General features: G+C 50.8%; 5 protein-coding genes and 1 pseudogene across 6 annotated transcripts; 2 read left to right on the forward strand and 4 right to left on the reverse strand.

Moving 5' to 3' along the window:
* Nucleotides 1-14,761: 14,761 nt before the first annotated feature.
* On the reverse strand, nucleotides 14,762-105,020 carry LOC309891548 (scavenger receptor cysteine-rich type 1 protein M130-like; the record flags this gene model as incomplete). Its single annotated transcript, XM_082785908.1, has 9 exons — nucleotides 14,762-14,922; nucleotides 15,047-15,361; nucleotides 15,442-15,768; nucleotides 15,877-16,187; nucleotides 93,845-94,163; nucleotides 94,244-94,570; nucleotides 94,679-94,993; nucleotides 95,395-95,532; nucleotides 104,915-105,020. Coding segments are annotated over 9 exons (2,319 nt in total), but the record flags the coding sequence as incomplete, so codon positions are not given.
* LOC309891627 (olfactory receptor 14C36-like) lies at nucleotides 59,488-60,450 on the reverse strand (the record flags this gene model as incomplete). Its single annotated transcript, XM_082785973.1, has 1 exon — nucleotides 59,488-60,450. The coding sequence occupies one exon, from the start codon at nucleotides 60,448-60,450 to the stop codon at nucleotides 59,488-59,490; it is 963 nt and encodes a 320-aa protein (XP_082642099.1).
* On the forward strand, nucleotides 67,299-68,258 carry LOC309891534 (olfactory receptor 14C36-like; annotated as a pseudogene). Its single transcript has one exon. The product of its transcript is annotated as an olfactory receptor 14C36-like (transcript).
* LOC309891535 (olfactory receptor 14A16-like) lies at nucleotides 72,231-73,190 on the reverse strand (the record flags this gene model as incomplete). Its single annotated transcript, XM_082785895.1, has 1 exon — nucleotides 72,231-73,190. The coding sequence occupies one exon, from the start codon at nucleotides 73,188-73,190 to the stop codon at nucleotides 72,231-72,233; it is 960 nt and encodes a 319-aa protein (XP_082642021.1).
* Nucleotides 79,773-80,711, forward strand: LOC309891536 (olfactory receptor 14J1-like; the record flags this gene model as incomplete). Its single annotated transcript, XM_082785896.1, has 1 exon — nucleotides 79,773-80,711. One exon carries the CDS (start codon nucleotides 79,773-79,775, stop codon nucleotides 80,709-80,711), a length of 939 nt encoding a protein of 312 aa, XP_082642022.1.
* Nucleotides 105,021-106,364: 1,344 nt separating the features above from the next.
* Nucleotides 106,365-112,220, reverse strand: LOC309891549 (olfactory receptor 14C36-like; the record flags this gene model as incomplete). The annotated part of the gene is made up of 2 exons (XM_082785909.1): nucleotides 106,365-107,045; nucleotides 111,927-112,220. 2 exons carry the CDS (start codon nucleotides 112,218-112,220, stop codon nucleotides 106,365-106,367), a joined length of 975 nt encoding a protein of 324 aa, XP_082642035.1.
* Nucleotides 112,221-142,998: the final 30,778 nt, after the last annotated feature.

Genomic DNA, 142,998 nt, shown 5'->3' on the forward strand with positions numbered 1-142,998 from the left:
CGGCAGTAGCCAGATTGAGCTCCAGATGAGCTTTGGCCTTTCTAATTTTGTTCCTGCACATCCTCATAAGATCCTTATAGTCCTCCTGAGTGGCCTGCCCTCTTTTCCAAAGGTCATAAACCCTCTTTTGCTTCCTAAGCTCTAGCCACAACTCTCTGTTCAGCTCTCTGTTCTTCCATACTGGCTGGATTTTGGGCACGTGGGGATGGACAGTCTGCTCCTGAGCCTTGAAGATTTCCTTCTTGAAGAGTGTCCAGCCTTTCTGGACTCGTCTGCCCTTCAGACCTGCCACACAAGGGACTATGCCAACCAGTGTCCTGACCAGCTCAAAGTCTGCTTGTAGAATGCCTCATCTGTCTCCTCATCCTGATTTGGTGGTCAATAAGATATCCCCACCACGATGCCTGCCTCGTTGGCCTTCCCTCTGTCCCTGACCCATAGGGACTCAACAATATCATTCCGAGATTGAAGTTCTGCAACATCAAAACACTCCCTAATATAGAGAGCCACACCACCACCCCTTCTGTTCTGTCTGTCTTTTCTGAAGAGCCCATAACCATTCATTTAGAGACAGATGAGGAGTTCTACAGGCAGCTGACAGAAGTTGCAAAATCTTCAGCGCTTGTACTCGTGGGGGACTTCAACTTCCCTGACATATCCTGGAAGCACAACACAGCCCTGAGAAAGCAGTCTAGGAGGTTTCTGGAGAGCATGGAAGATAGTTTCCTGACGCAGCTGGTTAGTGAACCTACCAGGGGTGGTGCCCCGCTAGACCTTCTCTTCACAAACAGAGAAGGACTGGTGGAGGATGTGATCGTCGGGAGCTGTCTTGGGCAGAGTGACCACGAAATGGTGGAGTTCACTATTCTTGGTGAGGCCAGGAAGGGGACCAGTAAAACTGCTGTATTGGACTTTCCAAGGGCTGACTTTGAGCTGCTCAGGACACTAGTTGGTGGAGTCCCTTGGGAGGCGGTTCTGAAGGGCAGAGGGGTCCAGGAAGGCTGGGCGCTCTTCAAGAGGGAAATCTTAATGGCGCAGGAACGGTCTGTCCCCACGTGCCCAAAGACGAGCTGGTGGGGAAGAAGACCAGCCTGGCTCAACAGAGAATTGTGGCTTGAGTTTAGGAGAAAAAAGAGGGTTTATAATCTTTGGAAAAGTGGGCAGGCCACTAGGGAGGACTATAAGGATGTAGCGAGGCTGTGCAGGGACAAAATTAGGAAAGCCAAAGCTCATCTGGAGCTCAATCTGGCTACTGCCGTTAAAGATAACAAAAAATGTTTTTATAAATACATCAACACAAAAAGGAGGACTAAGGAGAATCTCCATCCTTTACTGGATGTGGGGGGAAACTTAGTGACAAGAGATGAGGAAAAGGCTGAGGTGCTTAATGCCTTCTTTGCCTCAGTCTTTAGCGGCAAGACCAGTTGTTCTACAGGTACCCATCCCCCTGATCTGGTGTAAGGGGATGGGGAGCAGGATGTGGCCCTCACTATCCACGAAGAACTGTTTGGTGACCTGCTACGGCACTTAGATGTGCACAAGTCAATGGGGCCGGAAGGGATCCTCCCAATTGTACTGAGTGAACTGGCAGAGGAGCTGGCCAAGCCCCTATCCATCATTTATCAGCAATCTTGGCTACCAGAAGGGCCGGAGGGCAGACCCGGGAAACTACAGGCCTGTCAGTGTGACCTCAGTGCCAGGGAAGCTCATGGAGCAGATTCTCTTGAGAGTCATCACGCAGCACTTGCAGGGCAAGCAGGCGATCAGGCCCAGTCAGCATGGGTTTATGAAAGGCAGATCCTGCTTGACGAACCTGATCTCCTTCTATGACAAAGTGACGCGCTGGGTGGACGAGGGAAAGGCTGTGGATGTGGTCTACCTTGACTTCAGCAAGGCTTTTGACACCGTCTCCCACAGCATTCTCCTCAAGAAACTGGCTGCTCTTGGCTTGGACTGGCACACGCTTCGTTGGGTTAGAAACTGGATGGATAGCCGGGCCCAAAGAGTCGTGGTAAATGAAGTCAAGTCCAGTTGGAGGCCGGTCACTAGTGGCGTCCCCCAGGGCTCGGTGCTGGGGCCGGTCCTCTTATATGTTCATCGATGATCTGGACGAGGGCATTGAGTGCACTTTGAGTAAGTTTGCAGATTACACCAAGCTATGCGCATGTGTCGATCTGCTTGAGGGTAGGAAGGCTCTGCAGGAGGATCTGGATAGGCTGCACCGATGGGCTGTGGTCAACTGCATGAAGTTCAACAAGGCCAAGTGCCGGGTCCTGCACCTGGGATGCAATAACCCCAAGCAGAGCTACAGGCTGGGAGATAAGTGGTTGGAGAGCTGCCAGGCAGAGAAGGACCTGGGAGTGATGGTGGATAGTCGGCTGAATATGAGCCAGCAGTGTGCTCAGGTGGCCAAAAAGCCCAACAGCATCCTGGCTTACATAAGAAGCAGTGTGGCCAGCAGGTCTAGGGAAGTGATTGTCCCCCTGTACTCGGCTCTGGTGAGGCCGCACCTCGAGAACTGTGTTCAGTTTTGGGCCCCTCGCTGCAAGAAGGACATCGAGGTGCTTGAGCGGGTCCAGAGAAAGGCGACGAAGCTGGTGAGGGGCCTGGAGAACAAGTCCTATGAGGAGCGGCTGAGGGAGCTGGGCTTGTTCAGCCTGGAGAAGAGGAGGCTCAGGGGTGACCTTATTGCTCTCTACAGATACCTTAAAGGAGGCTGTAGCGAGGTGGGGGTTGGTCTGTTCTCCCACGTGCCTGGTGACAGGATGAGGGGGAATGGGCTAAAGTTGCGCCAGGGGAGTTTTAGGTTAGATGTTAGGAAGAACTTCTTTACTGAAAGGGTTGTTAGACACTGGAACAGGCTGCCCAGGGAAGTGGTGGAGTCACCATCCCTGGAAGTCTTTAAAAGACGTTTAGATGTCGAGCTTAGGAATATGGTTTAGTGGGGACTGTTAGCGTTAGGTCAGAGGTTGGACTCGATGATCTTGAGGTCTCTTCCAACCTAGAAATTCTGTGATTCTGTGATTCTGTGATCATTTATCATTGAATTAAAATCATATGGAATAATACTAATCTTAATACCTATAATTTCTTATCAATCAGTATAAAATACTTAATTTACAGTCATGCTTTTGTGAGGATAAACCAATGAGGTAAGCCTGACTGGAGACATACAAGATGAGGAGCTTGCTTTGCTGTTTGGAAAATTGCTGCATGTTTCCCTGTTGACTGTCTTAAAATAAGGAGAAACCCTTCTGTGTGCAGACAGGTTTCTAAGGAAAGCAGGTGGGAGCTTGTGCAAAGGGGCTGTAACATCCAGCTGCAGACTTCAGTGCAGAAGTGTGGAGTAAAAAAAAGTGATGCAAGCACCAGGTGGCCAATGAGAGAAATGTCAGGGTTGGGGTGGTGAGGAGCAAGGTTGTCCATGCACTGTCAGACCTCAAGACTCTGCTTTTCCTCTGTATGGATGTCTCCACAGGAGAAGTCCAGGATTAAGATCAATTGAAGAAAGATGCTCAAAACTGAAATGCAACAAAATTCACCCTTTAAAATGATAAAGGATTTGTATTAAGTGCTTTTTGAAATCTTCCTCCTTAACTATACCATGAAAGCTCTCCAATTAGCTGTTCAAGTCTTGAGGATATGAGTAACACTATGGAAGACATATGGTTCCTTAGGTGTTTCTGCCTTTTAATGAGTTCCATGGTGGATTTTGGTGCTCAGTCTGTGAACATCAGGTACTGAGAGGAGAATGATGCAACTACTTGAGAACATAAAGTCAGAAGGAAAAGTTGAAGTGACTTGGAGTATTAATGGGCCCCTCTGAGGGCTGTTACCAAGAGATTCTCCTCAGGGACTTGTTAGGGCAGATAACTGGGGGCCATGATTACAGATAGGCAAAGCACTGTGCTGAGAAAAGTCTGGGTTTGTTGTGCTGAAGTAAAAGGGCCAGGTCCTGACTCCAGCTACTGGGTGGGGAGATCCTGCACCCCCACGACTTGCTCAGGGCTCTTTCTGGGGGTTTGTGGGATGTGGTGGGCAGTGTGATGCCATGAGAAGAGCAATGGTATGACACCTCCCTGCCTCTGCACAGGGTCTTAAGAAAGCAATGAGCCCCTTGCAATGACTGTATCTCATCTCCTCAGAAGCTCTATCCAAGGGGACAAAAATGTCAGGGCTGCTGTGGCCTTCTCTTCTTGCCAGTGCCCAACTCTTTGTCCTCTCCAGACTTCCCTGTGCTGCCCCACACTTTGCCCTATTTCCCTGAAGGCTGCAGACACCCATCTCTGTTCTTCACCTTGCTCTCATTCTGGCATTTCCATGGTTTCACCAATGTCTCATCAACCCTCACCAGCTGTTCCTTCAAACACAAAGCCACAGGCTGATCAAAGACACCCTTTGGGTGACCTCTAGCACCACAGCATAACCCTTTAAGGGACATTTCTTCCTCTTCATGGCCAGTGCCAACCTTCCAAGGTGCACTTTCTGGCAGGTTTTTCTCTCCTGCTCTTTCCTACTACCAAAGAAAGCTCCATCAGGGTGGAAACCACTCCTGAAGTAGGCATCGCAACCTGTCATCCTTCTTGCAGTCTGTCAACTAACCAGACAGCAGTCACCTCACCAGCATCTTCCAAGCCATGGTCCGGCTGCTGACCTTACAGACTTTTTTGCAGACACACCCAAGCCTTGTGCCTGCTGCAGTCCAGTCATGGACTCAAACAGAAGGGACAGGACAACCCACATTCAGGCCTTCTTTAGTCTGGGTCCTCCTGGGTATGTGGGCAGAGGGGATCCCACAGTCAGCATGCCAAACAGGTGCCTTCTGCTGGTCTACCAGGACCACTGGCAGTTATCAGCTGAAAAGTAAAGATCCCAGGTATAAGTGTGACCTGTCAGCTACTTCAGACAGAAGTGACCTCACAGTCCCTTTCTGTGACACGTTCCTGCTGCTGCCCTATCAACTGCAGAGACAGAAGTGACCTCACAGTCCCTTTCACAGGCCAGTTCCTCCTGCTATTTTGGGAGATCCTGAGGTAGAGCTGAGCTCATCAGAGCATTCCCACCCATCTCCTCCTTGTGGCCTACAAGCTGATCAAATCCATGGCCCTTCACATTCATCTTTGAATGCCATGTGACTGCACAGCAATCTCATGGTTCCTGACCTGCCCCAAGAGAACAAGAACCTATGTTAAGGGTTAGGAAAAGGGTTAAGGGTGAGCAGGTTAATGCACAGGAAGACAGGCTTTGGATGATAGTTGTTCATGTATGGCATTAGAGACTATGGCGAACCTTTCTGGGTGAGAGATTAAGCAGATGTTTAGTGGGACGGTTTGGTGTTCTGCTTGTGGTGTCAGGTCTGTGGTTAGGGTATGGGCAAGTTGTTTGGTTGAGGGTTTTGTTTAGGTCTGCAAGAAGACTAGGGATAAATAGAGCATTTTAGTGGTATTGTTACGGGCAGGGATGAGGGTGAGCAAGAGAGGAAAGGTAATGGAAAGGGGTTATGGACTAATTTTGGCTTCAGGGGATATTGTGGTCAAAAATTAGAGCGGTGGATTCCTGTCAGGGTGTGCAGTGGCATTTAGATTTAGGTATTAATGTAAGAGGTTAAAATAGGGTAAGGGCCTCACATGGCTGCTTCAAGTCAGCTTTATGGTGGGATCAACATTACCTGAATATTCTTACCTATTCAAAATAGCTAGCTTCTGCTGTCCAAGCTCCTCTTTTCTCCCCCAAATCTTACATCTCTCCTGGCCAGGCTCCTCCTGCCTTCGTCGTAAAGAAGTGTTTACCAAAATCCAACCTAAACCTCCTCTGGAACAAGTTTAGCCTATTCCCCCTTGTCCTATAAAAGGGCACGTGGGAGAATAGACTACTGCCCACCTCTCTACTGGAGGATGAGGGTTGGGATCCCTCAGGTGGATCCCATCCAGCCCTACTGACTTGTGTACATCTAAGTGCTGTAGCAGGTGTCCAACCATGTCCTCATGGAATATGAGGGCCACATTCTGCTCCCCATCCCTTCCACCAATCAGGGGGATGGGTACCCAGAGAACAACTGGTCTTGCCGCTAAAGACTGAGGCAAAGATGGTATTAAGCACCTCAGCCTTTTCTTCATCTCTTGTCACTAAGTTTCCTCCTGTATCCAGTAAAGGATGAAGATTCTCTTTAGTCCTCCTTTTTGTGTTTCTGTATGTATAAAAACATTTTGTTATCTTTAACAGCAGTAGCGAGAGTGAGCGCCAGATGAGCTTTGGCCTTTCTAATTTTGTCCCTGCACAGCCTCATGACATCCTTATAGTCTTCCTGAGTGGCCTACCCTCTTTTCCAAAGGTCCTAAACCCTCTTTTTCTTCCTAAGCTCTAGCCACAACTCTCTGTTCAGCCAGGCCAGTCTTCTGCCATGCTGGCTCATCTTTGGGCACGTGGGGATGGAAAGTCTGCTCCTGAGCCTTGAAGATTTCCTTCTTGAAGAGTGCTCAACCTTTCTGGACCTCTCTGCCTTTCAGAACTGCCTCCCAAGGCACTCTGCCAACCAGTGTCCTGAACAGCTCAAAGTCTGCTTGTAGAATGCCTCATCTGTCTCCTCATCCTGGTTTGGCGGTCAATAAGATATCCCCACCAGGATGCCTGCCTCGTTGGCCTTCCCGCTGACCCTAACCTATAGGTACCCAACAATATCATTCCCAGATTGAAGTTCTGCAACATCAAAACACTCCCTAATATAGAGAGCCACACCACCACCCCTTCTGTCCTGTCTGTCTCTTCTGAAGAGCCCATAACCAGTCATTGCAGCACTCCGGTCATGGGAGTGGTCCCACCACGTTCCAGTGATGGCAACCAGGTCACAGCATGCCTTTTATTTCTTTTATTTCTTTTATTTCTTTTTTATTTTATTTATTTATTTATTTATTATTATATTTTTATTTTATTTATTCATTGCTATTGAGCAATGGCTACATTTCTGTTATATTGTACATGCAATAATAAAATCTCTGTTTATGGCCCAGAAGAATTAGGCACTTCAAATATCACTCAGATGTCACTGTGCCATCTCCAATATCACCTGGTGTCTGCCTCTGAACAGCTCCCTCTTGGTCTCTTTCTCCATTCAAAGTGCTGAGAGCTGAGACAAGCAGCTTACATGCTGCCTGTACCCACCAGAACCAAGGCAAGAGGAATCCCAACTCCAGTGGGATTCTGTGAAGCACGGGGAGGCAGCTAAGCCCCCTTCTAGCCTCTGAACTGCAAACAAAATATGAGATGCCTGGTTTGACTCAGCTGAAACTACGGGACAATAATGGACAGCAGAAATCGTGTGTACATGGCTGCAGCTGCCTGGGGCAGTGGCTTTCTCTATGCTGTGTTGCACACTGCCAATAGCTTTTCCTTCCCCCTCTGCCAAGGCAATGCCTTGGATCACTTCTTCTGTGAAATTCCCCAGATCCTCAAGCTCTCCTGCTCAAATGCCTACCTCAGAGAAGTTGGGCTTATTGTGCCTAGTGTGTGTTGAGCCTTTGGGTGTTTTGTTTTCCTTGTGCTTTCTTACGTGCAGATCTTCAGGGCCATGCTGAGGATCCCCTCACAGCAGAGATGAAACAGAGCCTTTTCCACATGCCTCCCTCACCTGGCTGTTGCCTCCCTGTTTCTCAGCACTGCCTTTTTTGCCTACCTGAAACCCCCCTCTATGTCCTCCTCCTCCCTGAATGTTTTGCTGGCAGTTCTGTACTCGGTGGTGCCTCCAGCAGTGAACCCCCTCATGTACAGTATGAGGAATCAGGAGCTCAAGGATGTAGTATGGAAAGTGATGACTGGATGTTTTTCAGAAGGAATGAATTGCATATGGTCTTAATGTTAACTGTATACAGACCCAGAAATCTTTTTATTTTTTTTTTCTATTTTTTTCTTTTTTACTTTGCTTTACTCCTCATAGTGTTTCCCACAAAGAAATACCATTGTTCATACCTTCCTACACTGTATGTACCTGTCTCACATGACTCCAAGTCTTTGTATAAATTGTGGGTCAGGCTTTCTTTGTATTTCAATAAAAGAAAGGACCATGCATTGACTTACTTGCCTGATACCCTTCCTTGTAGACCTGTGGTGGAGCTTCAGGGACACATGGCAGAGGTGGAGGGGAGAAGGGTCCTGCCACAGCAGCACTGCCAGGCTGCACCTGTGATTGTTCCCTGTTCTTGGACAGCACCCACAGAGACAGTGAATTCACCTGCCTCTGTACACAGTAGGTGAGAGGGATAATGGCAGGCATCTTTCTGGAGGAAAGCGGGAGCTGTCAGGAGAGCCCAAGCGCTCGGCAGGGACAGTGTGTGCCAGGGAGTCAGTAGCACATGGAGCCCATAGAGCATAGGCACGTCCCAGGTGGAGCCACCCTGAGGTGCTAAATCTGGGTGGGAGCAGGAAAAGCAGAGCTCTGCAACTCCAGGGAACACAGCAGGCATAGGGAAAGCTCTCTGTTGAATTGGTGTGGTGGGTTTACGTGGCAAGGTTTTGGTAGCAGGGAGCCATAGGGGTGGTTTCTGTGAGAAAGATCTAGAAGCTGCCCCATGTTTGGGAAGGGCCCCATTGTTTTCCAGATCCGAGCCAATAAGCGATGTTGTTTTGCGCCTCTGTGAGAGCATATTTAAGACAGGGAAAAAACGCTGCGCCACACAGCAGCTGGGAGAGTCAAAGGAGTGAGAGAACAGCCTTGCACCAAGGTCAGTGTAGAAGGAGGGGGAGAGGTGCTCCAGGCGCCGGAGCAGAAGTCCCCTGCGGCCTGTGGTGAGGACCATGGTGAAGCAGGATGTCCCCCTGCAGCCCATGGAGTACCACGGTGGAGCAGGGTTCCACGCTGCAGCCCGTGGAAGAGACCACGGTGGAGCAGGTGGCCCTGCACCGACGGAGGCTGCCGCCTGTGGAAGACCCCTGCCGGAGCAGATTCCGGGCCGGACCTGTAGCCCGTGGAGAGGAGCCCACGCAGGAGCAGGTGACCTGGCAGGAGCTGCTGCCCGTAGGGGAGCCAGGTTGGAGCAGTTTTCTCCTGAGGGATGGACCCCGTGGTACGGACCCATATCTGGAGCAGTTCTGAAAGAGCTGCTGCCTGTGGGAAGCCCACGCCGGATCAGTTCATCAAGGACTGCATCCCGTGGGTGGGACCCCACAGCACAGGGGACGAGAGTGACCGAGAAGGAGCGGCAGAGAAGAAGTACTGTAGACTGACCATAACCCCCATTCCCCGTTCCCCTGCGCCGCTCGGGGGGAGGAGGTGGAAGAGGGTGGATGGGGGGGGAAGGTGCTTTTGTTTTTTTCCTTTGTTTTCTCACTTCTCTCGCTTGTTAGTTGTAGGCAATAAATCTTACTATCTCCTTATGCCGAGTCTGTTTTGCCCGTTACAATAATTATTGCGTGATTTTCTCGTCCGTATCTCAATCCTTGAGCCCTTTTCACATATTTTCTCCCCATTCCTCTTTGAGGAGGGGGAGTGAGAGAGCGGCTGTGGTGGAGCTCGGCCGCCCACTCGAGCGGAACCACGACAATTGGTTGTTATACCTCTGGTGAAATTTCATGGACTGAATACAGTGAATCACCCCAGAACATATCCTGACATTGGAAGTGAGTTGGACTCGATGATCCTTGTGGGTCCCTTCCAGCTCGGGCTATTCCATGAGTCTCTGACTCTGAAGAAGGCCGGCTATCTGTGCCAGCTATCCATGGCCAAGGAACCACTTGTGTGGGAGGCAGTCAGTGGCAGTGCCCCCCACCAGCTGGCTCTGCCTTCCCAGCCTGACCAGCACGGCCCTGCAGAGTGCCCCCACGGCTCCACACACCACAGCCCCCTTGCTCTGCAGAGCAGCACCACCAGCTGGGGGGCTGTGGGCAGCACGGGCAGAGGCTGCAGGAATGGCTGCTCAGGCCATCGTCTGCAAACTTACTGAGGGTACACTCAATCCCCTCATCTAGGTCATTAATAAAGGTATTAAACAAGATAGGCCCCAGTACCAACCCCTGGGCGATGCCACTTGTAAAGGGACACCAACTGGACTTAACTCCATTAACCACAACCCGCTGGGCATGGCCCTCCAGCCAGTTCTTCACCCAGAGAAGACTATACACAGCCATGAGAGATGACCCAAAGGGATTAAATAGATGCTCCAGTAGGTGTTCCAGCCCACCATCCCACTACCAAAAGCACCTCCCAGCCTGCAGCAGAGGAGCCTGCTGGGGAAGACCTGGAGGGCTGTGGGGACCCACCAGCAGGAGCTGGTGCCAAGTCCTGCCCAAGGGTCCAAGACATCTCCCCGTTCACCTCTTTTACCTGATCTTTCCCTGCCTGTGGGTGCTGGGAAGACATCCTTGGGCTTCATGGGGGCCCAAGGCAGCAGAAGGTGGGCACTGCAAGGGAGTGTCTCATGGGGCTTCCCAGAGATCCACTTTGCATGGAAACTGCCTGTGGCTGGCAGGACAGAAATGTCTCTGTCAGTAGGAATAGTGTCCAGGGACCAGGGGCTCTGTCAGCCTCAAAGCCAGACCCCGGTCCTGCTGGCTCTAAGATGTGTCCCTTCCCAGCCTTTGAGCTCCTCTCCACTCCATCATCCTCAGGGAGATGTCCAGAAACATGGTCAGGGAAGACTGGATCTGGGGCAAAGCCCCCAGAGGGTTTTAATATGAACAAATACCAACACACAGCATAAAAACAGGGGAATACCAAGAAGGCAAATACCCATGTGCATCTGCTGACTGCTGGAAAAGGGAGACCAGACAATTCCCTGGCACTCACGGCTCTCCCAGTGGCACTGAGCTCTCCTCCCTCCCGGCTGCACCCAGCTGCTCAGCAGGGCTGGGCTCTGCTGGCCTGGGGCTCTGGAACTCTTGTGCACGGGGCTCTGGTGTCACATCCTGGGTGTCCTCATGGGGACATGCCAGAGACACCTCTTCAACATCGTCATAGCCCGTGGTCCCCAGGAAAGGTGATGAGGTGTCTCCCTCAGCTCCAGGGACCCCAGCACTTCTCCGGGAGCGCAGGCTTCCCCCTGTAAGCATCAAGGCAGGCTGCTGTGGTTGGGCCTGTGGGGTGCCCTTCGGGGCTGTTTATCACCTTCCTCGTCCTCACCAGCCTGAGACATTCAGCCCATTCTCCCAGACCCCACAAAATCTCCCAGGACAGGTTCTCCATGGATGGTCAGGCTTTCAATATGGCATGGATTCTCCTAGGCCTGGGGTTGGCACCTAGGAAGTGGCAGTGCTGCATTGCCCTCTCACCTGTGACTGCATCCCTGCGGCCATCTCCTTCCTCTGGTGTCCTGGGCACTTCCCAGTCCCCCTGCCCAGGGACAGGATCCTCCCCAGGGTCAGAAACCTCCCCAGCATCATCATAGCCATCTGCTGGGTAACCTCCAGGCAGGACAGGGACATCTGAAAGGAGAGGGAAGGTGGTGGCAATGAGAAGAGATGTCCTGCAGAGCAGAGGATGGGAGGGTGTGTGGGGACACAGGGCTGACATGCTGCTGGTGTCAGGGTCACAGCAGAGCCTTCATGCTTCCAGCTCTGATGATAAGACTCGGTGGCACTGCTGCCCGTCTGGTCTGTCTTCAGAGAGGAGACATGGAGCCCTTCCTACCCCCCACTCCTCTTATCCCTGGGTGTGGCCCCAGACCATCCTCCTCCTCATGTGCCTGGGGTAGGGCTGCATCTGGGTCAGGGACCCCTCTGAAAAGGAGGCTGCAGAGAGCTGCAGTGGGTGCTGTGGGATGAGCCCTGCTGCCCTGACTGGTGGTCAGCACTGCTGGGGATGGGCACCCACAGAGCTGGGGGTGCATGGGGAGGAGACCAGTTCCTTGGAAAGAGACAATTCTCAGAGGGACTCCAACAGCTGCCCTGGGAAAGCCCTTCACTTAGTCCTTGGTTCAGGGCCAGGCAGAGAGGAGCTATCCCCTCTGGGATGGGCAGAGCCGGTGTGGAGGAAGCTCCTCTTTGGGGCTCAGCACCTGGATGCTCTCCCAAAATCCCCACAGCCCAGCGATTTTGGGGACCATGGGCAGGAGCTGCAGGACACAGCCCTGGTCTGGGGCAGGGAGAAAGGGCCCCGCAGATGTGCCTCCACAGGGACCTGCACCCACCTGAGAGACTGAACCTCGGCTGCTTCTCCCACGCCAGGCTGTAAGCGATCTCCTCATACACGGCCTCAGGGAAGGGCTCCCCAGCTCTCCCAGAGCCTGGGGACAGAGGCAGGGCTGATCTGGGGATGGGCAGAGAGGACCCCACTGGGCTCCCTCACCCGATTCCCTAGGCCAGCACAGGGCTGTCCCCACAGCACAGCCCCGCTGTGTTGTGTTGGCACTGCAGCCACATCCCCAGGGAGGGCAGCATCCCAAATGGAGATGGTCTGGGACAGAGTCAGCCTCGCACCATCCCTTTGGAGACAGCCCTTGAGCCCCTTTGGTCCCCAGGTCATATCCCAGTGCAGACCCTGCACCAATTTCCCCATTTCTCCTCCCCATGGAGCTGCTCCATCTCTGCCCCACACAGCAATAGCACAGCCCGTGCCCTGTTGGGAGGTGGCTGACACCACAGTGATGGACCCCGCTGCCCCATGCTCCTCCTGCTGGTGTGGACCACATCACTGCCAGCAGTGCATCCTCCCCGTCTCACCCAGCCCAGCTCTCACATTTCTCTTCTCACCCCAGAACGGATGCCTCAGGCTCGGGGCTCTCTCCACCCCTTGATGTTGGTGCCCCATGGTCTGTCAGTCAGTGGGGCAGCACATGGGGCAGGAGGCAGCACACGGCTCTGTTTCTGTGCCCCAGAACACCAACACCCCCAGCACGCCCAGCCCTGCCAGGAGGCATCTCCCCCCCAGGACCACTGGGGAAGGACCCACCTCTGCGCCGAGCCCTGGCGCTTCGCACCTGCCCAGCCAGGAGGGCCAGGAGCAGGCAGAGGAGGGCCCCCAGGATGATGCAGATGACCACAGGCACCGAGATTCTATCGCTGCTGGTGGTTGGACGGCCCCGTGGGGGATCTGCATGGGCAGAAACATGGCAGGGGCAGCATCAGACAAGGGAGAGGCTGGGGGCAGGACATGCCACTCCTGACCACACAAGGCAGCAGGGGTTGGGGGGGCGGATAGGGCTGGGTGATGGGGCAGCTCCCACCCTGCTGGGTCCATCACAGACTTCTCCCAGCTGCTTCGGCTTTCTGGGAGTCTCACAGCCCAGCAAGGAGCCCCTTCCCCTGGCTGTGGGTCACAGCGTGGACATGGACAGCCCCAGCCCTGGGGAAGGACAGCTTACCTGCTTGCAAGGGGGGTGTTGCTGTCCTGGGTGCAGCTGCAGGGGAGCAGAGGAGCTGGGCTGAGAGGCTGGGGCTGTGGCACCAGGCAGCCTCCCTGGCAAATGACCCCAGCATGTGCCACCTGAATTGTCCCTCCTTTGGGGCTGGGCAGGGTGGCAAGGACAGGGCCCAGCACCACTGCTCTGGGCTGCTCACAGGACAGTGCAGGCAGCCCAGGGGATGTGCTGGCACATCCAGCCCCACAGAGGCTGCTCCCCACCCAACACCAGCCCCCCACTCTGCAGGAACCTCCTTGACTGTGAAAACTCTGGGGCTGTGCAAGTATCCAGCAGGGCAGACACCCAAGCCAGCTCCTTGCCAAGCCCCCAGCCATGTCTCCCAGCCCCACTGCTCACCTGAGCAATGCACAGCCGCATCTGCCTTATGCTGGCAGGCACCGCTGTTCCCTGGCTGGGCCCAGCAGTCCTGCAGAGACAGCTCCGTCCCCCTGCACTCCATCAGCCACATGGGGCCCGTCCCCTCTCCAGCAACAGCCTGGCCCAGGGCATAGACCGCAGGGCCACAGCCCAGCTGCCTGCACGCCACCTCGGCATCCCGCATGTCCCAGGCATTGTCACACAGCGTCCCCCAGGTGCCGCGGTGCCAGATCTCCACTCTGCCCGAGCAGCCGTCCTTGCCTCCCACGGTACGGATCTTCTCCCTGTCTGGGGAGGCAGCGATGTCCCATGGCACCAGGACAACTGGCGGAGCCCTGCCAGGTAAGGGGGGCACGTGCAGGGGCAGCTCCCTACCTGTGCAGCTGGTGGAGTTGGGGCATGCAGCTACCTGTGGCCTTTCTGTCCATGTCCCAAAGGAAAGAGAAGTTGGGCTGAAAAGGGCTGCTCTGGGGGTCATGCAGAAGAGAGCAGAGCTGACCTCTGCTCACACGTCCCCATGCTGCCTGGGTCAGGGCAGCAGCAGAACCCTGTTCACTCAGGGGACACACACGGCACTGCAGGGGGGAACCAAGTGCTCGGCCCCACAGGGTCCCTGGTTCACAGAGCAGCAGGAGGCTGTCCCAGGAGGGGGGACTCCTGAAAGCCCTGCATGGTCTCCTCTCAGACCTTGCCTGCAGTTGCCTCTGCATCCCCCAGGGAGCTGCTGGCAGCCCGGCTGTTTGCTGCTGGTGGACATGGGTGGCTCTGAGAGCTGAAGTCACCTTTGTGCCACCAGCAGCAACAGGGTCTAAAGCAGGAAGTCAAAGCCTCTCTGGGTTCCTTCTCTGCATTTCACCATGCCCAGTGGGCAACAGGACCTGGTGCCTTGATGGCTCAGATTTACCTTTGCAGGTGATGTTGGCCTCTTCTCGGCGGTCAGTACACGACTGTGGATGCCAAGAAGCAGAGGGACACTGCCAGAAGGAGCTGTTTCTCTTCCCACACTCCACGCGATCCAGCCACGCGGTGCCAGACATCTTGGCAGAGTTTAAGATTATTTCCCGGTCCCCTTCATTCCCGCAGCCCAGCTCCTTGCACACCAGTGACACCGTCTCGGTGGTCATGGAGTTGGAGCAAACGCTGCCCCACGTCCCGTTGTAGAAAACCTGCAGGCGCCCAGAGCAGCCGTCACTGTTCTCCAGCCTCAGGGCCATGAACTCTGGAAGGAGGAGAGGCCCCAGGGACATCCTTGGATGTCAGCCACTGATGGCCTTGGCCCTACCTGGTTCTGCCCTCACCCAGCCTAACTGGCCCCAGCTCAAAGCCCCACTCCCAGCACAGACCTGAACAGATGACTCCCGCGTCCTCCTTGTGCCTGCAGTCGTGCTGCCCCCAGGCCTTGGCAGGGCAGTCCCAGAGAGCAGCTTCGGCCCCGGAGCAGTTGACGCCATCCAGCCAGATCTGCCCAGAGCCCTCCCCAAACCGAGCAGAGCCGGCTGCCTCCAGGGCCCCTCCGCAGCCCAGCTGGCGGCAAACGACGGCGGCGTCGGCCAGGTCCCAGGCGTCGTCGCAGACGGTGCCCCAGCGCCCCTGGTAGTAGATCTCCACTCTCCCGGCACAGCGCCCGGCCCCGTCCGCCAGCCGGACCCGCCGGCTCCCTGCAGCAGGGAGAACCCCGGCCGTCAGGGACTGGCTGCCCTCCCAGCCCCACACCTGGGGGACGTGCAGCACCACTCACCCCGGCACACGACCCCCACGTCCTCCATGATTCCTGTTGCAGGGTGGCTCTGAGGCAGGGAGGTGTTGCAGAGGCTCAGGTTAGCCTCGTGCCCTGCACACCGCACCCCATGCAGCCCCACAGGTCCTGGTCCTCGCTCGGCCCTCACGGGGGTGTAGGCTGCCTCTGCCTCTCCGCACTGCAGCTGCCGGCACACCACGCTGGCCTCCTGCATGTCCCACTGCTCATCCAGGACTCTGCCCCACGTCCCGTGCTGGAAGACCTCCACGCGCCCGTCGCACCGGCTCTCTCCACCCACCAACCGTACAGACATGTTGCGAGCCGGGCCTGATGAGAGCAGAAATTCAGCCTGGTGCTGCAATGGGGTGCAAAACTTTGTGTGGCCGTGTCACACACCAGGGGCAAATGGACTTTGCAGCACTGCCCAGCACTCACCTGAGCAAATGACAGCAGCAGCGTTCTCCTGGGAGCACGGCGAGGCCCCCAGGGCAGTCACCGGGCACTGCCCCACGTGGGCTTCAGTACCGTCACAGTGGAACGAGTCTCTCCAGATGGGGCCGGTTCCTCTCCCAAAATGCCCTCCTCCAGGAATGGACTCAGCAAAGCCACAGCCGAGGTGCCGACAGAGAACGTGGGCGTCCGAGAGGTCCCAGCGGGAGGCACAGAGGGTGCCCCATGTCCCCAGCACGTCGACCTCCACCCTGCCCTCACACGCTGTGCTGCCGTTCACCAGCCTGAACCCTGTGTACACAAGGACAAAGGAGGGTGAGAGGCCACATTTGTGCTCTTGTTCCCACAGGAGCTGCAGGAGAGGCCAAAGGGACAGCGTGCCTGTCTCCTGCAGCACTCTAATTTTAGGGCCGCAGACCACCACCTCACCCCACCTGTCCCCCACCCAGCACAACCCAGTGCCTACCCTGCTCTCCTTCCCCCACCACAGCCCCCGTGGGCACCATCATACCCCAAGTCCTTACGTGTGCAGGTGACATGAGTGCCATTGCTGTGGGTGCAGGGCTGGTCCCTGGTGGCCGCCGTGGGGCAGAAGGAGAGGACGGATTCATTCCCCACACACTGCAGCTCTCTGTCCCAGACAGGACCGGCCCCTTCTCCCAGCTGAGCTGCCCCATGGACAGACAGGGCTGTGCCACACTGCAGCTCCCTGCACACCACCTCGGCAGCTTTGGCACCAAAGTGGGAGTGACAGACAGCTTTCCACTGGTCCCTGTCGTAGACCTCCACACTTCCTGAGCAGGGGCTGTCCCCTCCAACCAGCCGGACAAATCCTGGAGCAACCAAGGAGACCTGTGAGTTCCCAGAGCCCTCTGGCACTTCCATACCCACTTCCCACCTCATCCCTAAAGTGGTCACATGCAGAGCCCCACGGCCAGCCCAGCAGCTCTCAATGGGTGCTGATGCCACAAAGAGGTCAGGGCCCCCCTGCTGCTCCTCAGAAACCAGCCCAGCACCCATGTCCTCTTTTGCAAGCCCCCAGCTGCAGGCACCGCACAGACAAACTGCTGCTGCCCGGAGTCCCTGGGCTGCCTGGCCCCCGACCCACCACTGCAGCACCCGCAGCACGTGGGCCCGGGGAAACAGGCCCAGGAACTCGGGGCTACTTCAGCCTTCTCTGCCCCACAAGGCTCAAGCCAGTTAGAAGAAATCTTTGGTCTGCCAAAAAGCTCCCTTGTTCCCAGGGAATGGTGGGGCTTTTGGGGAGCTCCTGTTAGATGGGGCACTTCAGGGGATCCTCCGCAAAGGGGGGTCCTCTGGCAGGGACAGTGTGGTGCTGGGCATGCACGTCCCCAGTCACCTACCATGCATGGGTGAGGAAAGCAGGCGGAGAGCAGCCCTGGGTTGACACAAGCTCCTGGTGTGAGGGCAGGCAGAGAGGAGAGCCAGGAGGTGCTGGCACAGCCCCTGGGGCACAGGGCACGCAGGAGAGGCTGAGCAGTGGGTCAGCACTGCCTGGAGGGGCTGTGTCTCTGGGGGCTGGCTCTCATGGGGTGACCCCAGGACAGGAACAAAGTGTCACTTGCCACCCTGCTTGTCTGCCCAAGCCCAGTGCTCCTGCCCTCTGAGCAGCCTCTCTGCTTTGGCCAACGCTCTCTTGGCTGCTGGGGGTACAACCCCAAAAGTCCTGGGCCATTGCACGCCCTTCCCTGAGGCTGCTGGTGGCTGGGGGAGCTGCTCTAGATTCCCCTGGCATAGGGACCAGCCTGCCAGACAGGGCCTGGGTGAATGGAGGAGAAAGGTGGGAACCAGGCAGCACAGTGGGGAAGGGTGGGGGCTTTCCTCTCCCAGCCCCAGGCACCTCCTCAGGGTTGGCTGCTCCAGCTTCAGGGCCAGGCTCAGTGTGCTCCCACTGGGCTTTCCCCAGGGACAAGGGACACCAGCAGTGACAGACCCAGCTCAGAGTGCAACTTGACACACAGAGCCATGTTCTGATGTCCACTTGCTGCTTCCTGAGTTCACAGCCAGGTCCCTTAGACACTTAGACACTTCATCCCAGAGGTAGGGAAGAAGTTCAGTCCTTACCTGAGCATGTCACTCCAGCATCCCAGCTGTGAATGCAGTTTGTTGGACCCCATCCTGCGTGTGTGCAGTCAGACAGGGCAGACTCCATGCCATTACATTCAACATTAGCCATCCAAATGCGCCCAGATCCTGGCCCAAAGTGTGCATCCTCAAAAGCTTCGAGAGCAACCCCACAGCCCAGCTGCCTACAAACCACTGCAGCATCGGGCATGTCCCAGGAGAAATCACACACGGTCCCCCACTGATCCTGGTGTTTCACCTCCACTCTGCCAGCACAGCGACTGCCGCCATCCGCCAGCCTCACCTCTGCAGCCCCTTCAAACACCAACACAGGAAGGGTCAGGAGAGTTTTGAGCCCCACATTACAGGTCTGTGAGGACCCCCTCCCCAGGCAGACTCCCAGTTCCCAGGGTGGGATCCCTGTCCCCATAGGCTATCTCAGGGGCAGTGGGGGGTTCCTCCTCTCCCCATGGGCTATGCTGGGATGGGGATACCCAGCTCTAGCCCTCTTGGGCCATTTGCTGCCCCACAGCCCTCACCACCTCCTCCCACCCAAGTGGCCCGCTGTCCTGCCCATGCCCACCCACACACAACCCCCAGCCCTGCACAGGGTTCCCACTCCTCCCCATCCCAGTTTCCCCCAAACAGACCCATGCCCCTTGAGCAGCTTCCATTACCCATTGTCTGCCACAGGCACCTCCCAAACCCACCGTCAAACTCAGGACCTCCTGTGTCCCTACAGAGCACAGAGTTGATCACAAGGATACCAACAGTCCACATCTCTTCCCCGTCCCTGCTGTCAGACTGGCCCCTGTGCTTGACCAGGACCCCCAAGAAGAGCACCTCTTGGTGCAGATGCCCCAGTCCCCTTCCGTTAATGGGACAAAACCTGCCCTCCTGGAGTCAGTGTTTCCCCAGATCCCAGGGGCAGGGAACAGCACACAACCCCCCTGGGGCATCCCAGACATTGGCTGTGCCCTGGAGATCACTGAGGGCCACCCTCATTGTCTGGGACTCCTCCAGATCCAGAGGCACAGTGCTGGGGAACAAGGGGTCCCAGAAAGGTATCCAAGGTCAAGGTGTCTAGAAATGAAGTCAAGCTTGGGCTGCCAAAAACATGGGAGATATGAAAATGGATTACCCCTCCCACCCAGACAGGCACAGATTAAAGAACAGAGCTGAGAGACTGAGAACCTTCTGCCTCTCATATCACTGGTGCCTGAAAACAACCCCACTCCCAGAGAGATCCCAATGACCCCTCTGCTGCCCATTGTCCCAATGCTGTGGAACAGAGAAGCTGGCACTTACCTCTGCAAGGCTGCACACAGAGGAACAGCCACAGCACCCAAGGGGGCAGGAGTCCCTCTGTCCCCATCCTGAGGCTCCTGTCCTGACAGGACAGCCCTGCTGCTGGAGTTCCTGGGGACCCACGAGGCAATGGAGATGATGGGAGGGCAATATATCTGTGCAGATGCTGTCCCAGCTGCAGGAGGAGCCAATCGAAGCAGCAGGCACCTTTTTAGACGTTATCGGCACTTATCTCCACTCCGACGCAGCCCAGCTCTCCAATGAACTTCTCCAGCGCTCTTCATGACCATATATGAGGGACGGCTGCGCTGCGGCTCTCACGTCACTGCGGTGGGAGATCATCGTGGGGTAAAGCTGGGTGTGGGGGCAGATGGCTCTGACACCCCTTGCAGCCTGCTGTGGGAGCACGGAGCATCTCCTAAGCTGTAGCATCCAAGAGCCCAAGGTGCGATTGTCCGGCCATCCTTGCGCCATTGAATCCTCAGGTCTGTGCCTGCAGCGGGGCTGTGTCAGGCTGAGAAGGGACCAGCCCCTGCCCCTGATACAGCCCCTGCTGTGCTGGCAGCAGCAGCTGGGAAAGGCCCTTGGGCAGGGCCAGAGCCCCATTATGGGGGTGCTGCCTGCCCCGTCCCTCCCCAGGGAGCCTCCTGTGGGGTCCCGGCAGCAGCCAGAGCTGGTCCAGGGCCTGCCCTGGCAGCAGAGCTGCAGCCCAGAGCCTCAGGCGTCTCCCTGGCTCTCAGCGTGTCACCCAGGGGCCGTTATTCCCCGCGGCGGGTCGGGAGCTGGAGCCTGCCTGCCACTGCAGGTGCACAAACCGCAGCCCACGTGACATGGCGCCCGGGCAGGAAGACGGTGGTTTCCTCCTGGCCCCGTGCCCAGGCATGGCCCTGCGGTGCCTCCCAGCCTCCGCACAGCTCTAAGCCTGGCAGAGTCCAAGAAGTGTTGGACAATGCTCTCAGAAGTATAGTTTATTATATATATATATAAATATAAATACACACATATATATATACATTTTATATTTTTAATAGAACACACATTTTTATGAATATATACAATATATATATATTACTTATACATTATTATATTTTTATATATTTTATTAGATTAAATATTATTCTTATATATTTTATGTATTATTATATAGTTCATATTATATAATATATAATTACCGATATTATATTATAGATTATATTATATTTTTATTTGATAAATATTTTATTACATAAAGTATTCCAGTATATTATACTGTATTATGTTATATTATACAGTATAATATATTATATTAATTATATTATATATTTTATATTATTTTATTTTATTTTTCATTACATTAATTTTACATGTATTATACATACGTAAAAGGTTTATTTTTTATAAATATATACATTATATATTTTACTATTTTTAAAATGTATTTACAATTTGTATAGTTTTTTAGATACATATATAATTTATTTTATTGTCTGGTGGCTGGAGTTTGACTCACTGATCCTTGATTTTTCCAACTCGGGCTATTTCATGATTCTGCCCAACTCAGCTCCAGGTGATGCCATAGCATCTTCACCTGCCATGGGCCTGCTCCTGGCCTGTAGTCAGGCAGCAATGACCTCACAAACACCTACACAAGTTCTTGGCCTGTTTCAGCCCTGCCAGTTCCTCAGGCACCAGTGACCTCACAGCTACCTGTACAATCCGTGGACCTTGCCCTGACCTATCAGCTAATTGATCACCAGTGACCTCCCCACAGACCCACAAAAGCCATGTGCTTATTCCTGGCCTCCTGGCTTCTCAGGCACCAGGGTCCTCCCAGCATCTAGCACAGGCCGTGTTTGCTCTCAGCCAGTTAGTTACACAGGCACCACTGGCATCCAAGTGACATCCACAGGCCAGGGGTCTGCTCTTGGCCTGTAAGCTGATCCCAAAACAGAGACCTCATAAGAACCTGCACAATCCATGGCCATTCTGGTATGAGTGACCTGATAATCAGACACACAGCTGAGGCCTGCTCCTGGCCTATCAACTCCTCAGCTGACCATGACCTCATAGGCACACGTTGCCTAATGTAAGGTGTCACTGCCTGCAGCAGGGGGTGTGGACTACATGGTCACTAGGGTTCTTACAACCCAAACCATTCTATGATTCTGTGATTCTCTGATATCCGTGCAGCTGATTCATACTCGCCATGGAAGTAGTCAGGCTCCAGTGACCTCCCAAGAACTTATCTGGCCATGCACCTGCTCCTGCCCTGTTGGCTACTCAGCCAAGAGTGGCATCAAAAGTCCATTCCCCAGGCATGGGTCTCCTTCCTGCCTGTCATCTTCTCAGGCTCCGGTGACCTCACAAGCTCTTACGAGAGCTGTGGGCCTGCTGCTGGTCTGTCAGCTCCACAGGCACCACTGACCTGAGCACCACATAGACACCTGTTTGGTTTCTGTTCCCAGTGAAGTAGTGTGATGCACCAGTAGACAGGTGCCTGGGGTTTCTGTTGGATTTCAGGAGAAATCAAGCATGGGGTGCCATATCTGACATGACATCATAAGCTCCCAAAGACCCACACGAGCCATGTGCTTAATCCTGGCCCGCAAGCTTCTCAGGCACAAGGGTCCTCACAGTATCTAGCACAGGCCATCCTTGCTCTCGGCCTGTCAGCACCATTGCAATCACAGAACATTCACCTGCCATGGGCCTGCTCATGGCCTATCAGATCTTCAGCTGACAGTGACCTCGTAAGCACATATGAGCTATTGGAACATGTCCTTGCCTATGATGGGGTTGTGTGTGGGGCTGTGGTGGAACTACATGATCGTTAAGGTCCCTTCCAACACAAAACATTCTATAATTCTGTGCCATGTACAAAGAGAACAGCCACTTCCCTGGTCCTGGCCACCCTGGTTCTGATGCAGGCCAGGATGCCATTGGCCTTCCTGGCCACATAGTTACACCACTGGCTCACATTCAGCTGGCTGTAAACCAGCACTCCCAGGTGCTTTTCTGCTGGACAGCTTTCCAGTCGTTCTTCCCCAACCCTATGCTGCTGCTTGGGGTTGTTATGACTCAAGGGCAGGACCCAACACTAACCATTGTTGAATGTCATGTGATTGGACTCAGTCCATCAATCTAGCCTTTCCAGATCCCTCTGCAAAGCTTTCCTATTCTCCAGAAGATCAACTGTCCCAGCTAACTTGTTATCATCTGCAAATGTACTGAGGGTACACTTGTTCTTCTCATTCAGATCATCCATCAAAATAGTAAACAAACTGGATCCAGTACAGAGGCCTGGGGAATGCCACTGATACTATCCACCAACTGGATTGATCTCTCTTCACGCAGACTCTGTGAGCATGGCCTTGAGACAGTTCTTCAAGCAGCAAACTGTACACTTGTCCAAGCCATGAGAGGCCAGGTGGGTTGTCATTCTGCAGGATTGCTGCTGCTGAGTCCACACTGCGAAGATGTAGCTCCTTCTGTTATGTTTTGTTTGTTTGTTTGTTTGTTTGTTTTGTTTTGTTTTCTAATGCCCTGTGCTCAGTCCTTTCAAACCAACTAAGCATGAATCTGGGGCTTGTGATGAGCTGGTACTCATCTCGTGTTCCATATACTTGCTAGCATGTGTCATTGTTCTTGAGTTTGCACAACAGTGGCATTCTTGCACTCCCTTTTATCTCTGTGTGCTTGAGTCTTCAGCACCAATGGTAGTTCAGGAAGACTGGGAGAAGTGGCTGCAGGGAAATCATGAGGTTGGATCTGTCATGGTGGGACCTAGGTCAGCATTCAGAGGGCAGTGATTCAAGCTGTGACACAGCCAGGAGTTCCACACTTTGAGGGAATCCCAAAGGTAGCTCCTTCCTGAAAGGCTATGCCATCCTGAATCCTGTTCTTGCAAGTGCAGCATCTGTCAGAGTTGACATAAGTTCGTCTTCAGAAGAAAGGCCCCATCCCCAGAGGCTGCCTAGAGCTCTCCACAGTTCTGATGTAGAGTCTTCTCCCGAGGGGCCTCTCCAAGGGCTGCAGCTTCTTCAGGCCACATCCACCTGCTCCAACACGGGGTCTTCCATCAGCTGCAGCTTGGAGATCTGCTCCAACATGGTACACTACAGGGGAACTTCTTCTCTAGCACCTGGAGCACCACCTCACCCTCTTTCTTTACTGACCTTGGTGTCTGCGGGGTTGTTTCTCTCACATTTTCTCACTCTTCTCTCCCAGCTATTCCTTCATGTCATTTTTTCCCCTTCCTTGAAAATGCTCTCACAGAAGTGCAACCAGCATCACTCATGGCTGAGCATTGGCCAGCAGCATGTCTATATTGGAGCCAGCTGGAACTGGCACTTCCCTAACAAGGGGCAACTTATGGACGCCTTACAGAGACCACCCTTGCAGCCCCCCCACTACAAAACCCTTTCCATGTAAGCCCAGTACAACTTCCAACCTGCAAAGTAAAAACAGAGCCCAGACAAGCACCAGCAGACCCATGAGCTGGCAATGGCAAGGCACTGCTGCTGCTTTGGGGCTGCTAGCAGATGAAAACCCTGGCAGAACTGCTCAGAGATTTTTTATTTTTTATTATTATTTTTTTTGTCTCTGTCTTCCATGGATGAGATAAAACAAGGAGGATGTTGGCAGGGGATGAGCTATTCCACACTTGTGCTTAGGTGGGAGGTTAGAAACCAGCCCAGGTGTTTGCACCAAACCAAACACACACATATACATCCCAGAGCAACAGGGACCACACTATCATGGCGCAGCTCTGCACACCCATGCATTTCCCTACAGGACACACTGGGTGACACACACACTGGTGATTCCAGGACCAAGGGGACTCCTCACAGATATTCCAGCTTGGCTCAGGGCATGTGCTTACCCTACTCTGAGCTGGAAAGCTCCCCAAAGTGTTCAGTGCAGTATTTCCAGCCTGTGGAATTCAAGTAATAGTCATACAAGCTTTGAGAATGTGTCCCGACACACACCTGTACAGTCATGGGCTTCCTGCTGCCTCCTGAGAGCCTGAGGCACAGCTGACCTCATCAGAGCATCCCCACCCATCTCCTCCTTGAGTACTGTGACCTGACCACATCCATGTCACCTCACCTGCCTCCTCCAAGACTAAGCGATTGCTGTAGGATCTCTCAAGCCCTGCCCAGCCTCATGAGGTCAAACAGCTTCAGTTAAGTGTCTAGACTACAGGAATGCAGGATCTGGGGATTAGGTGTTCAGGTTAGGCTTTAGGGATTAGATCTTGCCTTCCAGGGTTAGTGTTTGGGCAGAATATTAGAGGGAGGCCTCTGTTTTCTGCTTTGGGTTCTAGTCTGTGTCTAGTTGTCCTGGTTTCAGTTAGAACAGAGTTAATTTTCTTCCTAGTAACTGGTAGAATGCTATGTTTTGGCTTAGGATGAGAAGAGTGCTGATAACACCTCGATGTTTTAATTGCTGCAGAGCAGTGCTTATACTAAGCCAAGGACACCTCAGCTTCTTACTCACTCCTGCCAATGAGCAGGCTGGGGGTGCAGTAAGAGCTGGGAGGGGACAGACCCAGGACAGGTGACCCAAACTAGCCAAAGGGGTATTCCATACCATCTGACATCATGATAAATAATATATAGGGGTGGCTAGCCGGGGGAGGGGCGCCAGACTGCTCGGGGTTAGGCTGGGCATCGGTCAGCAGGTGATGAGCAATTGCATTGTGCATCACTTGTTTGTACACATTATTAGTAGTAGTACTATTATCATAATTGTATTATTATTATTATTATTATTATTATTATTATTATTTTCTTGTCTTATTAAACTGTCTTTATCTCAACTCACGGGCTTCACTTTCCATTTCTCTCCCCCGTCCCAGAGAGGGAGGGGGGAGGGTGAGCGAACGGCTGCGTGGTGTTTAGCTGCTGACAGGGTTAAACCACAACACTAGTGTAGAGACTATGTTATCTGTTGGGATTTTCATCAGAGCTCTGTTGAGGAAGTTAAGGCTGGAATGTTAAGGCTGGAATTCAATGATAGGGTCAAAAGGCTGAGGAATAGGGTGAGAATTGAGCTGAGTGTATGGTAAGGCCTTATGGATTTAGGATTTGCTAACCCATGACAGGTGAGGTTTGGGGTTAGGACTAAGAGTAGTGGATTCCTTATAGAGAGAGGGATAACATTTAGATGTAGGGGTAGGGCTTACGGTTACTGCTTAGAAATATTGCCAGGGCTTGACATGGATGTTTTCCTAGTAAGTGTTGCAGCAGCACAGCCTTGCCTGAACCCCTCTCACCTCTTCCAAATCTTTCCTTTCTGTTAGCCTAGTCCCTCTTATCTCCCCCAGATTTCCTACCTTTATTCACCCAGCTTTCCCTTGGCCTCCCCAAATGTGTCACCCTGTCGGGGGCAGCTTTCTGAAGGCCTTTATGACCTCAAAGGCTCTGCCTCCCTGCTGTTGGCCAGACAGGGGATGGGACAGAAGTGACCTCACAGCCAGCATCCACAGGGTCACAAGGAGCTGTTGTGCTCAGGAGGCCTCTTTCCAGCCCACCCAGGAGCACCAGGTGCATGCCCTTCACAGTCCCTCGGGTACTCTGCCTGCCAACCAGCTCATGCTTCAGAAGGTCTTCTACATGTCCAGGCTCACATTTCCTCATGCAGTCTTTAGCAACTCCATTGCATCCTAAAGGAAATGCGTGGAAAAGTGATTCAAGAACTGAATATATACTTTAGGAAAACATATATTTTAGGCAAACTCTGCAGAGAAAGAGCTGGTGTGACAGTTAACGATGACTAGGATTGCTTTATTCAGATGGTATTCTAGGGGACCGTACCGCCAATGGGAAGTGAACTTTAGACTCTCTCTGTCCCACTGGAATTTATGGCACCCTTAGGGAACAGCTTATGGCACTTGGTCTCATTCAGGTTCATCTCACCACACCCACACCAGATGCAGTCTCATATGGACAAGGGAAACATGGACTCCTGATGTAGTCATTTAGTGTCCATATCCAAAGGAAGAAACCATCTGTGTGAGCTGGGGCGAGAGCCCAGTGCTGGGAATGGTGGTTGCAAGGGGCTGCTCTTGGACCATTGGCCTAAGGCAGCATCTGCCAGGGTGTCCAGAGAACAAGGTCCAAGAACAGCCCTTGCTCTGCTGGTCCTCCCTGACTCTCCCAGGAAGACAGCCTTTCATGCTGTGGATACAGGCCGGTGAAGTCAAAATCTCATGGGTGCTGGGCACAAACAGGCAGGAATGGAATCATCTCTCCCTGCCTAAAATATGGTCCTGGGACTCCTATCTTATCTGCCTGAGTCCACAGAGAAACAAGCAAAGCCAGGAGCCTCTTTCAAGTCTATTCCTTTGAAATATCCATGAGAGCATCTTTGGCAGAGAAGCTGAGCTTTCAGGCACTGCCCTGAGCAGATCCCCTTTTATACTGGAGATGCTGGTACAGAGCCAGCTGTGTTAGAGAAGTGCCCCTGGCCTGTCCCTGCCTGTGGATACAGGACTGCCCCACAGCAGCACAGTGAGCAAGCGACAAGAGCAATCAGTCCTCGCAGCAACACAAGAGCTCCGTAGGAGAGTGTGGGAGGTGAAATGGAGAGCTGATTTGGACAGACCAAGCCTTGGGGCTCCCTGGCATTGCTGCTGTGACAGGACTCTTTTCCCCTCAACCTCTGCACACAGCCAAGTGTCAGCACCTTTCTCTGAGGAAGCATCTCAGGCAAGCAAGTCACTGCAGGAACCATCTTTTTATTTAAATACATGTTCAATATTTAATTGCCCATTAAATACACCTCTTTTATACCAAGTCTCAGAGTCACGTGAGACATTACATAGTGAATTGGATGGGGAAGAAAAAGGATTTTTTTTTTTAATTTTTTAAAATATATCACTACATAAGTAAATCAAAAAGAAAAAGAAAGAAAATAAAAGAAAAAACACATAAGATATGTCCTGGCCTTCAATGAGTTACATTATAAGTGATATGCAATGGACATGCAGTTATTTGCTTCTCAGAAACCTCCAGTCACCACTTTCCACACTGCATCCTTAAGCTCCTGCTTCCTCATGCTGTAGATGAGGGGGTTCACTGCTGGAGGCACCACCGAATAAAGGAATGCCAACAAAAGGTTGAGGGAGGAGGAGAACATGGAGGGGGGCTTCAGGTAGGTAAATGTGCCACTGCTGATGAACAGTGAGACCATGGCCAGGTGAGGGAGTGTACTGGGTCTGGCTGGAATGTTAACTTTCCCGGCAGCAGCCCATACAGTGCCGTACTCTGTACTTGTAGCTGGAACAGCAGTGTTATCACACCAGTGTTGTGTCTACTGCTGAGCAGCAGTGGCACAGCATTGGGCCTTTCTCTAACCCTCCTAGGGGGTGGGCAAAAAGTGAGAAGAGAAACATCACTATGGCAGCTGACCTAAACCAATCAAAGGGATATTCCATACCATGTGGTGTCGCACTCAGCAATAAAAGGTGGAAACAAGAAGAAGAGGGGAGGGGTGGGCTCTCGTTGGGAAAACGTTGGTCCTCCTCTTGAACACCGGCTGCGTGCGTTGAGGCCTTGCTTCAAGGACGTGGTCAACCATCGCTTATTTGTGGGAAGTAGAGAGTAATTTCTTTCCTCTGCACTTCCATATAGCCTTCATTTATTTTGTTTGTTTGTTTTCCTCCCTTCTTTTTATTTTTCCTTTTCCCCTCCCTTTTCCCCTTTCCCCTTTTATTTCCCCTTAGTTAAATTGTTTAGTTCATGGTAGTCTTTATTTAATTATTATAATTATTTCCCTTTAATTAAATTATCCTTATCTCAACCCGTGAGTTGTTCTTTGCTTTACTTCTCCCCCTCCTCATCTAAAGGAGGGGGAGTGAGAGAGCGGTTGTGGGGTTTAGCTGCCCAGCACGGTAAAACCACCACAGGGAAGCATGTGGAAAAGGCTTTCTGCCGTCCTTGATGGGAGGGGATCTTCAGCACAGCCCTGAATACCTGCTCATAGGACACCACAAGGAAAACAAAACACCCAGATAATAAACAGACACTAACCACAATAAGTCCAACTTCTCTGAGGTAGGCATCTGAGCAGGAGAGCTTGAGGATCTGGGGTATTTCACAGATAAGTCCCTGGGCCTCCAGGGGAATCAACTTTGAAACAGACTGAAGTAATCACTGATGTTCCCTCCCACTACTTCAGAAGGAAATTTTTCCAGCACTGTTATTCCTCATACAGAAAAACTATGAGGTCCAAGAATCACTTTTCCATGTCCTGGTTTTAGGCAGAACACCCAGGCAAGGACAGGGAGGGACCTGCCTTCCCCCTGCTGAGAGAAGTGTTTCAGCTGAATAAAACAAGGCATCTACTTCTTTATTTGCTGTCCAGAGGCTACAAGGGGGCTCAGCTTCCTCTCCCGTGCCTCAAACAACCCACACGAGTTGGGATTCCTCTTGACCTGGTTCAGGTGGGCACAAACCAGGCAGCTGCATGTCAGCTACCTGTCTCAGCTCCCAGCATATTGAATAGCAACAGAGAGCAGAAGGGAGCTGTTCAGATGCAGACACCAGGTGACATTGGAGGTGCCAGGGTGACATTTGAGTGAAGTGCCAAATTCCTCTGGGCCATAAGCAGAGATTTTATTGATGCATGTCCATTATAATATAGCTCTAGCCATTGTTCAATAGCAAAGAAATGAAAGGCAAGCTATGACTTGGTTGCCATCACTGAAAGGTGGTTGGACCACTCCCATGACTAGAGTACTGCAATGTCTGGCTATAAGCTCTTCAGAAGGGACAGGCAGCACAGAAGGAGTGGTGGCATGGCTCTATATATTAGAAAGTGTTTTAATGTTGTGAAACTCAAGGCTGAGAATGATAATGTTGAGTCCCTGTGGGTTAGAGTCAGCGGGAAGGCCAACAAGGCAGGCATCCTGGTGGGGATATTTTATAGACTGTCAAACCATGATGAGGTGATGGATAAGGAATTCTACAGGCAGCTGGCAAAAGTTGCAAAATCATTAGCGCTTGTTCTCATGGGGAACTTCAACTTCCCAGACATATCCTGGAAATGCAATATAGCCCAGAGAAAGCAGTCTAGGAGATTTCTGGAGAGTGTGGAAGATAGCTTCCTGACGCAGTTGGTTAGAGAGCCTACCTGGGGAGGTGCCCTGTTAGACCTTCTCTTCACAAACAGAGAAGGACTGGTGGGAGATGTGGTAGCTGAGAGCTGTCTTGGGCATAGTGACCAAGAAACATTACAGTTCTCTGTTCTTGGTGAAGTCAGGAGAGGGATCAGTAAAACCACAGTCTTGGACTTCCGGAGGGCAGACCTTGAGCTCTTCAGGACACTGGTTGGCAGAGTCCCTTGGGAGACAGTTCTGAAGGGCAAAGGAGTCCAGGAAAGCTTGGCAGTCTTGAAGAAGGAAATCTTAAAGGCTCAGGAGCAGTCTGTTCCCACATGCCCAAAGATGAGCCAGCGTGGAAGAAGACTGGCTTGGCTGAACAGAGAGTTGAGGCTTGAGCTTAGGAAGAAAAAGAGGGTTTAGGACATTTGAAAAGAGGGCAGGCCTCTCAGGAGGGCTATCAGGATGTCATGAGGCTGCGCAGGGACAAAATTAGAAAGGCCAAAGCTCATCTGGAGCTCACTCTGGCTACTGCTGTTAAAGATAACAGAAAATGCTTTTATAAATACAGAAACACAAAAAGGAGGACTAAGGAGAATCTCCATCCTTTACCGGATGTGGGAGGAAACTTAGTGACAAGAGATGAGGAAAAGACTGATGTACTTAATGCTTTCTTTGCCTGAGACTTTAGCAGCAAGACCGGTTGTTCTCTAGATACCCAGTACCCGGAGCTGGTGGAAGGAGATGGGGAGCAGAATGGGGCAATCATAATCCATGTGGAAATGGTTGGTGACCTGCTACAGCACTTGGATGTACACGGCGCACGCAGTCGCAGAATACACCAGGATGTGCTGCATAATCCTGAAATCACCAAGATATAAAAAGGGACCGTGGGGGGGGGTGAGGTGCGCGCCGTTGGTGGAGCCGAGACTCCCCGGCCACCCAGCGCTGTTTTGCTTGCTGTTGCTTACTCAATAAATTCCTTTCTATTATTAATGTGATGCTCTCTGAAAATTAATTAAGGGGGCAACTTATAACAAATTTGGTGCCGTGACTCGGATGAAGGCAATCTGATTGAAAGACCTTCGGAGGGGGCGCCCCGCTGATTTCAGCGGCCTTCGCTAGGATTACTTTCATTCAAATCCTTCACCGACGAACCCTAAATTCAGCAGCAAGCAAATAAAGCCGGCAACCCCTAGTAATCTTTGTGCATGAAGACCGAACGAAGACTCAGGAGTGAGTAAGTATAGGCCGGTGATCCGTTTGCTTGGGGTTGGGTATCCTGGAGCGTGTCGTTGTGAGACGTCCAATTGCAGACGAAGCGAGTGCAGACCCCTCGGTAGTGCGGTTTCCACATCCCGCGAGGGACTGGGCCACGAAAAGGGGGAAGCGATTTGTGTGTGTGTGAAGGCGCTCCAGAAGATGGGACAGAAGAAGAGTAAGCCTTCTGGTCCCATGGGCGGGGTAACGTCTGATGTTAGGTTACCCCGGGATTAATGATTAAAAATTGGGAAGATTCCCCTTTTAGGCGGGGAAGGAATAATGTAAAAATGATACATTATTGTGTTTAAGTTTGGGGTGGTAAACAGATTTGAGAAGACCACCTTTACTGGCCCGTATTTGGGTCCTTTGAAGATTGGGTTTGCCAGGCCCTAAATATTTATGTAAACTCAAAGGAACTTTTTAGTTTGGAAGAAAGTGAATATGCACATTTGTGGATCAGCTCGGAAACTCAAGCCAATTTATATCCTCTAAAAGAAAAAGGAGGGGATGGGAGGCACAAGATAAACCAAGAATTAGAGATCCCAGCCCCACTGCCTCCCTATATTCCACCACCCCCACATGCAGCCCCTCCGACTCCCGGGCTTCTTTATCTGCAACCCCAGGGAGATGCCAATAACAACTCTGATTCTAGCACTCAGGGACCAGTGACTAGGAATATGTAGCCGTCCCCATTAACTCCGGGGACGTCCGAGATTTTAAGAAAAGGACAGGAGGAGGGTAAGCAAGATTTAACGGCAACTGGCATAATGTTTCCAGCTGCTGAGGAATAATTCTAACTGGAATAATAACTGTACATTGTATATTGTATATATAAAAGCCCGGGCATTTTTGGTAAAGTGTTCTTTTATACATATGTTAATATGTTAATATAAGAACTGCCATTGAGGTGTATGTCTAAGGGAACAAAATTTACCCAGGCATATTATCGGCTCATCAGGTTTAAATGTCCCCAGTGTAATTGTCTACAGGCAGTTAATTTACAGTGGTCTGATTTTACTTGTGTATCTGTATATTGTGGATTTTGGAGGGATTGGGATTGACTAGTAAAGAGCTTCTAGGAAAACGGTGGAATATTAACCACTGTAGATTACAATAGGAAAAGTTCAAAGCAAAGAAATCCCGAGGAAAAGCCTCCTAGGATGTATACTAACACATTGGAGGGATATAGTGGGCTGAGAGGGTACAGAGAGTAAAAGAGCCCTTATCAAATATTGTAATCAGTGGTGGCCACTTTATAAACTAGAGGATGGAGCGGAGTGGCCCCTAAATGGAACTACTAATTATAACACCATATTACAGTCAATGTTGTTTTTGTGAAAAGAAGGAAAATGGGATGAAATGTTGTATATTGATGTTGTTTCAGCATCTTGGAGGGAAAAGGTATGGAATTAAGTTGGCCCCTGACTGAGCCTTTGATGTCGGCATTAGAAAAGTAAAGGCTAGAGAAAGATAAAGGAAGTGTTAAAAGGTTTGTTGAAAGTGTTAAAGGTATTCGAAGTTGAATGAGCAGGGAAAGGTGATGTAGGCATTATCTAAGTAACAGTCTAGAAGTTTTGGTATATTTGCATATTTGCTGTGGTGTTTGTTCAGTTTCCCAAGCATCAGGGAGGGGGGGAACAGCCTGCTCCACCAGGGGCCTCTCCAATGGCCTCAGGGGGGCTTCGGCTCCAGCGCCTGGAGCGCCTCCTCCCCCTCCTTCTGCACTGACTTTGGTGTCTGCGAGGGGGTTTCTCGCTCTCCCAGCCGCTGTTGAGCAGCAGGTTTTTGTTTGTTTCTTTGTTTGTTTGTTTTTGTGGATGTGCTCTCACAGAGGCACGGACTGTGTTGCTATGGCTTGGCTCTGGGCAGCAGTGGGCCCCTTTAGGGCCAGATGAAATTGTCCCTTATCTACCATGGGGAGGTTTCTGTTTTTGTTTTGTTTTGTTTTGTTTTTTTCACGGGGGCTGCCACTGCAGTTTCGCACCCCCACACCCCTCACACCCCCCGAACCTTGCCATCAAACCCAATATACTGGGGCAGCTAAGTCATTACTGACTTGTAAAGTATCAGGGATTAAATTAACCAATGAAACCCTAAATGTGATGGGGGTAGAAGGGAGTGGGATAATAGTGCCACTTTTGGGGGATACCAAGCTGAGACTAGGGGATAAAATGATCACGGGGCAATTATTGTATGTATCCAAGGCGGAGACTAACTTGTTGGGGAGGGATTTGATGATTAAATTGGGCATTCAACTAGTAAATTGTTAGACTGGAATAACAGTGTTATTAATGGAGTGCTCTCTGGCCCTGAGAGAAAAACGTACATGTATATTCACCTCTGACTGGAAAGACCTGAAGTGAAATGGGGGTGGAAGCAACAATATAGGTGGACAATTTTACCTCAGGGGTTTACAGGGCCACCTATCTATTTGGGTAAATTCTAAAAAAGATTTTGGGGCAATTACAACCTCCCAAGGAGGTATTAATGTTACAGATATGTGGATCATTTTAAGGAAAATCGATACTCCCTGATGGGAGAGAAATGCTGAATAAAGTGATAATGAGGCAAATATTAACTGTTTTACATCAGAAGAATCATTGGGAGGTGCAAGCAATGTGTGATGTTGTTCTAAGAAAGCATATCTGTGTAGGAATATATACTTTAGGGAAGCACACATGCAGAGGATGTACTACTATATGTCAAAGGGTAAATAAAAAGGTCTTCTGTAACCTATCTAGAGGGGTCGGGAGTCAGGGCTTTGACCTTTCCAAAGTATACAGGTAGATTTTACTGAGTTACTTGTTTGTCCTAATTGACCACGTGACTGAATGGGTGTAAAGCTTTACTGCAAGGATTAAAGCAGGCCTTAGAGATTGAGTGGGATTTTCACAGCCCTTGGCACCCCTCCTCTTCTGGAAAGGTAGAGCGAATGAATGGTGAAATTAAGAAACAACTAACAAAACTTGTGCTGGAAACTAAGGCTTCTTGGGTAAAATGCTTACCTCTTGCACTGTTAAACATATGGACGCAGCCCAGAACTGATATAGGAATTTCTCCTTTTGAAATGCTATATAGTATGCCCTATGACTTGGAATTGCCACTTGATCACCCTCAATTCTAATTAAGACTTGGAAAGAGACTTCTTTAACACCACGATGGGGAAGGCCCCTATGTTGTTTTGCTTACCACAGAAAAGGCTATTCGAACTGCGGAGAAAGGATGGACACATGCCAGCCGTGTGAAAGGACCAGTCCGGGAAGGTAAATGGGAGGCAGCTCCAGGCCCTGACGACTTGAAGCTGACCCTAAGACGGACTCGATAAGTATTGTATATTATCTGTGTATCGTGGGAAGGGGAGGAGGCCCTGTTTCGAAGGCTCCCTAGTAGGTTCCCCTGAAGAACACTGCTGCTGCCAAGAAGAACCAATAACTTGTAGTTCGCTGCAACCGAACTGACAAGCGAGGCAGAGAAGTGAAAACGGTGGGGGACGGAGGGGCCGACAATTTAGATGGGCTCCGACCACCTCCTACGATACATGGGAGTCAGTATCATCGTTTTGGTCAGCTATGGGTCTGCGCATCCCCACCAGCCTTTTAAATGGAGCTTAATCAGATGGGAGGATCAATTCATCATCCAGCAAACAACGACAGCGGGTGCTCCCAGTTTCCGCATCACATTATGTGACCTGGCGTCAGTGCAGCCATGCTTTAACCGATCAGGATTTTATTTCTGCCCAAGTTCTAACCCGGGAAAGGGGTACTGTAATTACCCGAACGCGTATTATTGTGCATACTGGGGGTGTGAAACCATTGCTACAGACTGGACACTCGGGTCTGGGTAAATTTTTACAAGTGGGATATGGGCTGCAAGGTTGTAACTGACAAGCAGATCCCCGTTACAGGTGGCAAGGGCATGGTATAGGGTATACAGGAACCTTATACGGAAATAAAGAAATTTGCAAGGTTCTATATATAAATATAACAAACTTGGACGATACTAGCTGGGTACTAGGAAAATTGTCAGATTTTACGAACACGGAACAGATAGGGGAGGACTCATACTAATAAAAAGAAGGATGCTGATAGGCTCAGGCAGTAGGACCAAATGAGGTATTGTCAGAAAATGTCCAGGGAATCCAGCCTGTGGAAAATACTACAGTGCCAACCCTCGGCAGCCCTACAATCTCAGGTAAAGCCGAGAATGATAACATAGCTGAGAATAACATATGGGGGGGTCATGAATGCCAGCTACCAATTATTAAACAAAACAAGCCCAAATGTAACAAAACACTGTTGATTATGCTTTAGTATAAGGCCTTCATATTATGATGCTATCAGGGATCCTGGGGATCCCACCCGCACAAACAAGAACAGCCCTCTACATTGCAGTTGGGGAAAAGACATAAGGGTAACACTAACACAAGTCACTGGAGGTGGTAGGTGTGTGGGCACGGTTCCTAGTGGGAAGTGTCACCTATGTACTACCATGTAGAATGGAAAACAATCAACTGAGTGGCTAATCCCAGCCAACAACACTAGGTGGGTTTGTTCGTCAGTGGGTGTAACTCCTTGTCTATCACTAAAACTCTTTAATGAGTCTCATGATTTTTGTATACAGGTGATAATTATACCAAGGATTCTATACCACCCTGAGGATTGTATGTATACCCAGCACACAGTGGCAAGTTATCATCTGGAAAGACGGGAACCATTCACGGCTCTAACTTTGGCCACCCTAATAATCCTGGGAGGAGCTGGAGCGGGGACCAGGGTAGCCTCATTGGTTAAACAAAATCAAGAATTTACTTCCTTACGCATTGCTGTGGACGAGGACCTGACACAAATTGAACAATCCATCTCGGCCCTGGAAAATCTATCAGGTCACTTTCAGAGGTAGTGTTACAAAATCGTAGGGGATTAGTTTTGGTATTTTTTTTACAACAGGATGGGCTGTTTGCAGCTCTGAAAGAGGAATGCTGTGTATGCTGATCACACTGGAGTGGTAAGAGATACAATGGCAAGACCCAGGGAAGGGTTGGAAAAAAGGAAACGGGAGAATGAAGCCCGACAGAGCTGGTACGAATCCTGGTTTAATTATTCACCTTGGCTTACTACTTTATTATCAACAATAGCAGGACCTTTGTTGTTATTAATAATAGCACTAACTTTTGGACCATGTATTTTTAATAAATTGATTGCGATTGTAAAGGGATGTTTAGAAGCGGCACATCTAATGCTCATATGTGCCAAATACGAGCCAATAAGTACCAATGAAGGAATCAAGGAAACATTATTTCTTAGTAGCCAGGCATTGCAGAGCTTCAATGAACAAAATGAGTAACTAAAAGAAAAAGGAGGAATTGTAATACACAATAAATGTTTGTTCATTGTCTTTTGTATTATAAAACAAGGAGTTCCGTTTGAGGAGCAGGAGTTGCAAAAGCTCCCTGCTGAAGTAAGATGTATAATACTTGGCTAGACACTATGAAAATTCTTTTGCTTAATGTAACAAAAAAGAGAACCCCCTCCCCTTCTCTCCTTCTGCATCTCAGTTGCCTCTTTTGTTCAAAGACACTGCTGCAAAGTTCATGTAACCATCTCCTGATAAGTTGCTAAACTAGTGTATCAACATCCTGCATTCCTGTCTCACGCTGGGCCAACATGACCAAATAAAAAAAAAATAAGCTGAACCACAACGCCGAGGAAGACTACGGCCTTCATCTTCACGACCACCAGAGGGACAGAGACGACCCCCTAGCAACAGTGCGCGCAGTTGCAGAACATACCAGGATGTGCTGCGTAATCCCAGAATTACCAAGCTATAAAAAGGGACCCTGGCACGGGTGAGGTGCGCGCCGTTGGTGGAACCGAGACTCCCCGGCCGCCCAGCGCTGTTTTGCTTGCTGTTGCTTACTCAATAAATTCCTTTCTATTATTAATACAATGCTCTCTGACAATTAATTAAGGGGGCAACTTATAACAGCTCTAAGGATTGAAGCCTATTTTTAACATTTTATATGTTGATTGGCATTCACAGAGCAGTGTTCAATGGTAGGCCTCACAGCTGGTTTCCTCTGGATTTCCGATAATCCAACAAATTTCTCCTTCTGTTGATAGTAGTCTCACCCTAGTATACAACAGTCTTGTAGTAGCAAGTCCTGGTCCCTGCCAAATAATTATCAGTACAGGAAAGATCTGAGAAACGTTCTAAATGGATACTGTCAGTAGATGTTTGCAATGATTTTAAAAAATCTGAACAGATTTGATTCAGACGTCCTTCATCTGTAAAAACATTTCCTGATATGCTTTCTCATCCTCTCCTGAAAGTCTGTGGCAAGGTCCAAGGACTAACTTTTTCCATATCTCATTCTTCAGTTTACTTCCAATAGTCCCTGTTGTGTCAGCCAAAATCCTAGTGTCATTTATTTCTGTTTATTCACTATTCTTCCTGTACGCAAATTACTCCCTCCCTCATTACTTTTGTTTTACCTCACCCATCCACAAACTTTATCCCTTGGTAATTTTATCTCCCAGTTGATAGCTTGATTTAACCAAGTCTCTGTCATTCCAATGTAATCATAATTTTCCCTCAACACATGTTTCTAATACAGCAATCTTGTTATATACATGTATGTTTCTAGCATTTGTAAAACACATTCATCCTGTTCTTTGTCCTTTTTGGTCACTTTTTTTTTTTGAATGTGTAGAAAGAAAGGGTTTCCACATTGACTTAATTTACAAATTCAGTGCCCCTTTCTCTAAGCGTTAAAGTCCTTATCTTTTTTTTTTATGTGAACTCTGGCTTCTGAGCAATAAAAGAAAATTAAGACTCTTTAAATTACTTTTCTCATCTCAGTCTGAAAGTGTTTCTGCAAAGTCAATCTCTTTTGATTTTGAAGGGTTGTTAAGCCTTCTCTTTAGGTAAGAGACCTCAAACTTCTCTCCACAGAGGATTTTGAACCAGTATACCAGTAGTTAGCCTATAAGATCAATCCTTTGCCTCCTTTATTCAGATTGCCCTTTGAAAGTTACTTAAATGGTAGACCCACGTGATTAGTAATTTCTTTGTCAAGCAGTCACTCATGCTGTCAGTCCTCTCTGGGTGCCAATACCTTCAGTGTGCACTAAAATTCCTGGAAGCTTTCTGACACCCTTTCAGTATTTTGAACTTTTGTCTGGTTGAGAATTGGAATATTGATTTAGTTGTCTAGGTTGCTTATACCACGTGTCGTCGTTCCCCACCTTTTATTTTCTTCATTGTTCTCCTTTTCTGACAGAGATAGGGTGATACAGAAGAGTTTGGATGCTTATTAATCAAAAATAAATCGAATTTTGGAAATGGAAAACAATCACTTAACTATCTGTAAATGGCAGAGAGCTGCTCTCTAGCTATCTTGCAGCTGCCCTTGGAAAGTAGAAATCTGGGCTGAGAGGGCTGAAATAATTACACCCTGTTCTGTTTTGAACCAGTCTAATCTTCACTCCAGCTGCTTCTTCCTAAATACAGGGCAGCACCTTAACTATCCAAATGGCTGATTAAATGATAGATTTACCACTTTTCCTAATCTGTGAAAAGCACAGTTCAAAACTATGTGTTTCTTAGTTGAATAAAGCCTGAAGAAAAAGTGATTCTTCTGTAACTCAGATTTATAGCTTCACTCTTCCTTTCCTCCTTTCTCACTTTCACCATGTCCTATTGTCAGCTGTTCCTCTCCAGTTGCCTTATTTTACAGCTATTGCTTCCCACTGCTTTTGATATATTTACCTATAACCCACGTCTACATCTGCACACCGACCTTCTCTTGTCTAGCTAACCGGAGACATATTTCACTGCAGTTCTGTGAGCTGCATGAGCTATTATGATTCTGCCCACTGATGAAGATTGACCTGCTGTAGAGGGAATGAAAACCTGGGACGTCTTTTCATTCTTCCTGTCAGTAAAACACCTGCTTCTAAGCCTTCCATTAAGAGAAATAATAATAATAATAAAAATCCACCATATTATATTACAGTAAAACTACACAGTGCAGGGAGATTGATTTAGGCAATATGTGTTTATCCAGGTTGGAATATACTTCGAAGTCTGAGGGTGAGGGCCTCATACTTCAAAGATCTCTGAGGATTTATGGAAAAGTCTGAGAGTGCCGTGGGAACCCATCAGCGTGGACACAGATCTTGGAATCTAGATGTTCGTGTTTGACACATGACTGAACACATGAACCATAAATAACACTGATCCCTGTTTGTAGGAGATGAGCCTTTGATGAGTGGAAGTGGTTCTATTTTGCTGTATCATGGGATAGCGAGCATGGGAAGCAGTGCATCACTAGTTAGTTCAGAAGTGACTGATAGATAGGGTGGACCTTGCTAGCTCTTGCGTAATCTGTTTGCTACTTGGAGAACTCCTTTCTTTCTGCAGTGAGATATATCTTGCTCAGAACTAAATGGAATCTAATTATTTGTGGGCTGAAATAAGAACAAATGGAGATATAGAAAGAACTATGTCTAGGTCAGCAGAGCAATGAAGAAAAAGTCCAAGAGAGGAAAAAGTGTATGACAGCATAAGAGAGGAAAAAGGTAATTCAGAATGCAAGTGAATGCATGTAGGAGAAGAAACTAAACAAAATTAAACAACAAGGTTTTAGAAATAGATTAAGAATACAGACGTAAAAGATAAGTAATAGAGAGTGAAAACATGATTACACCAAGAAAACTGTGTTTAAAAACATGCATTTACCTAACTTAGTACTTGCAAAATACCATGGCATCAGTGCCAAAGATTACTTGACTACTGTTAGCTTGTGCAGCACTAAAAGCAGAATCATGTCAATTGCTTATTTGCAGGATTTTTCCTATTTCTAAGAGTTGATATGGAAATGATCCAGTACGTATCAGTACAATTTCTGAACACTTGAAAAGAGATACTGTGGCTTACCCTTCAGAAAAGAATCTCGAGAGCCGAGTACAGGGGGACAATCACTTCCCTAGCCCTGCTGGCCACACTGCTTCTTATACCAGCCAGGATGCTGTTGGCCTTCTTGGCCAGCTGAGCACACTGCTGGCTCATATTCAGCCGACCATCCTCCAATACTTCGAGGTCTTTTTCCACCTGGCAGCTTTCCAACCACTCATCTCCCAGCCTGTAGCTCTGCTTGGGGTTGTTGTGCCCCAGGTGCAGGACCCGGCACTTGGCCTTGTTGAACTTCATGCAGTTGGCCTCAGCCCATTGGTGCAGCCTATCCAGATCCTCCTGCAGAGCCTTCCTACCCTCGAGCAGATCGACACACACCCCTAACCTGGTGTCATCTGCAAACTTACTGAGGGTGCACTCGATCCCCTCATTCAGATCATCGATAAAGATATTAAAGAGGACTGGCCCTAATCCTGAGCCCTGGGGGACTCCACTAGTGACCGGCCTCCAACTGGCTTTAACTCCAGTTAAGTGTAACTGGATTACAACAGCAGGCATGTTTCTAGCCACACATGCCTTTTTCCAGAGAGAAAGCTGAAGAACGTGGCAACCCACAGGCTGCTGCACCCTGAGGGGCAAGGGCAGAGCAAAGCCCAGGCTGGCACAACACAAAGCGTTGGGGACGGCCATGGCTGCGGAATGCTGGCCCCAAGGGCGGTTGGGCGGTTGGGCAGGCCTGTACCGGCTGCCCGTGCTGACGGGGAGGCTGCTCGGCTGCCTGCTCCTCCCGCTCAAGTGTCCACTCCAGACACAACCTCAACCAGAGGGAGTCAGCTTCTTTTTCCTCTCTATCTGCAAGCAGGATGGTGACACGATCGGGTCAGGATGGGAGTGACCACTGCATGAGGATGAGGGGACAGGGACGGCCTCGGTGAGTCACTGGAGACCCTCGGGCACAGATGTAGGGGATGCCCATGGTTACAGGGGGATGCTGCTCCATTTGGTGCTTTTCCTCTTTCAGCCAGAAACGGCACAGTCCTGGCCTGTCTGGCCTCGAGCACTCAGCTGGTGGAAGAGCTGCCAATGCTCTCCAGGACAGGTAAGATCTCCCCAACCCACACCCACCAAGTTCTAACAGCAAGAAGGATGGTGACATGATCGGGGTAGGATGGGAGTGACCACTGGATCAGGATGACGGAGCAATGACAGCCTCGGTGAGTCGTGGTAGAGCCTCGGGCAGACAGGCAGTGGCTGCCCATGGTCATGGAGGGATGCTGCTCCTCTTTTTCCTTCTCTTATTAAAGCCAGACACACACAGAATTGACTCCAGACCACAGCACACTCCTGGCCACTCTCCCCTTGAGAAGTCAGCTGGAAGGAAGAACTTGCCATGCTCTTCTGGAGAGGTAAGATCACCCCAAACCACACTCACCAAGGTCCACAGCAAACAGGAAGGTGATTCAATTGGTCCAGGACGGCAGTGAGCACTCCAACTGGATGAAGGGAGGTGGTCAGACTTGGTAAGATGCTGGAGAACCTCGGGCACAGAGGCAGGGTCATGCTGTGGTCACACGGGGGTGCTGCTCCGTTTGTTCTTTCTGATATTAAAGGCAGACACACACAGCGATGGGACAAGAGCACGGTACAGTCCTGGCCTCTCTCCCCTTGAGAAGTCATCTGGAAGGAACTTCCAGCGCTCTCCAGGACAGGTAAGATCGCCCCAACCTACGCCCAGCAGGCTGTAAGAGCAAGGAGGACGGTGACATGATCGGGCCAGGAGGGCAATGACCGCTGCATGGGGATAACGGGACATGGACAGCCTCGGTGAGTAACTGGAGACCCTCAGGCACAGAGGCAGCGGCTGCCCGTGTTGACAGAGGGATGCTGCTCTGTTTGGTGCTTCTTCTCTTTCAGCCAAAATCCAACAGCGATTGGACCAGACCACGGCACAATCCTGGCTGCTCTCCCATTGAGCAGTCAGCTGGAATAAGAGCTGCCAACGCTCTCCAGGACAGGTAAAATTGCCCCAACCCACACCCGCTGGGTTCTATTAGCAAGCAGGACGGTGACACGATCAGGCTAGGATGGGAGTGACCGCTCCATCAGAACAACGAGACACAAACGGCCTTGGTGACTCGCTGGAGACCCTCGGGCAGAGAGGCAGGGGCTGCCTGTTCTCACAGAGGGATGCTGCTCCATTTGGTGCTTCTCCTTTTGCAGCCAGACACACACAGCGATGGGACCAAACCACAGCACACTCCTGGCCACTCTCCCCATGAGAACTCAGCAGGAAGGAAGAGCTGCCAACACTCTACCTGACAGGTAAGATCACCCGAAGCTACAACCCCGATGGTCCACAGCAAGCAGGAAGCTGGCAGAATGGGGGCAGGACGGCAGTGAATGGTGCATCAGGAAGACGGGACACAGACAGCCCCGGTGAGTCACTGGAGACCATTGGGCATAGAGGCAGGGTCAGCCCCTGGTCACACAGGGATGCTGCTCCGTTTGTTCTTTCTCTTATTAAAACCAGACACACACAGCCATGGGAAGCAGACGATGGCACAATCGTGGCGACTCTCCTTTTGAGAAGAAATCTGGAAGGAACTTCCAGCGCTCTCCAGTAAGAGTAAGATCTCCCCAACCCACATCCACCACTGTTCACAGAAAGCAGGAATATCACACCATCAGGCTAGGAGGGCAGTGACCGCTCCATGGAAACGATGGAACACGGAAAGCCTCGGTGAGTCGCTAGAGACCCTTGGGCACAGAGGCAGGGGATGCTCGTGTTCAGGGAGGGATGCTGCTCTGTCTCGTGGTGCTTGTCTTTTAGCCAGTAATGTACAGTAATGGAACCAGAGAATCGCACAATATTGGCTCTCGCCTTGAGAAATCAGCTGGAAGGAAGAGCTGCCAACACTCCAGGACACGTAGGATCGCCGAACCCACACCCACCAGGCTCTAACTGCAATCAGGACGGTGACATGTTCGGGGTAGAACAGGAGTGACTGCTGGATCAGGATGACGGAACACGGACAGCCTCAGTGAGTCGTGGTAGACTCGGGCAGAGAGGCAGGGGCTGCCTGTGATCACATGGGGGTGCTCCTCCATTTGTTTTGTCTTTTATTAAAGTCAGACACATACAGCGATGGGACGAGACCACAGCACAATCCTGGCCTCTCTCCCCTTGAGAAGTCAGCTGGAAGGAACCTCCAGCACTCTCCAGGACAGGTAAGACCTCATTAACTTACGCCCAGCAGGCTGTAAAAGCAAGCAGTATGGTGACACGCTCAGGCCAGGAGGGCAGTGACCGCTCCATGAGGACAAAGGGACGCGGAAAGCCTTGGTGAGTCACTAGATACTCTTGAGCAGAGACGCAGGGGCTGCCCATGGTTGCAGGGGGTTGCTGTTCCGTGTGGTGCTTTCCCACTTTCAGCTAGAAACGGCACAATCCTGGCGTCTCTGTCCTTGACCACTCATCTAGGAGGAAGAGCTGCCAACGCTCCCTAGGACAGGTAGATCACCCCAACCCACATCCACCAGCCTCTAACATCAAGCATGAAGGTTACACGCTCAGGCCAGGAGGGCAGTGACTGCTCCATCAGGACGATGGGACAGGGACGGCCTCGGTGAGTCGCTGGAGACCCTTGGGCACAGAGGCAGGGGCTGCCTGTGTTCACAGAGGGATGTGTGATTGTAGCAGACCACGGTACAACCTTGACCGCTCTCCCCTTGAGAAGTCATCTTTGAGGAAGAGCTGCCAATGCTCTCTAGGACAGGTGAGATTTCCCCAACCCACACCCACCAGGTTCTATCAGCAAGGAGGACGGTGTCATTATAGGGGTAGGATGGGAGTGGCCGCTGTTTGAGGACGACGGGATAATGACAGCCTCGGTGAGTCGCTGGAGACCCTTGGGCAGTGAAGTATGGGCAGCCTGTGGTCTTAGGGGGATGCTTCTCCGTTTGTTGGTTCTTCTTTTTCAGCCAGAATCACACAGCGATTGGACCAGACCATGTCAAAATCCTGGCCGCTCTCCCCTTGAGAAGTCTGCTTGAATAAGTGCTGCCAATGCACTCCAGGACAGGTAAGATTGCCCAAATCCACACCCACCACTGTCCACAGTAAGCAGGACGGTGACATGATCAGGCTAGGACGGGAGTGAGCGCTCCATCAAGATGATGGGACACGGACAGCCTCGGTGAGTCGCTAGATACTCTCGAGCAGAGAGGCAGGGGCTTCTCGTGGTCACAGGGAGGTGCTGCTCCGTTTGGTGCTTCTCCTTTTGCAGCCAGATTCACACAGCGATGGGACCAAACCACGGCACAATCCTGGCCTCTCTCCCCTTTAGAAGTCAACTGGGAGGAAGAGCTGCCAATGCTCTCCAGGACAGGTAAGATTGCCCCAAACCACACCCACCAGGTTCTAACAGCAAGGAGGACGGTGACATGATCGGGGTGGGACGGGAGTGGTCGCTGCATCAGGATGACAGAACAATGACAGCCTTGGTGAGTTGCTGGAGACACTCGGGCACAGAGGCAGGGGCTGCCCGTTCTCACAGAGGGATGCTGCTCTGTTTGGTGCTTCTTCTCTTTCAGCCAAAATCACACGAATTGTGGACCAGAACACGACACAATCCTGGCTGCTCTCCCGTTGAGCAGTCAGCTGGAATAAGAGCTGCCAATGCTCTCCAGGGCAGGCAAGATTGTCCCAGGCCACACACACCAGGTTCTATTAGCAAGCAGGACGGTGACATGATCGTGGTAGGACGGGAGTGACCACTGGATCAGGATGATGGAGCAATGACAGTCTCAGTGAGTCACGATAGAGCCTCGGGCAGAGAGGCAGGGACTGCCATGGTCGTAGGGGGTTGCTGTTCTGTTTGGTGCTTTCCCACTTTCAGCCAGAAACAGCACAATCCTGGCCTCTCTGCCCTCGAGCACTCAGCTGGAAGGAAGAGCTGCCAATGCTCTCCAGGACAGGTAAGATCGCCCCAGCCCACACCCACCAGCCACTAACAGCAAGCAGGATGGTGACATGTTCAGGCCAGGAGGGCAGTGACCGCTCCATGAGGATGATGGAACAGTGAGTCGCTAGAGACCGTCGGGCACAGAAGTAGGGGCTGCCCGTGTTCACAGAGGGATGCTGCTCTGTCTTGTGGTGCTTCTCTTTCAGCCAGAAATGCACAGCATGGAACCAGACAACGGTATAATCCTGGCCACTCTCCCCTTGAGAAGTCAGCTGTAAGGAAGAGCTCCTAATGCTCTCCAGCACAGGTAAGATCTCCCCAGCCCACACCCGCCAGGCTCTAACTGCAAGCAGGACGGTGACATGATCGGGTCAGGACAGGAGTGACCACTGCATGAGGATGAGGGGACAGGGACGGCCTCGGTGAGTCGCTGGAGACCCTCAGGAACAGAGGCAAGTGCTGCCCATGGTTACTGGGGGATGCTGCTCCATTTGGTGCTTTTCCTCTTTCAGACAGAAACATACCTAGTGATGAGACCGGACCATGGCACACTGCTGACATCTCTCGCTTTGAGATCTCAGCAAGAAAAGATGCCAACGCTCTCCAGGACAGATAAGACAGCCCCAAGCCATTCCCCGCCACGGTGTCACCACGCTAAGTGGGAATACGGCACATTTAAGCTACAAGGAACATCTCCTGGACATCAGGAAGATGCGAGATGGACAGCCTTGGTGTGAGGCTGGGAAAGCCTCGTGCAAGGAGGAAGGAATGGCTTCCAGTGCTGAGAGGGGGTGGCTGCTCGGTTTGTCGCCTCCTCTATTAGAGCTGGAGACACTGACAGTGCTGGAATGAAGCCATGGCACACTCCTGGACTCTCTCGCATTGAGAAGTCAGCTGGAAAAGGTGTCCACAATCTCCAGTACAGGGAATTTCACCCCAACCCACACCCCAGCATGGTCTCATAGCAAACAGGACAGTGACACACTTGGGCCAGGACGGGAGTGACCGCTCCATCAGGATGATGGGAGACGGATTGACGTGGTGAGACGCTCGGGTCCGTTGGGCACAGAGGCAGGGTCAGCCCCTGGTCACACAGGGATGCTGCTCCATTTGTTCTTTCTCTTATTAAAGCCAGACACACACAGTGATGGGAAGCAGACGATGGCACAATCGTGGCAACTCTCCCTTTGAGAAGACATCTGGAAGGAACATCCAGCACTCTCCAGGACAGGTAAGATCACCCTAACCCACACCCACCACCCATAACAGTAAGCAGGAAGGTGACATGCTCGAGCCAGGAGTGCAGTGACCGCTCCATGAGGACGATGGGACAGGGACAGCTTTGGTGAGTCGCTAGAGACCCTAGGGCACAGAGGAAGGGGCTGCCCTGTTCACAGAGGGATGTTGCTCTATTTGGTGCTTCTTCTTTTTCAGCCAGAATCACATGGCGATTGGACCAGACCATGTCAAAATCCTGGCCGCTCTCCCCTTCAGAAGACAGCTGTAAGGAAGATCTGCCAATGCTCTCCGGGACAGGTAAGATTGCCCCAACCCATACCCAGCAGGTTCTATTTGCAAGCAGGACGGTGACACGATCTGGTTAGGACAGGAGTGACCACTCCATCAGGTTGACGGAACACCGACAGCCTCCGTGAGTCGCTGGAGACCCTCGGGCACAGAGACAGGGGCTTCCCAAGCTTAGAGAGGGATGCTCCTGTGTTTGGGGCTTCTTCTCTTTCAGCCAGAATCACACAGCGATGGCACAAAAACACAGCACACTCCTGGCCACTCTCCCCGTGAGAAAGCAGCTGGAATAAGAGCTGCCAACACTCTCTAGGTCAGGTAAGATCTCCCCAACCTACGCCCAGCATGCTGTAACAGCAAGCAGGATGATGACACGCTTGGGCCAGGATGGCAGTGACCTCTCCATGAGGACAACAGGACACAGACAGTCTCGGTGAGTCGCTAGATACTCTTGAGCAGAGAGGCAGGGGCTGCCCATGGTCACAGGGAGGTGTTGCTTTGTTTTGTGCTTCTTCTCTTTCAACCAGACACACACAGCAATGAGACCAGACCAAGGCACACTCCTGGCCTCTCTCCCCTTGAGAAGTTAGCTGGAAGGAACTTCCAGCACTCTCCAGGACAGGTAAGACCTCATCAACCTATGCCCAGAAGCGTTTAAATGAAAGCAGTATGGTGACACGCTCAGGCAAGGAGTGCAGTGACCGCTCCATGAGGACAAAGGGACACGGACAGCCTTGGTGAGTCGCTAGATACTCTTGAGCAGAGACGCAGGGACTGCCATGGTTGCAGGGGGTTGTTGTTCTGTTTGGTGCTTTCCCACTTTCAGCTAGAAACAGCACAGTCCAGAAACAGACACACACAGCCACAAGACCAGACCACAGCAAACTCCTAGCCTCTCTGGCCTCGACTGCTCAGCTGGAAGGAATATCTGCCAACGCTCTACAGGACAGGTAAGATTTCCCAAACGCACACCCACCAGGCTGTAACAGGAAGGAGGATGGTGACAGGATCGGGCCAGGAGGGCAGTGACGGCTCCATGAGGACGATGGGACAGGGACAGCCTCGGTGAGTCGCTGGAGACCCTCGGGCACAGAGGCAGGGGATACTCGTGTTCAGAGAGGGATGCTGCTCTGTCTCGTGGTGCTTCTAATTTAGCCAGAAATGCACAGCGATGGAACCAGACCACGGCACAATCCTGGCCTCTCTCCCATTGAGAAGTCAGGTGGAAGGAAGTTCCAGTGCTCTCGAGGACAGGTAAGATTGCCCCAACCCACACCCACCAGGTTCTAACAGCAAGAAGGATGGTGACATGATTGGGGTAGGACGGGAGTGGTCGCTGCATCAGGATGACAGAACAATGACAGCCTTGGTGAGTCACTGGAGACCCTCGGGCACAGATGTAGGGGCAGCCTGTGCTCTCAGGGGGATGCTGCTCCATTTGGTGCTTCTCTTTTGCAGCCAGATTCACACAGCCATTGACACCAAACCACAGCACAATCCAGACCACTCTCCCCTTGAGAAATCAGCTGGAATGAGCTGCCAATGCTCTCCAGGACAGGTAAGATTGCCCCAACCCACACCCACCAGGTTCTAACAGCAAGAAGGATGGTGACATGATCGGGGTAGGATGGGAGTGACCACTGGATCAGGATGACGGAGCAATGACAGCCTCGGTGAGTCGTGGTAGAGCCTCGGGCAGACAGGCAGTGGCTGCCCATGGTCATGGAGGGATGCTGCTCCTCTTTTTCCTTCTCTTATTAAAGCCAGACACACACAGAATTGACTCCAGACCACAGCACACTCCTGGCCACTCTCCCCTTGAGAAGTCAGCTGGAAGGAAGAACTTGCCATGCTCTTCTGGAGAGGTAAGATCACCCCAAACCACACTCACCAAGGTCCACAGCAAACAGGAAGGTGATTCGATTGGTCCAGGACGGCAGTGAGCACTCCAACAGGATGATGGCAGGAATCAGACTTGGCGAGATGCTCGAGAACCTCGGGCACAGAGGCAGGGTCATGCTGTGGTCACACGGGGGTGCTGCTCCGTTTGTTCTTTCTGATATTAAAGGCAGACACATACAGCGATGGGACAAGAGCACAGCACAGTCCTGGCCTCTCTCCCCTTGAGAAGTCATCTGGAAGGAACTTCCAGCGCTCTCCAGGACAGGTAAGATCGCCCCAACCTACGCCCAGCAGGCTGTAAGAGCAAGGAGGACGGTGACATGATTGGGCCAGGAGGGCAATGACCGCTGCAACAGGATGATGGGACACGGACAGCCTCGGTGAGTAACTGGAGACCCTTAGGCACAGAATCAGGGGCTGCCCGTGTTGCAAGAGGGATGCTGCTCCGTTTGGTGCTTCTTCTCTTTCTCGCAGAATCACATGGTGATTGGACCAGACCACGGCAGAATCCTGGCTGCTCTTCCCTTGAGAATTCAGCTGGAATAAGAGCTGCCAATGCTCTATAGGACAGGTAAGATTGCCACAACCCATACCCACCACTGTCCACAGTAAGCAGGAAGGTGACACGATCAGGCTAGGATGGGAGTGACCGCTCCATGAGGATGACGGGACACGGACAGCCTTGGTGAGTCGCTGGATACACTTGAGCAGAGAGGAAGAGGGTTTGTTCATTGTCATTTGTATTATAAAAACAAGGATTTCTCTTTGAGGAGCGGGAGTTGCGAAAGCTCCCTGCTGAAGTAAGGAGCTGTGTAATGCTTGGCTAGACACTATGAAAATTCTTTTGCTTAATGTAACAAAAAAGAGAACCCCCTCCCCTTCTCTCTTTCTGCATCTCAGTTGCCTCTTTTGTTCAAAGACACTGCTGCAAAGCTCATGTAACCACCTCCTGATAAGTTGTTAAACTAGTGTATCAACATCCTGCCTTCCTGTCTCATGCTGGGCCAACATGACCAAATTAAAAAAAAAAAGAAGTTGAACCACAACGCCGAGGAAGACTACTGCCTTCATCTTCACGATCACCAGAGGGACAGTGACAACCCCCTAGCAACAGTGCACGCAGTTGCAGAACATACCAGGATGCGCTGCGAAATCCTGGAATTACCAAGATATAAAAAGGGAGCCTGGCGGGGGTGAGGTGTGCGCCGTTGGCGGAGCAGAGACTCCCTGGCCGCCCAGCGCTGTTTTGCTTTCTGCTTGCTTACTCAATAAATTCCTTTCCATGATTAATACAATGCTCTCTGACAATTAATTAAGGGGGCAACTTATAACATTGGTGAAGAAGAATGCAGCCTAATGTCCATCCATTTCCTGAGCCATGGCTGGCCCCAGCGCAGGGGCTGCTGAGGAAGCCCAGAGTTGCATTTGTCCCAGCAGCTGTGGTGCCAGCAAATAATACCTGGCCTTTTACTGGCCTGGGAGTGTCCCAAAGGTGCTGGGACTGATGGCAAATGTCATCCTGCAGGGGAATCTGGAGCTGCCCTGTGCCTGGGCCAGGCCTCTTCTGCTGGCCCGGGGACTGGGGTTGGCCCTGCGGGACACAGGCACCCTGTGCTGGGGATCTCCCAGACAAGAGACCAGGACTCCTACAGCTTCACGGACCTCCATTTCCCAAGCCCCAGCCCTGGGGTTGCTGGGGAGGCCCAGAGGCACCTTTGTCCCAGCAGCTGTGGTGCCTTGCGAGAGGCTGCAGCTGTGGTGGCCATGCCCAGAGCCCTGCAGCAGCCTGCAGTGGGCACTGCCCTGGGGCCAGCCCAGCCTGGGCTGTTGGGCTGGGCTGGACTGGGCTGGACTGGGCTGATCTGGGCTGGGGAGAGGGCATCGAAGTGGGTAGAGGTGGGCAGGGGCTGGACTGGACTGGGAACTGCCCAGTACAGGGCAACAACAGCGTCAGGGAGCGGTGGCAGCATTTAGGGGAGGGCTCCCAGCAGGGCTTGGTGCTGCAGAGCCAGGGCTGCACAAAGGGAGGCCAGAGCTGCAGGGGCAGGGGAGAGGAGGCCGCTCTGGGCCCTTGCTGGCCTGGGCAGAGCAGGGAGAGGGCACATGGCATTCACCCCCTCACCGCAGCCTGTCAGGACCTGCAGGACAGCCATGGAGTATCCAGGGTCAGGCTCTGCTCTGTGGCCACAAGCCCGGCGTGCCTCCTGCCATGCTCCATGCGGTGGCTGCAGCAGAGGGTACCCCAGCCAGCCCTTTCATGGGATACTGTCAATCACATCACCCCAGCCCTCTCAAGCGCCCTCCTTGCTGTTCTCTGATGCACACCAGGACCTCCCAGTGCAGGCCGGCCAGCACATCTGCTGAGGACCAGTGCGGCTGCTGCAGGGACAGGGAACTCAGCATGGCCCCTGCAGCCCCCTGCCCTGGGCCTGCCTCTCCCCTTGGCCTCGGGCCCGGCCTTGTCTCTGCTGGCAGGAGCGCTCCGGGCATGTGCTCCCTGGCCTCCCCCCTCCTCTAGACAGCTCTTGCCCACTCAGGCTGCACCACCCCTTGGGCTGCTTCTCCTGGCCTCCCCCACTCCACTGCCTTGACTCCTTGTCTCTGCTGGGTCCCCTCTTTGTCACCCAAATGTGTCCCTTGGCTGTCAGCTCCCTCTGCCTTGACCCACAGGATAGTAAAGATGGGGTGGGACATATTACCATAGTGTGAGGAAGTATTTTTGTAATCTGCATTGGTGATGGCACAAAAAGACACTTCCTTCACCAGTGATCTACATCCTTCTTCAGGTAAATTTTCAGGATCTCTGTTCATCACAGGAGAGGAAATACTGATGGTCACCTGTACTTGCATTGTCATCTCTTTGTCCATCATGGTGTACTCCCTCATCTTCCAGGCACTTCCACACATCTTGAAGAAACAATCCCCGTTGAATGTCCCCTTTCCAGCTGCCTGTTTGGACCGATGCATTTCCCATGGTTCTCCTCATTTGCCCTCCCCTTACTCTTTGATCATTCAGACTTCCCTCACTGACCCAGTTTCTGCTTTGAGCTTCATTGAGTTCAAGCTTGCCCATCGATTAGCAGTCTGCCTAATTGTTTCTGTAGCAAGCTCCTCATCATTTATCATTGAATTAAAATCATATGGAATAATAGTAATCTTAATACCTATACATTCCTATTAATCAGTATAAAACACTTAATTTACAGTCATCCTTTTGTGAGGATAAACCAGTAAGGTAAACCTGACTGGAGACATACAAGATGAGGAGCTTGCTTTGCTGTTTAGAAAATTGCTGCATGTTTTCTTGTTGTTTGTTTTAAAATAAGGAAAAACCCTTCTGTGCCTGTGTGCAGCCAGGTCTCTAAGGAAAGCAGGTGGGAGCTGGTGCAAAGGGGTTCTAACAACCAGCTGCAGACTTCAGTGCAGAAGTGTGGAGTAAGGAAAAGTGATTCAAGCACCTGGTGGCCAGTGAGAGAAGTGTCAGGGTTGGGGTGGTGAGGAGCAAGGTTGTCCATGCACTGTCAGACCTCAAGAGTCTGATTTTCCTCCCTATGGATGTCTCCATTGGAGAAGCCCTGGATTAATATCAATTGAAGAAAGATGCTCAAAACTGAAATGCAACAAAATTCATCCTTTAAAATGAGAAAAGATTTGTATTAGGTGCTTTTTAAATTTTCCTCCTTAACTACACCATGAAAGCTCTCCAATTAGCTGTTCAAGTCTAGAGGATATGAATAACATTATGGAATTCTTTAGTTGTTTAGGTTCTTTAGTTGTTTCTGCATTGTAATGAGTTCCATGGTGGATTTTGGTGCTGTCTGTGAACAGGAGGTAATGACAGGAGAATGATGGAATTGCTTGAGCAAGTAACGTCAGAAGGAAAAATTGAAGTGACTTGGAGTATTAATGGGCCCCACTGAGGGCCGCTACCAAGAGGTTCTCCTCAGGGACTTGTTAGGGCAGATAATTGGAGGCCATGATTACAGATAGGCAAAGAACTGTGCTGAGAAAGATCTGGGTTTGTTGTGCTGAAGTAAAAGGTCCAGGTCCTGACTCCAGCCACTAGAAGGGAATGTCCTGCACTCCCGTGTCTGGCTCTGGGCTCTTGCTTGGGGTCTGTGGGATATGGTGGGCAGTGTGATGCCACAAGAAGAACAGTGGTATGACACCTCCCTGCCTCTGCACAGGGTCTCAAGAAAGCAATGAGCCCCCTTGCAATGACTGCATCTCATCTCCTCATAAGCTGTATCAAAGGGGACAAAAATGTCAGGGCTGCTGGGGCCTTCCCTTCTTGCCAGCACCCACCTCTTTATCCTCTCCAGACTTTCCTATGCTGCCCCACACTTTGTCCTATTTCCTGGAAGGCTGCAGACACCCATCTCTGTTCTTCACCTTGCTCTCATGCTGGCATTTCCGTGGTTTCACCGATGTCTTGTGAACCCTCACCAGCTGTTCCTTCAAACACAAAGCCATGATCTGATCAAAGACACTCTTTGGGTGACCTCTAGCACCACAGCACAACTCTTTGAGGGACATTTATTCTTCTTCATGGCCAATGCCAACCTTCCAAGGTGCATTTTCTGGCAGGTTTTTCTCTACTGCTGTTTTCTACTACCAAAGAAAGTTCCACCTGGGTGGAAACCTGTCCTAGAGTAGGCTTCCCAACCCATTGGCCTTTTTGCGGCCTGTCAGCCAACCAGATAGACGTCACCTCACCAGCATCTTCCAAACCACGGTCCTGCTACTAGCCTTGTAGCTTCTTCTGTAGACAAACCCAAGCCTTGTGCCTGCTACTGTCCAGTCATGGACTTAAACAGAATAGACAGGACAACCCATATCTGGGCCTTCTTTCTGTCTGGGTCATCCTGGGTATGGAGGCAGAGGGGATTCCACAGTCAGCATGCCAAACAGGTGCCTTCTGCTGGCCTACCAGGACCACTGGCAGATGTCAGCTGAGAAGTACAGATCCCAGGTAGAAGTGTGACCTGTCATCTACTTCATAGAATCATAGAATCATAGAATATCCTGAGTTGGAAGGGACCCTTAAGGATCATCAAGTCCAACTCTTGACACCGCACAGGTCTACCCAAAAGTTTAGACCATGTGACTAAGTGCACAGTCCAATCTCTTCTTAAATTCAGACAGGCTCGGTGCAGTGACCACTTCCCTGGGGAGCCTGTTCCAGAGTGCAACCACCCTCTCTGTGAAGAACCCCCTCCTGACGTCCAGCCTAAATTTCCCCTGCCTCAGCTTAACCCCGTTCCCGCGGGTCCTGTCACTAGTGTTAATGGAGAAAAGGTCTCCTGCCTCTCGACAACCCCTTACGAGGAAGTGTTAGACTGTGATGAGGTCTCCCCTCAGCCTCCTCTTCTCCAGGCTGAACAGGCCCAGTGACCTCAGCCGTTCCTCGTACGTCTTCCCCTCCAGGCCTTTCACCATCTTCGTAGCCCTCCTCTGGACACTCTCCAACAGTTTCATGTCCTTTTTATACTGTGGTGCCCAGAACTGCACACAGTACTCGAGGTGAGGCCGCACCAGCGCAGAGTAGAGCGGGACAATCACCTCCCTTGACCTACTAGCGATGCCGTGCTTGATGCACCCCAGGACACGGTTGGCCCTCCTGGCTGCCAGGGCACACTGCTGGCTCATATTCAACTTGCTGTCTACCATGACTCCCAGATCCCTCTCTTCTAGGCTGCTCTCCAGCGTCTCATCGCCCAGTCTGTACATGCAGCCAGGGTTTCCCCGTCCCAGGTGCAGGACCCGGCACTTGCTCTTATTGAACTTCATGCGGTTGGTGATCGCCCAGCTCTCCAACCTGTCCAGATCCCTCTGCAAGGCCTTTCCACCCTCATTCGAGTCCACAACTCCTCCAAGTTTGGTGTCATCAGCAAACTTGCTCAAAATACCTTCTATTCCTACATCCAGATCGTTTATAAAAATATTGAAAAGTACCGGCCCTAAAATGGAGCCTTGAGGGACCCCACTGGTGACCGCCCGTCAGACAATTTCAGACAGAAGTGACCTCACAGTCCCTTTCTGTGACACGTTGCTGCTGCTGCCCTATCAACTGCAGAGACAGAAGTGACCTCACGGTCCCTTTCACAGGCCAATTCCTCCTGCAGTTTTGGGAGAGCCTGAGGTAGAGCTGAGCTCATCAGAGCATTCCCACACATCTTCTCCTTGTGGCCTACAAGCTGATCAAATCCATGGCCCCTCACATTCATTCTGAATGCCATGTGACTGCACAGCAATCTCATGGTTCCTGCCCTGCCACAAGGGAACGAGAACCTAAACTTAAGGGTTAGGAAAAGGGTTAAAGGTGAGCAGGTTAATGCACAGGAAGACAGGCTTTGGAAGTTAGTTGTTCATGAATGGCATTAGGGACTGTGGTAAACCTTTCTGGGTGAGAGATCAAGCAGATGTTTAGTGGGAGGGTTTGGTGTTCTGCTTGTGGTGTCAGGTCTGTGGTTAGGGTATGGGCAAGCTGTTTGTTTGAGGGTTTTGTTTAGGTCTACAAGAATACCAGGGTTAAATAGAGCATTTTAATGCTATTGTTAAGTGCAGGGATTAGGGTGAGCAAGAGAGGAAAGGTAATGGAAAGGGGTTATGGACTAATTTTGGCTAATTTTGGAAAAATTAGAGCAGTGGATTCCTGTAAGGGTGTAGAGTGGCACTGAGATTTGGATATTAATATAACAGATTAAAAAAGGGTAATGGTCTCACATGACTGCTTTAAGTCAGCTTTATGGTGGGATCAACATTACCTGAATATTCTTACTTCTCCAAAATCGTTACCTTCTGTTATCCAAGCTCCTCTTTCTTCCCCCAAATCTCACATCTCTCCTGGCCAGGTTCCCCCTGCCTTCCCCATATCAGTCATCTTCTTAGGGGCAGCTTTCTGATGGCTTTCATGAACTCAGAGTATCTGTCTCACCTCTGTTGGCCACTCTGTTCCCGAGAAAGAAGCAGCTCCTAAGGCAGCATGGAGAAGGACACAAAGGCTGTCGGAGCACCCCGTGCAATGTGCCCTGCAGCTCTGCAACACCACAAAAGTGCACTTCATGCCTACATGTTTTGGTTCCAGAATGGTTCCTATGGACCCAGGATAACTTTTTCCCTTCACTCATGAAGGCTTTGTGATCCCCCAGACATCTCAGAGGCAGTGGCCTCCTCTGTGTCAAAAACTGAAAGCAGCCCTGAAGGATGAATTAGGCAAAAGCTGAAACCTCTGACACGACAACACCTCTTCAAGACCTCTTCCTCTATGAGGCCTATCAGGTACTTAGGAAGAGAGGATCTCACAGACTATTTGTAAAGCAGGTGCATCTGCTGGCCTATCATGGAGACCAGCAGATGTGAGCACAGATCCCAGCCAGGAGTCAAGGGATGACCTGTCAGCTGCTTCAGAAAGAAGTCAACTCTGAGGCTGTTTAACAGCCATTCACTGCCTACTGAACTTAGAGCTTCTGAGGTACCACTGCCCTCGTAATGCCACATGTACAAAACAGCCTGTTCTTGGACAAGAATCTGCCCAAGCTGAAGTGAGCTGGTTGTGATCCTTCAAGCCCATGGCATTGCTGCTGGACTCCCAGCCTCTCTGACGCACAGGATCCAGTTCCATGCCACTCCTGTGTGGTGCTAGGGCAGGAGGGAGCTTGCAGGCAATGTTCCAGCCCCCTGTCTGTTGGTGCTCTCTCAGCTCCTTGTGCAGAGTGAAGATCACGTTATTATTCAGAAGCCATGTGCCTGAAGCTGGCCTAGAAGACACTCAGGGGAAGTGCCCTCCCAGCCCCAGCCCCAGCTCCAGCCACAGCTGGGGGTGCTGCTCTGCAGAGCAAGGGGCCTGTAGTGCCCAGAGTATGGGGGCATTATGCAAGGTCATGCTGGGCAGTCTGGGAGGCAGACCCAGCTCAGGGGGTCACTGCCATTGCCCCAGGGCTGCAACAAATCACTTGCCAGTCTCCTTCGGTGGGGCTGCTGTGTGCCTGGGGGCTGCAGAGCTCTCCTCTGCCTGCTCACACCAGATTGAGCACTTGAGCCCTAGTCAGTCCGCCTTAGACAGGCTCACGCTCTGCGGTTGTCTCCCAGGCTCATATTGTCCGTGCAGATCACCTGGGCTCTCCTGGAAGCTCCTGGCTCCCCCCAGGAAAAAAAAAATAAAATAAAAAAATAATAATAATAAAAAAAAAGGGAAAAAAAAAAACTCATGTACCATCAGCACCATCATGTTCCGTGGAGCCTGAGTGTCTAGGAAATAGAAATATTCATCAGGTGCATGGCCACTAGCAACTAACAGGGAACTGCCTGTCCCTGCCTGCAGTCCCAGCACAGCCCCACAGCAGCACTAGCACCAAGCTCCAGGAGCAGCCGGGCCTGACCCCACCAGCAGGGCTCAGCAGGAGAGGGCAGCAGTGGCAAGAGAGCAGCTCTGCATGCACCAACCACTTGTGTTCCCTGGCTGTGCTGCTGGGACGGGGCTCTTTTCCTCAGCACCCCTGCACACAGGCACTGCCCCTGCAGATCCAGAACAGGTCTCAGAGGAAGGATGTCAAAGAAGGCAGTGCAAGCTCCTTTCTTTTGTTTATATTCACAGAGAGCCTGGCTCGTTGTATGCAGGGTTTTTGAACTATGCTCAACAAGTAGATAATGAAATGGAAATGGGATGAATAATACAATTTTAATGTGCAAAATTAGCTGAATTAAAAATAAACATACACACACACACAGAGAATACTGACCATTCCTGTAATAACTGACATTATCACAGAACCATAGAATCACAGAATCATCATCAACACATGCACCTAATTTGTTGTCATCTGCAAACTTACTGAGGGTGCACTCGATTCCCTCATTCAGAGCTTTGATAAAGATATTAAAGAGAATTGACCCTAATACTGAGCCCTGGGGGATGGCACTAGTGACCAGTCTCCAACTAGATTTAACTCCATTCATCACAAGTCTTTGGGCCTGGCTACCCAGCCAGTTTTAACCTAATGAAGAGTACACCAGTCCAAGCCATAAGCAGCAAGTTTCTTGAGGAGAATTCTGCAGGAAACAGTGTGGAAAGCCTTACTGAAGTCAAGGTAGACCACATCCACAGCCTTTCCCTCATCCACTAGGCACGTCGCATTGTCATAGAAAGTGATCTTTCTATTAGTGACCAAAGAACCTTGTCGTTCTCAAACCTTTAACTAAGTCACTGTTTCTATTGTCGCAGATTCTGTTGGAACTATTCTGTTACATTGGTTGATGATTACATGTTGATTCAATGCACTTACAAACCTTACCATCTAACTTTGCTATTTACCCTCAAAGTATAAAATAAATCATAAATGTCTGCTGCATTCAAGTTGTGTAAAGTCTGATTTGTGACACCCCCCCAGGAGCTTGAGAAAGCCCCTCGGGCACATGCCTGGAGTGCTCCTTCTGCAAGCAGCACTCCATCCCCTGGGAGTTTGCCCGAGCAGAGAATTTCACCTAAAGACTTGCTTTCAGGAGACTTTGCAGTCCTCTCCTGCTCTGCACATCCCTTTCCAACAGGTTAGCAGCTGGTCCCAAGACAGTAGGAAACAGCCCTTCCTGTCTTGGTCATTTGCAAAGCCAGCTTCCCCAGCAATGGAAATTTAGCAAGTCTGTTGACAACACCGAGCTGTGTGGTGCCGTTGACACGCTGGAGGGAAGGGATGCCATCCAGGGGGAACTTAACAGGCTTGAGAGGTGGGCCTGTGCAAATGTCATGAAGTTCATCAAGGCCAAGTGCAAAGTCCTGCTCCTGGCTCAGGGCAATCCCAAATATCAGTACTGAGTGGACAATGAGCAGATTGAGAGCAGCCCTGCAGAGAAGGATTTGAGAGTACTGGTGAATGAGAAGCTTGACATGAGCCATCAGTGTGCACTTACAGCCCAGAAAGCCAACCAAATCCTGGGACGCATCAAAAACAATGTGACCAGCAGGCTGAGGCTCTACTCTGCTCTCAAGAGACCACACCTGGAGTACTGCATCCAGCTCTGTGGCTCAAGCACAACAGATGTGTTAGACTTAGGACAGGACTTCTGGTATGAGCCCAGAGAAAGGCCCCAGAAATGATCAGAGGGCTGGAACACCTCTGCCATGAAGACAAGCTTAGAGGGTCATTCTGGAATGAATTTCAATGTTTCTGAAAACTTTTCTGTAGTTTTCTTGCACCCATTTTACTCCAGGTTCCCACGGAGCAGAGATTCATTTTGGAAATTACCCCACTCACCAGGTAACCTTGAGGACCATAGATTACAAACACCAGCTTCAAAGGCCTCAAAACATAGGATTTTCATGCACTCTAACTGCGCTGTCCTGCGCCTACTGCCCTGAATCAGAACGGACCTCTGGAGTAGTCCACTACCATCATCTTCTCTAAGCACTGATAGTTTTACAGGCAGATGATATTAGTCAGTGCTTTCTGCAGCTGGGTTTTGAAAATTTCTGGGCCCATGACCCAGTGTTGATCCACTGTCTTGGTGTCTGTTCCCCCAGTATAGACACTGATGCCAGAAGGAGGATGGAGCTGGTCAAATTTCAAAGATCAGCTCCCCTTGGACAGTGGGGAATGGCGGTCCATGTGCTCCCCACATGTGATCCCCAAGCTTTGGTACTGATTTGCAAAGCAAATGGTCTGTGTTCTGTGGGATAAATCTGCATGGCCGTGCTAGTCAGAGTGGGAAGCAGACTCAGCCAGGTCCGGATCACTGGGCTGGACCAGACAGAGGTACTTCATGAAGGGGAAAATGATTAACTCCCTAGCTCCCCTTCCCTCTGCCTCGCAAGTGCCCACTCTCTTCTCTCAGACTGCAGAGTCACAGGTTCCCTGTGAATACGTGGCTTTAGTTCTTTCCCTGTGACTGAGCCCATAGTGGGAGATCTCTCACTTTCTGAAGGGCTGCAGTCACTGCCCACACCAGGCTTCGCTGTCCCTGGAGGTACCCTGGGCTCTGCAGGCAGCTCCAGATTCCCCTCCTGACATCATCATCTACATGTGGGAACAGCCCTGGCTACATAATACAGTGACCATTCGCTGCCTCTGCTGTGAGCAGACGCCCGTGGGTGAGTGTTAAATCTAGCCCTTGGTGTCTGACAGGTCACAATGCAACAATGAGCCATTCCCTCCATAACCAAAGCAGGAACAGACTCTTGTAGGGAACAATTCTTTGGGCCTTTTCTTAGCACTGATTTGGGAAGGAAAGGCCATCATTCAGGCATGGCATTGGGGTAATTCCGTTTTATTACAGAGATGTCATGAGAGAGTCTTCACTGACTCAGTGTTAGACACACATTTATACAGCCTCCATATTGGACAAAACAGGTTCATTCATTCCTATTCATTGGAGGGTGGGGAATCCAAACTCTTCTGTAGGAATGCAAGAAAAACAAGCACACAAAATGACCAAAAAATAAATTAATTAATTTTAATTTTATTTTTAATTTTAATATTAATATTAATTTCAACTTTAATTTTAATTTTGACAATTTGAACAACCAAGACACGAGCCGGGAAGGAAATGTACTGGGGTTTGTTATTGGTACTGGAGACTGAAGGGATTTTTGTGAGTACTGAAAAACATCCCCCAAATCAGTTTCCTAACTGCAAACTTCAGCTCCTGGTTCCTCATGCTGTAGATGAGAGGGTTAACTGCTGGAGGCACCACCGAGTACAGAACTGCCAGCAAAAGATTCAGGGAGGAGGAGGACATGGAGGGGGGCTTCAGGTAGGCAAATGTGACAGTACTAAGAAACAAGGAGACCACGGCCAGGTGAGGGAAGCATGTGGAAAAGGCTTTGTGCCGGCCCTGCTCTGAGGGGATCCTCAGCACAACCCTGAAGATCTGCACATAGGACAGCACAAGGAAAACAAAACACCCAGATGCTACAGCAACACTAAACATAAGAAGCCCAACTTCTCTGAGGTAGGCATCTGAGCAGTAGAGCTTGAGGATCTGGGGAACTTCACAGAAGAACTGGTCCAAGACATTGCCTTGGCAGAGGGGAAGGGAAAAGGTATTGGCAGTGTGCAGCACAGCATAGAGAAAAGTACTGCCATAGGCAGCTGCTGCCATGTTGACACAAGCTCTGCTGTCCATTATTGTCCCATAGTGCAGGGGTTTGCAGATGGCAATGTAGCGGTCATAGGCCATGATGATGAGAAGAGAAAACTCTGCTGCAACAAAGACAACGAAAAAGAAGACCTGGGCAGCACAACCTGCATAGGAAATGACCCTGGTGTCCCAGAGGGAATTGGCCATGGATTTGGGGACAGTGGTGGAGATGGAGCCCATGTCAATAAGGGCCAGGTTGAGGAGGAAGAAGTACATGGGGGTGTGGAGGCGGTGGTCGCAGGCTATGGCAGTGAGGATGAGGCCGTTGCCCAGGAGGGCAGCCAGGTAGATGCCCAGGAAGAGCCCAAAGTGCAGGAGCTGCAGCTCGTGTGTGTCTGCAAATGGCAGGAGGAGGAACTCAGTGGGGAAGCTCCTGTTGGACATTTGCTGCCTCAGGGAATGGTTGGCTGTCCATGGAGGAAAAGAAGATGTGTTACATAGACTTCTCTGATCAAGAAGTAAACCGTATTTCATAGAAAACATCCACACCAAGACTGCATCCTCACTCCATCTTCTGAAGAAGACTTTCTCCTGCCCAGAGCTCTGTGTTTCTCTGCCACAGAGTGCTTCAGGGAAAAGGAGATACTCTGTAGGCTCAGCAGGAGTCCGTACTGCCTTACAGTATATGGTAAAGAGCACCAGGGACAGATCTCAGGCATCCAGTGGCCAGAGGCATCTTCCTATTTCAAGTGCTGAGAAGGACATCCAACAATCCTACAAGAAACAACGAAGGTTGTGCTGGTGCTGTCTGTAGGCTAAAGGGTGCGGAGTGAAGTTGTGAGGTTCCTCAAAGACCTACACATCTCTTTCAGTGTAATGCTCTGTGAGTTTCAGACCTTTCTGCAATCCTGACAACACCATTATCATACCCCTGACTGCCCTCCAAAACATGAATTTGAAAGCAGAGATCTCAAAGAGTGCCTTCCCTTCAGGTACTACAGGTGTTCCCTTTCAAGAATCTCCCCTGAAGATGCATTGGGGGTGCTTTGGAGCACTAAGCAGCCTGCCCGAGGCAGCAGCCCCCTGCCAGCAACAGGACCCTGCCCGGCCCTGCCTGGCTGGGGGAGCTCCTTCCACTGACAATTTCTCCCCGCAGTGCCCTGGGCAACTCCCCAGGCAGGCTGAGTGCTGAGCCTGGCAGGCAGCAGAGGCCCTGCCCTGGCACACAGCCCCTGGGCCAAAGCAGGGACCCTGCTCTGCACCACAGCCCTGGACACCCCTGACTGCACAGCCCGCAGCCAGCCCCTCTAGAAGGAGCTGTCACGTCCTGTCCCTCTGACAGCTTTGGTAGGTAATCCCTGCTCTGGAACTTGTCATTCTCCTCTTATTCAAAAAAACTCTGAGAGTTCTTCTGAAAGCTCCCATAGGCTGTGGGATTTGCCAGCAAATCTGCAGATGGCACCAGGAACAACAGCTGTGCTGCCCTGCAGCCAGAGACTTACCCTGTTCAGTGCTCTGAAGATTTCTCCTGCAGTGAGCTCTCAGCGTCCCCCCTCCACACTGCCTTTAACATCTCCCTCCCTTCTCTCAGCTGCCCTTGTCCCTTGTCCCCTGCAGGCAGTGCCCCCAGCTCTGCTGCGCTGTGCAGAGGAGCTGCTCCTGGGTAGAGCTGTCTCTCTGCAGTGCTGCCCGCTTGCCAGGAGCTCCCCTTGGGTCCCGGAGCCCGGCCCAGCTCAGTAGCACAGGGAGCTCTTGACAAGTCCCTGGGCCTCCAGGGGAATTGACTCTGATAAAGTGTCTCACCTCAGCTTTCCTGTAGCCCCCCTGTAGCTACTGGAAGGTTGCTGTAAGGTATCCCCAGCGCCTTCCCTTTTCCAGACTGATTACAAATAAATAAATAAATAAATAAATAAATAAATTCTCCCAGACTCTCTCTTCATAGCAGACATGCCTCAGTCCTCTAACCATTTTTGTGGCCCTCCTGTAAATGTGCTCAACTATGTCCATATGCCTATTGTGCACAATCACCTCCTTCATCCTGCTGGCAGTACTGTTGGTGCTGCCACTGCCATTAGATGTTGGGGGCAAGAGGTGGTGGGGAACTGTGTGGCACAGTGCTCTGAAGACAGGGATGGAGAAATGAATGCACAGATAGTTGCAGGCTGTGACTGCTCTTGTGGCACCAGGAAGGGAGGGTGGGAGCTGACTGGGGTTTGTCAAGGCCAACATTGTGGAAAAGTCAAGACCAAGAGAGAAGTGAAGATCCCCTCTCACACCTCAAGAAAGCTGGACGCAGTGTGACTGTTCCTAAACCCTCTCAAATCTGGTTTCCCTCTGCATTAAAACACCTCTGCCCTGGGAAACCCCTGTGCAACAGCTGTCTACAAGAGTGTTTGGTTTGTTTTAATCTTTTCTTTAACATAGAACAAAATCTTGGAAGACAGAATAGGCTACAAAAGACTTTGTTTGGAAGACAAAGTTGAAGCTGAGCTGAGACATAAATAAAAAACACGCATTTATTGTACTATTTAGACAACACTAAAACTAGTTTTTTGTTTGTTTGTTTGTTTGTTTGTTTTCCTCACTGCTCTAGCTTGTTAGTAATAGGCAATAAATTTTTTTGATCTTCATATACTGAGTCTGTCATAATGATGATTTTTGAGCAATCTCCTTCTTCTTATCTTAACCCTTGAGCTAAATTCATTGTATTTTCTTCCCCTTCCACTTTGAGGACTGGGGACCAAAGAGCCATTGTGGTGGACCTCAGATGTCCAGTTGGGTAAAACTGCCACATGTATTTATTCATTAATTTTCTTTCCCACTTCCTTTCTTACTACATTTTCCTTATCCCAACTCACAGGTCCTTGCGTATATATATATATATGCATATATACATATATTTATATTTACAGTTGTCTCCCCTGTCCCACAGGAGGTGAGGAGGTAAATGAACAGCTGTGTGGTGCTTGTCTGCCTGCAAGGTGTAGCCACACCACAGGGAAGCCTGAGAAGCAGAAAACCCCTAGACTAAATGTAAGAACCACTTAGCAATAACAAAAATGTTGGTGTGTTATCACTATTATTTCCATCAGAAATGCAAAACAGAGCATCATGGGAACCTCTGTGAAGTAAATTAACTCTATCACAGCCAAAACACACACACACCAACAACCAAAAACAAAGGTAGGCATAATTCAATATGAAAGACATGACATTCCTCTGCAGAACATGACGGTAATTCTGTCTCCACTGATGTCCACTTCAAAGTGGAAAGCTTTCAACCTATGGAAATTATATTTGTTTATCTTTCTCATTCCAAAGCAGATCCCAAGACCCCCAAAATACACCCTGATACCAGAAGGGATGATCATCATCTTTTCTAACATGAAACAACTTTCATTCACTTGCCCAGACTTCCCTTTCTTGTCAAAGGAGAGAAATCAGATGTCTCAACTCAGATGCCTTGGACTAACCTGCTTCTGCACCACCTTCAACTTTCAGAAAGGTTCCTGTAGGTGCAAGGTCACATTCCCCAGCCCCATTGGAGGGCTTCAGCTACCCCAAGAGGGCAGAGTCTCTCTCTGAATAAAGTATGGCAAATGTATGCCAAAAAGTTGGCTGTTCAGTAACAGCACATCTGGGAAGCTGTGGCCCTCTCTGTTTAGATAACTGAATCAACCCCTGCATGATGTCAGGCAAAAGTTGAACTATATGGAATAATATGGAATAAGAAAGGACATTGTTGTGATTGGTGTGTAAGAAGTCTTCATCTTCACAATTTTGAAGATTGTCTACAAAACCATTCTCATGACTTCTTTCATAGACTGTGGAGAAGTAGTAGCAAATGATGATACTTTCCCTTTATGCAAATATAAATTTACCCTGACATTTTGAAAAATGCATTTCCTCCCAACACTTTGAATGGAGAAACTGTTCCAATGACATGTTTGTATTGGCATATTTCACATCTACATTCCATATCTAAATGGGTCTGGGAGCAATAAAGTCTTGAGAGGTTGGATGGATCCTACCTTTCCTTCTTTGCTTTTAAGCAATGGCTACAGCTGCTAGCAGTTTCCTCCTATCATCCCTGTTTATGACACTGACAAATTTTGTGGGGTATCCAATAGCATAACACCATAGCTTTTCAAAAAACAGACCCCAGATCATACACAGAGGCCTGGTGCTTCTCAAAGTGGATCACTGCTTGTGCCACCACATCTGTGAGCTGCAACTGCCTCGGGCAGAAAGCGTCCTCTGCAGAGGGAGATTATCACTTCCGCTGCTCATACAGCCCAGAATATCATTGGACTGCTTTGAAGGTGGCTTCTGTTTTGTCCAATGTAAACTAAAGCCCACCTGGGAGGTTTCTGCAGAGTTACTATCCATCTGTAATATTTTTAGCCGTGATCTGAGTGCAGGAATGAAATGCATCCTCAGCAAGTTTTCAGATGAACTGAAGTGAGACATGCTACTGACTTCCTGGAGGGATGAGAAGCCTTGAAGAGAGGTCTAGATAGATTGGAGCATTAGGTGATCAGAAATGACGTGAATCACAGAATGGTTTAGGTTGGAAGGGACCCCTAAAGATAATCCAGTCCAATCCCTCTGCCTAGCAGGATCACCGAGACAATGCCAGGTGCTGCACTTGGGATAAACTAATGCTGGACACAGGTCCAGCACAGACTGGGAGACAAGTGGCTAGAGAGAAGTTCAGCAGAAAGGGCTCTGTGGGTGCTGCTTGACAGCAGGCTCAACATCAGCCACCAGGGTGCCCTGGCAGCCAAGAAGGCAAACTGCATTTTAGGATGCATTAAGACCAGAATTCCCACATGGTGAAAATAGGTGAGTCTTCTGCTATATTGAGCATTGGTGCAGCCTCCCCTTGAATCATGCATACAGTTCTGGGCTCCACAATAGAAGAAAGATGTGGAGTTGAAAGCATCCAGAGGAGGACAGCAAAGGTGGGCTGGAAGGCATGTCCTGTGAGGAGAGCCTGAGGACACTTGGGTTGTCTAGTCTGGAGAAAAGAAGGCTGAAGGGTGACCTCATTGCTCCTGACAACTTCCAGAGAAGCAGAAGTGGAGAGGGAGGTGACGATCTTTTTTCTCCCTGGTAACTGACAGGATGTGTGGGAATGGCACATAGGGGATGGTCAGACTGAACATTGGGAAAGATTTCGGTACTGTGAGGGTGGTCAACTATTGGAGGAGGCTTCCCAGCGACATGGTTGATGCCCCAGGCCTGTCAGCGTTCAACAGGCAGTTGGACATTGCCCTCATACATAGTCTCTAACTTTCGGTTAGCCCTCAGGGGGTCTGGCAGCTGAACTGGATGACTTTTGAAGGTCCCTTCCAACTGAACTATTCTGTTTCATCTGATTGAATTTGTTGCTATCCATTTGGATTCTATTATATAAAGCTCTACTGTCCCTAACCTGTGTCATGGTACGGCAGTTGTCCACTTCAGAGGCACAACTTGGGATCTGTCCTTGCTGAATATCAGGGAGTTTCAATTGGTCTCTCCTGCCTAAAAGTGGAAGAGGACAAGGCAATTCTTTGATGAATCTTCTCCCAGTAGGAGAAATGACACTGCTGTGTCATTCCACATGGGGAATGTCTCTCCCCAGCTGAGAGAGGGAACATCAGGGATTGCTTCAGCTTGATTCAAAATCATTTCCCCGGAGTTCCCTCGTGTCAAGAGCTCCCTGTGCTGCTGAGCTGGGCTGGGCTCCTGAGCCCAAGGGGAGCTGCTGGCAAGCACGCAGCACTGCAGAGAAACAGCTCTGCCCAGGAGCAGCTCCTCTAAACAGCACAGCAGGGCTGGGGGCACTGCCTGCAGGGGACAAGGGTGGCTGAGAGAAGGGAGGGAGATGTTAAAGGCAGTGTGAAGGGGGGATACTGAGAGCTCCCAAAGGGAGAAATCTTCACAGCTCTAACATGGAGCTCTAACATGGTAAGTGTCTGTGAGAGAGCAGGCAGATGCAGAATCCTAGAGGGTTCTTCTATAGCTGCCACTTCCCATGGCTGATAGGACATGTCACAGGGGCTGTGCTGGCTTCTCTACTGTGGAGGACAGGGATGTTCCCTGGATCAATGATTACCTACATAAGCTGTGGGTGGAAGAGGTCCCCCCAGCAGGGCAGGAAAGAGTCCTGCTGGTGGGAGTCTGCTTCCTGGGTGTCCTGGTTTCAATTAAGATAGAGTTAATTTTCCTCCTAGTAGCTGGTAGGGTGTTATGTTTTGGCTTAGGATGAGAAGAGTGCTGATACCATGCTAATGTTTTAATTGTTGCAGAGCAGTGCTTACACTAAGCCAAGGACTTTTCATCTTCTCACTCTGTCCTGCCAGCGGGCCGGCTGGGCATGCATCAGGAGCTGGGAGGGGACAGACCCAGGACAGCTGATCCAAACTAGTCAAAGGGGTATTTCATCCCATCTGACATCATGCTGAACAATATATAGGGGTGGCTAGCAGGGGTGGGAAGGCTGGCTGCTCGGGGACAGGCTGAGCATCGGTCAACGGGTGGTGAGCAATTGCATTGTGCATCACTTGTTTCATACACATTATTATTCGCACTATTATTGTTATTATTATTAATTATTTTCCGTCTTAATAAACTGTTTTTATCTCAGCTCACAGGCTTCATTTTCCTGTTTCTCTCCCCCATCCCAGAGTGGGAGGGGGGAGGATGAGAGAACAGTGGTGTTTAGCTGCCACCTGGGTTAAAGCATAACACTGGAGCCGGCTGCTCACAGCTCAACAGAACCCCCAGGACATCTCTGGGGTAGGTTATTGATAGGGAAGACCAAGGCAGGGAATACCTGAGGGGAAGGCACTCTCAGAACTCTGCTTTCACTTTCCTGCCATGAGGGACAATTATGGAGATTATAAGGGACTTACCAGGTTTATAGAAGGGACTGAAGATCCTAGAACATTACAGTGAAATAGATTTGTATGTCTGTGAAGAACCTCCTAATTTACCCTAACACCTGTACAGATTGCACAGGCTACGTCAGCAAAATGGGCACCTGAAATCCATTTCTGGTGCCCTTTACGAGACACTATGAAGCAGTACTGACTGCTCCTAAGTCCACCAAGGATTTGCCTGGTCCCTATTGTACTCTTCGACAGCAAAACCCAGAGTTCCAGGAAGGACCACATCCTCCTCACAAGGAAGTGACACTGTGTCTTCCTGAGGAGCTTTCTTTGAAATATAACTTACGCTCAGAGAAGTCTAACTTGTCTCTCTCTTTTCTTCCATGGACAGCCAACCATTCCCTGAGGCAGCAAATGTCCAACAGGAGCTTCCCCACTGAGTTCCTCCTCCTGCCATTCGCAGACACACGCGAGCTGCAGCTCCTGCACTTTGGGCTCTTCCTGGGCATCTACCTGGCTGCCCTCCTGGGCAACGGCCTCATCCTCACAGCCATAGCCTGCGACCACCGCCTCCACACCCCCATGTACTTCTTCCTCCTCAACCTCGCCCTCCTCGACCTGGGCACTATTACCACCACTGTCCCCAAATCCATGGCCAATTCCCTCTGGGACACCAGGACCATTTCCTATGCAGGTTGTGCTACCCAGCTCTTTAAGTTTGTCGCATTTATCACAGCAGAGTTTTATCTTCTCACCATCATGGCCTATGACCGCTACATAGCCATCTGTAAACCTCTGCACTATGGGACAATAATGGACAGCAGAACTTGTGTCAACATGGCACCAGCTACCTGGGGCAGCACTTTTCTCTACGCTGTGCTGCACACTGCCAATACCTTTTCCCTACCCGATTGCAAAGGCAATGCCCTAGACTAGTTCTTCTGTGAAATTCCCCAGATCCTCAAGCTCTTCTGCTCTGATGCCTACCTCAGAGAAGCTGCGTTCATTATCTTTTGCTTTTGTTCAGGTGTTGCGTGTTTTGTTTTCCTTGTGCTGTCCTATGTGCAGATCTTCAGGGCTGTGCTGAGGATGCCCTCAGAGCAGGGCTGGCACAAAGCCTTTTCCACGTGCCTCCCTCACCTCGCCGTGGTCTCCCTGCTCATCAGCAATATCATGTTTGCCTATTTGAAGCCCCTCTCCATCTCTTCCTCCTCCCTGAATCTTTTGCTTGTGGTTTTGTACTCAGTGTTGCCTCCAGCAGTTAACCCTCTCATCTACAGCATGAGGAACAAGGAGCTCAAGGATGCTGTTAGGAAACTGATTTGGGGGATGTTTTTCAATACTCAGAAAGTTTCTTTCCCTCTCCATAAATGAAAATTGTGTATCCCATTCTTTGGCTTCTTGCATCTTTGGCTTCTTGCATTTCCGCATAAGTGTTGGGATTCCTCCCACTGCAATTAATGAGTGAAACTGCACTGTTTTATATGGATGCTTTATACATATTCATATAACAGTAAGTCAGTGAAGACTCTCTGTCCTGGTTTCAGTTAGAACAGAATTTTTTTCCTAGTAGCTGGCTGAATGCTGTGTTTTGGCTTGGGATGAGAAGAGTGCTGAGAACACCCCGATGTTTTAATTGTTGCAGAGCAGTGCTTATACCAAGCCAAGGACACCTCAGCCTTTTGCTCTGTCCTGCCAACAGGCAGGCTGGGGGTGCAGTAAGAGCTGGGAGGGGACAGACCCAGGACAGGTGACCCAAACTAGCCAAAGGGGTATTCCATACCATCTGACGTCATGCCAAACAATATATAGGGGTGGCTAGCTGGGGGAGGGGGCCGGACTGCTCGGGGTTAGGCTGGGCATCGGTCAGCGGGTGGTGAGCAATTGCATTTTGCATCACTTGTTTGTACATATTATTGGTAGTAGTACTATTATCACCATTGTATTATTATTATTATTATTGTTGTTGTTGTTGTTGTTGTTGTTGTTGTTGTTATTTTCCTGTCTTATTAAACTGTCTTTATCTCAACTTACGGGCTTCACTTTCCATTTCTCTCCCCCGTCCCAGAGAGGGAGGGGGAGGGTGAGCAAACGGCTGTGTGGTGTTTAGCTGCCGGTCAGGTTAAACCACGACACTCTCTCATAGCACCTTTGTAATAAACAAGATAATCATGGGATATCACAGCACTGGGGTATGATTCTTTGTTGTTTTTGGTGAACTCCACCACAACCTCTCTCTCACTCACCCTTCTCAGAAGGGGAGGGGAAGAAGAAAGTATGCTGGGAAAAAGAAAAGTAAAAAGAAAAAAGAAAAAAAAAAAGAGGGGAGGGGAGGGGAGGGGAGGGGAAGAAAGGAAAGGAAAGGAAAGGGAAGGGAAGGGAAGGGAAGGGAAGGGAAGGGAAGGGAAGGGAAGGGAAGGGAAGGGAAGGGAAGGGAAGGGAAGGGAAGGGAAGGGAAGGGAAGGGAAGGGAAGGGAAGGGAAGGGAAGGGAAGGGAAGGGAAGGGAAGGGAAGGGAAGGGAAGGGAAGGGAAGGGAAGGGAAGGGAAGGGAAGGGAAGGGAAGGGAAGGGAAGGGAAGGGAAGGGAAGGGAAGGGAAACTTGGAGAAGTTGTGGAGTCAGCTGAGGGTGGAAAGTCCTTGCAGAGAGATCTAGACAGATTGGAGAGCTGGGCAATCACCAACCGCATGAAGTGTAACAAGAGCAAGTACCAGGTCCTGCACCTGGGATGGGGCAACCCTGGCTCTACATATAGACTGGGGGACGAGAAGCTGGAGAGCAGCCCCACAGAGGGATATGGGGGTTGTGGTTGATAGCAAGCTGAATATGAGCCAGCAGTGTGCCCTGGCAGCCAGAAGGGCCAACCGTATCTGGTGGTGAATCAAGCATGACATTGCTAGTCAGTCGAGGGACTAGATTGTTCTGCTCTACTCTGTGCTAGTCTGGCCTCACCTCGAGTACTGTGTGCAGTTCTGGGAACCACAGTAAAAAAAGGATGTAAAACTATTGGAGAGTGTCCGGAGGAGGGCAATGAAGATGGTGAAGGTCCTAGAGGGGAAGACATATGAGGAGCGGCTGAGGTCATTTGGCCAGTTCAGCCTGGAGAAGAGGAGGCTGAGGGGGCACCTCATCACAGTCAACAACTTCCTCACAAGGGGGAGTGGAGGGGCAGGTGCTGACCTATTCTCCTTAATCACCAGTGATAGGACCCACAGGAATGGTGTTAAGCTGAGGCAGGGGAGGTTTAAGCTAGACATCAGGAAGAGGTTCTTTACTGAGAGGTGGTTGCACACTGGAACAGGCTCCCCAGGGAAGTAGTCACTGCACCAAGCCTGTCTGAATTTAAGAAGAGATTGTACTGTGCACTTAGTCACATGGTCTAAACTTTTGGGTTGACCTGTGTTGTGCCAGGAGTTGGACTCAATGATCCTTATGGATCCCTTCCAACTCGAGATATTATATGATTCTCTGATTCTGCGATCCCTCTTTGCGAGACTGCTCTTCAGCCTCTCATCCCGTACGTAGTCTGTATGCATAGCCAGGGTTGCCCCATCCCAGGTGCAGGACTCAGCACTTGCTCTTGTTAAACTTCAGGAGATGTTTACAATACTAATGCAGGAGAGATGGGATCACTTTTCTTAAGAGCTCTGAAAGTTATAAACAGGTCTTAATTGTGTGAACTGTCTCTCTTTCCCTTCAGTTTTCCATCTTAATTTGAGGTTTTGACCACCTCATTGAATATCTCAACCTTTTGGAAGAGCTTTGATGCTTGAAGACAAGGTGTCTTTATAGTTTTTAATTCCCTTCTATCTTTTTCATAACTATGTTCTCAGGGCTCCTATCTGTTTCTCAGCGCCATGGGTTTGACCTGTACAGCAGGACAGTTGGCATTAGTAACCAGGAAGAAGTGATTTGAGGATCAGGTGTTCAGGTTAGGGTTTAGGGATTAGATCTGGCCTCCAGGGTTAGGGATTGAGCAAGGTCTTAGAGGGACGCTTTCGTGTTCTGCTTTGAGCTGACAAATTATGGTCAGGGATTAAGGACTAGGGATTAACAAAAGGAATAGGTTAAGACTAATAGTAACAGGTAATGTGTCTGGGGTTTGACTTCCAGGTAGTAGAGGAGGCTGGGGATTAGAGCAGTGGGTTCCTTTCTGGGTGAGAGGGGCCATTTAGGATAGCACCAGGATCTAAGGTTCCTGGTTAGAAATATTACCAGTGGTCTAACATGAATGTTTTCCCAGTGAGTGTTGCAGCAGCAGCAGCCTTACCTGAACCTCTCTCACCTCTTCTGAACCTTTCCTTTCTGTTATCAAGACCCTCTTCTCTCCCCCAAATCTCCCACCTTTATTCTCCCAACCTTCCCCTGGCCTCCCCAAATGTGTCACCCTGTTGGGGGCAGCTTTCTGATGGCCTTTATGACCTCAGAGGCTCTGCCTCCCTGCTGTTGGCCAGCGAGGGGCTGGGACACAAGTGACCTCACAGCCAGCATCCACAGGGCTACAAGGAGCTGTTGTGCTCAGGAGGCCTCTTCCCAGCCCACCCAGGAGCACTGGGTGCAGGTGATGCCCTGCACGATCCCTCAGGTTCTCTGCCTGTCAACCAGTTCCTGCTTCAGAAGGCCTCCCAGACATCTAGACTCACATTGTTCCTGACAATTCTTCAGAAACCTCAGGGCATCCTGAAGGGAATGTCCACCTCTATGTGGACAAGTGAATCAAGACCTGAATGTATATTTTAGGAAAATGTTGAGAAAACTGAAGAGAAGATTGGTATAGTTTGTGTGATAGTCCTGACATCTCTCCTTCCTTTATTCAGGTGTTTTCCCATAGTTTATAGCACATGCTCTCTCAGGATCATTTACCACAGCAATACTATGGGGAATCTCATATGGACAAGAGAATCACAGCCTTCTGATGTCATCCTTTGGTGTCCATTCCTGAAGAAACAAACCACCTGTGTGATCGGGGGTGAGATTCCAGTGCTGGGAATGGTCATTGCAAGGGGTGGCTCTTGGGGGGGGCTCAAGGGGACGAATACCCTGGGAAAGCATCTGACTGGGTGTCCAGACACGAAGGACACAGACCAGCCCCTTCTGTGCTGGTCGTCCCATTCTCTCCCAGGAGGCCAGCCCAGCCCAGACTCAATCCAGTCTACGAAATTTCACTGGTTGAATAACTAATAATCTTGATGACGCCCTTCCCATTGCCTCGTGTTGCAGAGCTCTGCATTGTCTGTGGAACACAATCATATTTCGTTCTGGATTACTTTATCATCAGTAAAGCAATGTAAAAAGAAAAGGAAAATGAACAAAACAAAAATATATTGGTCTGTAGTAAGTTGCATTATCAGTGATATGCAGAAAACAGACATTTTACTGCTTCTGAAAAACACCCAGAAATAACTTTCCACACTGCATCCTTGAGCTCTTGGTTCCTCATGCTGTAGATGAGGGGGTTCACTGCTGGAGGCACCACTGAGTACAGAACTGCCAACAAAAGATTCAGGAATGAGGAGGACATGGAGGGGGGCTTCAGGTAGGAAAACATGCCAGTGCTCATGTACAGGAAGACCATGACCAGGTGAGGGAGGCATGTGGAAAAGGCTTTGTGCCTGCCCTGCTGCGAGGGGATCCTCAGCACTGACCTGAAGATCTGCACATAGGACAGCACAAGGAAAACAAAACACCCTAAAAGTGAACACGCAGTAACGACAATAAGTCCAGTTTCCTGGAGGTAGGCATCTGAGCAGGAGAGTTTGAGGATCTGAGGAACTTCACAGAAAAACTGGTCCAGGGCATTGCCTTGGCAGAGGGGAAGGGAAAAGGTATTGGCTGTGTGCAGCACAGCATTGACAAAACCACTGCCCCAGGCAGCTGCTGCCATGCTGACACAAGTTCTGCTGTCCATTATTGTCCCATAGTGCAGGGGTTTGCAGATGGCAATGTAGCGGTCATAAGCCATGATTGTGAGAAGATAGAACTCTGCTGGAACAAATGCAACAAACATAAAGACCTGTGCAGCACATCCCAGTAAGGAGATGGTATTGGTGTCCCAGAGGGAGTTGGCCATGGATTTGGGGACAGTAATGGAGATGGATCCCATGTCAATGAGGGCAAGGTTGAGGAGGAAGAAGTACATGGGGGTGTGGAGGCGGTGGTTGCAGGCTACGGCTGTGAGGATGAGGCCGTTGCCCAGGAGGGCAGCCAGGTAGATGCCCAGGAAGAGCCCAAAGTGCAGGAGCTGCAGCTCGCGTGTGTCTGCAAATGGCAGGAGGAGGAACTCAGTGGGGAAGCTGCTGTTGGACATTTGTTGCATCTGGGCATGGTTGCCTGCCCATGGAGGAATAGACAGTGACAAGTTAGAGAGAGTTTTCTGAGCAAAACCTAATCCGTATTTCACAGAACCCTCCTCACCAAAACTGCATCCTCAACATATCTTCATCTGAAGAAGATTTGCTTCTGTCTTGAGCCCTAGGTTTCTCTGACTAAGGGTGCCACAGAGACCATGCAGATCCTCTGTAGACTCAGCAGGAGTCAGTAGTGCCATACAGTACATGGTAAAGAGTACCAGGGATGGATCTCAGGTGTCCACTACCCAGAGGCATCTCCCTATTTACAGGTGCTGAGAAGGACATCCAACAATGCCACAAGAAACAATGAAGGTTGTGTTGGTGCTGTCTGTAGGCTAAAGAGTGTGGAGTGAAATTGTGAGGTTCCTCAAAGACCTAGAGGTTCCTTTCATTGTAATGCTCTATGAGTTTCAGTCCTTTCTACAAACCTGACAACACCATTATCATCCCGACTTCCCTCCAAATGCAGGAAGAGTAAAGCAGAGACGTCAGATAGTGCCTTTCCTTCAGGTACAGGAGGTGTTGTTCTTCCCTTTCAAGAATCTCCCCTGAAGATGTCCTGTGGGTGCTGTGGATCTCTGAGCAGCCTGCTCCAGACAGCAGCCTCTGGGCACCAGCAGGACCCTGACCTGTTCTGCCCTGCCTTGGGGGTTCCTTCCACCCACAGCTTCTCCCTGCAGCGCCCTGGGCAGTTCCCCGGGCAGGCTGAGTGCTGAGGCTGGCAGGTGGCAGAGACCATGATCCGGCACACAGTCCCTGGGGCACAGCAGGGACCCTGCTCTGCACCACAGCCCTGGGTACCCCTGCCTGTACCCTGCCTGCACAGCCTGCAGCCAGCCCTGTGAGAAGGAACCCTCATGCCCTGTCCCTCTGACAGTTTAGGGACGTAATCCCTGCTCTGAAAGTTTTCACTCCCCTCTTATACAAAGAAACTCTGAGAGTCCTCATGAAAGATCCCATAGCCTGTGGGATTTGCCAGCAAATCTGCAGATGGCACCAGGAACAACAGCTGCATTGCCCTGTAGCCAGAGACTTACCCTGTTCAGGGCTGTGAAGATTTCTCTCACAGTCAGCTCTCAGCATCCCCCCTCCACACTGCCTTTAACATCTCCCTCACTTCTCTCAGGAGCCCTTGTCCCCTGCAGGCAGTGCCCCCAGCCCTGCTGCTGTGCTGTGCAGAGGAGCTGCTCCTGGGCAGAGCTGTCTCTCTGCAGTGCTGACTGCTTGACGGGAGATCCCCTTGGGTCCATGAGCCCAGCCCAGCTCATCAGCACAGGGAGCTCTTGACAAGTCCCTGGGCCCCCAGGGGAATCAACTTTGAAACACACTGAAGTAAACATTTATGTTGCTTCCCTCCAGTGGAGAGGGAGCACTGTCCTTCTTCATTTCAGAAGAGGTATGATGTCCAAGAATCACTTTTTCCATATCCTGGTTTTAGGCAGAACACCCAGGCAAGGACAGGGAGTTATCTGTCTTCCCCCTGTTGAGGAAAGGGTTTCAGCTGAGTCAAACCAAGTGACTCATACCTTGTTTGCAGTTCAGAGGCGAGAAGGGGGCTTAGCTGACTCTCCCATGCCTTACAGAAGGCCACAGGAGTTGGGATTCCTCTTGCCTAGGTTCAGGTGGGCACAAACCAGGCAGCTCTATGTAAGCTGCTTGTCTCAGCTCCCAGCATATTGAATGGAGACAGCGGCCAGGAGGGAGCTGTTCAGATGCAGACACCGGGTGACATTGGAGGTGCCAGGGTGACTTTTGAGTGATGTTTCAAGTGCCAAATTCCTCCAGGCCATAAACAAAGATTTTATTGATGCATGTCCAACATAATATAGCTCTAGCCATTGCTCAACAGCAAAGAAATAAAAGGCAAGCTATGACTTGGCTGCCATCACTGAAAGGTGCTGGGACCACTCCCATGACTAGTGTGCTGCAATGACTGGCTTCAGGCTCGTCAGAAGGGACAGGCAACACAGAATGAGTTGTGGCATGGCTCTCTGTATTAGAGAGGGTTTTGGTGTTGTAGAACTCAAGACTAAGAATGGTAACGTTGAGCCCCAGTGGGATAGGGTCAGTGGGAAGGCCATCCTGCTGGGGGTCTCTTATAGATCGCCAAACCAGGATGAGGAGATGGATGAGGCATTCTAAAAACAGCTGGCAAAAGTTGCACAATCACCAGCACTTGTTCTTGTGGGGGACTTCAACTTCACAGACATATCCTGGAAATACAATACAAAATACAAATACAAATACAAATACAAATACAAATACAAATACAAATACAAATACAAATACAAATAATACAAATACAAATACAAATACAAATACAAATACAAATACAAATACAAATACAAAAAGAGTAAGCAGTCTAGGAGGTTCCTGGAGAGCATGGAAGATAGCTTCCTGACTCATCTGGTTAGTGAGCCTACCAGGGGAGGTGCCCTGCTAGACCTTCTGTTCACAAACAAGAGAAGGACTGGTGGGAGATGTGTGGTCAGGAGCTGTCTTGGGCAGGGTGACCATGAAATGGTAGAGTTCTCTATTCTTGGCAAAGTTAGAAGGGTGATCAGTAAAACTGTTTTCTTGGACTTCCGGAGGGCAGACCTTGAGCTCTTCAGGACACTGGTTGGCAGAGTCTGTTGGGAGGCTGTTCTGAAGGGCAGAGGAGTACAGGAAGACTGGGCACTCTTCAAGAAGGAAACCTTAATGGCTCAGGAGCAGTCCGTCAGCACATGCCCAAAGAGAAGCCAGTGTGGAAGAAGACTGGCTTGGCTGAACAGAGAGTTGTGGCTAGAGCTCAGGGAGAAAAAGAGGGTTTATGACATTTGGAAAAGAGGACAGGCCACTCAGGAGGAGGCTCAGTATTAGGGCCAGTTCTCTTTAATATCTTTACCAATGCAGTCTGTATCAGTCCATGGCAAATGGCAGGACTGTGTTTCCACCCGTGGGGCAGTTGATTCCAGGTGTATTGGACACCCCTGAAGTGAAAGCGAACTGCGGCCTTCACAGTGCTCTCAAAGGGATGGGTAAGAATGCATTAGTGATATCCGTTGTGGCATACTACAAGGGAAAGGAGATATGTTCTCTTTACGATGTAGGACCTCTTGGAAAAGTTTCTCCCTTGCCTTCCCTTGGAGTTGGTGAGCCTCTTGAGAAAGTTTCTCCACAGACAAGACAGAAGCCCATAGAAAAGAAGAGAGACTTTCTTCATACTGCTGGAGTTGACTAGCCAATTCATCCACCATAGGTTTCACCAGACTTTCAGCATTGTTTCTCTTGTTTAGAGGAGCAACTGATACTGGCATAGGCTGGTTCTCTGGCCCAGACATGGGGCCATCACATTGGTTGGATTAGCTGCAGGGCCTGTCACAGATGGAGTGTCACAGGAGCCGGAGTGGCTGCAGGGCTTGTTACAGGGTTGGAGATGCTGATGGGCCTGTCACAAGAGTTGTTGTGGCTACAGGGCCTGTTGCAGGTGTTGTAGTGCCTACAGAACCCATCGCAGGAGTTGCTGTGGCTGAAGTGCCTTTCAAAGGAGTTGTAGTGGCTGCTGGGACTGTCACAGTAGTTGGAGTGGCTACAGGACCTTTGGCATGTGTTGGAGTGGTTGCAGGGCATAACACAGGGGTTGAAGTGGCATTAATTGAGGCTCAGTAAGCAGAGGTTAACTCCCAGCATGTTGGTTTGTGTCTCTTTGGAATGGCGGTGGTGATCACACTACTTTTTCAAGGGTTTCTCTAGATTTTTTGGATTCTGCACTTGTTCAGGGCTGAATTTCCAAAGCATTGGAGGTGTTCACTGCTATAGGTACCTGCCCATATCCTCCCTCAATCCCTGCCACTCCTAACTGTCCTGCCTCTGGACAGATCTCTGGATGGCATTCTTAAATAATTGTCTGACATTAAACAAAAGCTGAAACACATTAACGAAACATAACAAGAGGAACATGCTGGTTTGACCGTCCCAAGGAAACTCAAAGCTTTGCAGAGCTATTGGGAGTATCCTGGAAGAGAAGGGGGAGATGAAGGAGAAAGGGAGAGTTAACAAGTGGGGAAAAGCGTCCCCCTCTTGTCCTCTCCATGTCCCTGTCTACCAGTTCTGGGGGCTGAGTATCAGAAGAACAACTGGTGCTGCTGCTAAAGACTGAGGGAAAGAAAGCATTAAATAGCTCAGCCTTTACCTCATCTCTTGTCACTATGTTTACCCCACCTACAAAAAGGATGAAGATTTTCCTTAATCCTCCTTTAAAGTATTTCTATAAACAGTTTTGATTGTCTTTGACAGTAATAGATGGATTGAGCTCCAGCTGGGCTTTGACACTTCTAATTTTTGTCCCTGCACTGTATCATAACATTTAGAACACACCTCTGGACAAAATGACAACACACATGACAAGGAAGCACAGGAAAGGTGGAACCTGGCAGCCTGCAATCCCTTACCCTTCTGAGACTGTTGCAATTCCATTCAGCTGGTTACTCCTGTATTATCCAAACTTGCCTGCAACTCCTGATGCTGATCTCTTGTCAGAGATAGCACAATCACAGGAAGGTTGAACCGTCTGCCTGCAGACATTAACAGCTGACAGAATGGAGCGTCAGTGTGGGAGAGCCGTGAGAAACTGCATGAATATGCCTACAGAAATCTCTTGACATTTACAAGAAGAGTCTAGTCCTGCACCAGAGGAAGAGGAGCCCCACACATCAGGGCAGCCTGGGACCCTGCTGAGTGAGCAGTGCCCAGGAGGAAGAGGAGGGCCTGGGCACCACCATGGATGCCATACGAGCAGTGGTGCCTGCTCACCATGAACCAGGCCAGATTCCTACAGAGCTGCTTTACAAGGAGCACGGCCACCAAGAAAATCTCAATTACTAGACTCATCTCAGATCCGGTGAGACACCGCATGGAAGAGAGTCTACAGCCAGCAGGGAAAGAGGTGCAGGTGTGAGAGTCCCAAGGACTGCATGGGGTGGAGAGGAACAAGGGCTGTATCAAGGCTGAAAGTCCAAAGACGACCAAGTTCTTTGTGTCTATGCCTATGGCTGTTGTCAGTGTCACTGAAGCCTATGGGGAGACAGCTTATCGCTAAAGTGCCAGGGCCTCATTGCCTCCTCATACCCAGCCATGAACCAGGCAGAGGTCGTACCACTGTCCTGCACTTGGCAATGCACATCCCCATCTCCTGCTGTCCTGGGAAGAGCCCTGAGCAATGTCTTAAGGGAAAGGATCTCCCTTCTCAGAGGCCAGGGGTCAAGGCTCAGCTTTTGTGCAGGGTGAAACGTATCCATTTTTTTTCCAAAGATCACTGTCATTTTCACATTGCCTTTGTCTCCTTGGCCTCACCGCCTCCAAAGTTTGGCTCTAACGAGCTCCAAGGGAGGCTATGTCAATCCTGGCCCTCAGGGGGAAACTCCAGAAAACTTGCATCTGACTTGGAGTTCTTAAGAGAGTTCTTCACTTTCCACTCAGTGCCTGAGATTCATGGGCTCATCACCAAAGCCACCAGAGGGGTGATTCCAATGCCTTGGTCTGGGCCTGTGCTGCTGAGCTGGGCCAGGCTCCTGGGACAGAGAGAGCTCCCGGCAAGAGGGCCCTGGTGCAGAGAGACAGCTTTGCCCAGGAGCAACTTTTCTGCACAGTATAGCAGGGCTGGGGGCTCTCACCACAGATGGCATGGGGAGAGGACAAAAGGAGAGAGGGGCTGAAGGCAGTTGGGAGTGGGAGAATGCTGAGAGCTGACTGCAGGAGAAATCTCCACAAGGTAAGTCTCTGGCTGCAGGGCCATACAGCTGCAGTTTCTGGAAGGGTCTCCTCCTGGGTTTTGTTTCTGGGAGGGCAGTGGGCAATGCAGTAGGCTTTGAGAGTCCTGCTGGGTTGTACTGCGAGGGGAGGAAGTCTGGCAGAAGCCCCTCGGAGTGCCCTAAGCCAGGTGCCCCCAGTCAGCCTAGAACACCCTGCCCTGGCTGGCCATGCAGAGCTCAGATGAGGAGAAGCCCCCAGGCTCCTTCTAGCTGAGAGCTTCTCCTGGAGACAAGGTGAGGATTTGGTCCAGCTGCACTCGAACTGGGGCTTCTCTGCTCTAAGCTGTCTCCAGTTTCTTCTCAGGAAAACACCCGAGTGGGATTGTGTTCCAGCTTACAGAGGGGTAATACAGGGCAGCTGAGAGCAGGACTGGTTGGCAGGTCTGCTCTGCTCAGTCTTCACCAAGGCACAGTCCTGTTGCCTCCTGGAACCCACAGGGTTTCACTAGGAGTGTACATGAACTGTCAGGCCATTCAGCCATCTCATACATCTCCTAAGCATTATAAGGGCAACACAAACCAATAAAATATCTGCAGCTCTGCTCATCATTCAGATGAGGTGTTTGCAACAGCACTGCAAAGCTCATGTCTTATTTGTGGACTGAACATGAGTTTCCCTTACTCTCCTCTTTCATTTCCAGTTTTTCTTATTTAATTCTGCTTTCTCTCTCTCTCTTTTTTTTTTTTTTAATCTTTTTTTTTTTTTTTTCCTTCTCTTCAACAGACAACTGGGTCCAATGTCAGCAAATGCCCAACATCACCTCTCTGAGCGAGTTCCTCCTGCTGGCATTTGCAGATACACGCGAGCTGCAGCTCCTGCACTTCGGGCTCTTCCTGGGCATCTACCTGGCTGCCCTCCTGGGCAACGGCCTCATCCTCACCGCTGTAGCCTGCGACCACCACCTCCACACCCCCATGTACTTCTTCCTCCTCAACCTCGCCCTCCTTGACCTGAGCTGCATCTCCACCACTCTGCCCAAAGCCATGGCCAGTTCTCTCTGGGACACCAGGGTCATTTCCTATCAAGGATGTGCTGCACAGGTCTTGTTTTTTCCTTTCTTTCTCACAGCAGAGTATTCCATGCTTACCGTCATGGCCTATGACCGCTACATTGCCATCTGCAAGCCCCTGCACTACGGGAGCCTGCTGGGCAGCAGAGCTTGTGCCCAGATGGCAGCAGCTTCCTGGGGCAGTGGCTTTCTCAATGCTGTCCTGCACACGGCCAATACCTTTTCCCTGCCCCTCTGCCAAGGCAATGCTGTGGACCAGTTCTTCTGTGAAGTCCCCCAGATCCTCAAGCTCTCCTGCTCAGATGCCTACCTCAGAGAAGTTGGGGCACTTGCGTTTAGTTTTTCTTTAGCATTTGGGTGTTTTGTTTTCCTTGTGCTGTCCTATGTGCAGATCTTCAGGGCTGTGCTTAGGATGCCCTCTGAGCAAGGCCGACACAAAGCCTTTTCCATGTGCCTCCCTCACCTAGCCGTGGTCTCCCTCTTTGTCAGTACGGCCTTTTTTGCCTACCTGAAGCCACCCTCCATCTCTTCCCCATCCCTGGACCTCGTAGTGTCACTTCTGTACTCGGTGGTTCCTCCAGCAGTGAACCCCCTCATCTACAGCATGAGGAACCAGGAGCTCAAAGATGCAGTGAGAAAACTGTTTCTATGTGTGCTTCTCAAGCATAAGTACTGATACCATAATTGTGATTCATAACATAACGTTTTTCTCATTAGCAACATTACCATAATATAACCATTAATAATAACCCTGTCAACACGTTTGAGAAACTGAGGTGCCAATTTTCATATTATTTTGTGCATTATTATTTTCATAAATTTTGATATTGTTTGAAATGGTCTTATTATTTATATGTATACTTCCTCTTAATTAATTTGACTAAATCTTCTAATTTACCTATAAAATTAGGCTTCCAGTGTACATAAAGACAATAAAGAATCCATCAGAAATTCATTGATCTCATCTGCCGTCTCTTGCCATCAGCTCTGGAGCTGGTGGAGTAGCCCCAGCACACAGGAGGGGCTCAGGGCCAAGAGCCCAGCTGCCACATGGAGGAGCAGCCCCGGTGGCCCTCAGGCCTGCCCCTCACTGCCCACTGGGCTCTGCCTCCCTGCTGCATTCAGGTCAGGGCTGCTGCTTCCCTGGAACCATGGCCATGGCCAGCAGCAGGATGTGGCCTTTTCACTGCTGCTCTCTTTTGGCTTCCACATTGTTCCTCTGTGCTCTTGCATTTCTCTTAGCCCTCAGATCTCATGCACCTTGGTGACAGTCCTGTTGTCTCTGCAGTGGCATCCCTGTGGCTGCAGGCAGCAGCAGGCAATGTGCAGCCACAGCTGGCCTCCCTGCTAGCACCACAGTAACAAAAGGGCTTAGGGCAAACCCAGAAGCCTGGACACCTCTTGCAAAGCTGCTGGAAGACATACAGCCAGGGAGTTACTCCCTGCTTCCCTGTTTTCTGGGATTTTTCCCAGAATGAAGGACACAGGCTGAAAGTCCCAGCATGGTCTGTGAGGAACCAAGGGCTGGACCAAGATCCCCCTTTGTGGTGGCACATGCCCAAGCAGACAGCAACTGGTCTTGGAATCATCTACATTGGAATGTGTCCCTGCAGTGGGGCAGATAGCCAATGCCTTCCTGGAGAGGAATCTGGAGCTGCCAGATGGAAGGGGAACCCGGGGAAAATGTACTTATTGGATAGTGATTAGAACCTCATAAAAGGAGTGACCAGGAAGTGTCTGGGAAAGGAAAAGGAAAATGTGAGGTGTCCAGGGGCTAAGGAAGACTCTGCAATTCCTGCTAAGGTGGTGAAGAGCCAGCAGGTGAAGGCCCATAAGAGTAATTGAGGACACCCTCCTTGAAGACTCATGGGCCAGGTCTGGTACAGCACTCCCCTGCCCTTTGTGCCCTTAGAGACACCCCATGGCCCTATCAAGCATGGCCCTATAGTTCTGAGCCATCAGGGCAGGTGGAAAGGGGCTGAGCAGCAGAGATCCCCATGGAGTTGGGGCTGATGACCACCTGGAGCAGAATGGGTGCGACAGAGTCCTCTGGAAGACCCTGGGCACCACAGCCCCCTGGATCTGCAGTGCAGAATAGCCAGCTCAGGACGCTCCATTTCCTGAGCCATGGCTGGTCCCAGCCCGGGGGCTGCTGGGGAGGCCCAGAGCCACCTTTGTCCCAGCAGCTGTGGTGCCTTGCAAAGGGCTGGGGCTGTGGTGGCCATGCCCAGAGCCCTACAGCAGCCTGTGGTGGGAACTGCCCTGGGGCTAGCCCAGACTGGGCTGTTGGGCTGGGCTGCTGGGGTGGGCTGGGAAGAGTGCAGGGAGGTGGGGGGAGGTGGGTAGGGGCTGGGCTGGGCTGGACAGTGCCTGGCAGAGGGCAACAGCAGCATCAGGGAGTGGTGGGAGCATGTAGGGGAGGGCTCCCAGCAGGGCTTGGTGCTGCAGAGCCACAGATGCGCGAAGGGAGCCCAGAGGTGCAGGGGAGAAGAGGCCACTCTGGGCCTTTGCTGGCCTGGGCAGAGCAGGAAGGGGGCCCAGGGCATTCATCCCCTCACCATGGCCTGCCAGAACCTGCAAGGTGGTCATGGAGCGTCCAGGGCCAGGCTCTGCACTGTGGCAGTGAGCCCTGCCTGTCCTCCTCCTGACACACTCCGTGCGGTGGCTGTAGCAGAGGAGACCCCTAGCCAGTCCCTGCATGAGCCTCTGCCCCCCACTTTGCCCTAGCCCTCTCCAGCAGCACCTTCCTTGCTGCTCTCTGATGCACACCAGGACCTCCCAGTGCATGCCGGCCAGCACATCTGCTGAGGGCCAGTGCAGCTGCTGCAGGGGCAGGGAGCTCAGCATGGCACATGCAGCCACCTGGGCCTGGGCCTGCCTCTCCCCTTGGCCTCGGCCCCGGCCTTGTCTCTGCTGGCAGAAGCTCTCTTGGCATGCACTTCCTGGCCTCCCCTCACAAGCGCACAGCTGCTGCCCACTCAGGCTGCTAGCACAAACATGTCCTCACAAGCAGCACCACGCCTTGGGCTGCTTCTCCTGGCCTCCCCCACCCCACTGCCTTTACTCCTTGTCTCTGCTGGGCCCCCTCATTGACACCCAAATGTGTCCCTTGGTTGTTGGCTCCATCTGTCCTGCCCCACAGGATGGTATATATGGGGTGGGACATGTTACTGTTATATGTGGAAGTGTTTTTGTAATCCTAATTCGTGATGGCACAAAACCACAGTTCTTTCACCAGTGATCTACATCCTTCTTCAGGTAAATTTTCAGGATCTATATTCATCACAGGAGAAGAAATACTGATGGTCATGAGCACTTGCATTTCATTGCTTTCTGCATCATGGTGTACTCCCTCATCTTTCAGGCACTTCCACCCCTCTTGAACAAACAATCCCTGTTGAATGTCCCCTTTCCAGCTGCCTGTCTGGACCTATGCACTTCCCATGGTTCTCCTGCTTCTTCCTCTCCTTACTCTTTGATCATTCAGACTTCTCTCACTGACCCAGTTGCTGCTTTGAGCTTCATTGAGTTCAAGCTTGCCCATCGATTAGCAGTCTGCCTAATTGTTTCTGTAGCAAGCTCCTCATCATTTATCATTGAATTAAAATCATATGGAATAATAGTAATCTTAATACCTATAATTTCTTATCAATCAATATAAAATACTTAATCTACAGTCATCCTTTTGTGAGGATAAGCCAGTGAGGTAAACCTGACTGGAGACATACAAGATGAGGAGCTTGCTTTGCTGTTTGGAAAATTGCTGCATGTTTTCTTGTTGTTTGTTTTAATATAAGGAAAAACCCTTCTGTGCCTGTGTGCAGCCAGGTCTCTGAAGAAAGCAGGTGGGAGCTGATGCAAAGGGGCTGTAACATCCAGCTGCAGACTTCAGTGCAGAAGTCTTGTGTAAGGGAAAGTGATGCAAGCGCCAGGTGGCCAATGAGAAAAATGTCAGGGTTGGGGTGGTGAGAAGCAAGGTTGTCCGTACATTGTCAGACCTCAAAAGGCTGCTTTCCCTCCCTATGGATGCCTCCATAGGTTAAGCGCTGGATTAATATCAATTGAAGAAAGATGCTCAAAACTGAAATGCAACAAAAAACATCCTTTAAAATGAGAAAAGATTTGTATTAGGTGCTTTTTGAAATATTCCTCCTTAACTACACCATGAAAGCTCTCTAATTAGTTCTCCAAGTCTTGAAGACTTGAATAAAACTATGGAAGACATATGGTTCCTTAGTTGTTTCTGCATTTTAATGAGTTCCATGGTGGATTTTGGTGCTCAGTCCGTGAATGTCAGATACTGAGAGGAGAATGATGCAATTGCTTGAGCAAGTAAAGTCAGAAGGAAAAGTTGAAGTGACTTGGAGTATTAATGGGCCCCACTGAGGGCCGTTACCAGGAGATTCTCCTCAGGGACTTGTTAGGGCAGATAATTGGAGGCCATGATTACAGATAGGCAAAGCACTGTGCTGAGAAAAGTCTGGGTTTGTTGTGCTGCAGTAAAAGGGCCAGGTCCTGACTCCAGCCATTGGAAGGGAATGTCCTGCTCCCATGTCTGGCTCTGGGCTCTTGTTTGGGGTCTGTGGGATATGGTGGGCAGTGTGATGCCTCAAGAAGAACAATGGTATGACACCTCCCTGCCTCTGCACAGGGTCTCAAGAAAGCAATAAGCCCCCTTGCAATGACTGTATCTCATCTCCTCAGAAGCTCTATCCAAGGGGACAAAAATGTCAGGGCTGCTGGGGCCTTCTCTTCTTGCCAGCACCCATCTCCTTGTCACCTCCAGACTTCCCTGTGCTGCCCCACACTTTGTCCTATTTCCCTGAAGGCTGCAGACCCATCTCTGTTCACCACCTTGCTCTCATCCTGGCATTTCTCTGGTTTCACCAATGTCTGGTCAACCCTCACCAGCTGTTCCTTCAAACACAGAGCCATGGGCTGATCAAAGATACTCTTTGGGTGACCTCTAGCACCACAGCACAACTCTTTGAGGGACATTTCTTCCTCTTCATGGCCAGTGCTAACCTTCCAAGGTGCATTTTCTGGCAGGTTTTTCTCTCCTGCTCTTTCCTACTACCAAAGAAAGCTCCATCAGGGTGGAAACCACTCCTAAAGTAGGCATCCCAACCCATTGGCCTTCTTGTGGCCAGTCAACTAACCAGACAGCAGTAACCTCACCAGCATCTTCTAAGCCATGGTCCAGCTGCTGACCTTACAGCTTTTTCTGTAGACACACTCAAGCCTTGTGCCTGCTGCTGTCCAGTCATGGACTCAAGTAGAAGGGACAGGACAACCCACATGCGGGTCTTCTTTCTGTCTGGATCCTTCTGGGTATGTGGGCAGATGGGATCCCACAGTCAGCATGCCAAACAGGTGCCTTCTGCTGGCCTTCCAGGACCACTGGCAGATGTCAGCTGAAAAGTACAGATCCCAGGTAGAAGTGTGACCTGTCAGCTGCTTCAGACAGAAGTGACCTCACAGTCCCCTTCCGTGACATGTTCCTGCTGCTGCCCTATCAACTGCAGAGACAGAAGTGACCTCACAGTCACTTCCACAGTCACATTCCTCCAGCTGGACTCCTACAAAGACATCCCTTTATTTGTTCATCCCTTAATCCTTACTCAAAGGCTCTCTACTTTGCCATCACCAACTTGAAGTTCAACACAGTGCTAGTGTGGAACATGTTTTGTGTTAAGGGAAGGAATCAGGGTGAGCAAGAGAGGAAAGGTAATGGAAAGGGGTTATGGACTAATTTTGGCTTCAAGGGATATTGTGGTCAAAATTAGAGCAGTGGATTCCTGTCAGTGTGTAGAGTGGCATTTAGATTTAGTTATTAATGTAACAGGTTAAAAAAGGGTAAGGGCCTCACATGACTGCTTTAAGTCAGCTTTATGGTGGGATCAACATTACCTGAATATTCTTACCTCTCCAAAATCGTTACCTTCTGCTATCCAAGCTCTTCTTTCCTTTCCCAAATCTCACATCTCTCCTGGCCAGGCTCCTCCTGCCTTCCCCATATCAGTCATCTTCTTAGTGGCAGCTTTCTGATGGCTTTCATGAACTCGAGAGTATCTGTCTCACCTCTGTTGGCTACTCTGTTCCTGAGAAAGAAGCAGCTCCTAAGGCAGCATGGAGAAGGACACAAAGGCTGTCAGAGCACCCTGTTCAATGTGCCCAGCAGCTCTGCAACACCACAAAAGTGTGCTTCCTGCCTACATGTTTTGGTTCCAGAATGGTTCCTATGGACCCAGGGTAACTTTTTCCCTGCCCTCATGAAGGCTTTGTGTTCCCCCAGACATCTTGGAGGCAGTGGCCCCCTCTGTGTCAAAAACTGAAAGCAGTCCTGAAGGATGAATGAGTCAAAAGCCAAAACCTCTGACATGACAACACCTCTTCAAGACCTCTTCCTCTATGGGGCCTATCAGGTACTTAGGAAGAAAGGATCTCACAGACTATTTGTAAAGCAGGTGCATCAGCTGGCCTATCATGGAGACCAGCAGATGTCAGCCTAAAGGCACAGATCCCAGCCAGAAGTCAAGGGATGACCTGTCAGCTGCTTCAGAAAGAAGTCAACTCTGAGGCTGTTTAACAGCCATTTGCTTCCTACTGGACACTGTGAACTTACTGAAATTTCTGAGGTACCACTGCCCTCGTAATACCATACTTATAAAACACTCCCTTCTTGGGACAGAATCTGCCCAGGTAGAAGTGAGCTGGTTGTGATCCTTCCAGCCCATGGCACTGCTGCTGGACTCCCAGCCTCTCTGACGCACAGCAGCTAGTTCCACCAGATCATCCCCCTTCCACCAGATCAGGGGGATGAGTACCCAGAGAACAACTGGTCTTGCTGGTAAAGTCTCAGGCAAAGAAGGCATTAAGCACCTCAGTCTTTTCCTCATCTCTTGTCACTAAGTTTCCCCCCACATCCAGTAAAGCATGGAGATTCTCCTTAGTCCTCTTTTTTCTGTTTATGTATTTATAAAAACATTTTCTGTTATCTTTAACAGCAGTAGCCAGAGTGAGCTCCAGATGAGCTTTGGCCTTTCTCATTTTGTTTCTGCACATCCTCTTAAGATCCTTATAGTCCTCCTGAGTGGCCTGCCCTCTTTTCCAAAGGTCATAAATCCTCTTCTTTTTCCTAAGCTCTAGCCACAACTCTCTGTTCAGCTCTCTGTTCTTCCATACTGGCTGGACTTTGGGCATGTGGGGATGGACAGTCTGCTCCTGAGCCTTTAAGATTTCCTTCTTGAAGAGAGTCCAGCCTTTCTGGACTTGTCTGCCCTTCAGAACTGCCTCCCAAGGCACTCTTCCAACCAGTGTCCTGAATAGCTCGAAGTCTGCTTGTAGAATGCCTCATCTGTCTCCTCATCCTGGTTTGGCGGTCAATAAGATATCCCCACCAGGATGCCTGCCTTGTTGGCTTTCCCTCTGACCCTAACCCATAGCGACTCAACAATATCATTCCGAGATTGAAGTTCTGCAACATCAAAACACTCCCTAATATAGAGAGCCACACCACCACCCCTTCTGTCCTGTCTGTCTCTTCTGAAGAGCCCATAACCATTCATTGCAGCACTCCAGTCATAGGATTGGTCCCACCATGTTCCAGTGATGGCAACCAGGTCACAGCATGCCTTTTAATTCTTTTATTTCTTTTATTTCTTTGCTATTGAGCAATGGCTACAGTTATATTATATTGTACCTGCAATAATAAAATCTCTGTTTATGGCCCAGATGAATTAAGCACTTCAGATGTCACTCAGATGTCCCTCTACCATCTCCAATATCACCTGGTGTCTGCCTCTGAACAGCTCCCTCTTGGTCTCTTTCTCTATTCAAAGTGCTGGGAGCTGAGACAAGCAGCTTACATGCTGCCTGGTTTGTGCCCACCTGAACCAATGCAAGAGGAATCCCAACTCCTGTGGGATTCTGTGAGGCATGGGACAGGCAGCTAAGCCCCTTTCTAGCCTCTGAACTGCAAACAAAGTATGAGATGCCTGGTTTGACTCAGCTGAAACCCTTCCCTAAGCAGGGGGAGGGAGATCCTTGGGTGGGTCTTCTGCCCAAAACCAGGACATGGAAAAGTGATCCAATTGGCTTCAGTTATCTGAGAGAAGAGGCCGAACCCCTCCTCATCACAGCCTCACTTCAGGAAGTTGTAGATTGCAATGAGGTGTCCCCTGAGCCTCCACTTCTGCAGACTAAACGACCCCAGCTCCCTCAGCTTCTCCTCATAGGACTTATGCTCCAGACCCCTCACCAGTTTTGTTGACCTGCTCTGGACACACTACAGCACATCGATGTTTTTTAGTAGTGAGGGGCCCAAAACTGAACACTACTCCAGGTGTGGCTTCACCAGAGCTGAGTACAGGGGGATGATCACCTTGCTGCTCCCGCTGGCTACACTATTTCTAACACAGGCCAGGATACCATTGGCCTTCTTTCCACCTGGGCACTCTGCCGGCTCATGTTCAGCTAAACATCGATCATCACTCCCATGTCCCTTTCCTCTTCACAGTCTTCTAGCCACTCTGTCCCAAGCCTATAGCATTTCATGGGGTTGTTGTGGCCAAAGTGCAGGATCCGGTGCTTAGCCTTGTTAAACCCCATCCCATGAGCCTCAGCCCAGCCTATCCCAATTCCTCTGAAGGACCACCTTACCCTCAGGCAGATCGACACTACCTCCCAACTTGGTGTTGTCTGCAAACTTACTGAGGGTACATTCAATCCCCTCATCTAGGTCATCAGTAAAGGTATTATACAAGCTAGGCTCCAGTACCAACCACTGGGGGATGCCACTTGTAACAGAATGCCAGCTGGACTGAACTCCATTAACCACAACCCGCTGGGTTAACTCCAGCCAGTTCTTCACCCAGAGAAGACTATACACAGCCAGGACAGCTGACCCAAAGGGATTAAATAGATGCTCCAATAGGTGTTCCAGCCCACCATGCCACTACCAAAAGCACCTCCCAGCCTGCAGCAGAGGAGCCTGCTGGGGAAGACCTGGAAGGCTGTGGGGACCCAAGTCTTGTGGTGCCAAGTCCTGCCCAAGGGTCCAAGACATCTCCCTGTTCAGCTCTTTCAAATGATCTTTCCCTGCCTGTGTGTGCTGGGCAGGCTTTCTTGGCCTCCATGGGGGCCCAAGGCAGCAGAAGGTGGGCACTGCCAGTGAGTGTCTCATGGGGCTTCACAGAGGTCTACTTTGTCTGGAAACTGCCTGTGGCTGGCAGGACGGAAATGTCTGTCAGTAGGAATAGTGTCCAGGGACGAGGGGCTCTGTCAGCCCCAAAGCCAGACCCCGACCCTGCTGGCTCTAAGATGTGCTCCTTCCTAGCCGCTGCGTCTTTAAACTCCTCTCCACTCCATCAGCCTCAGGGAGATGCCCAGAAACATGGTCAGGGAAGACTGGATCTGGGGCAAAGCCCCCAGAGGGTTTTAATATGAACAAATACCAACACACAGCATAAAAACAGGGAAATACCAAGAGGGGAAATACCCATGTGCGTCTGCTGACTGCTGGAAAAGGGACACCATTCCCTGATGCTCACGGCTCTCCCAGTGGCACTGCGCTCTCCTCCCTCCCGGCTGCACCCAGCTGCTCAGCAGGGCTGGGCTCTGCTGGCCTGGGGCTCTGGAACTCTTGTGCACGCGGCTGTGGTGTCACATCCTGCGTGTCCTTGTGGGGACACGCCAGAGACACCTCTTCAACATCGTCATAGCCCGTGGTCCCCAGGAAAGGTGACGAGGTGTGTCCCTCAGCTCCAGGGACCCCAGCACTTCTCCGGGAGCGCAGGCTTCCCCCTGTAAGCATCAAGGCAGGCTGTTGTGGTGGGGCCTGTGGGGTGTCCCTCGGGGCTGTTTATCACCTTCCTCGTCCTCACCAGCCTGAGACATTTGGCCCATTCTCCCAGCCCCCACAAAATATCCCAGGACAGGTTCTCCATGTGGAGAAGGTCAGGCTTTCAATATGCCATGGATTCTCCTAGGCCTGGGGTTGGCACCTAGGAAGTGGCAGTGCTGCATTGCCCTCTCACCTGTGACTGCATCCCTGCGCCCATCTCCTTCCTCTGGTGTCCTGGGCGCTTCCCAGTCCCCCTGCCCAGGGACAGGATCCTCCCCAGGGTCAGAAACCTCCCCAGCATCATCATAGCCATCTGCTGGGGAACCTCCAGGCAGGACAGGGACATCTGAAAGGAGAGGGAAGGTGGTGGCAATGAGAAGAGATGTCCTGCAGAGCAGAGGATGGGAGGGTGTGTGGGGACACAGGGCTGACATGCTGCTGGTGTCAGGGTCACAGCAGAGCCTTCATGCTTCCAGCTCTGATGATAACACTAGGTGGCACTGCTGTCTGTCTGCAGAGAGGAGACATGGAGCCCTTCCTCCCCCCCCACTCTTATCCCTGGGTGTGGCCCCAGACCATCCTCATCCTCCTGTGACCGGGGTAGGGCTGCATCTGGGTCAGGGACCCCTCTGAAAAGGAGGCTGCAGAGAGCTGCAGTGGGTGCTGTGGGATGAGCCCTGCTGCCCTGACTGGTGGTCAGCACTGCTGGGGATGGGCACCCACAGAGCTGGGGGTGCATGGGGAGGAGACCAGTTCCTTGGAAAGAGACAATTCTCAGAGGAACTCCAACAGCTGCCCTGGGAAAGCCCTTCACTTAGTCCTTGATTCAGGGACAAGCAAAGAGGGGCTGTCCCCTCTGGGATGGGCAGAGCTGGTGGGGAAGAAGCTCCTTTTTGGGGCTCAGCACCTGGATGCTCTCCCAAAATCCCCACAGCCCAGCGATTTTGGGGACCCTGGGCAGGAGCTGCAGGACACAGCCCTGGTCTGGGGCAGGGAGAAAGGGCCCCGCAGATGTGCCTCCACAGGGACCTGCACCCACCTGAGAGACTGAACCTCGGCTGCTTCTCCCACGCCAGGCTGTAAGCAATCTCCTCGTACACGGCCTCAGGGAAGGGCTCCCCAGCTCTCCCAGAGCCTGGGGACAGAGGCAGGGCTGATCTGGGCATGGGCAGAGAGGACCCCACTGGGCTCCCTCACCCCATTCCCTAGGCCAGCACAGGGCTGTCCCCACAGCACAGCCCCGCTGTGTTGTGTTGGCACTGCAGCCACATCCCCAGGGAGGGCAGCATCCCAAATGGAGATGGTCTGGGACAGAGTCAGCCTCGCACCATCCCTTTGGAGACAGCCCTTGAGCCCCTTTGGTCCCCAGGTCATATCCCAGTGCAGACCCTGCACCAATTTCCCCATTTCTCCTCCCCATGGAGCTGCTCCATCTCTGCCCCACACAGCAATAGCACAGCCCGTGTCCTGTTGGGAGGTGGCTGACACCACGGTGATGGACTCCACTGCCCCATGCTCCTCCTGCCAGTGCTGCCCAGAGCACTGCCAGCAGTGCATCCTCCCCTTCTCACCCAGCCCAGCTCTCACATTTCTCTTCTCACCCCAGAACTGATGCCTCAGGCTCTGGACTCTCTCCACCCCTTGATGTTGGTGCCCCATGGTCTGTCAGTCAGTGGGGCAGCACATGGGGCAGGAGGCAGCACACGGCTCTGTTTCTGTGCCCCAGAACACCAACACCCCCAGCACCCCCAGCCCTGCCAGGAGGCATCTACCCCAGGACCACTGGGGAAGGACCCACCTCTGCGCCGAGCCCTGGCGCTTCGCACCTGCCCAGCCAGGAGGGCCAGGAGCAGGCAGAGGAGGGCCCCCAGGATGATGCAGATGACAACAGGCACCGAGAGTGTCTCGCTGATGGTGGTCGGACGACCCCGTGGGGGATCTGCATGAACAGGAACATGGCAGGGGCAGCATCAGACAAGGGAGAGGCTGGGGGCAGGACATGCCACTCCTGACCACACAAGGCAGCAGGGGTTGGGGGGGCGGATAGGGCTGGGTGATGGGGCAGCTCCCACCCTGCTGGGTCCATCACAGACTTCTCCCAGCTGCTTCGGCTTTCTGGGAGTCTCACAGCCCAGCAAGGAGCCCCTTCCCCTGGCTGTGGGTCACAGCGTGGACATGGACAGCCCCAGCCCTGGGGAAGGACAGCTTACCTGCTTGCAAGGGGGGTGTTGCTGTCCTGGGTGCAGCTGCAGGGGAGCAGAGGAGCTGGGCTGAGAGGCTGGGGCTGTGGCACCAGGCAGCCTCCCTGGCAAATGACCCCAAAATTTGCCACCTGAATTGTCCCTCCATTGAGACTGGGCAGGGTAGCAGGGACAAGGCCCAGCACCACTGCTCTGGGCTGCTCACAGGACAGTGCAGGCAGCCCAGGGGATGTGCTGGCACATCCAGCCCCACAGAGGCTGCTCCCCACCCAACACCAGCCCCCCACCCTGCAGGAACACCCTTGCTCAGGCCAGCAGCGGGGCCATGCCAGGATCCAGAAGAGCAGATGCCCAAGCCAGCTCCTTGCCAAGCCCCCAGCCATGTCTCCCAGCCCCACTGCTCACCTGAGCAATGCACAGCCGCATCTGCCTTATGCCGGCAGGCACTGCTGTTCCCTGGCTGGGCCCAGCAGTCCTGCAGAGACAGCTCCGTCCCCCTGCACTCCATCAGCCACATGGGGCCCGTCCCCTCTCCAGCAGCAGCCTGGCCCAGGGCATAGACCGCGGGGCCACAGCCCAGCTGCCTGCACGCCACCTCGGCATCCCGCATGTCCCAGGCATTGTCACACAGCGTCCCCCAGGTGCCGCGGTGCCAGATCTCCACTCTGCCCGAGCAGCCGTCCTTGCCTCCCACAGCACGGATTTTCTCCCTGTCTGGGGAGGCAGCGATGTCCCATGGCACCAGGACAACTGGGGGAGCCCTGCCAGGTAAGGGGGCACGTGCAGGGGCAGCTCCCTACCTGTGCAGCTGGTGGAGTTGGGGCATGCAGCCACCTGCGGCCTTTCTGTCCATGTCCCAAAGGAAAGAGAAGTTGGGCTGAAAAGGGCTGCTCTGGGGGTCATGCAGAAGAGAGCAGAGCTGACCTCTGCTCACACGTCCCCATGCTGCCTGGGTCAGGGCAGCAGCAGAACCCTGTTCACTCAGGGGACACACACGGCACTGCAGGGGGGACCCAAGTGCTCGGCCCCACAGGGTCCCTGGTTCACAGAGCAGCAGGAGGCTGTCCCAGGAGGGGGGACTCCTGAAAGCCCTGCATGGTCTCCTCTCAGACCTTGCCTGCAGTTGCCTCTGCATCCCCCAGGGAGCTGCTGGCAGCCCGGCTGTTTGCTGCTGGTGGACATGGGTGGCTCTGAGAGCTGAAGTCACCTTTGTGCCACCAGCAGCAACAGGGTCTAAAGCAGGAAGTCAAAGCCTCTCTGGGTTCCTTCTCTGCATTTCACCATGCCCAGTGGGCAACAGGACCTGGTGCCTTGATGGCTCAGATTTACCTTTGCAGGTGATGTTGGCCTCTTCTCGGCGGTCAGTACACGACTGTGGATGCCAAGAAGCAGAGGGACACTGCCAGAAGGAGCTGTTGCTCTTCCCACACTCCACGCGATCCAGCCACGCGGTGCCAGACAGCTCAGCATAGCTATAATCTGTTTCCAGTTCCCCTTCATTCCCACAGCCCAGCTCCTTGCACACCAGTGACACCGTCTCGGTGGTCATGGAGTTGGAGCAAACGCTGCCCCACGTCCCATTGTAGAAAACCTGCAGGCGCCCAGAGCAGCCGTCGCTGTTCTCCAGCCTCAGGGCCATGAACTCTGGAAGGAGGAGAGGCCCCAGGGACATCCTTGGATGTCAGCCACTGATGGCCTTGGCCCTACCTGGTTCTGCCCTCACCCAGCCTAACTGGCCCCAGCTCAAAGCCCCACTCCCAGCACAGACCTGAACAGATGACTCCCGCGTCCTCCTTGTGCCTGCAGTCGTGCTGCCCCCAGGCCTCGGCAGGGCAGTCCCAGAGAGCAGCTTCGGCCCCGGAGCAGTTGACGCCATCCAGCCAGATCTGCCCGGAGCCCTCCCCAAACCGAGCAGAGCCGGCTGCCTCCAGGGCCCCTCCGCAGCCCAGCTGGCGGCAAACGACGGCGGCGTCGGCCAGGTCCCAGGCGTCGTCGCAGACGGTGCCCCAGCGCCCCTGGTAGTAGATCTCCACTCTCCCGGCACAGCGCCCGGCCCCGTCCACCAGCCGCACCCGCTGGCTCCCTGCAGCAGGGAGAACCCCGGCCGTCAGGGACTGGCTGCCCTCCCAGCCCCACACCTGGGGGACGTGCAGCACCACTCACCCCGGCACACGACCCCCACGTCCTCCATGATTCCTGTTGCAGGGTGGCTCTGAGGCAGGGAGGTGTTGCAGAGGCTCAGGTTAGCCTCGTGCCCTGCACACCGCACCCCATGCAGCCCCACAGGTCCTGGTCCTCGCTCGGCCCTCACGGGGGTGTAGGCTGCCTCTGCCTCTCTGCACTGCAGCTGCCGGCACACCACGCTGGCCTCCTGCATGTCCCACTGCTCATCCAGGACTCTGCCCCACGTCCCGTGCTGGAAGACCTCCACGCGCCCGTCGCACCGACTTCTTCCGCCCACCAACCGTACAGACATGTGGCGAGCTGGGCCTGGTGAGAGGAGAAATTCAGCCTGGTGCTGCCATAGGGTCCAAAGCTGTGGGTGGCTAAGTCACACACCAGGGGCAAATGGACTTTGCAGCACTGCCCAGCACTCACCTGAGCAAATGATAGCAGCAGCGTTCTCCTGGGAGCACGGCGAGGCCCCCAGGGCAGTCACCAGGCACTGCCCCAGGTGGGCTTCAGTCCCGTCACAGTGGAACGAGTCTCTCCACACGGGGCCAGTTCCTCTCCCAAAATGCCCTCCTCCAGGAATGGACTCAGCAAAGCCACAGCCGAGGTGCCGACAGAGAACGTGGGCGTCCGAGAGGTCCAAGCAGGAGGCACAGAGGGTCCCCCACGTCCCCAGCACCTCCACCTCCACCCTGCCCTCACACGCTGTGCTGCCGTTCACCAGCCTGAACCCTGTGTACTCTGGGGACAAAGGAGGGTGAGAGAGGCCACATTTGTGCTCTTGCTCCCACAGGAGCTGCAGGAGAGGCCAAAGGGACAGCGTGCTTTTCTCCTCCTGCAGCACTCTCATTTTAGGGCTGCAGACCACCACCTCACCCCACCTGTCCCCCACCCAGCACAGCCCAGTGCCCACCCTGCTCTCCTTCCCCCACCACAGCCCCAGTGGCCATCATCCCACCGCAAGTCCTTATGTGTGCAAGTGACATGAGTGCCATTGCTGTGGGTACAGGCCTTGTCCTTGGGGGCCCCCCAGGGGCAGTAAAGGATGGTGGATTCATTCCCCACACATTGCAGCTCTCTGTCCCAGACAGGACCGGCCCCTTCTCCCAGCTGAGCTGCCCCATGGACAGACAGGGCTGTGCCACACTGCAGCTCCCTGCACACCACCTCGGCAGCTTTGGCACCAAAGTGGGAGTGACAGACAGCTTTCCACTGGTCCCTGTCGTAGACCTCCACACTTCCAGAGCAGGGGCTGTTTCCTCCGACCAGCCGCACAAATCCTGGAGCAACCAAGGAGACCTGTGAGTTCCCAGAGCCCTCTGGCACTTCCGTGCCCACCTCCCACCTCATCCCTGAGGTGGCCGCATGCAGAGCCCCACGGCCAGCCCAGCAGCTCTTTGTGGGTGCTGACGGCACAAAGAGTTCAGTGCCCCCCTGCTGATCCTCAGAAACCTGCCCAGACTCATGGGCTGCCCTCTCTCCCAGCCCCAACGACAGGCACTGCTCAGAAAAACTGCTGTTGCTTGGAGTCCCTGGGCTGCCTGGTCCCAGACCCATCAATGAAGCACCTATAGCTCGTGGGCCCAGGGAAATGGGTCCAGGCACTGGGTGCTGCTGCAGCTGGCTCTGCCCTGCTGGGCTCAGGCCACGCTGAGGAACCCCTTGGAGCTGCCAGAAAGCCCCCTGTTCCCAGGGGCTGCTGGGGCTCTTGGGGTGCTGTTGTTACATGGGGCACATCTGGGGAGCAGATAAAGGGGGGTCCTCAGGTAGGGACAAAGTGTGGTGCTGGGCATGTACGACCCCAGCCACCACCACCCATGGAGCAAAAGAGCAGGCAGAGAGCAGCCCTGGGCTGACATGAGCTCCCAGTATGAGGGCAGGCACCGAGGAGAGCCAGGAGGTGCTGGCACAGCCCCTGCAGCACAGGGCAGGTAGGAGAGGCTGGGCAGCAGGTCAGCATGGCCTGGAGGGGCCATGTCCCTGGGGGCTGGCTCTCATGGGGTGACCCCAGGACAGGAACAAGGTGCTGCTTGCCACCCTGCTCCTCTGCCCAAGCCCAGTGCTCCTGCCCTCTGAGCAGCCCCTCTGCTTTGGCCGAGGTTCTCTTGTCTGCTGGGGGTACAACCCAAAAGTCCTGGGCCATTGCACGCCCTTCCCTGAGGCTGCTGGTGGCTGGGGGAGCTGCTCTAGATTCCCCTGGCATAGGGACCAGCCTGCCAGACAGGGCCTGGGTGAATGGAGGAGAAAAATGGGAACCAGGCAGCACAATGTGTAAGGGTGAGGGGTTTCCTCTCCCAGCTCCGGGCACCTCCCCAGGCTTGGCTGCTCCAGCTTCAAGTCCAGGTTGGGTGTGCTCCCACTGGGCTTTCCCCAGGGACAAGGGACACCAGGAGTGACAGACCCAGCTCAGAGTGCAACTTGACACACAGAGCCATGTTCTGGTGTCCACTTGTTGCTTCCTGAGCTCACAGCCAGGTCCCTTAGAAGCGTCCTCATCCCAGAGGTAGGGAAGAAGTTCAGTCCTTACCTGAGCATGTCACTCCAGCATCCTCCGTGTTATCGCAGTTTGTTTGACCCCATCCGTTGTGTGTGCAGTCAGACAGGGCAGACTCAGTGCCACGACATTCAACGTCATCCATCCAAATGGAACCAGATCCTTTCCCAAAGTGTGCTAATTGAAGAGCTTCAAGAGGAACCCCACAGCCCAGCTGCCTACAAACCACTGCAGCATCGAAGATGTCCCAGGAGTCATCACACACGGTCCCCCACTGGCCATGATGTTTCACCTCCACTCTCCCAGCACAGTGCCTGTCACCATCCGCCAGCCTCACCTCTGCAGCCCCTTCAAACACCAACATGAGAAGGGTGAGGAGAGCTTCGAGCCGCACAACTTCAGTTTGTAACTGCCCCCTGCCCAGGCAGAGTCACCATCCCCAGGGTGGGAGCCCTGTCCCTACAGGCTATCCCATGTGGTGTTGGGGATCCCTCCTCTCTTTAGGGGCAGAGCTGGGCTGATAGTGCAGAGCTCTATTCCTTTTGTGAGATTCACTGCCCCACAGTCCTCAGCACCTCCTCCAATCCCAGTGGCTCCCTACCCCTGCTCCTGCCCATGCCCACCCACACACCACCCCCAGTCCTGCACAGGGCTCCCACTCCTTCCCAGCTCAGCACCCTCTGAAAGGCTACATGGCCATATACCCATACTTCTATCTGTCCATCAGCTGCCCCAGGAACTTCCAAAACACACCAAAACCTCTGGGGCTTCCTCTCTGTTCAGGGGGGACCGAGTCAAACACAAGGTTCCTCCCCAGCCTGCATTCCTCCTCATCCCTGCTTTCAGCCCATCCTCTGAACTTGGCCAGGGCACCAGTAGGACACCTCTCTGTCACCTCTGGATGCACACGCCCCAGTCTGCTTCTCTCTATGGGGTACAACCTGTGCTCTTGGGGTCAGGGTGTCCTCAGATCCCAGGGGCAGGGAGTGGCACACAACCCCGCTGGGGCACCCCAGACAATAGATGTGCCCTGGAGATCACTAAGGGCCACTGCCACCACCTGGGCCCCCTCCAGCTCCAGAGCTAAAGTCCTGGGGAACAAGGGGTCTCAAAAGGGTACCTTAAGGACAAGGAGTCTGGCAATGCAGACAGGCATGGGCAGCCATAATCATGGGAGCTGTGCAAATGGTTTACCCTCTCCTACCCAGAGAGGAATAGATTAAAGCACAGGGCTGAGAGACAGAGAACCTTCTGCCTCTCATTTCAGTGGTGCCTGAAAACAACCCCACTCCCAGAGGGATCCCAATGAACCCACTGCTGCCTGTTGGCCACAAGTTGTTGAAAAAAGCAGCTGGCACTTACCTCTGCAAGGCTGCACCCAGAGGAACAGCCACAGCACCCAAGGGGACAGGAGTCTCTCTGTCCCCATCCTGAGGCTCCTGTCCTGACAGCACAGTCCTCCTGCTGGAGTTTCTGAGGACCCACAGTGAAACGGCGATGATGGGAGGGCAATATATCTGTGCAGATGCTGTCCCAGCTGCAGGAGGAGCCAATCAAAGCAGTAAGCACCTTTTTAGAAGTTATCGGCACTTATCTCCCCTCCGACGCAGCCCAGCTCTCCAATGAACTTCTCCAGCGCTCTTCATGACCATATATGAGGGACGGCTCCGCTGCGGGTCTCACGTCACTGCGGTGGGAGATCATCGTGGGGTAGGGCTGGGTGTGGGGGCAGCTGGCTCTGACACCCCTTGCCGCCTGCTGTGGGAGCACGGAGCATCTCCTAAGCTGTAGCATCCAAGAGCCCAAGGTGTGATTGTCCGTCCGTCTCTGCGCCATGGGATCCACGGGGCTGGTCCTGCAGCGGGGCTGTGTCAGGCTGTGAAGGGACCAGCCCCTGCCCCTGCTACAGCCCCCTCTGTGCTGGCAGCAGCAGCTGGGAAAGGCCCTTGGGCAGGGCCAGAGCCCCATTATGGGGGTGCTGCCTGTCCCGTCCCTCCCCAGGGAGCCTCCTGTGGGGTCCCGGCAGCAGCCAGAGCTGGTCCAGGGCCTGCCCTGGCAGCAGAGCTGCAGCCCAGAGCCTCAGGCGTCTCCCTGGCTCTCAGCGTGTCACCCAGGGGCCGTTATTCCCCGCGGCGGGTCGGGAGCTGGAGCCTGCCTGCCACTGCAGGTGCACAAACCGCAGCCCACGTGACATGGCGCCCGGGCAGGAAGACGGTGGTTTCCTCCTGGCCCCGTGCCCAGGCATGGCCCTGCGGTGCCTCCCAGCTTCCTCACAGCTCCAAGCCTGGCAGAGTCCAAGAAGTGTTGGGACAATACTCTCAGACATACAGTTTTATATATATGTATAAATAATTTTAAATAAATAAATATATATTATAAATACATATAAAAATATATATTTCATTTATATATTATATTGTATCATATCATATTAAATCATATCATATTGAATTATAATACATTATATTTATTGTTATGTTGTGCTATGTTATTATATATTATATATTTTATGATATATGATATATATTTATTACATATTATACATTATACATTATACTACATATTGTATATTATATTATATTATATTATATTATATTATATTATATTATATTATATTATATATATTTTATATTACATATTTTTATTTTTATTTTTATTTTATTTAAATAATATATGTTATATTGCATTAAATATTATGAGTTTTTATACTTACACATATAATGTTTAACGTATGTATATTTATAAATATATACATTCATTATATATTAATATTTTTGATATAAATATTTTATATTTTTTTAGATACATATAATTTATTTTTATTCTGAAGCCTGAATTTGGACTCACTGATCTTCAATTATTTCCAGAGCAGGATATTTCAAAATTCGATTCAACCCAGCTCCAGGTCATGCCATAGCATCTTCACCTGCCATGGGCCTGTTCCTGGCCTGTATTCAGACAGCAATGACCTCACAAACACCTACACAAATTCTTGGTCTGCCAGCTCCTCAGGCACCTGTGGCCTCACAGGTACAATGCATGGGCCTTGCCCTGACCTATCAGCTACTTGATCACCAATGACCTCCCCACAGACCCACACAAGCCATGTGCTTATTCCTGGCCTACTGGCTTCTCAAGCACCAGGGTCCTCCCAGCATCTAGCACAGGCCATGTTTGCTCTTGGCCTGTCAGCTACTCAGGCACCACTGGCATCGCAGGAACATTCAACTTGCCATGGGCCTGCTCGTGGCCTATCAGATCTTCAGCTGACAGTGACCTCATAAGCACAGATGATCTATTGGAAGATGTCAGAGTCCCTGCACATGACAGGGGGTGGGTGCTCATGCTCAGCTGGCTGTTGACCAACATCCCCAGGTGCTTTTCTTCTGGACAGCTTTCCAGCCACTCTTCCCCAAGCCTGTGCTACTGCATGGGGTTGTTATGACCCAAGTGCAGAAGCATTGTAGAATGTCATGTGATTGGACTCAGTCCATCAATCTAGCCTTTCCAGATGCCTCTGAAAAGCTTTCCTTCCTCACGAAGATCAACTGTCCCAACTAACTTGTTATCATCTGCAAATGTACTGAGGGTGTACTTGATCCTCTCAGTCAGATCATCCATCAAAATAGTAAACAAAGCTGGACCCAGTACAGAGGCCTGGGGAATGCCACCCACGACCATCCACCAACTGGACTGATCTCTCTTCACTCAGATTCTTTGAGCATGGCCATCCAGACAGTTCTTCAGCCAGCAAACTGTACACCTGTCCAAGCCATGAGCAGACGGATGGGTTGTCATTCTGCAGGGCTGCTGCTACTGAGTCCACACTGAGAAGATGTAGCTCCTTCTATTAGGCTTTTTGTGATGCCCTGTGCTCAGTCCTTTCAAACCAACTAAGCATGAATTCGGTGCTTGTGATGAGCTGGTTCTCAGCTCATGTTCCAGTTACTTGCTAGCATGTATCATTGTTGTTGAGTTTGTACAGCACCGGCATTCTTGCATTCCCTTTTGTCTCTGTTTGCTTGAGTCTGCATTGTCAATGGTAATTCAGGAATACTGGAGGGGTGGCTGCGGGGAAGCATGAGGTTGCATCTGTCACGGTGGGACCTCAGTCAGCATTCACAGTGCAGTGACTCAAGCTGTGACACAGACAGGAATTCTATCCTTTGAGGGAATCCCAAAGGTAATTCCTTCTTGAAGGGTGATGCCATCCTGAGTCGTGTCCTTGCCTGTGCAGCATCTGTCAAATGGCTGATATAAGTTTCTCCTCAGAAGAAAGTCCCTAACGTGAGGGGCTGTCTAGAGCTGGGCTCCTCTCCACAGTTCTGACACAGAGTCTTCTCTTGCAGGGGCTCTCCAAGGGCCACAGCCTCCTTCAGGCCACATCTACCTGCTCCCACATGGGGTCCTCCATCAGCTGCAGTGTGGAGATCTGCTCCAACATGGTGCACCACAGGGGAACATCTTCTCCAGCACCTGGAGCACCACCTCACCCTCTTTCTTCGCTGACCTTGGTGTCTGCAGGGTTGTTTTCTCTCACAGTTTCTCCATCTTCTCTCCCAGCTATTCCCTCATGTCATTTTCAACCCCTTTCTTTAAAAAGCTCTCACAGATGTACAAACAGCATTACTCATTGGCTGAGTTTGGCCAGCAGCATGTCCCTTTTGGAGCCAGCTGGAAGTGGCTCTTCTCTAAGAAGGGGCAGCTTCTGGACTCTCCTCACAGACACCAGCCCTGCAGCTGCCCCCTGCTACAAAACCCTTTCCATGTAAGTCCAATACAACCTCCCACCCACAAAGTAAAATCAGAGCCCAGACAAGCAGCAACAGACCCATGAGCTGGCAATGGCAAGGCACATAAAGGCCTTCTAGCAGAGACAAACCCTGGGAGAACTGCTCTGAGTTTTTTTGGCTCTGCCCTCCATGGATGAGATAAAACAAGGAGGGTTTGGGCAGGGGTTGAGCTATTCCTCACTTGTGCTTAGGTGGGAGGTTAGAAACCAGCCCAGGTGTTTGTACCAAACCCAAACACACCCATACACATCCCAGAGCAACAGGGACTGCACTACCACAGGCCACCTCTGCACACCTGTGCATTTCCCTACAGGACACATTGGGTGACACACACCTTGGACATTCCAGGACCAAGGGGCCTCTGCAGAGATACTGTAGCTTGGTTCAGGGCATGCACTAACTCTGCTGTGGTATGGAAAGCTCCCCAAAGTGCTCAGTGCAGTATTTCCAGCCTGTAGAATTCAAGTAATAGTCAAACAAGCTTTGAGAATGTGCTCTGACACCCACCTATAATTTTCCTGTATGATAGAGTTCATTCAACTCTTTTGTGTGTTTGGTGCAGTATTCATAGCAATAACTGCTGGTGGTAAAATATAGTAGGTGAAGATCAAGTAACATGTGTGCATTGTAACATTATAGATTCCAGAATTTTGATATATGACTCAAATAAATACAATAAACACAATATTTATTTAATATAATGCACCTGAATGCTATTTCCATTAATGAATGATAATGTGCTATAGAGCTTTCTAATAGTCTAAAATAAAAACATTATTCAAGACACATAGGCTGAAGCATTCTGGAAGTCCTTAGACACAGTGGAGTACCATTTGTCAATAAATAAGTCTTTTCATAAACATCAACAACAGGATTTCAAAAGAAGTGGGTATTGATCACTGAAAAATGGGACAGATACAAAATCCGAATCAACTTTTAAGCACATAATCAAATCTTGCTAATGCTAGCAGGGCAACGTAACTCACCCAGGTAAATATTCAGGCAACTATAAAAATAAAAACAGAGAAGGCAGGAAGAAAGACGTAGAGAAGTCATAAAGATTGCACAAGATTCCATGGCATTAAAAACATTTTTTTTTCCGTATTTTTAATTTCTATATTAATATTTACCATGAGAAAAAAAAATAAATGTTTGAGTCATATGACCCAAACAGTTCATTCCAGAAATATCTTCAGCAACTGTGATTTGATCAAATTTGAACTAACTAATGGAAGTGTTGAAAGCCCCATCCTTAACACTAGATAAACTTGCTGATGAATTCCAAGTGCTCGATCCAAACACTAATTTTGTTGGAGAACAGTTCCAACCTTAGAACCGGTTTTCTACCTCCATTCTTGTAAAAAGATGCATTGAAACTTTCCAAACACTTCAGCTATAGGTATATATAGGTATACCAACCTAGTATGTTTCAGCCTAAATTATTGATATTTTAAGATACTAAAACAAGGTTCTTATGGTATGGTGATAACCATATATGTAATTGTGACCATATGTGTCTATTCTACTGGGAGAAATAAACTGTAAAAGTTTACCGCTATCTTTGCCACAGCTGTAATAATAAATGGTAGAAATCATCACCTAAGCATCACAAAGTTCTCTTGATAAAGTGCTCTTGCCATACCGATAGAATTTGCTGCCCATGTTTAAAATGAACATATTATGAAATGGTTCCAATTAGATCAAGTAGTTTCATGTCTTTTTTAGGCACCGCTTACAGCAAATACTGTCATTTCTTATGATAAAGCTGCCAGTGCTGCTTAACAAGCTCATTTTTAACCAAATCCAAAGATGTTATTTAAGTTTTATTTTATCCCCAGTCAAGTAGAACATTCTCCAGCCCTGACTCTCAAGGTAGCTTTCAATTTGCATATTTGCCTCAGGGCTTGAAGTGCAATTTAGCCAGAGGCAAAGAGCTGGCACAAGGCTATGTAACACATAAGGCCTATGTTGAATTAAAAAACTGTGATAGCCTCCTCCAGTTTTAGTTCATAGAAGTAATTCCACCTTTATCAAGGACGTGCCACCTGCATAGCCATGGGCCTCCTTCTGCCTCCTGAGACCCAGAGAGACAGCTGACCTCAGCAGAACATCCTCACCCATCTCCTCTTTAAGTCCTGTGACCTGACCACATCCATGTCACCTCACCTGCATCCTCCAAGACCAAGTGATTACTGCAGGACCTTTCATGCCCTGCTCAGCTTCATGAGGCCAAACTGCTTCAGTTAGGTGACTAGACCACAGGAATGCAGAATTTGGGGATTAGGTGTTCAGGTTATGTTGAGGGATTTTTGAAACAGCAAGAATCCCATGGCTTGCTGTAGCTGAGCAAACCAAGCTACCAGGGCAACTATGAGAAGTTCCCATGACAGTATTCCCACATCGCCCAATTGAGGAATTCAGGAAAATATTGTTACCAGTAGCTGGCCTCAAGGACAAGGTCTACGTGACTGTTAATCACAAGGGGGTTGTTTTCTTGCAGGTGAGGTTGTTTTCTTGTAGTGTTTGTCTGAGTGCTTTTGACCAATAATCTTGTGTGAAACACTGTCCGCCCCTGTTAAGTTCACTATACAAGTTAGGCTATTCGGGCAATAAAACGGGGCATGATCTGACTCTACTGGTGTCTGTCGTGCTTTTGGCCGTGCTTCCTGCAACAAGGTTAGGGTTTAGGGATTAGATTTTGCCTTCCAGAGTTAGTGGTTGGGCAGAGTATTAGAGGGAGGCCTGTGTTTACTGCGTTGGCTTCTAGTCTGTGTCTAGTGTGGAGACGATGTTATCTGTTGAGATTTTCTTCAGGGCTCTGTTGAGGAATCATGTTAAGGCTGGAATTCAATGATAGGAATGAAAGGCTGAGGAATAGGGTGAGAATTGAGCTAAGAGTGTACGGTAAGGCCTTATGGATTTGGGACTTGGCTAACCCACGCCAAGTGAGATTTGGGGTTAGGGTTAAGAGTAGTGGATTCCTTGCAGAAAGAGGGATAGCATTTAGATGTAGGGGTAAGGCTTACAGTTACTGCTTCAAAATATTGCCAGGGCTTGACATGGATGTTTTCCTAGTAAGTGTTGCAGCAGCACAGCCTTGCCTGAACCCCTCTCACCTCTTCCAGATCTTTCCTTTCTGTTAGCCTACTCCCTCTTCTCTCCCCCAAATCTCCCACCTTTATTCACCCAGATTTCCCCTGGCCTCCCCAAAGGAGTCACCCTGTTGGGGGCAGCTTCCTGAAAGCCTTTGTGACCTCAGAGGCTCTGCCTCCCTGCTGTTGTCCAGACAGGGGCTGGGACAGAAGTGACCTCACAGCCAGCATCCACAAGGGTCACAAGGAGGTGTTGTGCTCAGGAAGCCTCTTTCTAGCCCACCCAGGAGCACCAGGTGCATGCCGTTCACAGTCCCTCGGGTACTCTGCCTGCCAACCAGCTCATGCTTCAGAAGGTCTTCTACATGTCCAGACTCATGTTTCCTCATGCAGCCTTTAGCAACTCCATTGCATCCTAAAGGAAATGCCCACCATGTGTGGAAAAGTGATTCAAGAACTTTATATATACTTTGGGAAAACATATATTTTAGACAAATTCTGCAGAGAAGGAGTTGACATGACAGTTATGATGACTAGGATTGCTTTATTCAGATGGTATTCTAGGGGACTGTACCTCCAATGGGAAGTGAACTTCAGACTCTCTCTGTCCCACTGGAATTCATGGCTGGCTCCCTTAGGGAACAGCTTATGGCACTTGGGCTCATTCAGGTTCACCTCACCACACCCACACCGGATGCAGTCTCATATGGACAAGGAAAACATGGACTCCTGATGTAGTCATTTAGTGTCCATATCCAAAGGAAGAAACCATCTGTGTGAGCTGGGGCGAGAGCCCAGTGCTGGGAACGGTGGTTGCAAGGGGCTGCTCTTGGACCATTGGCCTGAGGCAGCATCTGCCAGGGTGTCCAGAGAACAAGGTCCAAGAACAGCCCCTGCTCTGCTGGTCCTCCCTGACTCTCCCAGGAAGACAGCCTTTCATGCTGTGGATACAGGCCGGTGAAGTCAAAATCTCATGGGTGCTGGGCACCAACAGGCAGGAATGGAATCATCCCTCCCTGCCTAAAATATGATCCTGGGACTCCTATCTTATCTGCCTGAGCCCACAGAGAAACAAGCAAAGCCAGGAGCCTCTTTCAAGTCCATTCCTTTGAAATATCCATGAGAGCATCTTTGGGAGAAGAGCTGGGCTTTCAGGCACTGCCCTGAGCAGATCCCCTTTTATACTGGAGATGCTGGTATGGAACCAGCTGTGTTAGAGAAGTGCCTCTGGCCTCTCCCTGCCTGTAGACACAGGACTCCCCGCAGCAGCACGATGAGCAAGTAACAAGTGCAATCAGTCCTTGCAGCAACACAAGAGCTCCATAGGAGAGTGTGGGAGGTGAAATGGAGAGCTGATTTGGACAGACCAAGCCCTGGGGCTCCCTGGCGTTGATGCTGTGCCAGGATTCTTTTCCCCTCAACCTCTGCACACAGCCAAGTGCCACCACCTTTCTCTGAGGAAGCATCTCAGGCAAGACAAGTCACTGCAGGAACCATCTTTTTATTTAAATACACATTCAATATTTAATGGTCCATTAAATACACCTCTTTTATACCAAGTCTCAGAGTCACATGAGACATTCAGTAGCGAACTGGAAGAGGAAATAAAAGGATTTTTTATTTTTTAAAATATATCACCACATAAGTAAAGAAAAGAGAAAAAAGAAAAAAAAGACAAAAAGAAAAAAAAAGAAAAAAAAAAAAAAAGAAAACAACAAGATCTTTCTTGGCCGTTAATGAGTATCATTAAGAGTGATATGAAATGGACATGCAGTTATTTGCTTCTCAGAAACTCCAGTCATCACTTTGCACACTGCATCCTTCAGCTCCTGGTTCCTCATGCTGTAGATGAGGGGGTTCACTGCTGGAGGCACCACCGAGTACAGTACTGCCAGCAAAAGGTTGAGGGAGGAGGAGGACATGGAGGGGGGCTTCAGGTAAGCAAATGTGGCAGTGCTTACGAACAGTGAGACCACAGCCAGGTGAGGGAGGCATGTGGAAAAGGCTTTGTGCCGGCCCTGCTGTGAGGGGATCCTCAGCACGACCCTGAAGATCTGCACATAGGTCAGCACAAGGAAAACAAAACAACCAAATAATAAACAGGCACTAAACACAAGAAGCCCAACTTCTCTGAGGTAGGCATCTGAGCAGGAGAGCTTGAGGATCTGGGGAATTTCACAGAAGAACTGGTCCAGGGCATTGCCTTGGCAGAGGGGAAGGGAAAAGGTATTGGCAGTGTGCAGCACAGCATAGACAAAAGTACTGCCCCAGGCAGCTGCTGCCATGTTGACACAAGTCCTGCTGGTCATTATTGTCCCGTAGTGCAGGGGTTTGCAGATGGCAATGTAGCGATCATAAGCCATGATGATGAGAAGAGAAAACTCTGCTGTGACAAAGACAGCAAAGAAAAAGACCTGTGCAGCACAACCTGCATAGGAAATGTACCTGATGTCCCACAGGGAATTGGCCATGGCTTTGGGAACAGTGGTGGAGATGGAGCCCAGGTCGATGAGGGTGAGGTTGAGGAGGAAGAAGTACATGGGGGTGTGGAGGCGGTGGTTGCAGGCTACGGCTGTGAGGATGAGGCCGTTGCCCAGGAGGGCAGCCAGGTAGATGCCCAGGAAGAGCCCGAAGTGCAGGAGCTGCAGCTCGGGGGTGTCTGCGAATGGCAGGAGGAGAAACTCAGTGGGGAAGCTGCTGTTGGACATTTGCTGCCTCTGGGTATGGATGCCTTTCCCTGGAGGAAAAATAGTCAAATTAGTGAGACTTGTCTGAGTAAAACTGCTACTGTGTTTCAGAGATTCCTCCTCATCAAGATACACTGTGTCTTCCTTATGAGCTCTGTTTTATTCTCTCTGAGGTGCCTCAATGTCCAGGAAGATCCTCTGAGGGCTTAGCAGAAGTCAGTACTGCCCTACAATATCCGGTGAAGGGCGCTGGGGATGAATCTATGGTGCCCAATAGCCAGAGGCACCTCTATTTTCACGTTCCAAGCAGGACATCCAGCAATCCCATGAGGAACACTAAAGGTGGTGCTGGTGTTCTCTGTAAGGAGAGGGGTGTGAAAAGAAATTCTGAGGCTCTTCATCAACCTACAGTTCTCTTTCAGTGTCATGCTCTGAAAGCCTCAGTGAAGGACACAGCCTGACAACTCCATTATCATGCCCCATGACTCTCCTTCAGGGCAGGTAAAAGAAATGAGAAACACGAGAGATTTCCTTCCCTTCCGTTAGTGCATGTGCTGGTCTTTCCTTTTGTTCTCACCTAAGGTTGCCCCTGGGGTGCTGTGGATCTGTGAGCAGTCTGAACAAGGCAGCAGCCTCTGGACACCAGCAGGACCCTGCCCTGCTCCTACCAGCCACAGCTTCAGCCCACAGCTCCCTGGGCAGCTCCTCTGCAGGCTGAGTGCTGAGCCTGGCAGGCAGCAGAGGCCCTGCCCCAGCACACTCCCCTGGGGCACAGCATGGACCCTGCTCGGCACCACAGCCCTGGGCACCCTGCCTGCAACCTGGCTTCACAGCCTGCCACCAGCCCTGTGAGAAGGAAACCTCATGTCCTGTCCCTCTGACAGCTTAGGCAGGAAATCATTGATCCAGGAAACAGCCCCATCCTCTGCACTGGAGAAGCCAGTATATAAACCAGGAAACCTATATTACTGTAGTTTAGAGCCACACATCCCTGAGGACTACCAGCCATGGAACTGACAACTGTAGAAGAGACCCCTAGGATACTTGCATCTGCCTTGCCCTGCAGACAGAGACTTACCCTGTTCAGGGCTGTGAAGATTTCTCCTGCACTGAGCTCTCAGCATCCCGCCTCCACACTGCCTTTAACATCTCCTTCCCTTCTCTCAGCTGCCCTTGTCCCCTGCAGGCAGTGCCCCCAGCCCTACTGCGCTGTGCAGAGGAGCTGCTCCTGGGCAGAGCTGTCTCCCTGCAGTGCTGCCTGCTTGCCAGGAGCTGCCCTTGGACCCAGGAGCCCAGCCCAGCTCAGCTGCAGAGCTCCATCCCAAGGCCTCACTGTCCCTGCCCTCTCTTGTGTCCCTTGAGATGTCTGTCACTGGGCCTTCAGGGAACCAACTTTGAAACAGGCTGACGCAATCCCCTATGATCCCTCCGTCAGACGAGGAGTGACACTTACTTTCAGCAGTGTCATTTCTCCTATCAGGAGGAGTTGCATCAAAGAATCACCTTGTCCTCTTCTACTTTTAGGCAGAACACCCAGACTGTGACTGGCAGGAATCCCATTTTCCCAAGCTGAGGCAAGAGATCACAAGGACTCAGTTGAGACATCTCATCCTGAGTTTGTTGTCTTAAGGCTCAACTGGGGCCCAGAACTTTCAATACAAAAAGTTGGGATTTCTCTTAACATCTTCTCAAGTACAGCACTTCTGAGGTGCCAGACGTTGTATAAGATAGATTCCATGAGAACTTCAGAGACTGGAAATGTAAGTATTAGCATTTTGTCAGGGTATGCCTCCTAAAAATATTGCCTTCCTTTTTGCCTTTTCCCTAACATGGGATCTTTAGCTAAAAAAATATATAAAACTCCCCTAGAACATCTCTCTCTCATCCCCCTCTAAGGGACATCCCCTCTCTGACTTCTCTTCTCCAAGCTAAACAAGCCCCGCTCTCTCAGCCTATCCTCGTATCAGAGATACTGCAGTCTCCTCATCGTCTTTGTAGCCCTCCTCTGGACTCTCTTCAGTAGTTCCATGTCCCTGTACTGGGACAGTTCCATGTTCCATGTACTGGGAGGCCCAGAACTGGACACAATGCTCCAGTTGAGGCCTCACCAGGGCTGAGTAGAGGGGGAGGATCACCTCTCTTGACCTGCTGGCAACACTCTTTGAAATGCACCCCAGGATACCGTTGGCCTTCTTGGCCAAGGGAACATTGCTGGTGCAAGGGAACATTGCTGACTCATGGCTAACATGCTGTCTACCAGGACTGCCTTGTCCTCTGCAGAGCTGCTTTATAACAGGTCACCGCCCAACCTCTACTGGTGCATGGGGTTATTCCTCCTAGGAGAGTTTCTGGCACTTGTGTTCACTCAGGTTCATCTCACTGCACCAATACTATGGGCTGTCTCATATGGACAAGGCAAACGTGGATTCCTGATGTAGTCATTTGGTGTCCTTCCATGTCCTTCCAAACCATCTGTGTGAGCTGGGTCAAGAGCCCAGTGCTGGGAATGGTCTTTGTGAGGGGCTGCTCTGGGACCATTGCCCTGGGGCAGCATCTGCCAGGGTGTCCAGAGAACAAGGGCCCAGCCCAGCCCCTGCTCTGCTGCTCCTCCTTGTCTTTGCCAGGAGACCAGCACAGCCCAGACCCTCCCCAGCTCTACACACCTCCCTGTCCTCTCCCCAGCCAAGCCCAGCAGAGCAGCCCAGGCTGGAATGGCCCCAAAGCAGCAAGTGGAAAAGTGGAGGGCAGTGGCACTGTCCCTGCTGCTGACATCTGCAAATTACCTCACCTCCTCGCCTTCCCCTTGTAGAAGAGACACACAAAGCTCATTGAGTCCCACTCATTTCCAATGGCAGAGACATTTTGGGGTGATTCATTCAATCTAGTCTTTGAAATTTCACCAGAGGTTTAACAACTAATTCAGCAGACTGCTTTCTCTATGCTTGCTGTGTTCCCTGCAGTTGCAGAGCTCTCCTTTGCCTGTTCCAGCCCAGGTTTAGCATCTTACCTCTGGGTGGCTCCACCTTGGACATGCTCATGCTCTGTGGGCTCCATGCCCTGTTGACTCCCTGGCACACACTGTTCCTGCCAATCCCATGGGCTCTCCTGGTGACTTCCACTTCCCTCCAGAAAGACACCTGCCCACCTTCACACCTATTGCATGCTGTGGATACAGGCAAGTGAAGTCACCATCTCTATGGGTGCCAGACACCAGCAGGCAATTCCAAAATCAGCCCTTCCTGCCTAAAAGCTGATCCTTGGTGATCAGCTGATCTCGTCGCCCTGAGCCCACAGAGAAACAACTAAAGCAAGGAGCCTCCTTTGAGTCGGTTCCTTTGCAATATCCATGAGATGAGATGTGGGAGAAGAGCTGAGCCTTCAGGCACTGCCCTCAGTGCCAGATCCCCTTTTATGCTGGAGGTGCTGGTACGGAGCCAGCTGTGTTAGAGACCCTGGCCTGCGGACAAAAGACTTCCCCACAGTTGCTCAGTGAGCAAGCAACAAGAGCAATCAGAACTCACAGCAACAGAAGGGCTCTGAAGGAGAGTGTGAGAGGTGAAAGAGAGCAGCTCAGGACAAACCAAGCCCTCAGGCTCCCTGGTAATGCTGCTGTGCCAGGACTCTTCTCTCCTCCACCTCTGCACACAGCCAAGTGCCCCTGCAGTTCCATCGCATGTGTCTGAGGAAGGATCTCAGGCAAGAAAGTCACTGCAGAGTCCTTTCTTTTATTTAAATATACAGAGAGCCTGGCTCATTGTTTCCACCAAGTCTTGGAGTCACCCAAGGCAGGTAGATACTGAAATGACAGGGAGGAAAAATGTTATGTCTTTGTGCCTTTGTAGACACAATCATAATCAAGGTAAAAAACAACAACAACAACAACAAACAGCAAAGCACACATAGAGAAAACAAATATTTGGGAATATACTGAGTTACATTAAGAGTGATATGCAGAAGAAAACAGGCCATTTATTGCTTCTGAAAAACTCCAGACATCACTTTCCACACTGCATCCTTCAGCTCCTGGTTCCTCATGCTGTAGATGAGGGGGTTCACTGCTGGAGGCACCACCGAGTACAGAACTGCCAGCAAAAGATTTAGGGATGAGGAGGACATAGAGGGAGGTTTCAGGTAGGCAAATGTGCCACTGCTGATGAACAGGGAGACTACGGCCAGGTGAGGTAGGCATGTGGAAAAGGCTTTGTGCTGTCCTTGATGGGTGGGGATCCTCAGCACGACCCTGAAGATCTGCACATAGGACAGCACAAGGAAAACAAAACACCCAGATGCTAAAACAGCACTAACCACAATAAGCCCAAATTCTCTGAGGTAGGCATCTGAGCAGGAAAGCCTGAGGATCTGGGGTATTTCACAGAAGAACTGGTCCAGGGCATTGCCTTGGCAGAGGGGGAAGGAAAAGGTATTGGCAGTGTGCAGCACAGCATAGACAAAAGTAATGCCCCAGGCAGCTGCTGCAATGTTGGCACAAGTTCTGCTGGCCATTACTGTCCCGTAGTGCAGAGGTTTGCAGATGGCGATGTAGCGATCATAGGCCATGATGGTGAGAAGATAAAACTCTGCTGAAAGAAAAAAGAAAAAAAAAAAAACCTGAGCAGCACAACCTGTGTAGGAAATGGCTGTGGTATCCCAGAGGGAGTTGGCCATGGCTTTGGGAACAGTGGTGGTAATAGTGCCCAGGTCGATGAGGGCGAGGTTGAGGAGGAAGAAGTACATGGGGGTGTGGAGGCGGTGGTTGCAGGCTACGGCTGTGAGGATGAGGCCGTTGCCCAGGAGGGCAGCCAGGTAGATGCCCAGGAAGAGCCCAAAGTGCAGGAGCTGCAGCTCACGCGTGTCTGCAAATGCCAAGAGGAGGAACTCAGTGGGGAAGCTGCTGTTGGACATTTCCTGCCTCAGAGCATGGATGGCTGTCAATGGTGGAAAAGACACAGAACAAGTTAGAGAAATTTCTCTGTGCAATACCTATAGCTATAGATTATGTTTCATCAAAAGCTCCTCAGCAAGACAGACTACTACTTCCCTTTGAGGAAGATGTTCTCTTGCCTCTAGCACTCAGTTTTATTTCCTAAGGGTGTAGAGACCGCATCCAGAGATGCCCTGGGGGTGCTGTAGAGCTGAGAGCTGCCTACCCCAGGAAGCAGCCTCTGGGCAACAGCAGGACCCTGCCTTGCCCTGCCAGGGGAGGGGGTGCTCCTTCCACCCACAGCTTCTCCCTGCAGTGCCCTGGGCAGCTCCCCAGGCAGGCTGAGTGCTGAGCCTGGCAGGCAGCAGAGGCCCTGCCCCGACACACAGCCCCTGGGACACAGCAGGGACCCTGCTCTGCACCACAGCCCTGGACACCCCTGACTGCACCCGGGCTGCAGCCAGCCCTGTGAGAAAGAAACATCATGTCCTGTCCTTCAGTAATTTATGGCAGATAATCACTGTTCTGGAGCTTGTTGTTCTCCTCTTATCCAAACACTGAGAGTCCTCCTGAAAGCTCCCATAGGTTGAGGGATTTGCCAGCAAATCTGCAGATGGCACCAGGAACAAAAGCTGTGCTGCCCTGCAGCCACAGACTTACCCTGTTCAGGGCTGTGAAGATTTCTCCCGCACTGAGCTCTCAGCATCCCGCCTCCACACTGCCTTTAACATCTCCCTCCCTTCTCTCAGCTGCCCTTGTCCCCTGCAGGCAGTGCCCCCAGCCCTGCTGCGCTGTGCAGAGGAGCTGCTCCTGGGCAGAGCTGTCTCTCTGCAGTGCTGCCTGCTTGCCAGGAGCTGCCCTTGGGCCCAGGAGCCCGGCCCAGCTCAGCAGCACAGGGAGCTCTTGACAAGTCCCTGGGCCTCCAGGGGAATCAACTTTGAAACAGACTGAAGTAATCACTGATGTTCCCTCCTGCTACTTCGGAAAGAAACTTTTCCAGCACTTTTATTCCTCATACAGAAAAACTATGAGGTCCAAGAATCACTTTTTTATGTCCTGGTTTTAGGCAGAACAGCCATGCAAGGATAGGGAGGGACCTGCCTTCCCCCTGCTGAGAGAAGTGTTTCAACTGAGTAAAACAAGGCATCTACTTCTTTATTTGCTGTCCAGAGGCTACAAGGGGGCTCAGCTAAATCTCTCGTGCATCACACAACCCACACGAGTTGGGATTCCTCTTGACCTGGTTCAGGTGGGCATAAACCAGGCAGCTGCATGTCAGCTGCCTGTCTCAGCTCCCAGCATATTGAATGGCGATAGAGAGCAGAAGGGAGCTGTTCAGATGCAGACACCGGGTGACATTGGAGGTGCCAGGGTGACATTTGAGTGATGTTTCAAGTGCCAAATTCCTCTGGGCCGTTAGCAGAGATTTTATTGATGCATGTCCATTATAATACAGCTCTAGCCATTGTTCAATAGCAAAGAAACAAAAGGCAAGCTATGACTTGGTTGCCATCACTGAAACATGGTGGGAGCACTCCCATGATTAGAGTACTGCAATGTCTGGCTATAGGGTCTTCAGAAGGGACAGGCAGCACAGGTGGCATGCCTCTCTATATTAGAAAGTGTTTTGATGTTGTGAAACTCAAGGCTGAGAATGATAATGTTGAGTCCCTGTGGGATAGGGTCAGCAGGAAGGCCAACAAGGCAGGCATCCTGGTGGGGATATCTTATAGACTTCCAAACCAGGATGAGGAGACAGATGAGGAATTCTACAGGCAGCTGGCAAAAGTTGCAAAATCATCAGCACTTGTTCTCATGGGGGACTTCAACTTCACAGATATATCCTGGAAATGCAATACATCTCAGAGGAAGCAGTCCAGGAGGTTTCTGGAGAGAGTGGAAGAAAGCTTCCTGATGCAGCTGGTTAGTGAGCCTTCCAGGGGAGGTGCCCTGCTAGACCTTCTCTTCACAAACAGAGAAGGACTGGTGGGAAATGTTTCGGTTGGCAGCTGGCTTGGGCAGAGTGACCGCGAAATGTTAGAGTTCTCCATTCTTGGTGAAGTCAGGAGAGGGATCGTAAAACCAGTCTTAGACTCCCAGAGGGCAGACCTCAAGCTCTTCAGGACACTGGTTGGCAGAGTCTCTTGGGAGGCAGTTCTGAAGGGCAGAGGAGTCCAGGAAAGCTGGGCACTCTTGAAGAAGGAAATCTTAAAGGCTCAGGAGCAGTCTGTCCTTATGTGCCCAAAGACGAGCCAATGTGGAGGAAGACTGGCTTGGCTGAACAGAGAGTTGCTGCTAGAGTTTGGGAAGAAAAAGAGGGTTTAGGACATTTGAAAAGAGGGCAGGCCTCTCAGGAGGGCTATCAGGATGTCATGAGGCTGTGCAGGGACAAAATGAGAAAGGCCAAAGCTCATCTGGAGCTCACCCTGGCTACTGCTGTTAAAGATAACAGAAAATGTTTTTATAAATACAGAAACACAAAAAGGAGGACTAAGGAGAATCTCCATCCTTTACCGGATGTGGGGGGAAACTTAGTGACAAGAGATGAGGAAAAGACTGAGGTGCTTAATGCCTTCTTTGCCTCAGTTTTTAGCAGCAAGACCAGTTGTTCTCTGGGTACTCATCCCCCTGATCTGGTGGAAGGGGGATGATCTGGTGGAACTAGCTGCTGTGCGTCAGAGAGGCTGGGAGTCCTGCAGCAGTGCCATGGGCTGAAAGGATCACAACCAGCTCACTTCAACCTGGGCAGATTCTGGCCCAGGAAGGGAGCGTTTTGTAAGTATGGTATTACGAGGGCAGTGGTGCCTCAGAAACTTCAGTAAGTCTAGAAAGTCCAGCAGGAAGCAAATGGCTGTTAAACAGCCTGTGAGTTGACTTCTTTCTGAAGAAGCTGACAGGTCATCCCTTGACTCCTGGCTGGGATCTGTGCCTTTAGGCTCACCTCTGGTGGGCTCCATGATAGGCCAGCAGATGCACCTGCTCTGCACATAGTTTGTGAGATCCTCTCTTCCTAAGTCCCTGGCAGGCCCCATAGAGGAAGAGGTCTTGAAGAGGTTTTGTCATGTCAGAAGTTTCAGCTTTTGCCTAATTCATCCTTCAGGACTGCTTTCAGTTTTTGACACAGAGGGGGCCACTGCCTCCAAGATGTCTGGGGGATCACAAAGCCTTCATGAGGGCAGGGAAAAAGTTACCCTGGGTCCATAGGAGCCATTCTAGAACCAAAACATGTAGGCAGGAAGCGCACTTTTGTGGTGTTGCAGAGCTGCTGGGCACATTGCACGGGGTGCTTCGACAGCCTTTGTGTCCTTCTTCATGCTGCCTTAGGAGCTGCTTCTTTCTCAGGAACAGAGTAGCCAACAGAGGTGAGACAGATACTCTCAAGTTCATGAAAGCCATCAGAAAGCTGCCCCTAAGAAGATGACTGATATGGGGAAGGCAGGAGGAGCCTGGCCAGGAGAGATGTGAGATATGGGGAAGGAAAGAAGAGCTTGGATAGCAGAAGGTAATGATTTTGGAGAGGTAAGAATATTCAGGTAATGTTGATGCCACCATAAAGCTGACTTAAAGCAGTCATGTGAGGCCCTTACCCTTTTTTAATCTGTTACCTAAATCTAAATGCCACTCTACACGCTGACAGGAATCCACTGCTCTAATTTTGACCACAATATCCCTTGAAGCCAAAATTAGTCCATAACCCCTTTCCATTACCTTTCCTCTCTTGCTCACCCTGATTCCTTCCCTTAACACAAAGCATGTTCCACACTAGCACTGTGTTGAACTTCAAGTTGGTGATGGCAAAGTAGAGAGCCTCTGAGTAAGGATTAAGGGATGAACAAATAAAGGGATGTTGCTGTGGGAATCCAGCTGGAGGAATGTGACTGTGGAAGTGACTGTGAGGTCACTTCTGTCTCTGCAGTTGATAGGGCAGCAGCAGGTGCATGTCACGGAAAGGGACTGTGAGGTCACTTCTGTCTGAAGCAGCTGACAGGTCACACTTCTACCTGGGATCTGTACTTTTCAGCTGACATCTGCCAGTGGTCCTGGAAGGCCAGCAGAAGGCACTGGGTTGGCATGCTGACTGTGGGATCCCCTCTGCCCACATACCCAGAAGGATCCAGACAGAAAGAAGACCCGCATATGGGTTGTCCTGTCCCTTCTACTTGAGTCCATGACTGGACAGCAGCAGGCACAAGTCTTGGTTGTGTCTACAGAAAAAGCTGTAAGGTCAGCAGCTGGACCATAGCTTAGAAGATGCTGGTGACGTGACTGCTGTCTGGTTAGTTGACAGGCCACAAGAAGGCCAATGGGTTGGGATGCCTACTTTAGGAGTGGTTTCCACCCTGATGGAGCTTTCTTTGGTAGTAGGAAAGAGCAGGAGAGAAAAACCTGCCAGAAAATGCACCTAGGAAGGTTAGCACTGGCCATGAAGAGGAAGAAATGTCCCTCAGAGGGTTGTGCTGTGGTGCTAGAGGTCACCCAAAGAGTATCTTTGATCAGCCCATGGCTTTGTGTTTGAAGGAACAGCTGGTGAGGGTTGATGAGACATTGGTGAAACCAGAGAAATGCCAGGATGAGAGCAAGGTGGTGAACAGAGATGGGTCTGAAGCCTTCAGGGAAATAGGACAAAGTGTGTGGCAGCACAGGGAAGTCTGGAGGTGACAAGGAGGTGGGTGCTGTCAAGAAGAGAAGGCCCCAGCAGCCCTGACTTTTTTGTCCCCTTGGATAGAGCTTCTGAGGAGATGAGATACAGTCATTGCAAGGGGGCTCATTGCTTTCTTGAGACCCTGTGCAGAGGCAGGGAGGTGTCATACCATTGTTCTTCTTGAGGCATCACACTGCCCACCATATCCCACAGACCCCAAACAAGAGCCCAGAGCCAGACATGGGAGTGCAGGACATTCCCTTCTAGTGGCTGGAGTCAGGACCTGGCCCTTTTACTGCAGCACAACAAACCCAGACTTTTCTCAGCACAGTGCTTTGCCTATCTGTAATCATGGCCTCCAATTATCTGCCCTAACAAGTCCCTGAGGAGAATCTCCTGGTAACGGCCCCCAGTGGGGCCCATTAATACTCCAAGTCACTTCAACTTTTCCTTCTGACTTTACTTGCTCAAGCAATTGCATCATTCTCCTCTCATTACCTCAGGTTCATAGACTAAGCACCAAAATCCACAATGGAACTCATTAAAATGCAGAAACAACTAAAGAACCAAGTCTTCCATAGTTTTATTCAAGTCTTCAAGATTAGGACAACTAATTGGAGAGCTTTCATAGTGTAGTTAAGGAGAAAGATTTCAAAAAGCACCTAATACAAGTCTTTTCTCATTTTAAAGGATGATTTTTGTTGCATTTCAGTTTTGAGCATCTTTCTTCAATTGATATTAATCCAAGGCTTCTCCTATGGAGACGTCCATAGGGAGGAAAAGCAGAGTCTTGAGGTCTGACAGTGCATGGTCAACCTTGCTCCTCACCACCCCAACCCTGACACTTCTCTCATTGGCCACCTGGTGCTTGCATCACTTTTTCCTTACTCCACACTTCTGCACTGAAGTCTGCAGCTGGATGTTAGAGCCCCTTTGCACCAGCTCCCACCTCCTTTCCTTAGAAACCTGGCTGCACACAGAAGGGTTTTTCCGTATTATAAAACAGGCAGGAATAAACACGCAGCAATTTCCCAAACAGCAAAACAAGTTCTTCATCTTGTCTTCAGTCAGGTTTACCTTCCCAAAAGCATGACTGTACATTTAGTATTTTCTACTGACTGATAGGAAATTCTAGGTTTTAAGATTACTATTATTCCGTATGATCTTAATTCAATGATAAATGATGAGGAGCTTGCTACAGAAACAATTAAGCAGACTGCTAATTGATGGTCAAGCTTGAACTCAATGAAGCTCAAAGCAGCAACTGGGTCAGTGAGAGTGGTCTGATTGATCAAAGAGTAAGGGGAGGACGAAGCAGGAGAACCATGGGAAGTTGTCGTGGTTTAACCCGGCTGGCAGCTAAACACCACGCAGACGTTCGCTCACCCTCCCCCCTCCCTCTCTGGGACAGGGGAGAGAAATGGAAAGTGAAGCCTGTGAGTTGAGATAAAGACAGTTTAATAAGACAGGAAAATAATAATAATAATAATAATAATAATACAATGATGATAATACTACTACTACTAATAATATGTACAAACAAGTGATGCACAATGCAATTGCTCACCACCCGCTGACCGATGCCCAGCTTAACCCCGAGCAGTCCGGCCCCCTCCCCCGGCTAGCCACCCCTATATATTGTTTAGCATGACGTCAGATGGTATGGAATACCCCTTTGGCTAGTTCGGGTCACCTGTCCTGGATCTGTCCCCTCCCAACTCTTACTGCACCCCCAGCCTGCCTGTTGGCAGGACAGAGCAAAAGTCTGAGGTGTCCTTGGCTTGGTATAAGCACTGCTCTGCAACAATTAAAACATCGGGGTGTTCTCAGCACTCTTCTCATCCCAAGCCAAAACACAGCATTCCACCAGCTACTAGGAAGAAAATTAATTCTGTTCTAACTGAAACCAGGACATCTATAGGTCCAGACAGGCAGCTAGAAAGGGGACATTCAATATGGATATTTTATTCAAGATGGCTGGAAGTGCCTGGAAGATGAGGGAGAACACCATGATGGACAAAGCAATGAAATGCAAGTGCTCGTGACCATCAGTATTTCTTCTCCTTTGATGAATAGAGATCCTGAAAATTCACCTGAAGAAGGATGTAGATCACTGGTGAAGGAAGTGTCTTTTTGTGCCATCACCAATGCAGATTACAAAAATACTTCCACACTCCATGGCAATATGTCCCACCCAAATCTTGTCATCCTGTGGGGCAGGGGAGAGGGAGCTGACAGCCAAGGGACACATTTGGGTGACAAAGAGGGGCCCAGCAGAGACAAGGAGTCCAGGCAGTGGGGTGGGGGAGGCCAGGAGAAGCAGCCCAAGGGGTGGTGCTGCTTGTGAGGACACGTTTGTGGCAGCAGCCTGAGTGGGCAGCAGCTGTGTGGAGGTGAGGGGAGTCCAGGGAGCACATGCCAAGAGCCCTCCTGCCAGCAGAGACAAGGCCGGGGCTGAGGCCAAGTGGAGAGGCAGGCCCAGGGCAGGGCGCTGCAAGGGCCATGCTGAGCTCCCTGCCCCTGCAGCAGCCGCACTGGCCCTCAGCAGATGTGCTGGCCGGTAGGCACAAGGAGGTCCTTTCATGCATCAGAGAGCATCAAGGAAGGTGCTGAAGAGGGCTGGGGTGAGGCAGGTGGCAGAGTCCCATGCAGGGGCTGCCTCGGGGTCCCCTCTGCTGCAGCCACCACATGGAGCATGGCAGGAGGAGGGCACGCAGGGCTTGTGTCCACAGTGCAGAGCCTGGCCCTGGACACTACATGACCACCTTGCAAGTCCTGGCAGGCTGTGGTGAGGGGATATATGCCCTGGGCCCTCTTCCTGCTCTGCCCAGGCCAGCAAGGGCCCAGAGCGGCCTCCTCTCCCCTGCCCCTGCAGCTGTGGGCTCCCTTTGTGCAGCCCTGGCTCTGCAGCACCAAGACCTGCTGGGAGCCCTCCCCTAAATGCTGCCACCACTCCCTGATGCTGCTGTTGCCCTGTACCGGGCACTGCCCAGCCCCTGCCCAACTCTCCCCACTTCGATGCCCTCTCCCCAGTCCAGCACAGCCCAGTGCAGCCCAGTCCAGCCCAGCCCAACAGCCCAGGCTGGGCTCGCCCCAGGGCAGTGCCCACCACAGGCTGCTGCAGGGCTCTGGGCATGGCCACCACAGCTGCAGCCTCTCGCAAGGCACCACAGCTGCTGGGACAAAGGTGGCTCTGGGCCTCCCCAGCAACCCCAGGGCTGGGGGCAGCCATGGCTCGGGAAATGGAGGTCTGTGAAGCTGTAGGAGTCCTGGTCTCTTGCCTGGGAGATCCCCAGCACAGAGTGCCTGTGTCCCGCAGGCCAGCACAAGAGGCCTGGCCCAGGCACAGGGCAGCTCCAGATTCCCCTGCAGGATGACATTTGCCATCAGTCCCAGCACCTTTGGGACACTCCCAGGCCAGTAAAAGGACAGCTACTATTTGATGGCACCACAGCTGCTGGGACAAATGCAACTCTGGGCTTCCTCAGCAGCCCCCACGCTGGGGCCAGCCATGGCTCAGGAAATGGACGGACATTAGGCTGCATTCTTCTTCACCAATGTTATAAGTTGCCCCCTTAATTAATTGTCAGAGAGCATTGTATTAAGCATAGAAAGGAATTTATTGAGTAAGCAAGCAGAAAGCAAAACAGCGCTGGGCGGCCAAGGAGTCTCCGCTCCTCCAACGGCGCACACCTCACCCCCGCCAGGGTCCCTTTTTATATCTTGGTAATTCTGGGATTACACAGCACATCCTGGTATGTTCTGTGACTGCACGCACTGTTGCTAGGGGGTCACCTCTGTCCCTCTGGTGGTCATGAAGATGAAGGCAGTAGTCTTCCTCAGCATTGTGGTTCAACTTGTTTTTTTTTTTTTTTTATTTGGTCATGTTGGCCCAGCATGAGACAGAAAGGCAGGATGTTGATACACTAGTTTAACAACTTATCAGGAGATAGTTACATGAGCTTTGCAACAGTGTCTTTGAACAAAAGAGGCAACTGAGATGCAGAAAGAGAGAAGGAAAGGGGGTTCTCTTTTTTTTGTTACATTAAGCAAAGTAATTTTCATAGTGTCTAGCCAAGCATTATAGAGCTCCTTACTTCAGCAGGGAGCTTTCGCAACTCCCGCTCCTCAAACAGAACTCCTTGTTTTTTATAATACAAAAGACAGTGAACAAACATTTATGGTTTGTTCATAAACCCTCTTCCTCTCTGCTCAAGTGTATCTAGTGACTCACTTAGGCTGTCCGTGTCCTGTCATCTTCATGGAACGGTCACTCCCGTCCTAGCCTGATCCTGTCACCTTCCTGCTTACTGTGGACAGTGGTGGGGGTGGGTTGGGGCAATCTTACCTGTCCTAGAGAGCATTGGAAGCTATTATTCCAGCTGACTTCTCAACAGATCGGCCAGGATTGTGCCGTGGTCTGGTCCAATCGTCGTGTGATTCTGGCTGAAAGAGAAGAAGCACCAAACGGAGCAGCATCCCTGTCAACACGGGCAGCCCCTGCCTCTATGCCCGAGGGTCTCCAGCGACTCACCGAGGCCGTCCTTGTCCCATTGTCCTCGTGGAGCGGTCACTGCCCTCCTGGCCCGATCTAGTCACCATCCTGCTTGCTGTTAGAGGCTGGTGGGTGTGGGTTGGGGCGATCTTACATGAACATGCCCTGGAGAGCATTGGCAGCTCTACTGTTGAACTAAGTGCAAGAGGGCAGTGAGGCCAGGATTGTGCTGTTTCTGGCTAAAAGAGGAAAACAACAAACGGAGCAGCACCTCCCTGCGACCATGGGCAGCCCCTGCCTCTCTGCTCAAGAGTATCTAGCGACTCACCGAGGCTGTCCGTGTCCCGTTTTCTTGATGCAGCATTCACTGCCTTCCTGCCCCCATTCTGTCAGCTTCCTGCTTGCTGTGGACCATCGGCGGTGTAGGTTGGAGGGATCTTACCTGTCCTGGACTGCGTTGGGAGCTCTTCCTTCCAGATGATTTCTCAAGGGGAGAGTGACCAGGAGTGTGCTGTAATTTGGTCCCATCGCTGTGTAAATCTGGCTGCAAACGGAAAAGCACGAAACAGAGCAACATCCCCCTGAGACCACAGGCTGCCCCTACTTCTGTGCCTGAGGGTCTCTAGCGAATCACTGAGGTTCTCCCAGCCTCACACCAAGGCTGTCCATCTCGCATTTTCCTGATGTCCAGGAGATGTTCCTTGTAGCTTAAATGTGTCATATTCCCAATTTGTGTGGTGACACCGTGGTGGGGAATGGCTTGGGGCTGTCTTATCTGTCCTGTAGAGCGTTGGCATCTTTTCTGGCTAAGTTTCCAAAGCGAGAGAGGCCAGCAGTGTGCCATGGTCCGGTCTCATCGCTAGGGATGTTTCTGTCTGAAAGACGAAAAGCACCAAACTGAGCAGCATCCCCCTGTAACCATGGGCAGCACTTCCCTGAGTGCCCAAGGGTCTTCTCACCGAGGCTGTCCGTGTCCCGTCATCCTCATGCAGTGGTCACTGCCATCCTGACCTGATCCTGTTACCATCCTGCTTGCAGTTAGAGCCTGGCGGGTGTGGGCTGGGGTGATCTTACCTTTCCTGGAGAGAGTTGGCATCTCCTCCGTCCAGCTGAGTGCTCGAGGACAGAGTGGCCAGGATTGTGCTGTTTCTGGCTGAAAGTGGGAAAGCACCAAACGGAGCAGCAGCCCCCTGCACCCATGGCAGCCCCTGCCTCTGTGCTCAAGAGTATCTAGAGACTCACCGAGGCTATCCGTGTCCTGTTGTCCTCATGGAGCGCTCACTGCCCTCCTGGCCTGAGCGTGTCACCATACTGCTTGCTTTTACAGCCTGCTGGGCATAGGTTGATGAGGTCTTACCTGTCCTGGAGAGTGCTGGAAGTTCCTTCCAGCTGACTTCTCAAGGGGAGAGAGGCCAGGACTGTGCCATGGTCTCGTCCCATCGCTGTAGGTGTCTGACTTTAATAAAAGACAAAACAAACGGAGGAGCACCCCCATGTGATCTTGGGCAGCCCCTGCCTCTCTGCCCGAGTCTACCACGACTCACCGAGGCTGTCCGTGTTCCATCATCCTGATCCAGGGGTCACTGCCCATCCTACCCCGATCGTTTCACTGTCCTGCTTGCTGTTAGAGCCTAGTGGGTGTGGGTTGGGGAAATCTTACCTGTCCTGGAGAGCGTTGGCAGATTTTCCTTCCAGTTGAGCGGTTGAGGGCAGAGAGGCCAGAAGTTTGCTGTGGTCTGGTCTTGTCGCTGTGTGATTCTGGCTGAAAGAGAAGAAACACAAAACAAAGCAGCACCTCCCTGTGACCATGGGCAGCCCCTGCCTCTCAGCTCAAGAGCATCTAGCGACTCACCAAGCCTGTCTGTGTCCCGTCTTCCTCATGCAGCATTCACTGCCGTCCTGCCCCCATTCTGTCAGCTTCCTGCTTGCTGTGGACCATCGAGGGTGTGGGTTGGGGCGATCTTACCTGTCCTGGAGAGGGTTGGCAGCTCTTATTCCAGGTGATTTCTCAAGGGGAGAGTGGCCAGGAGTGTGCTGTGGTTTGGTGCCATCGCAGTGTGATTCTGGCTGCAAAAGAGAAGCACCAAAAGGAGCAGCATCCCTCTGTGACCATGGGCAGCCCCTGTCTCTCTGCCCGAGGGTCTCCAGCGAGTCACCAAGGCCGTCTGTGTCTCGTTGTCCTGATGGAGTGGTCACTCCCGTACTAGCCTGATTGTGTCACTGTCCTGCTTGCTAATAGAACCCGGTGGGTGTAGGTTGGGGCAATCTTACCTGTCATAGAGAGCATTGTCAGCTCTTATTCCAGCTGACTGCTCAACAGGAGAGCGGCCAGGATTGTGCCTTGGTCTGGTCCAATCGCTGCTGGATTCTGGCTGAAAGAGAAGAAGCACCAAACAGAGCAGCATCCCTCTGTGACCCCGGCCACCCCTGCCTCTGTGCCCAAGGGTCTCAAGTGACCCACTGAGGCCGTCCCTGTCCCATCATCCTCATGGAGCGGTCACTCCCATCCTCACCCGATCATGTCACCTTCCTGCTTGCTGTTCGAGGCTGGTGGATGTGGGTTGGGGTCATCTTACTTGTCCTGGATAGCGCTGAATGTTCCTTCCAGATGACTTCTCAAGGGGAGAGTCGCCACGATTGTGCCGTCGTCTGCCTCCCATTGCTGTGTGTGTCTGGCTTTAATAAGTGAAAGAAAAAATGGAGCAGCATCCCCGTGTGACCAGGGGCTGACCCTGCCTCTGTGCCCAACGGACTCGAGCGTCTCACCACGTCAATCAGTCTCACGTCATCCTGATGGAGCGGTCACTCCCGTCCTGGCCCAAGCGTGTCACTGTCCTGCTTGCTATGAGACCATGCTGGGGTGTAGGCTGGGGAAATCTTACCTGTCCTGGAGAGCGTTGGCAGCTCTTATTCCAGCAGACTTCTTAACGGGAGAGCAGCCAGGATTGTGCCTTGGTCTGGTCCACACTCTGTGTGATTTTGGCTGAAAGAGAAGAAGCACCAAACAGAGCAGCATCCCTCTGTGAACACAGGCAGCCCCTGCCTCTGTGCCCGAGGGTCTCCAGCAACTCACTGAGGCTGTCATTGTTCTGTCATCCTGATACAGCGGCCACTCCTGTCCTACCCCGATCATGTCACCGTCTTCCTTTCTGTTAGAACATGGTGGGTGTGGGTTGGGGAAATCTTACCTGTCCTAGAGAGCATTGGCAGCTCTTCCTCAAAGATGACTTCTCAAGGGTAGAGTGGTCAAGATTGTACCGTGGTCTGGTCCAACTGCCGTGTGATTCTGGCTGAAAGAGAAGAAGCACCAAACGGAGCAGCATCCCTCTGTCAACACGGGCAGCCCCTTCCTCCATGCCTGAGGGTCTCCAGTTACTCACCGAGGCTGTCCATGTCCCGTTATCCTCGTGCAGTGGTCACTGCCCTCCTGACCCGAGCGTGTCATCATCCTGCTTGCTATTAGAGGCTGGTGGATGTGGGTTGGGGCAATCTTACCTGTCCTGGAGAGCGTTGGCAGCTCTTCCTCCCAGATGAGTGGTCAAGGGCAGAGAGGCCAGAAGTTTGCCGTGCTCGTCTCATCACTGTGTGATTCTGGCTGAAAGAGAAGAAGCACCAAACGGAGCAGCAACCCCCTGTGGCCATGGGCAGCCCCTGCCTCTCTGCTCGAGTATATAGCAACTCACCGAGGCGGTCTGTATCCTGTCTTCCTCATGGAGAGGTCACTGCCATCCTGACCCGATCATGTCACCTTCCTGCTTGCTGTTCGAGGCTGGTGGGTGTGGGTTGGGGCGATCTTACCTGTCCTGGAGAGCGCTGGAAGTTCCTTCCAGATGACTTCTCAAGGGGAGAGAGGCCAGGACTGTACTGTGCTCCCGTCCCATGGCTGTGTGATTCTGGCTGCAAAACAGAAGCACCAAACTAAGCAGCATCCCTCTGAGAGCACAGGCAGCCCCTACTTCTGTGCCGGAGGGTCTCCAGCGACTCACTGAGGCTGTCATTATACCGGTGTCTTCATACAGCGGCCACTCCCGTCCTTCCCCGATCATGTCACCGTCCTGCTTGCTAATAGAACCTGGTGCTGTGGGTTTGGGCAATCTTACCTGTCCTGGAGAGCATTGGCAGCTCTTCCTTACAGCTGACATCTCAAGGGTAGAGCAGCCAGGATTGTGCCGTGGTTTGGTCCACTCGCCGTGTGATTCTGGCTGAAAGAGAAGAAGCTCCAAATAGAGCAGCATCCCTCTGTGAACATGGGCAGCCCCTGCCTCTCTGCCCGAGGCTCTACCGCGACTCACCAAGGCAGTCTGTGTTCCATCATACTGATCCAGGGGTCACTCCCATCCTACTGCGATCATGTCACCTTCCTGCTTGCTATTCGAGGCTGGTGGGTGTGGGCTGGGGTGATCTTACCTTTCCTGGAGAGCGTTGGCAGCTCTTCCAGCTAGTGCTCGAGGGCAGAGAGGCCAGGATTGTGCTGTTTCTGGCTGAACGTGGGAAAGTACCAAATGGAACAGCAACCCCCTGCGACCATGGCAGCTCCTGCCTCTCTGTTCAAGATTATCTAGCGACTCACCGAGACTGTCCATGACCCGTTGTCCTCATGGAGCGGTCATTGCCATCCTGGCCCAAGCGTGTCACCATCCTGCTTGCTGTAACAGCCTGCTGGGCGTAGGTTGGGGTGATCATACCTGTCCTGGAGAGGGTTTGCAGCTCTTATTCCAGCTGATTTCTCAAGGGGAGAGTGGCCTGGAGTGTGCTGTGGTTTTGTGCCATCGCTGTGTGATTCTGGCTGAATGAGAAGAAGCCCCAAACAGAGCAGCATCCCTCTCTAAGCACGGGAAGCCCCTGCCTCTGTGCCCAAGGGTCTCAAGCGAGTCACCGAGGCTGTCATTGTTCCGTCATCCTGATACAGAGACCACTCCCATCCTACCCCGATCATGTCACCATCCTCCTTGCTGTTAGAACATGGTGGGTGTGGGCTGGGACAATCTTACCTTTCCTGGAGAGCATCGGCAGCTCTTCCTCCCAGATGACTTCTAAAGGGGAGAGCAGCCAGGATTGTGCCATGGTCTGGTCCAATCGCCGTGTGATTCTGGCTGATAGAGAAGAAGCACCAAACAGAGCAGCATCCCTCTGTGAACAGGGCAGCCCCTTTCTCTGTGCCCTAGGGTCTCTAGCGACTCACCAAAGCTGTCCCTATCCCATCGTCCTCATCGAGCAGTCACTACACTCCTGGCTCGAGAATGTCACCTTCCTGCTTACTGTTATGGGTGGTGGGTGTGGGTTAGGGTGATCTTACCTGTCCTGGAGAGTGCTGCATGTTCCTTCCAGATGTCTTCTCAAAGGGAGAGTTGCCACGATTGTGCCGTCGTCTGCTTCCCATCGCTGTGTGTGTCTGGCTTTAATAAGAGAAAGAACAAATGGAGCAGCATCCCCGTGTGACCAGGGGCTGACCCTGCCTCTGTGCCCGATGGACCCGAGCGTCTCACCACGTCAATCCGTCTCCCGTCATCCTGATGGAGCGGTCACTCCCGCCCTGACCCAAGCATGTCACTGTCCTGCTTGCTATGACACCGTTGCTGGGTGTGGTCTGGGGCAAAATTACCTGTCCTGGAGATTGTTGACACCTTTTCCAGATGACTTCTCAATGCGAGACAGTCCAGGAGTGTGCCATGGCTTCATTCCAGCACTCTCAGCGTCTCCAGCTGTAATAGAGGAGGCGACAAACCGAGCAGCCACCCCCTCTCAGCACTGGAAGCCATTCCTTCCTCCTTGCACGAGGCTCTCCCAGCCTCACACCAAGGCTGTCCATCTCCCATCTTCCTGATGTCCAGGAGATGTTTCTTGTAGATTAAATGTGCCATATTCCCACTTAGCGTGGTGACACCGTGGTGGGGAATGGCTTGGGACTGTCTTATCTGTCCTGGAGAGCATTGGCGTCTTTTCTGGCTGAGTTCTCAAAGCGAGAGAGGCCAGCAGTGTGCCATGGTCCGGTCTCATCGCAAGGGATGGTTCTGTCTGAAAGAGGAAAAGCACCAAACGGAGCAGCATCCCTCTGTAACCATGGGCATCCCCTGCCTCTGTGCCCGAGGGTCTGCAGCGACTCACCGAGGCCGTCCCTGTCCCCTCATCCTCATGCAGCGGTCACTCCCATCCTGACCAAATCGTGTCACCGTCCTGCTTGAAGAGAGAGGAAAAAGAAGCTGACTCCCTCTGGTTGAGGTTGTGTCTGGAGCGGACACTTGAGCGGGAGGAGCAGGCAGCCGAGCAGCCTCCCCGTCAGCACGGGCAGCCGGTACAGGCCTGCCCAACCGCCCAACCGCCCTTGGGGCCAGCATTCCGCAGCCATGGCCGTCCCCAACGCTTTGTGTTGTGCCAGCCTGGGCTTTGCTCTGCCCTTGCCCCTCAGGGTGCAGCAGCCTGGGGGTTGCCATGTTCTTCAGCTTTTGGAAAAAAAAGCATTTTTTCTGGAAATTTCTGGAAATTTCTCCAATTTCTCTCTGGAAAAAGGCATGTGTGGCTAGAAACATGCCTGCTGTTGTAGTCCAGTTACATTTAACTGGAGCTAAAGCCACTTGGAGGCCGGTCACTAGTGGAGTCCCCCAGGGCTCAGGACTAGGGCCAGTCCTCTTTAATATCTTTATCGATGATCTGAATGAGGGCATCGAGTGCACCCTCAGTAAGTTTGCAGATGACACCAAGTTAGGTGCGTGTGTCGATCTGCTCGAGGGTAGGAAGGCTCTGCAGGAGGATCTGGATAGGCTGCACCGATGGGCTGAGGCCAACTGCATGAAATTCAACAAGGCCAAGTGCCGGGTCCTGCACCTGGGGCACAACAACCCCAAGCAGAGCTACAGGCTGGGAGATGAGTAGTTTGAAAGCTGCCTGGCAGACAAGGACCTGTGAGTATTGGTTGATAGTCGGCTGAATATGAGCCAGCAGTGTGCTCAGGTGGCCAAGAAGGCCAACAGCATTCTGGCTGGTATAAGAAGCAGTGTGGCCAGCAGGGCTAGGGAACTGATTGTCCCCTTGTACTCGGCTCTCGAGATTCTTTTCTGAAGTGGAAGCCACAGTATCTCTTTTCAAGTGTTCAGAAATTGTACTGATACAGAACGGATCATTTCCATATCAACTCTTAGAAATACGAAAAATCCTGCAAATAAGCAATTGACATGATTCTGCTTTTAGTGCTGCACAAGCTAACAGTAGTCAAGTAATCTTTGGCACTGATGCCATGGTAGTTTGCAAGTTAAAGTCCTAAGTTAGGTAAATGTATGTTTTTAAACACAGTTTTCTTGGTGTAATCATGTTTTCGCTCTCTATTACTTATCTTTTACGTCTATATTCTTAATCTATTTCTACAATCGTTTTGTGTAACTTTGTTTAGTTTCTTCTCCTACATGCATTCACTTCCATTCTGAATTACCTTTTTCCTCTCTTATGCTGTCATACACTTTTTCCTCTCTTGGACCTTTTCTTCATTGCTCTGCTGATCTAGACATAGTTCTTCCTATATCTCCATTTGTTCTTATTTCAGCCCACAAATAATTAGATTCCATTTACTTCTGAGCAAGATATATCTCACTGCAGAAAGAAAGTTCTCCAAGTAGCAAACAGATTACACAAGAGCTAGCAAGGTCCACCCTATCTATCAGTCACTTCTGAACTAGTGATGCACTCCTTCCCATGCTCGCTATCCCATGATACAGCAAAATAGAACCACTTCCACTCATCAAAGGCTCATCTCCTACAAACAGGGATCAGTGTTATTTATGGTTCATGTGTTCAGTCATGTGTCAAACACGAACATCTAGATTCCAAGATCTGTGTCCACGCTGATGGGTTCACACGGCACTCTCAGTCTTACCATCTGTTCCATAAATCCTTAGAGCTCTTTGAAGTATGAGGCCCTCACCCTCAGACTTCGAAGTATATTCCCATCTGCATAAACACATATTGCCTAAATCAATCTCCCTGCACCGTGTAGTTTTACTGTAATATAATATGGTGGATTTTTTATTATTATTATTTTTCTTAATGGAAGGCTTAGAAGCAGGTGTTTTACTGACAGGAAGAATGAAAAGACGTCCCAGTTTTTCATTCCCTCTACAGCAGGTCAATCTTCATCAGCTGGCAGAATCATAAGAGCTCATGCAGCTCACAGAACTGCAGTGAAATATGTCTCCGGTTAGCTAGACAAGAGAAGGTTGGTGTGCAGATGTAGACATGGGTTGTAGGTAAATACATCAGAAGAAGTGGGAAGCAATAGCTGTAAAATAAGGCAACAGAAGAGGAACAGCTACAACAGGACATAGTGAAAGTGAGAAAGGAGGAAAGGAAGAGCAAAGCTATAAATCTGAGTTATGGAAGAATCACTTTTTCTTCAGGCTTTATTCAACTAAGAAACACATAGTTTTGAACTGCGCTTTTCACAGATTAGGAAAACTGGTAAATCTACAATTTAATCAGCCATTTGGATAGTTAAGGTGCTGCCCCATGTTTAGGCAGAAGCAGCTGGAGTGAAGATTAGACTGGTTCAAAACAGAACAGGGTGGAGTTATTTCAGTCCTCTGAGCCCAGATTTCTACTTTCCATGGGCAGCTGCAAGATAGCTAGAGAGCAGCTCTCTGCCATTTACAGGTAGATAAGTGATTGTTTTCCATTTCCAAAATTCGATTTATTTTTGATTAATAAGCATCCAAACTCTTCTGTATCACCCTATCTCTGTCAGAAAAGGAGAACAATGAAGAAAAAAAAGGGGGGGGGGGGGGGATGACATGTGGTATAAGCAAGCCAGACAAGTAAATCAATATTCCAATTCTCAACCAGACAAAAGTTCAAAATACTGAAAGGGCGTCAGAAAGCTTCCAGGAATTTTAGTGCACACTGAAGGTATTGGCACCCAGAGAGGACTGACAGCATGAGTGACTGCTTGCCAAAGAAAGAACTAATCATGTGGGTCTACCATTTAAGTAACTTTCAAAGGGCAATCTGAATAAAGGAGGCTAAGGATTGATCTTATAGGCTAACTACTGGTATACTGGGTCAAAATCCTCTGTGGAGAGAAGTTTGAGGTCTCTTCCCTAAAGAGAAGGCTTAACGACCCTTAAAATTACGCCAAAAAGTAATGTTTTTAATGCCATGGAATCTTGTCCAATCTTTATGACTTCTCTATGGCTTTCTTCCTGCCTTCTCTGTTTTTATTTTTATAGATGCCTGAATATTTACCTGGGTGAGTTACGTTGCCACACTACCATTAGCAAGATTTGATTATGTGCTTGAAAGTTGATTCGGATTTTGTATCTGTCCCATTTTTCAGTGATCAATACCCACTTGTTTTGAAATACTGTTGTTGATGTTTATGAAAAGACTTGTTTATTGACAAATGGTGCTCCACTGTGTCTAAGGACTTCCAGAATGCTTCAGCCTATGTGTCTTGAATAATGTTTTTATTTTAGACTATTAGAAAGCTCTATAGCACATTATCATTCATTAATGGAAACAGCATCCAGGTGCATTATAATAAATAAATATTGTGTTTATTGTATTTATTTGAGTCATATATCAAAATTCTGGAACATATAATGTTACAATGCACGCATGCTACTTGATCTCCACCTACTATATTTTACCACCAGCAGTTATTGCCATGAATACTGCACCAAAAATACAAAAGAGTTGCATGAACTCTATCATACAGGAAAATTAAATATTATGTTTTCTATTTTAGAAGTGTATCTGATTTTAAGTGGCACTTAGGCACTCACTCTAAGAATTTTTTAGTAGGAAGAGTGTGTGCTGTAAAGCTTTAATAGGATGTAAAATGCTTCATTAAGCATTATCTAACATGTCTAAAACAAAATGCAGACTAAAGATGTGATACTTTGGATGTTATTATAATTTCCCCTAGCATCGTATGTAGAATTACAATCCCAAGTGATTAATTTCCACACTTAAATGTCAGCAGAAAATGAAGTTCTAAGTTTGATTTCAGAATATAAATATACTGTGGTAGTGGAGAATAATTAAGGGCTTGATGTTCTCGTGTTGCAGATGGTTGGAGTCCTGTTAACTGAACCATAGGCTCCACATGGGAGAATAGGTCTGCCCAGACAGACTGTAGTGCTCATGTCTCAGGCTTTCAAATGCACTGGTGTTCAGACCTTTAGGACTCCCTTTGTCACTATTTCGTGATTCTTTGGGGATAAGGAACAGAGTTTGAAAAAAAGACTGGATTTGGAGATGTGGCATTTTTCAGGCTCAAGACTGGCGAACTATCCCTGATTAAACTGGTGTTTTTCAGAACTATTTTCCAGCCTTTTTGCCATTTGACTTACTCGTTGTTGGAGAAAAATGTGTGAATGGCAATACTGTCTAATAAGCAATAAAATGAGAAGAGATAATGCGTTATTCAGACTCTCAAAAACAAATCTGAAAGGGTTTTTTTGCTTGTTTGTTTTTGTTTTTTCCTTGATGTTTTGTCTCAGTGCTAAGATACTTGAAACAGGGTCTAATCACATTCTCTGCATGGGTATGATCTTCAATGTTTCTGTTCAGATTTTTTAAAATCATTGCAAACATCTACTGACAGTATCCATTTAGAACGTTTCTCAGATCTTTCCTGTACTGATAATTATTTGGCAGGGACCAGGACTTGCTACTACAAGACTGTGGTATACTAGGGTGAGACTACTATCAACGGAAGGAGAAATTTGTTGGATTATCGGAAATCCAGAGGAAACCAGCTGTGAGGCCTACCATTGAACACTGCTCTATGAATGCCAAGCAACATAGAAAATGTTAAAAATAGGCTTCAATCCTTAGAGCAACAGGCTTTCAAACCTCAACGTTTGTTCTAATTGTCTTGGTGTGCGAAAGCTACTGATACTCTCATTTCTTGAGTAGTTCCAGGAATTTAAAGTCTGAGCCTCTTGCTGTGTCATGGGTTTACGTGGCAAGGTTTTGGTGTTAGGGGGCCACAGGCATGGCTTCTGTGAGAAGGATCTAGAAGCTGCCCCATGTTTGGCAAGGGCCCCACTGCTGGCCAGAGCTGAGCCAGTAAGTGATGTTGTTTTGCGCCTCTGTGAGAGCAGATTTAAGAAAAAAAAAAAAAAAAAAAAAAAACACAACACTGCGCCACACAGCAGAGAGTGAGAGGAGTGAGGAACGGCCTTGCAGGCGCCAAGGTCAGTGTAGAGGAAGGGGGAGAGGTGCTCCAGGCATGGAGCAGAAGTCCCCTGCGGCCTGTGGTGAGGCCCATGGTGAAGCAGGCTGTCCCCCTGCAGCCCATGGAGTACCACGGTGGAGCAGGGTTCCACGCTGCAGCCCGTGGAGGAGCCCACGCAGGAGCAGGTGACCTGGTAGGAGCTGCTGCCCGTGGGGGACCTGTGCTGGAGCAGTCTGCTCCTGAGGGATGGACCCCATGGTATGAAGCCATGTGGGAGCAGTTCTGGAAGAGCTGCTGCCTGTGGGAAGCCCACGCCAGGTCAGTTCAGCAAGGCCTGCATCCTGTGGGAGGGACCCCACAGCACAGGGGACAAGAGGGATTGAGAAGGAGCGGAGAAGAAGCGCTATAGACTGACCATAACCCCCATTCCCGCACTCCCCTGCGCTACTTGGGGGGAGGAGGTGGAAGAGGGTGGATGGGGGGGATAGGTGCTTTTGGTTTCCTTCGTTTCTCGCTTTTCTAGCTGCTTAGTAATAGGCAATCAATCTTACTGCTGAGTCTGCTTTGCCAGTCACAATAATTACTGCGCGTCCTCCCTGTCCTTATCTCAACCTTTGAGCCCTTTTGATTGTATTTTCTCCCTGTTCCTCTTTGAGGAGGGGGAGGGAGAGAGCGGTTGTGGTGGAGCTCAGCTGCCTACACGAGTAAAACCACCACACTGTGTAAGGAGAAAAGCAAGGCAGAGTACACATACCCACACTTCAGGTGACATAGCAATCCAGGTGGCCATACTGTGACCTGTGATGTTTATGCATGTATCTACTCCTTAGTGTTTTTCCCCTAAAATACTGTTCCTTTCAGGGAAAGGATTACATACTGCTTTTTCTCTTTAATCATCAACTTGGTGGTTAGTTTAGGTTTAACCTGACTTAACTACTGCATGTGTGAATATTTTTGTGTGGCTAAACTTCCAAATAATAAATGCAATTACTTTTTATAAAATGAACTTTTTTTTTTTTTTTTTTTTTTTTTTTTTTTTTTAAATAGCTTCCTCAGAGAACTGAGTCCAATCTCTGTTAGCCAAAATATGGTCTTGAATCTAGGTTCCTCACATTGGTGTGAGCGCCTGCCTGTAATGTGCTGTGGAGGTTGGTTATTAGGCTTTGCGCGTGGCAGCAAGGTCATTTGTGAACCTCATTCACTGGAAACAGGGAAATGTCAGAGAAACTATTGAAACATGTATCGTTTCTCTCTTCACACCTAGTCTCTACTTTTCATCTGCAGTCCCTTCTCATATACTCACATTTTTCTTCCAGCACCAGTAGCAAAACAGATGGGCTCACAGGTCATGGGGAATTTATGGGAAATGCTGTTTCAAACGTGTTACTGGCCACAAGATGCTTCTTTTCCTCTTGTTCAGTGAATGGGACTAGATAAAGCACTACACTTCCCTGATACAATTGCAGGTTTTTTTGCCTTTTTTTTTTTTTTTTTTTTTTTTTCTGGCTTCATCCCTGATGAATTACTTGTATTTTGAAAATATATTCTTAAATATACCTCGGATTTTTCCCTGTGTTTCCTTTGGTGAAGCTTGATGCTTTTGGACTATCTATAATTTATTTAATATTCAGTAAGGGTCTGATTTTATTTAACAAGCAAGTGCAACTTACCCCCCCAGTCTTAATGGCATTGCAACCACATGTACTGCACTATATATTTATTGTAATACTCCTCCCAGCTTTCACTGTATTCATCGTGTCTAGTTTATTTCTAGTCACTATATCCACATTACCCTTTTCCTGTGGCCTGAGTGGCTTTTGAGCATATTCCATAAGGAAGCAATCCTTTTTTACTCTTATAATCATGCTTGCTTAATAGTTTTTCCCACTAACATTTTCCTAGGAAACGTCTAGGTAATTGAACTCCTCCACTGGATCATTACGCTGGATTCGATACAGACTTCCTTCATCTGTTAAAACGTTTCCTGATATGCTTTCTCATCCTCTCCTGAAAGTCTCTGGCAAGGTCCAAGGACAAACTTTTTCCATATCTCATTCTTCTGTTTACTTCAAACAGTCCCGGTTGTGTCAGCCAAAATCCTAGTGTCATTTATTTCTGTTTATTCAGTATTCTCCCTGTACGCAAATTACTCCCTCCCTCATTACTTTTGTTTTACCTCACCCATCCGCAAACTTTATACCTTGGTAATTTTATCTCCCAGTTGATAGCTTGATATAACCAAGTCTCTGTCATTCCAATGTAATCATAATTTTCCCTCAACATGTTTCTAATACAGCTATCTTGTTACATATGTTTCTAGCATTTGTAAAACACATTCATCCTGTTCTTTGTCCTTTTTGTTCACCTTTTTTTTTTGAATGTGTAGAAAGAAAGGGTGTCCACGTTGACTTAATTTACAAATTCAGTGCCCCTTTCTCTAACCATTAAAGTCCTTATCTTTTTTGTCTATGTGAACTCTGGCTTCTGAGCAATAAAAGAAAATTAAGACACTTTAAATTACTTTTCTCATCTCAGTCTTAAAGTGTTTCTACAGAGACAATCTCTTTTGATTTTGAAGGGTTGTTAAGCCTTCTCTTTAGGGAAGAGACCTCAAACTTCTCTCCACAGAGGATTTTGACCCAGTATACCAGTAGTTAGCCTATAAGATCAATCCTTTGCCTCCTTTATTCAGATTGCCCTTTGAAAGTTACTTAAATGGTAGACCCACATGATTAGTTCTTTCTTTGTCAAGCAGACACTCATGCTGTCAGTCCTCTCTGGGTGCCAATACCTTCAGTGTGGACTAAAATTCCTGGAAGCTTTCTGACACCCTTTCAGTATTTTGAACTTTTGTCTGGTTGAGAATTGGAATATTGATTTACTTGTCTGGGTTGCTTATACCACGTGTCGTCATTCCCCCCCTTTTTTTCTTCATTGTTCTCCTTTTCTGACAGAGATAGGGTGATACAGAAGAGTTTGGATGCTTATTAATCAAAAATAAATCGAATTTTGGAAATGGAAAACAATCACTTATCTACCTGTAAATGGCAGAGAGCTGCTCTCTAGCTATCTTGCAGCTGCCCATGGAAAGTAGAAATCTGGGCTCAGAGGACTGAAATAACTCCACCCTGTTCTGTTTTGCACCAGTCTAATCTTCACTCCAGCTGCTTCTGCCTAAACACAGGGCAGCACCTTAACTATCCAAATGGCTGATTAAATTGTAGATTTACCAGTTTTCCTAATCTGTGAAAAGCGCAGTTCAAAACTATGTGTTTCTTAGTTGAATAAAGCCTGAAGAAAAAGTGATTCTTCCATAACTCAGATTTATAGCTTCGCTCTTCCTTTCCTCCTTTCTCACTTTCACTATGTCCTATTGTCAGCTGTTCCTCTCCAGTTGCCTTATTTTACAGCTATTGCTTCCCACTTCTTCTGATGTATTTACCTACAACCCATGTCTACATCTGCACACCAACCTTCTCTTGTCTAGCTAACCGGAGACATATTTCACTGCAGTTCTGTGAGCTGCATGAGCTCTTATGATTCTGCCAGCTGATGAAGATTGACCTGCTGTAGAGGGAATGAAAAACTGGGACGTCTTTTCATTCTTCCTGTCAGTAAAACACCTGCTTCTAAGCCTTCTATTAAGAAAAATAATAATAAAATAAATCCACCATATTATATTACAGTAAAACTACACAGTGCAGAGAGATTGATTTAGGCAATATGTGTTTATCCAGATTGGAATATACTTTGAAGTCTGAGGGTGAGGGCTCATACTTCAAAGAGCTCTAAGGATTTATGGAACAGATGGTAAGACTGAGAGTGCCGTGTGAACCCATCAGCGTGGACACAGATCTTGGAATCTAGATGTTCGTGTTTGACACATGACTGAACACATGAACCATAAATAACACTGATCCCTGTTTGTAGGAGATGAGCCTTTGATGAGTGGAAGTGGTTCTATTTTGCTGTATCATGGGATAGCGAGCATGGGAAGCAGTGCATCACTAGTTAGTTCAGGAGTGACTGATAGATAGGGTGGACCTTGCTAGTTCTTGTGTAATCTGTTTGCTACTTGGAGAACTTTCTTTCTGCAGTGAGATATATCTTGCTCAGAAGTAAATGGAATCTAATTATTTGTGGGCTGAAATAAGAACAAATGGAGATATAGGAAGAACTATGTCTAGATCAGCAGAGCAATGAAGAAAAAGTCCAAGAGAGGAAAAAGTGTATGACAGCATAAGAGAGGAAAAAGGTAATTCAGAATGCAAGTGAATGCATGTAGGAGAAGAAACTAAACAAAGTTACACAAAACGATTGTAGAAATAGATTAAGAATATAGACGTAAAAGATAAGTAATAGAGAGCGAAAACATGATTACACCAAGAAAACTGTGTTTAAAAACATACATTTACCTAACTTAGGACTTTAACTTGCAAACTACCATGGCATCAGTGCCAAAGATTACTTGACTACTGTTAGCTTGTGCAGCACTGAAAGCATAATTATGTCAATTGCTTATTTGCAGGATTTTTCGTATTTCTAAGAGTTGATATGGAAATGATCCGTTCTGTATCAGTACAATCTCTGAACACTTGACAAGAGATACTGTGGCTTCCCCTTCAGAAAAGAATCTCGAGAGCCGAGTACAAGGGGACAGTCACTTCCCTAGCCCTGCTGGCCACACTGCTTCTTATACCAGCCAGAATGCTGTTGGCCTTCTTGGCCACCTGAGCACACTGCTGGCTCATATTCAGCCGACTATCAACCAATACTCACAGGTCCTTGTCTGCCAGGCAGCTTTCAAACTACTCATCTCCCAGCCTGTAGCTCTGCTTGGGGTTGTTGTGCCCCAGGTGCAGGACCCAGCACTTGGCCTTGTTGAACTTCATGCAGTTGGCCTCAGCCCATTGTTGCAGCCTATCCAGATCCTCCTGCAGAGCCTTCCTACCCTCAAGCAGATCGACACACGCACCTAACCTGGTGTCATCTGCAAACTTACTGAGGGTGCACTCGATGCCCTCATTCAGATCATCGATAAAGATATTAAAGAGGACTGGCCCTAGTCCTGAGCCCTGGGGGACTCCACTAGTGACCGGCGTCTAACTGGCTTTAACTGCAGTTAAATGTAACTGGATTACAACAGCAGGCATGCTTCTAGCCACACGTGCCTTCTTCCAGAGAGCAAGCTGAAGCACATGGCAGCCCCCAGGCTGCTGCACCCTGAGGGGCAAGGGCAGAGCAAAGCCCAGGCTGGCACAACACAAAGCGTTGGGGACGGCCATGGCTGCGGAATGCTGGCCCCAAGGGCGGTTGGGCGGTTGGGCAGGCCTGTACCGGCTGCCCGTGCTGACGGGGAGGCTGCTCGGCTGCCTGCTCCTCCCGCTCAAGTGTCCGCTCCAGACACAACCTCAACCAGAGGGAGTCAGCTTCTTTTTCCTCTCTAACTCCAAGCAGGATGGTGACACGATCGGGTCAGGAAGGGAGTGACCACTGCATGAGGATGAGGGGACAGGGACGGCCTCGGTGAGTCGCTGCAGACCCTCGGGCACAGAGGCAGGGGATGCCCATGGTTACAGAGGGATGCTGCTCCGTTTGGTGCTTTTCCTCTTTCAGACAGAACCATCCCTCGCGATGAGACCGGACCATGGCACACTGCTGGCCTCTCTCGCTTTGAGAACTCAGCCAGAAAAGACGCCAATGCTCTCCAGGACAGATAAGACAGTCCCAAGCCATTCCCCACCACGGTGTCACCACGCTAAGTGGGAATATGGCACATTTAATCTACAAGAAACATCTCCTGGACATCAGGAAGATGGGAGATGGACAGCCTTGGTGTGAGGCTGGGAGAGCCTCGTGCAAGGAGGAAGGAATGGCTTCCAGTGCTGAGAGGGGGTGGCTGCTCGGTTTGTCGCCTCCTCTATTACAGCTGGAGACGCTGAGAGTGCTGGAATGAAGCCATGGCACACTCCTGGACTGTCTCGCATTGAGAAGTCATCTGGAAAAGGTGTCAACAATCTCCAGGACAGGTAATTTTGCCCCAGACCACACCCAGCAACGGTGTCATAGCAAGCAGGACAGTGACATGCTTGGGTCAGGGCGGGAGTGACCGCTCCATCAGGATGACGGGAGACGGATTGACGTGGTGAGACGCTCGGGTCCATCGGGCACAGAGGCAGGGTCAGCCCCTGGTCACACGGGGATGCTGCTCCATTTGTTCTTTCTCTTATTAAAGCCAGACACACACAGCGATGGGAAGCAGACGACGGCACAATCGTGGCAACTCTCCCTTTGAGAAGACATCTGGAAGGAACATGCAGCACTCTCCAGGACAGGTAAGATCACCCTAACCCACACCCACCACCCATAACAGTAATCAGGAAGGTGACATTCTCGAGCCAGGAGTGTAGTGACTGCTCGATGAGGACGATGGGACAGGGACAGCTTTGGTGAGTCGCTAGAGACCCTAGGGCACAGAGAAAGGGGCTGCCCTGTTCACAGAGGGATGCTGCTCTGTTTGGTGCTTCTTCTCTATCAGCCAGAATCACACGGCGATTGGACCAGACCATGGCACAATCCTGGCTGCTCTCCCCTTTAGAAGTCATCTGGGAGGAAGAGCTGCCGATGCTCTCCAGGAAAGGTAAGATTGTCCCAGCCCACACCCACCATGTTCTAACAGCAAGGAGGATGGTGACATGATCGGGGTAGGATGGGAGTGGTCTCTGTATCAGGATGACGGAACAATGACAGCCTCGGTGACTCGCTTGAGACCCTCGGGCACAGAAGTAGGGGCAGCCTGTGCTCTCAGGGGGATGCTTCTCCATTTGTTGGTTCTTCTTTTTCAGCCAGAATCACATGGCGATTGGACCAGACCATGTCAAAATCCTGGCCACTCTCCCCTAGAGAAGACAGCTGTAAGGAAGATCTGCCAATGCTCTCCGGGACAGGTAAGATTGCCCCAACCCACACCCAGCAGGTTCTACTTGCAAGCAGGATGGTGAAACGATCTGGTTAGGACGGGAGTGACTGCTCCATCAGGTTGACGGGACACCGACAGCCTCGGTGACTCACTGGAGACCCTCGGGCACAGAGGCAGGGGCTTCCCGTGCTTAGAGAGGGATGCTGCTCTGTTTGGTGCTTCTTCTCTTTCAGCCAGAATCACACAGCGATGGCACAAAACCACAGCACACTCCTGGCCACTCTCCCCGTGAGAAATCAGCTGGAATAAGAGCTGCCAACACTCTGCAGAACAGGTAGTATCCCCCCAACCCACACCCACCAGGTTCTAACAGCAAGGAGGATGGTGACATGATCGGGGAAGGACGGGAGTGGCTGCTGTATGAGGACACTGGTATAATGACAGCCTTGGTGAGTCTTTGGAGACCCTCGGGCACTGAAGTAGTGGCAGCCTTTGCTCTCAGGGGGATGCTGCTCCGTTTCGTGCTTCTCCTTTTGTAGCCAGATTCACACCGCGATGGGACCAAAACACAGCAGACGCCTGGCCACTCTCCCCTTGAGAAGTCAGCTGGAAGGAAGAGCTGCCAATGCTCTACCTGACAGGTAAGATTGCCCCAAGCTACACCCCCGATGGTCCACAGCAAGCAGGAAGCTGTCAGAATGGGGGCAGGACAGGAGTGATCGCTGCATGAGGATGATGGGACACAGACAGCATCGGTGAGTCGCTAGATACTCTTGAGCAGAGAGGCAGGGGCTGCCCATGGTCACAGGGAGGTGCTGCTTTGTTTTGTGCTTCTTCTCTTTTAGCCAGACACACACAGCGATGAGACCAGACCAAGGCACAATCGTGGCCTCTCTGCCCTTCAGAAGTCAGCTGGAAGGAACTTCCAGCGCTCTCTATGACAGTTAAGATCTCCCCAGCCAACGCCCAGCAGGCTGGGCTTTGCTGCTCCATTTGGTGCTTTTCCTCTTTCAGCCAGAAACGGCACAATCCTGGCCTCTCTGCCCTCGACCACTCATCTGGGAGGAAGAGCTGCCAATGCTCCCTACGACAGGTAAGATCGCCCCAACCCACATCCACCAGCCTCTAACAGCAAGCAGGAAGGTGACACACTCGGGCCAGGAGGGCAGTGACTGCTCCATGATGACGATGGGACAGGGACGGCCTCAGTGAGTTGCTGGAGACCCTTGGGCACAGAGGCAGGGGCTGCCCGTCTTAACAAAGGGATGCTGCTCCGTTTGGTGCTTCTTCTCTTTCAGATAGAATCACATGGTGATTGGACCAGACCACGGCACAATCCTGGCTGCTCTACCCTTGAGATGTCAGCTGTAAAGAAGTGCTGCCAACACTCTCCAGGACAGGTAAGATTTCCCCAACCCACACCCACCAGGTTCTAACAGCAAGGAGGATGGTGACATGATCGGGCCAGTAGGGCAGTGACTGCTCCATGTGGATGATGGGACAGGGACGGCTTTGGTGAGTCACTGGAGACGCTCAGGTAGAGAGGCAAGGTATGCCCATGTTCACAGAGGGATGCTGCTCTGTCTCGTATTGCTTCTCTTTCAGCCAGACACACACAGCGATGGAACCGGACCAAGGCACAATCCTGGCCGCTCTCCCCTTGAGAAGTCAGCTGGGAGGAAGAGCTGCCAATGCTCTCTAGGACAGGTAAGATTGCCCCAACCCACACCCACCATGTTCTAACAGCAAGGAGGATGGTGACATGATCGCGGTAGGACGGGAGTGGCCGTTGTATCAGGATGACAGAACAATGACACCCTCGGTGGCTTGCTGGAGACACTCGGGCAGAGAGGCAGGGGCTGCCCGTGTTCACAGAGGAATGCTGCTCTGTTTGATGCTTCTTCTCTTTCAGCCAAAATCACGCGGAGTGTGGACCAGACCACTGCACAATCCTGGCTGCTCTTCCCTTGAGATGTCAGTTGTAAGGAAGAGCTGCCAACACTTTTCAGGACAGGCAAGATTGCCCGAAACCACACCCACCAGGCTCTAACTGCAAGCAGGAAAGTGACACGCTTGGGCCAGGACGGGAGTGACCGCTCCATCAGGATGACGGGAGACGGATTGACGTGGTGAGACACTCGAGTCCGTCGGGCACAGAGGCAGGGTCAGCCCCTTGTCACACGGGGATGCTGCTCCGTTTGTTCTTTCTCTTATTAAAGCCAGACACACACAGCGATGGGAAGCAGACGATGGCACAATCGTGGCGACTCTCCCTTTGAGAAGACATCTGGAAGGAACTTCCAGCACTCTCCAGGACAAGTAACATTGCCCCAACCCATATCCACCATTGTCCACAGAAAGCAGGAAGGTGAAACGATCTGGCTAGGACAGCAGTGACCACTCAATGGAGACGACGAAATACGGAAAGCCTCGGTGAGTCATTGGAGACCCTTGGGCACAGAGGCAGGGGCTGCCCGTGGTCACATAGGAATGCTGCTCTGTCTCATGGTGCTTCTCTTTCAGCCATAAACGCACAGCAATATAACCAGACCATGGCACAAACTTGCCGCTCTCCCCTTGAGAAGTCAGCTGGAAGGAAGAGCTGCCAACGCTCTCCAGGACAGGTAAGATTGCCCCAACCCACACCCAGCAGGTTCTATTTGCAAGCAGGACGGTGAAACGATCTGGTTAGGACGGGAGTGACTGCTCCATCAGGTTGACGGGACACCGACAGCCTCGGTGACTCACTGGAGACCCTCGGGCACAGAGGCAGGGGCTTCCCGTGCTTAGAGAGGGATGCTTCTGTGTTTGGGGCTTCTTCTCTTTCAGCCAGAATCACACAGCGATGGCATAAAAACACAGCACACTCCTTGCCGCTCTCCCCTTGAGAAATCAGCTGGGATAAGAGCTGCCAACCCTCTCCAGGACAGGTATGATCGCCCCAGCCTACGCCCAGCAGGCTGTAAGAGCAAGCAGGATGGTGACACGCTTGGGCCAGGATGGCAATGACCTCTCCATGAGGACGACGGGACACTGACAGCCTCGGTGAGTCGCTAGATACTCTTGAGCAGAGACGCAGGGGCTGCCCATGGCCACAGGGGGTTGCTGCTCTGTTTGCTGCTGCTTCTCTTTCAGCCAGACACACACTGTGACGAGACAAGAGCACGGCAAACTTCTGGCCTCTCTGCCCTCGAGCACTCAGCTGGAAGGAAGAGCTGCCAACGCTCTCCAGGAAAGGTAAGATCACCCCAACCCACACCCACCAGGCTCTAACAGCAAGCAGGACGGTGAAATGATTGGGTTAGGACAGGCGTGACCGCTGCATGAGGATGACGGGACACGGACATCCTTCGTGAATCGCTGGAGACCCTTGGGCACTCAGGCAAGCACTGCCCATGGTTACGGGGGATGCGGCTCAGTTTGGAGCTTTTCCTCTTTCAGACAGAAACACACCTAGCCATGAGACCGGACCATGGCACACTGCTGTCCTCTCTCGCTTTGAGAACTCAGCCAGAAAAGATGCCAGCGCTCTACAGGAC

This window comes from Aythya marila (genome assembly GCF_965140915.1).
Source record: "Aythya marila genome assembly, contig: HAP1_HAP1_SCAFFOLD_158, whole genome shotgun sequence".
NCBI classification, from domain to species: domain Eukaryota; kingdom Metazoa; phylum Chordata; class Aves; order Anseriformes; family Anatidae; genus Aythya; species Aythya marila.